A 144,179-nucleotide genomic window follows, 5' to 3' on the forward strand; every position below is an offset into this window, starting at 1 on the left:
GTTTTCTTGCCATTTTACTCCTACGAAGTGTTAACTCTATTCGGGGTATAGATTGCTATGAGGCGTGTCAAGAATACGTCCACTGATATTTACGATATCCCTAAGGTCTTTTTAGGGATACTCGCTCCAGGAGTTAGAATTCTGGGTACCTGAAGGTAAATTCTCTGGGAATATCGCCGTAGTTGTAATATACCCTAGGAAGCTGCCTTTAAGGAACTTCCATCAGGACGACATGGCTATCTTACCCAAAAATAGATTTTTCGCTTCGCTCAAAATCCGTTTTATTGGATTCTATTTAGGCTTCGTTCAGAAAATTCAACATCCCAGTGCCTAGTAAGCTAACCTATAACTACAGTATGAATGGATGCTATTTGAGAAAAAAATCAGAAGCTAAACTCTGTAGTCTTTTATTCAAATTTACCAATAGTTTGCTGAAAGAGTGAGAGCCCTAAAACACCTGAAACGAGAGTAAGCTTAGAATAGACCAATGAGCTAAGTAATTTGAATGATTAGTAAGTCCTTTTTGCATTTAGTGTTTGCCTAGTAATTTGATGAATATATCAAAGTTACGGAATCAGTGCCAAGGAAAAAGTATCATATGTTACTATTAATAGAACAAATATTCAAAAACTATCTCGTATAGCCTATTCTTTGTGTGAAATAAAAAAAATAAACCAAAAACTTAAAGAACATTTATGTTGAGATCGGCAACTATTTTACCAATAAGGAAATAGGGATAATTTAAATACTAAAATAAACGGTATTATTTTTTTCAGAATGAAAACTGTCTTGTACAATATCCAATTTCCGTTCTTCCTTCGTTTGTAGGGTCACGACTAAATACATGTCTATTAGTATTAAAGATACAAAACGTCAGATTTTATGTCTAGTATACAATATATATTAGTCTACCCCAATCTCATCACAGAAAACGTTTTTTCTTATTTTCCCAATTTTCTCTTGATTGTAAGCCGTAGACTATAGAAATAATAATAATAATAATAATTATTATTATTATTATTATTATTATTACAACTTGCTAAGCTACAACCCTAGTTGGAAAAGCGGGATGCTATAAGCCCATGGGTTCCAACAGGGAAAATAGCTCAGTGAGGAAAGGAAACAAAGAAAACGAAAATGTTTTAAGAAGAGCAACGAGATTAAGATAAATATCTCCTATGTAAACTATAAAATCTTTAACAAACCAATAGGAAGAGAAATAAGATAGAATAGTGTGCCCAAGTGTACCCCCAGTCTATTGGTAATTTACAGAATTAACGAGTCCGAGATTTCGTTCAGAAAGAGAAAGCTGGGGTTATCTCTAGGTTGCTCAAAAGCGGTAACATGAAAACAAACAAGTAACTAATATGAGAAACCTATTGTTATAATTTCTGAAAACGATATTAAAAACAAAGGAAATTGAAGTTAGATTTTAGTAATACTGAAATACAGCCCTTGGGCTTAAGCATTTTGCTTTTCCAACTATAATTGTATCTTACCAAGTAATAATAATAATAATAATAATAATAATAATAATAATAATAATAATAATAATAATAATAATAATAATAATAATAATAATAATAATAATATTAATAATAATATTTTTGTAATTGAAAATTATCATGATATAAAAGATATTGGGATCGATTAGAGACTTGAGATACGAATTCTGGCAACGGCGACATTGGTAAAGCATCTTAAAAAAATTTATTTTGAAATTTGTATCCTTCCAGCCAAACAATATCACAGTCTATAAAGATGAAAATAGAGGGTTTTCAGGAGTAATATCGAAATTATAAATTGTGACCTGTTATTTACTCGTAAATATTTGAAACTATATTAGGTAGACCATTAAAAGATGTCGTAGCGGTTATTGTGCTGCCAGAACTCAGTACCGAAGCTTTTATTTAATATCACAATTTCTTATAGATATAATATAATTTCGTCGTATTGAGTATAAAGATTTTGTCTTTAATTTTTTTTTTAAATATTTTCCTTAATTATTATTTAATTCTCCAATGATCCCAGAGGAAATAGTGAGAATAGGTTCTCGGTTGAATTACAGCGTACCGTGTTACGTTTTAGCTCAACACTTTTAGCAACCGCTAGATGTCCTCAGCTTTCACTTTCGAAACTTACAAATCAATAGAAAATGGAGTAAGTTAATTTACAAATGACACGATAGGTGTCTCTATAGTCGAGAGGTTGTAATCAAGGAAAAACGGGAATTAGATTCGACTACAAAAAAGTGTTATTACCAGGTTACATTGCCCTGTAATTCACTACAAAAATACCAACATATTAACTGTAAGTGTTTTCTACAAAGTAACTTCACTTTCTTTATCTTTAATGTTGTTATCTGAAATAACGAGTATTAGTTTAAAAAAAAAAAATAGCTGCTTGCTTCAATTATAAAATATTTGCAAATTTCCTCATGTTTTGATGTATCCATTACAATTTTAAACCCTGTCATAAATTTGACAGTAAATAACTTGCAAACAATCGGCTAATAACCTCAAACACAGCAATTGTTTCTACACATAAGCTTTAATTAATGTATAAGAAATTGTTTGAATTTATCATTTCCTTAAATAGCTAAAGGTGGCCCCAACTCGTAGCCATGAAATTAAAAACATATTTCAGAAGAAATGGACCGTTCACAGGTTATCTCAAAATAACCGCATGTATGTATGTATGTATACAATAAATATTGTATTCGAGATTACAGAATAAAAAGATAGCCAGAAAAATCTTCAGATGTGTATTGCTAATTTCTAGGAACGTTGAAATAGCTATTATCATCTTGCAAGTTTGCTCAGCAATGTGATACCTGAAAACTTTAAATCAATCAATCAATCAGCAATTTGGATTTTGGTCATTCATTTCATCACTATCTCAGTCATTAATTTCACAACCATAACCAATAGATGTCACCCTTGAACTGTAGAATTTTAGAAAGACGGCAGGGGAATTTAGTTATGTTTCTAAAAGATCCTTGATTTCTCATTTAGCCACTCGGGTGTTGTTTAGTGTTGCCAGATATAAGGATTTATTCCTAGATTTAGTGATTTTGGGGGTCTGATGGGATATTCTGTACAAATTTCTATGAAGTAAAGTAGTTTGTTTCCTAGGGTATATTTCCCTGTAATACAGTAAAATAATACCGAAAATATATTTGTGGAAATGGGGATTTTTTGGGTGGTTATGGGGAGTTTTATCACGAGTTTTGGGGATTTTTAGACTAATCCATCCACCTGGCAATACTGTCAGTTGTTATTTTTGTGCTGTATTTCATGGCGGACGGAAGGTAGGAACGGTTAAGAATTTTGTCTGTGAACTGGTTTAAGAAGATTCTTCGTGCGTATGATCCCGTTTAATTAGTATTTTTCCAGTTATAGTGGTGATGGAAGTAAGTTTTACTTTGACCAGGGTTTTGGGCCCATTAATCAGATGGTTTTATATTTTATTGTCTCGACTCTTGGAGACTTTCCATTGTGTTAATTTCTGGAAGGGGAAACTTGTTCCGGTTTAGCGTATGGCCTATTTTTTATTCTGGTTTATTATGTGGCCTACCTGACTTAGGTTAGGTTAAGTCAAGTCATGCTACATAATAAAGCAGATTGAATTTCGTAGGCCATATTCGAAAGGTAGGCCACATACTAAACCAGCACCTGAAGGTGCCGGTTTAGTATGTGGCCTACCTTTCGAATATGTCCTACGAAATTCTATTTGTTTTAGTATGTGACCTAACATAACACCCCCCTTCGACCCCCTTACACTGCTGTATTCTTAGTCAGACGTCACCATACATACAGGTGGCCAATATCATACTTACACCCCAGTGTTTTGAAAGAGTATGATAATTTCCTGGGGGACAGCCATAGTTTTTGAGGTATGTGTCGACTATTGAGTAATAGTAATGAAAACTGTAAACATTGGAGTATTTGGTTGCCACGGCTTCCAGTGTAATGGTCACTTTTTTCCCCCGTCTGAAATTCCCCTCGGGGGAAATATGGCCCAGGATATATATCCCCCGGGGGTACTTTGTCCCACGATAATATTCCCCTCTCTGGGCCCTTTGCTTGGTGGAGGTAACCATTATTTCGGATGGGGGAAAAAAAACCATTACACTGGTGTAGCAGGAAATTCCCTCCCCCCACCCCCACCCCACCCCGGAGGGGGCGGGGTGTCAATTTCCCTTACGGAAAACTAGCCCGGGCTGTTACTTCCCCAGGGGGAATTTCAGCCCTAAGATATCTTCCCCCCCCCCCCAGGCCATTTCTCCCCCACCCTCCCTTATAGAGAAACTATTTTGATGAATTAAATAATCAACGGTAAGTTTGACAAAATATTAGGAATATATTTATCTACAATGTTACGTAACGTTACGATGGCATTGCTAACGTTAGCAATGCCACGATAATATCGTGTATTTTAAAGTATTTTTCCATATATCCTTTACACAAGATATAAATAGGTACAATAAAGAGGTCCCCTTGTTTGTTTCATTTGTTTGATGTTGACTACTCCCCAAAATTGGGGGAAGTGCCTTGGTATATGTATGTACACTTAGATTCAAAAGTCCGCCGACACTCGGGGAGAATTGCTCGTCAGAGGTCTCTAGTGTTATCATGACAAAACAAATAAAGAGCTGCATTTCTTACTACTTCTAAGGAGATAGGCGGAGCCTTGTCCAAGCTCAGCGAACGCTGGAAAATATTACAAATCTTGTTGACATATTTTATGCTGTGGTATCATTTGACATCTCGACTATCCAATACAAATCCACAAAACACACATATATATATATATATATATATATATATATATATATATATATATATATATATATATATATATATATATATATATAGAATCTGTATAAGCATGTAGAAATTAATGGAGTTATTTCCTTTCCTCACTGGGCTATTTTTCCCTGTTGGAGCCCCTGGGCTTATAGCATCTTGCTTTTCCAACTAGGGTTGTAGCTTGGATAGTAATAATAATAATAATAATAACTTAACAATTCCTTCCGTTAACAGCTACATTATATTGTTCGAGGATCCGACATTAGTCTTGTTCCAGTTTCATTTATGGCTCGATGCTGTAAAGTATTCATAAAAACGCCATATATGAGTTATACGAGCCTTGAGGACATTCAGAGAGAGAGAGAGAGAGAGAGAGAGAGATTACAGTAGTGAATGTAGTAATTGGTCACCATATAAATTGATTTCTAGACATTCATGCATATCAGGAGAAATTTTCGCTTGATATAGCAATGTTTCCAATAAAAATGATTGTATTATGCTTCCAAAAACTTGAGACTTTCATAGGCCTTTAGATATTCATAGATAGGAACATTTTGGAATACATAAGGATACTTTACTGAAACATATTTCCCAAGTCATTCAGATTCAAGGGGATGTGCCATCTCAGTCTTTAGTTCGCAACCCACTTGCCCTTTATTCATAAAAGTTTTTACTTTTCCTTTTCCGCCCGTATTTGTGGCTAAGAACGGTTGGCATTAACATTTAAACTAGAATTTTAAATATATACTGTAAAATCTTTGCTGTGTTGCTAATTCAGTCTTTATTAAAAGAGCTTTAATTTGCTTGATAATTACTGAGGCCCTATAACAAAATTGGAGATAGTTATCATCGGGTAGAGATAACGGAATTATTTTGTTGGACTTAAATGCTCATCCACATAATGGTAGATTTTAGAACAATGATAGCTTTAATTAGAGAGTCATTGTCTTATGAGTGTTTGAAGGATTCGTTAGAAAGAATCCTTATACCAACATTTGTCCGGCTCGAAGTTATACTATTTAGTTACCATAGATCATTATGTTCTGTAGTCCTCCACATACCACAAGTTTTCCAATTAATATGCTCATTACGAAAGTACTCTGTAGGATAATTTACCCATTTGCTTTAAAATCAACCAAGATATTTTCGTTAACTGGAATGATTATAAAGGAATGTGATTGAAATTGTATAAAAAAGGTGAGTGAAATAGTGCTTAAAATGCCTTATTTCTGAATCCAGCTAAGGAATATCTCGTCTTGGCTTCACACAAATTTCGAAAGGTTCAAGGTTGGAATGGTCAAGTGAAGGTGTTTCTAGCTGCCGCTCAGGAGAGATTTCTTTTGTGGAGGGATAGTGAGAAACTAGGAACTAAAATTGCCAGCCTTAGATGAATACCGGCGAAAAAGGCAATTTTTTTTTTTTAAATACCGAGGATGTTTAATAAACGAATGAATAAAGAATGAATGAAAGGAACACAAATAGGAACTTGATCATGGAGACTTACGCCTATTTGAATCACGATTATTAGAAGTTAGCGTAGTCAAGCTACGTACTTTTCTGAAGATAAAGCTACTAGTAATTACATAATCAGTGATAACTTACAGCCAAGGTATTAGTGTAAGAAATAATTTTGGGTTCATGTCGTTCTGAGGACAGACTTTTATATATGATTTATCAATAAAGCAAATTTCTCAAAGGTTTTGCTAGAATGTAATAGTCGTTTCATTTACCGCAATACAACTTTTCGATTCAATAAACTAAATTCTGATTGTATTCAAAGTGCTATGCAGTCATCAGTATTTACTGTTTCGATGACAGATTATTTATTATGCGAAGTTAATAGTTAACTTTGGTTACTAATCAACCTTAGAACAACAAAGGCTATTTATTCGGTTGCTACTAGCTACTACAAATTAACTAATTATGAATTAGGTTAGCAATATTTCATGGAACATTAATGGTTATCAAATTAGATTGAGGTAATGATGCAATATTTTACAAGTTGTATCAAGAATTTCTTAACCTCTTTCCACAACCTCTAAAATACAAATGACTTCCTTGTTTCCTCAAATTCTTCAGTGTCGGACTTCCCGGGGGAGGAGTAATCCCCCCCACCTACTTACCCCCCCCCCTGCAACTTACCCATCCATTGAAAGTGTCTACTGGGCTCCTCGGAAGAATAGTAAAAATAATTATATATATATATATATGTATATATGTGTGTGTTTTATGTATTTGTAGTGAATATCCGAGAGACAAATGATACCACAGAATGAAATATGGCAACTCTATTTGTAATATTTTTAAGCGTTCGCTGAGGTTGGACAAGTCTCCGCCCATTTCCTTGAAGGTAGTAAGAAGACCAACTCTTTCTTTGTTTTGTCATGGTAACACTAGAGACCTCTGACGAACAATTCCCCTTGAGTGCCGGCGGACTTTTGAATCTAAGTGTACAAAAGGGTACAGAACCTAACAAACCCACCTAACCTAACCTAGAAGTTTCTAGGTCACAACCCCTAGCCGGAGCCATGCCCCCGGACCCCCTTCCCAGGCACAACCCCTAGCCGGGGCAAGCCCCTGGACCCCCTTCCCAGGTCACAAACTTGTACTGGCAAGAGGTAATGTTGAACTGCGCACTCTAAAAACATTAAAATTAAAGAAATTAATGACTTACTTTTATGACCCGGTGTAATGGTCTGTTTTTCCCCCTATCTGAAATAATGGTTACCTCCACCAAGCAAAGGGAGAATCTTGGACCAGAGGGGGGAATATTATCCTGGGACAAAGTTCCCCCGGGGGATATATATCCTGGGCCATATTTCCCCCGGGGGGAATGTCGGACGGGGGGGAAAAACGGATCATTACACCGGGTCATAAAAGTAAGTCATTAATTTCTTTAATTTTAATGTTTTTAGTGTGCGCAGTTCAACATTACCTCTTGCCAGTACAAGTTTGTGACCTGGGAAAGGGGGTCCGGGGCGTGCGCTAGATGTGACCTGGAAAGGGGGTCCGGGGCTTTCCCCCTGCCTAGGGGTTGTGACTTGGGAAGGGGGTCTGGGGCTTCCCCCTGGCTAGGGGTTGTGACCTGGGAACTAATAGGTTAGGATAGGTGGATTTGTAAGGTTCTGTACCCTTTTGTACCTTTTTATATTTTGTGTAAGGGGTATGTGGAAAAATGCTCTAAAATACACGTTAATATTATCGTTGCATTGCTAACGTTGGCAATGGCATCGTAATGTTGGTAAAGTTGAGTAACATTGTATATACTGTATATATATTCCTAATATTTTGTCAAACTTAGCGTTGATTATTTAATTCATCAAAATAGTTTCTCTGTTAGGGAGGGTGGGGGAGAAATTGCCTAGGGGGGGAAAGATACCTTAGGGGTGAAATTCCTCCTGGGGGAATAACGGCCTGGGCTGCTTTTCCCGGGGGGAAATCGATCCTAGGCTAATTTCCCCGGGGGGAATTTCAGTCAAGGGGGAAAAATTTCCTGCTACAGCGGACTCAAAGAAAACATGACTTTTCATTCCATTTTTAAGACATTCATGCAGAGTTTATCACACTACAAAGGCTTCAATAATTAATTTTAGCAAGGATTTGATGAGTTTTTGCTCTGGCGTATGCTCGCTTTGCTCGCGACTAAAAGTTATCTCGCTACAGCTGTTCTGGCCAGAGGACTACGTTTCGTTATGTGCATTAGCCCTGGGGCTAGCTTTTCGCTAATTATCGAATATAAAATCTTAGAATTTGATTACCTTGGTTACCATCCAGAGATTCAGGTTATGGGTCTAAATGAATGTTATTGTAATGATTTATTGAAATATCATAATCAAGATTGTTTTGGGAGAATTGTTAATATTAAATAAAACCCTACTTTCAATACCATATACTACTGGCGGAAACCTCGGTCTCCTTCCACCCAGCAATTCAGGAAAACATTGGTAGGGTAGAAATGTTTGATATATTTAGCCTGATCATTGGAAAGGGAAGCTAAGTCCATTATCGAACAGAGGCTAGGGCGGGAGTCACAACTCTCCCATTTGTGTATATTCACCCCCCTTTAAGTTTGTTCTATAAAATGGATTTTGAAATGGGAAAAATAGTTTTGGGTGAGATAGCCGTGTCATCCTGATGGAAGTTCCTTAAAGGCAGCCTTCTACTTGTGATATTTCTGCGAGTGATATACCAGAGAATTTTACTTGTAGAGGTATCATGGGGTTACTACCTCCGGAGCGAATATCCCGAGAGATATCACGTATACTATAGGGATGTTTGAAACAAGCCACGGCTCTTCTTCCCCAAATAGTTAACCTTGTCTCGAAGGATATGGGATAGGATTAGCTATGCGGGCGAGAGAGCTGTTACAACTCCCAATCCCAGTGTGCTACAACTAACATGTTTCTTGTAAAACCATTCTAGAAGCAGCCATCGCATGATGCAAGGCCTCGCACTGAGAATTGGTAAGGGATGAAAAGTAACGGGCGGGTCCATAAGGACGACATGGCTATCTCGGCCAAAAGTAGATTTTTCCTATGTCAAAATCTGTTGTTTGAGCTCGGGCCATATCGTCCTGATGGAAGTGTACCAGAGAATTAGTATTCTCAGTTGTTCATAGACATAACCACACTTCCCCTGGCACTGGGAACGATGGTACCAAGCTATGAGCACAAACAATATGTATGTGAAATAATTAGAAGCAGAGAAATTCAATAGCTCAGTCCCACTCACTGTGAATAAACTCTTTGTCTCTAGTAGTCAATCAGACTGGAGTCTATAAAAGGAGGGTTAAAAAATTGGAGGTACACTGATTTTATTGTGAACAGTAGGTCCAATGAAAGGAGACGCAAAAAGAACAATAATCTCTTATTTCCGAATATCATAAATGTAACAATAGGAATATTGAAACATGCAGGTAACCTTAGTTTTCAGACCCCAGAATTAAGTAACAGTACAGTAGTAAAATAGTAACACTCATAACATAAGAGGAAAATATCAGTTTTGACTCTTTACAATTATAAAGTAGTACATATTGAAAAGAAAACATTCCACTTGCTCAGTATAGACTGAGAAGTCCCAATTATAGAGTCCATGCACAACACTAGAAGCTGGTTTAATCACACTTCCAGCGGCCATCACAAGGTGTTTGATCTCTTCCAACTGACATTAGTAGTGTTTGAAGAACACTTGAAGATATCCATCCTGTGTAAGCCTTTAAGCCTTTAAAGGGCATGGACTGGGAAACGTTTAAGGAAGAGGCAACTTTCCTAGGGTCATGACCTGATGGCATACTATCAGGGTCAACCCTTCTGAGGTCTCCCCGAAAGCTCTTGGTTGAGAGAGGTTCTAGGAAGGCGAAGACTTTGACATAGACGAGGATACACCTGTGATCACCAGCACGCGGAGCAAGGTCTCCCTGGCCACAATCACCCCACACATTTTTGTTAACGAGATTAGTCTCGAGGACAATGGCCAGTCTCGGAAGATAACCTTTAGACATGGGAATAGTGCTTCTAGGAAAGTCTCCTTCAAGTAGGCTGATAGAGGTGACATCTAGGATGAACTCTTGAAGCTCCACAAAGTGTAGGGAGTCTTCCTAGATGAGAGGAAGTTCTTGTCAGAGCCCTTCCAAGCCCTCTTGAGTGACTCAGATGCAGGCTACCTGGGATCTGCCCAGGGAAGGAACCTGGCTCATTGAGTGGCACTCCAGTGTCCCTTAAGGCCCACGCCATCCTTGGGGCTGCCTTGGTCTCCCACATTCTCAAACAAGGTAGCTTGGAATTAGAACTGTCAGTTTGGAACTCTTCAGTATGGCTTTTGGCAAGGAAGGCCTCCAGGCTTTTACTAGGCACTGCCAGGACTACCCACGACTTCCTAGAAGGAACTGAGGCATGCAACTCTTACAATACCCAACCTGTTCCTTCCAGGCAGTGGGGCAGGGGAAATAAGGGGTTAAGCTCTCACCCCCTCCCATTCTTCTCTATACTGTATTTGAGAGTAGGAGATACCTTGTCATTCCTTTAGGCAAACCAACTGAGGTATAGGGCCTAGCCAGGGTTGGTTAGTCTTTGAGAGGTTATTTGTTACCTCTTCAGCCCTGTGAAGAGCGATGGAGGAATTGATACAAGGACAGCTCCATAGCAACTAAAGTTATTCTAGAGATAACACTGGTATTTATAAGGCCTGAAAGAGTTATATAAGGGTGACATTGCATGATTATAGTCAACAATATTTGTTGATAAGGTTGACATTGGCATAAAAAGGTGAAAATATTTAGCCTGTTACATTCAGCGACAAGTTTACGTGGGGTCAGCTCCCTCCTACCTCTCTCCCACACAGTGTCCACTGATGCTTACGCCCACTTCCTCACTTTATATCCCAACTTTTCAGCCAGAACTACACCAGACGCACACAGTTCCCACCAAGCACAGTATCTATCACCATATGAAGACAATGGGGGAATGAGAGAACAATGCAGAAGGAAACGACAGGCAGCAGTATAGCAGTATCTACCAGTGTTTGCACATTGGATCCTGAATCTTGCATAAAGAGATTAGTTAATGTAGAGGCCACTGCCATGTGCGATGGCCTATTTCCCTTTTGAATGACCATTTACATCTGGTAGCAAATTTCTTAGCAGCGGCCTCAAAGCTGACTGGAGTGGTGGTAGCCAACTGAGGAAGTGGGGCATCATTCAGTGGAGCATTGGTTGGAGCTCGGACATGGGGTGGCATAGGTAAGTGGTGTCCAGGCTTGTCGCGAGGAAGTCATCGATGTCTCCAACATTCACCTCTGCTTCAGTTGATATTGTATGGTTGTCCTCTTTTGTCAGTAGTTGTTGTTCTAAAAAGTGGGGAAGTGGCTGTTCATAAGTTGTTGACTGTTCGTCAGCTCCTTTCTGGGAAAGGTGTCAACATTGGTAAAGGCAGCTTGCACTGGGTACGGCAGCACGAAGTATGTTCACTTCATGAGGACAATAATTTGCAGCAGGATGAAGGCAAGCAAAACCAATCCTCTCCATGTGGTGATAGGGAGTACTGCTCCAGAAGGAATGATTTTAGGGCAAAGACAGTACAGTATGAGATTTCTGGGAAGTTTACCTCTTGATTGTAGCGAAGACGTAGTTAGCTTTGGTGCTTGAGTAGTTCAAGCCCTTGATGTGGAACTGAATCTTGGCTTGCTGAAACCAGGCAAATGCGTCTCTGCTAGCGAAGGGTGGGGCCCTTACTGTGGCAGTGTGGACAGAAGTCTTTGAGTTTGGTGGTGGGATAGTCTTGAGTACATGGCAGAGGAAACGGCGGGCTTGGTCACCAATATGATGAGATTGGAGGAGGTATTGATAAGAAGGATAGACCCCTATCAACTAACCTTATTCTAGAGACAAGAAAGTTATTTGTCACTGCAGAGATCACACAAAGGTAATGATTGAATGTTTATGGTAGACTGTTTTTGTTGGTAAGATTGACATTGGCATACAAATTCCGCTAGATAACGGTATGATAATTAGCATGTTACAGCAGATTCAGTGACATGCATGTGGAGTTTGTTGATGATTATATTATTGAAGAAAAGATAGGGCATCCTTCTTCATTTGTATTTGCATTGCTTGTGGGTCTTGCATTACAGCCCGTCGCCCTCCCACCTTACTTTTTGGCTTATAGAGTATACATCTGTCTTTCCAGCATTTCTGAGAACCCTGTCATTGTGGACAGAGGTAGGGAGGGATGTTGGAGCGAACAAGCTCAAAAGTTAGGGGATGATTTTCCTTAGTTGTTTAGTGGAAGTGGTCTCCATGGAATGAGTTTGAGTTCAAAAGAAATTCAGGCAGAAACAGGCTGTTTGTGCAAACTTTTATCGGAGGAAGGCCTTTTGCTTTCAGTGGATCTAAAGGATACATACTATAGTACCTGAGCATCAGTCCAATAGAAGTACCCCCCTACTCCCTCTATGGTACAAAGTACTAGTTCAGGTCTCTGGGCTCTCAACGGGGTACTACTGGTTGGGTGTTCATTCGTATGTTCACCTTGGTTGTAGACTAACGAGATAAGACTGTGAATGCATCTCTAGAATGGATGATCTAGGCCATAGTGTGGCAGTTGCTACAGGATATACAGTAGTTCAACTTTCCGCTTTCGTCATGATCTGGGGTTTGTAGAAATTGAGGAAAAGTCTTTGGCTCAAGCTGAAGTTGAAGCACTTGGGCATGCTGGTAATGGTGAGGTTCAGACAATAGCATCAGCAAGCCCAAGAATGTAACTCAACCACTCTGTCAAATAGAACTACAGTACCATGTTACTTGAAACTTCTCTGCTACCTTTCCTCAAATGAGCACCTTTGCCAGACATCTCCCATCCCTCCTTGTGCTAGTGGGATGGGAGGCTTCGATTAGTCTTGCTAGTTGGTTAACGAGGAACCATCATAGGGCTTTCCCTACTGTTGTCTCAGGCTCAACAGTGTGGTCAGAAGCATCTACTCTTCGATGTCCTAGGAATATTTGTATTTCTACCTCTGCAAGCATTCTAAGAGTATTAAGGAGACAATCAGTTGATGATAACTTACTGTAACTTTAAAAAATAAGTGTTTGTTTCTGCTTAAACAGAAAATGTTGTTCGTGCTCTCCAGAAGTTTCAGCTAATTATTTTTACAAATAATGAATATAAAGCAGTCTTTAAATGTCATCTTGACTGCGTTTTTTTGATGACCGAATTTGACAGGATCGTCCTTACTTTATTTTTATATGCAGGTATATACAATGATTTTTTTTTAAATATTTAACTTAGCCGGTGAATATATAATAGCTGCTGCTCCAGCGGCTCGACAGAAAAACACGCAAAAACTCGCGAGCGATCGCTATGAAGGTTGCGGGTGTGCCCACCAGCGCCAACTATCGGCCAGATACCGCATATGCATGTAAACAAGCCTCAATTCTTCTGTCGGCCTTAACGACAAGACGTATCATTACTCGCTGTATAACCTGGAGTTTTAAATATTTAACTTAGCCGGTGAATATATAATAGCTGCTGCTCCAGCGGCTCGACAGAAAACACACACAAAAACTCGCGAGCGATCGCTATGAAGGTTGCGGTTGTGCCCACCAGCGCCAACTATTGGCCAGATACCGCATATACATGTAAACAGACCCAATTTTTTCTCTGTCGGCCTTAACGACAAGACGTATCAATACTCGCTGTATAACCTTAGATGACCGCGGAGGTAGCAGCAGTAGGGGAGTCAGCATTATGAAGCTTCATCTGTGGTGGAAATGTGGGAGGTTGGGCTGTGGCACCCTAGCAGTACCAGCTGAACTCGGTTGGGTCCCTGATTAGGCTGAAGGAACATAGAGAGTAGAGGTCCCCTTTTTGTTTTGTTTCATTGTTGGTGTCGGCTACCCCCCAAAATTGGGGGAAGTGCCTTGGTATATAGATAGATAGACTTCCTTTTGGTTTGAGCTTTCGCAGTGCAGGTGTTTTATCTTCAACTTAAATCTTGAACTCGTTTTTGGATAGATTTAATTTTTGATGACTTTGGATTGTTTTTTGGACTTTCTTTGACTTTTAAATGGCCGACCCTTCCCTTAGTACGGAAGTGTGTTTTAGGCTTTTAGCAATTATCTTATCACGTTATAAATTAATTATAGATTTTCCTCTATATATTTTATATCTCAACCGCCTTTATTAGGCCTCTTCGATTAGCTTTCCATTTATAATAAACATCAAGATAAATTTTAATGATTTGTTTATATGCGACCTTTCCTGAGAGTAGGCGGCCCTAACTTGGAAACCGAAGTTAAACAACGTTGAGCCCTTTCAATCGTAAATAACTTTTACAGAGCAAATGATTTAAAACTTATTAAATGAATATTTTTTAGTAGATATTTTATGAAAGATTTTCTTTGAATAGTCTTCGTACTGTTTCAAAGATGAACTAACGTTTAGTTGTTCCGTAACCGAAATACAAACCACGCTATTTACAAAGGGTATTACTTTTAGCGTAGCTGAAATGGCGAGCCATTAGAATTTAACGAGGGTGTATTACCCCCGCGCTAGTTAGCGGGGGGGGTAGGGGAGTGGTAGCTAGCTACCCCTCCTCCCCCTCACACACAGGTGAATACTCACTTTAACTTTTGGCTCGGACTGTGACAGACGTCTCTGTCTTGGTCCTCGCTTGGCAGCCATTGTCTGTTTTGTCTTTACTTAATCGCTTACTTTTCATTTACTCAATATATATGTAAACATGTTTTCATGTTTGTATATATATTTGAGTATAGAAATAAGTAAGTTTCCTTTTCAGATGTGTGTGTGTAGTGTACGATATCTACGTGGAGGCCTCGGCAGTTAGGCCACCACGGCGTATTTTATGGGTGGCGATCGAGTTTGACTTATGTCTTTCTCTCTCTCTCTCTTGAGGTCGTTCACCCTTTTTACTACGTGTTACTACGCCCTTGTAGCCTAGCTTCCTTTCCGTGTGGGGGGTTGCTACGCCGTACGTTTGTATCAATTAGTTATGAATCTAATTGTAGTTGTTTTTTGTTTAGAACGATTCCTTTCGGGGTTTTCGTTCTTTCTTTAGTGTTCATTCATTTTTAAATTACATAATTACATAGTTACATAATTATAATTGTTATAATTCTGTTTTGGTTACAGCTCTCCTTCCGCGAGTGTAAGTGGTTGTGAGGGCACGTGCCTGTTGTGTAATTCTTGTTCCTTTTCCTCGGGATTCCTCTTCGGAGCCTTCCCGGGGGAATGAATGTGTACTAATATTATTTGTTTTATTATTTTACAGTTACCGATATAGTTCGTTTCTGTAATATAGCAACAGTGTGAGCTGTCTGGTGGAGTCCTGGGGATTCGGCTGTTGCTGCCTCCCACCTTGTATTTTCGTCAGGGGCGTGTCTCCTTCTACTGGTAGTACTCCCGTGTCGACGGACAGCTCTCCAGTTCATTTTAGAACATTCAGGAGGCTTGCCTCCTTGGGCGGATAACTTTCCTTCCGAGGGAAGTTTTTCCTGTCCAGGCTTGAGTTTTTCTCCTTTTGGGGGGTTCTTCTCTTGCCTTTTTTTCGTGCGACTATGCTCTTGGTGCTGAGCGGTCGCACCTGCAGTTTCGCTCAAGGGGCTGGGCAACTGCAGGAGCTCCTCTTCGGAGGATTGCTCCTTTTAGGTCACTGGCTGACCAGTCTCTTCCACGAAGTGTTTCTCTTTCGTTCGCGAGAGAGTACACTCATAGAGACTCCTCTTCGGAGGTTTCTTCTGTTGCTGTTGCTGTTGGCCTCCCTCGCCGTAAGGCCCACCGTCCGCCTCGTCGTAAGGGCCTCTCATCTCCCTATAAGGGTGCTTGAGGCGCCTTTTTGGATCTCCGTTTGCAGCCTACAACTCCTTTTTCTCGATCTTCCGCCTTGGTGCAGATGGACAGCAGTCTGATCTCGTCTTTCGACGGGCAACGGTCTTCCCGACGGACAACGGTCTGCCCGACGGACAGCGGTCTTCCGACGGACATCAGTCTCCCGGCGGACAACGATCCCTTCGGGGCAAAGGGTTGCCCCCACGGGGGTTCTTCCCTTGCGTGTCAGGGTTTCCCTGCGCGCCCTTCTGCTCATCAGCGCTCTCCTGTTCGTCAGCGCTTTCAAGATGATCTTCCCTGCGGTTCCTGTTGGTTCCTGTTACGCGCCCTGTGCGCCCACGTTCGCCCTCGCGATCTAGAACTTCGGTTCAGGTCGGGGTCAAGGACTCTTCTTCTTTGCGCAGGCTTCCACGCGTAGCCTTCTGCTCGTCAGCGATCATCAGCTCGCCAGCGTTCATCAGCTCGTCAGCGATCATCAGCCCGCCAGCGATCTCCGGATCGCCCACGTGTGTTACAGCCGGCGCGCCAACGTTCTCCAACACTTCTGAAGGAACATGGTTCGCCAGCTACTAGCTCACCTGCGCATGCTGATCACCATCGCGCGACCCTCAACTACGGATGCTGATCGCCATCGCACAACCCTCAACTGCGGATGCTGATCGCCATCGCGCGACCCTCAAACTGCGGATGCTGATCGCCATCGCGCGACCCTCAAACTGCGGATGCTGATCGCCATCGCGCGACCCTCAAACTGCGGATGCTGATCGCCATCGCGCGACCCTCAACTGCGGATGCTGATCGCCATCGCGCGACCCTCAACTGCGGATGCTGATCGCCATCGCGCGACCCTCAACGGCGGATGCTGATCGCCATCGCGCGACCCTCACCTGCGGATGCTGATCGCCATCGCACGACCCTCAACTGCGGATGCTGATCGCCATCGCGCGACCGCACACCTGCGGATGCTGATCACCATCGCTCAACCCTGCGCATGCTGATCACCATCGCGCGACCCTCAACTGCGTATGCTGTTCGCCATCACGCGATCGCCCACCTGCAGAGGCTGTTCGCCATCGCGCGACCACCAACCAGCGCATGCTGATCGCCATCGCGAGACCCTGGCATGCTGACCACCATCGCGCGACCCTGCGCATGCTGATCACCATCGCGCGACCCTGCGCATGCTGATCACTGCTCGCGATCGCTCACCTTCGCATACTGCTCGCCATCGCACGATCGCTCACCTGCGCATACTGCTCGACCATCGCGTCGGCATATCACAACGCGCCATCGCCAACCTGTGAGTTAGCGCTCACCACCGATCGCTTGTTGATCCATATCGCCAGCAGTCCTCCTCGCCCACGCGGCAGCGCGTTTCCTCACCATCGCGCTAACGCTTGCGTTCGCCGCCTCGGACTCGCTCTCATCCACCTGCCCACCCTCGCGACCGCTCGCCTGCGCGACCGTTCGCCTGCGCGACCGCTCGCCTGCGCGACCGCTCGCCGGCGCGACCGCTCGCCGGCGCGACCGCTCGCCGGCGCGACCGCTCGCCGGCGCGACCGCTCGCCGGCGCGCTCGCGCGACGGCTCGCCTGCGCGCCCGCGCTACCGCTCGCCCGCGCGACCGCTCGCCCGCGCGACCGCTCGCCCGCGCAACCGCGCGACCGCTCGCCCGCGCAACCGCGCGACCGCTCGCCCGCGCAACCGCTCGCCCGCGCGACCGCTCGCCCGCGCAACCGCGCGACCGCTCGCCCGCGCAACCGCGCGACCGCTCGCCCGCGCAACCGCGCGACCGCTCGCCCGCGCAACCGCACGACCACTCGCCCGCGCGCCCACACGCCCACGTGCCTGCACGTCTACGCTCATGCTCTCCAATGTTCGCCCACGCGCGAACCAACGGTTTTTTCCATCGCGCAGACGGATGATGTTCCGTCGCGCGAACCTACAGTGTTTCTTCGCACAAATGTCGGCTTATTTCTTGCAGTATCCATTGCTCGTCTATGGGTTATCGCCCGCCGACCACCAGGAATTCTCGTCGCGCGAGCTCCAGGGCAATTGCGACCACGATTACCAATGGGGTTTTCGCAGCATGGCCAGCCTGGCGAGTTCTTCTGGAGCGTATTTCCAGAACACTGTCTCACCCCGTAAACACAGAGCATGGCACTTGCAGAATAGGAGAAACTTAAGAGAGATCTGAACAACACTCCTCTATTCCTGAACCTGGGTTAGCCCTTCCCCGTCATTCCCTGGAAGGATTTTTGGCGGGGGGGGGGGCTTTCCGTTCGAGATTTCTCCATCGGACAAGGGGTGACTGCTTACCTCTTCCTCTGGGAGCTTACCAGGTTCTTTCCCTCCTCGGTTACGGCCCGAGGTTTGGTTCAAGGAAGCTACAGGAAGATCAAGGGTACTTTCCTCCTCTCGAGGTCAGGCACCTTGGCTTTTCGTCGTTAGTATCTAACTTGCGGACAAGCTCGATGTTGTACCATCTGGACGCGCTTACTGAGGGCTTCCTTCGGGTGTCTCATCTGTGGAGGTCGACGACCTCAGACACCCTTCCATCCTTGAGAAGAGTTTGTTTGTGCCCAAGGACAGAGACTTAGACAGCTGCTGTGCGGAGTAAATCGACTTCCGGTTTCACTCCTCCAAGGCGCTTTCTTCCAGACTCTGCAGGGCTCCAGCGCCTTTTCTTTCAACCACGTCGGCCTAAGTTATCGGCTACGACAACTGGGACAAGGTGTCCAATTGCAGTTTTCTCCTGTCAGGAACAGATGGCACGGGAGACTCCCCCGGGGGGGCATAGTCCTAAAAGGAGTTCACGAACTCTAGGATTGCAGGTTTTTCGCTGGGAGGATGCTTAAGGTTACTCATCCGAATGACAGCTTCCCGATGCCCATTCCCGCATATTCTCTGTGAGTAGCCAAGGATATCGCGCCTGCCGTCTGTCAGCGAATTCAGTGTCTCTGAACCTCTATGCCATAGCGTCAGCAGAATTGCCCGGTTGGGCAGAATGATCCATACCTTAGGCGAAGGTCTTCCTTAGGATCATCGACGGCTTCACCCCCGGCCCCCTCAGTCGATCCTTTCTTGTAAGGAAGGATCTGAGAGGGGATGTCCATAGTCGACCTCTCAGCCCAGATCAAGTTTGTCGAACAAACTTCGGCCAGCAGAATCGATCAGACTGGTAACGAGGCGACAGGACTCCTTAAAAACCCTGGATTGGAAGGACGGGTACTTGTTCCGGTCCAGGCCTATGGTCAAGACCTGAAGGATACCTCTCCATCATTCAGGCAGGCTTAGGGACCTTAGTCTGGCCCCTCTTCAGATCCTACAGCTACTGCCGAGTGTCCCCGTTGCGCGTCGACTTCATTCTAACCAGCAGGGGACGCATTTTCACACCTTCACATCTTGCAGTAGAGATACCGGGATGATTGAGATTCTCTCAATACCACCATCGGCTCTCTCATTCCAGGCAGGGGAATGTTTCTCTCAGACTATCCGAGCAGAGCCTCATAGAGAGAGTGTACCTAGGGGTCTTTGACCTTGGGTAACCAGCAAGTGCTGGTCTGGGGGACCTGATCGCGACAGCTTGGAACCTCAAGCTTCCGCTAGTCTTCCCCCCAGTCTCAGTCCCCGAGACACTGGCAAGATGCATTCCGGTGATGGTGGGACAACTTCGACGCCTGCGTCTTCCCTCCTTTTTGTCTGCGGACAATGGGCCTCAACAAGACCAGGTTGTCTGTCAACCTTTCAATGGGAGAGCTCCACTGGGACTACGCGCAGAACGGTTTCTGGACCCTCTGCTTCCCCTGACGGAACTCCCGGGAGAGCTTCTCCCACGGCGCAGACTACTCAAGCAACCACACTGCGACATCTCTCCCGAACCGGGACGTCGCTTCGGCTTCATGCCTGGAGACACTACGCTTCCTCCTCTAGAAGAGACAACCCGCTACAGTCGCGGTACGGAGGTCGCGTCATCTGTGATAGTCATCCACAGGGGTCTCCCAGGCAAAGTGAAGAGTCTAAGGTGGTTGGTGCCGTGGGAGATATACCCCTTCCCTTGAGGCCTCTTCTCCAGCAATAACAGTCTTATTGCCTTTCGGCGGGAGGAAACTCCTTTCCGCTCTCGGCAATGAAGCCTGTCGCTCAGCCTTTCCCTGACCTTCAGGCTTAAAGGGTTAACTTTCCTGCCCGCTGGACCTATCCTCGCTCATACGAAGCTACGATCGTCCCTGCCCTAGTCGGAGGAAGACCTCCAACTTGGAGCATGGCTCGGACTTTTAGTCCTTTAAGAGATCTTCTCAAGACCTCTTTTACGACAGGCCTCGGATTGTATTCCGCCTTGGGTCTGCTGCTCACTCTGGCCACGGCCAGTGTGTAAGCAATCTTCTTGGTCTCTTACTACTCCCCCCTTTCTAAGGAAGAGGGGAAGGCAACATTCAGGCTCGCTCCTGAGTTGTTGGCTAGACTCAGAATCTGAGGGTCCCGGCCCTTCGGTCCGATTCATTCAAGATTTCGAGTCTCCATTCTGTGTCTGATGTCCCAAGACCTTCTCTTTCTTGCCAGTAAGGAATCGAGAGGTTAGCGCTGGGAACAGCTGCAGTTTGTCCTCAGTTGCAGCCGATTTGGGAACACAAGGAGGACATGGGGGGAGAGTCACCAGTATACCTCTTCAGCCCGGACTCAAGGACATTCATCTCGTCCTGTCTTCAGACCCTCCCCCGTCACGTCGCCCTACAGCACGATGTTGGATACATCGCAACGTCCCTTGCCTTCGAGTAATACTACTCTGTGACGCAGGTGCTACAAGCTGGAGTCTGGAAGCGTCTGTTGACCTTCGCAGCCCGCTTCCTGCAGGGCGTGACCCACAGGAGTCTTTGATACGTTTTCTATCGCTCTGTGGTGGCTACACAACAGCTGGTCTAACCTCAGGCTCCCTTTTGGACAGGTAGCAGAAGGTTGAGGGCATTGTTATCAGGTTTTAGTCTGCATGAACGAAAGAAGTATGTCTGGCCCTTACTTCTTTCTTCATCATCCCCTCTACGGGGAAGCAGCATCCTGGTCTCTGCATAGCTGACCTCGAACCTCTGCAGGTAAACCATGCTTCCTTGTGTTCCGAGTATTGAGTCAATACTGTCGCGTCCCCCATACCCTGACGAGGTGGTATTGGGAACGTCCTAACCCAGAGTTCCTTCTGCAACTCCAGGTCAACTGCCTAGGACGAGTCACACTTCTTCCTTCACACACAAGCTTACGTAGGCCACATGGTTCCTTGCGGAGCAAGGAACTTGTGAGGTGCAGGGACTCCTTTTCTCGAGTGCGACTCACTCGGATTCTGAGTCCCCGGGTAAAGCCAAAGCCAGTATGGCTGGGGACTTTCCACCCTTCCTAAGGGATAAGTCACCCTTTGTAAATAGCGTGGTTTGTATTTCGGTTACGGAACAAATGACAAATTCGAAGATAATTTGTATTTTTCCTAACCATACAAACCTTAGCTATTTACACATATTTGCCCGCCAGCCCTGTCCCCCAAGACAAGTCTTACCTCTAAGTGAAAGTGAGTATTCACCTGTGTGTGAGGGGGAGGAGGGGTAGCTAGCTACCACTCCCCTACCCCCCCGCTAACTAGCGCGGGGGTAATACACCCTCGTTAAATTCTAATGGCTCGCCATTTCAGCTACGCTAAAAGTAATACCCTTTGTAAATAGCTAAGGTTTGTATGGTTAGGAAAAATACAAATTATCTTCGAATTTGTCATTTTATTTATGCTACGCAGTTTGCGCTCTATCGTTACGATAGAGAGAGAGAGTATCACGGTTTCACTTTGCAGAAAGAGTAAATTGATTCTGACGTTTTGTTCATTCTTCTTTCAAAGCTTAAATGTTTTAAATACTATTTTAAAGGAACTTTTTAATTGAAAAACCTTTCAGTTTTTTTCCTTTGGTCAAATAACCTGTTTATTGACGAAAGGTAAGTGGGCTCTTCTCTTCGGTGCGAAATCAAGAGAGAGAGAGATAGAGAGGAGAGAGAACGTTACGATCTTTATTCTCGTCCCAAGCGAGTAACGTTGTTCTCGAGTCAGTTTTTTACTCTCGTCCCTAGTCTCTGTATGGGGAGAAAGGATAAAACGTTTTTAGTTTTTATTCTCGTCCCAAGGCACTGTACGGTGAGAGATTGAAAACGTAGTTTTGAATGAACTAGTGTTTAGTCTCTTCCCCAGCCACTGATTTTTTTATCTTAAAATATGTTTACTGCTTTTTGCTGGTATTAATGTGCTTACATTATACGACTGATTTCGCAATTATAACCTTTTGATGAGGGTAGAATTGCGTGCTTCAGGTAGAAATCAGTTTTATTCATACCTAATGTGAATTGTTAAAAAATTCGATTTCAGTGAAATAAGTGCAAAACAGGAAAATCGTAGTGATAAAGTGATAATTGCGCAAAGTGTTATCAGTGTTGCGACCGAGGGTTCGTCTGTTCGTGCCTGTCGTTCGCCTAGTCCGAGACCTCTTGCAAGCTCCCAAGCCCAGGGGAGAAGTAATGTCGTACGACTTATGGGTTCGAGAGGACTTGATCAGCGAACAGACGTTCCCTCTATGGTTTCAGGCGTGTCTCATCAAGACCGCCCCTACCATAAGACGAGCGAGACGATTTTCTCCTCGTCATCCGAAGGCTTTTCGCATAAGAAACCGTGGAACAAGGTTTCGAGGCCCTTTAAGCGAAAGTCAGTCCTTTCAGGACAGGTCCAGCGTCCTGGTTTTAACTATTAGGACAGCTCTGACCCTATGCAGTCATCGGAAGACTGCTCGCCGCCTAAACAAAAGCGTAACACAGGCTCCGAGAGTCTTTTTTGTAGGCAAGGTTTTGCAGTCACAGACGTTACCCTTGTCTCTTACCACAACCATTCCCGTTGATCCTAAATGGGTTGTACGGCAAGACATGCAGAATAAGCTTGCCTCTCTTATGGAGGACTATTCTGCTGAGCAGGTTCACGATGATCCTCGCCGCTTAGCTGATCGAGATCCTGGCCGTCAGCCGCCCAAACGAACCTTTGCTCGTCCTGTTGACGTTGACGTTACAAAGTCACGTCAGTCACGTTTTGTAGAGCCTCACTCGATGCAGTCCAGTGTTGACTTTCAGCCGCTTGTGGACGTTCAGCCGCTACCGCATGCTCTTGTTGACGTTCAGGATGTTCGCCAACCAGCGAAGTTGACTTGTTTTGACGTTGAGCGTCAAGCACCGCAGTCAAGAGTTGTTTTGACTGCTCAGTCTAGGCAGTCAAGGCAGTCTCGAGTTGACGTCGAGCGTCCTCCCGCACCTGTTGGTTGTTGCTGGTCAGTCCTTTAAGCAGTTACATGACATAGCGTCCTTGACTGCTACTGTTGCTCCTTTGCGTGTGGACTCTGCTTGTCAAGCATTGCCACCACGGCAGGTCTCTCCCTTGCTTGAGACTCGGCTATTGTCGGACAAGGTTCCTTCAGATGAGGAAGTTGCTGTTCCCCCTCCTACTGATATTCCCTTGAGGACTCTGTCAGACGGAGAGGAGCCTAAAGCTGCTCAGCCCTCTATGGACTTTAAATAAATCATGCTGATTTTTAAGGATCTTTGTTCGGATCTTTTTGTAACTGCTGCTCCTCGTTCGCCTAAACGTCAGAGTTTACTCTAGGCCTAGCTACTTCGAAGCCGTTGTTTTATAAGCTAGTGCTCTCTCGCTCTTCTAAGAGAGCTTTACGTTTGCTAGGCGACTGGTTTATCACCAGGAGGAGTTTAGGGGAGACAGCCTTTGCTTTCCCTACTTTTAAGCTGGCTTATAGAGCGAGAGTCTGATTTGACACGGGAGAAGTTCTCGGCTTGGGAGTTCCTGCCTCTGCCCAGATAGACTTCTCAAACCTCATAGACTCTCCCTGGCGCCTGGCCATGAGACGCTCCAAGATTTTATGGTCGACTTCAGAGCTAGACCATCTCCTGTTAGGAGTTTTTTTCGAGCGTTTGAAGTTTTGCTGTACAATTATGTCATGCATAAACAAGGCTTTCAGGGATGGCTCCAATGATCTGACAGCCACGTTCTCTGCAGGAACAAGTCCCTCAGGGATGGCTCCAATGATCTGGCAGCCATGTTCACTGCAGGAGTACGTAAGAGGCAAGTGCGCTCAATGTGTTCATTGTCAAGACAAACTTCACGATGAAGTCTACCAGGCTGTCTTGACAGCATTAATGGAAGGCGACTGGATGGTCTCTCTCGACCTTCAGGAGGCATACTTCCACATTCCTATACACCCGGATTCCCAACCGTTTCTGAGGTTTGTTTACAGGAATGTGGGGTACCAGTTTCGAGCCCTGTGCTTTGGCCTCAGTCCTGCTCCTCTCGTGTTTACGAGGCTCATGAGGAATGTGGCAAAATCCCTCCATCTATCGGGGATCCGAGCCTCCCTGTACTTGGACGACTGGCTTCTCAGAGCATCGTCCAGTCTTCGCTGTCTGCAGGATCTACATTGGACGTTGAGTCTGGCCAGGGAGTTGGGACTTTTGGTCAACCTAAAAGTCCCAACTGATCCCATCCCAGATTATTCTATATTTGGGGATGGAGATTCGCAGTCCAGTTTTTTCGGGCTTTTCCGTCTGCCACCGAATAGAACAAGCCCTGCTCGAAGTCCAACTAATGCTGAAAAGAAAACGTTTGTTCAGTCAGGAGTTGGAACAGTCTCGTAGGGACTCTCTCATCCCTGGAGCAGTTTGTCTCACTAGGGAGACTACACCTTCTGCCTCTCCGGTTCCATCTAGCCTCTCACTGGAACTAGGACAAGACGTTAGAGATGGTATCATTCCCAGTCTCCGAACCAGTAAAGGCATGCCTGAAATGGTGGGACAGCAATATCAGTCTGAGAGAGGGACTATCCCTAGCAGTCAAGAACCCAAACCACGTGTTGTTCTCAGACGCGTCGGATTTGGGTTGGGGTGCGACCCTGGACGGTCGGGAATGCTCGGGTCTGTGGACCTCAAGTCGGAAGAGCATGCACATCAACGGCAAGGAGCTATTAGCAGTCCACTTGGCCTTGATGATATTCGAAAGCTTCTTCGAAACTTAGTGGTAGAGGCAACTCAGACAACACCACAGCTTTGGCGTACATCTCCAAGCAAGGAGGCACACACTCCTTCATGCTGCTCGAGATCGCAAGGGACCTTCTCTTATGGTCAAGAAATCGAGGCATCTCCCTGTTGACGAGATTCATCCAGGGGGACTTGAACGTCTTGGCAGACTGTCTCAGTCGGAGGGGTCAGGTGATACCCACGGAATGGACCCTCCACAAGGACGTGGGCAAGAGTCTTTGGGCTACTTGGGGTCAACCCACCATAGACCTCTTTGCCTCCTCGTTGACCAAAAGGTTACCAATCTATTGCTCTCCAGTCCTAGATACAGAAGCAATCCACATAGACGCGTTTCTACTGGATTGGTCTCTTCTGGACTTACATGCATTCCCACCATTCAAGATAGTCAACAAGGTACTGCAGAAGTTCGCCTCTCACGAAGGGACAAGGTTGACGTTGGTTGCTACCCTCTGGCCCGCGAGATAGTGGTTCACCGAGGTACTTCAATCGCTGGTAGACTTTCCAAGAAGTCTTCCTCTAAGGGTAGATCTGTTACGTCAGCCCCACGTAAAGAATGTCCATCAAAGCCTCCCCGCTCTTCGTCTGACTTCCTTCATACTATCGAAAGACTCTCTAGAGCTCGAGGCTTTTCGAAGGAGGCAGCCAGTGCGATTGCAAGAGCGAGGAGAGCTTCTACCATTAGAGTATACCAGTCGAAGTGGGAAGTCTTTCGAGACTGGTGCAAGTCAGCATCTGTGTCCTCGTCCAGTACCTCTGTAGCCCAAATCGCAGATTTTCTTTTACATCTGAGAAAGGTTCGCTCCCTTTCAGCTCCCACGATTAAGGGCTACAGGAGCATGTTGGCTTCGGTCTTTCGACATAGAGGCTTAGATCTTTCCAACAATAAAGATCTCCAAGATCTCCTTAAGTCTTTCGAGACCTCTAAGGAACGTCGTTTGGCAACTCCTGGATGGAACTTAGACGTGGTCCTAAGGTTCCTCATGTCAGACAGGTTTGAGCCATTACATTCAGCCTCCCTGAAGGATCTCACCCTCAAGACACTTTTCCTAGTGTGCTTGGCTTCGGCTAAAAGCGTCAGTGAACTTCATGCCTTCAGTAAGAACATCGGCTTTTCTACAGAAAAAGCCACTTGTTCACTTCAACTTGGTTTCCTGGCCAAAAATGAACTGCCTTCTCATCCTTGGCCTAAATCTTTTGATATTCCTTGCTTATCAGAGATCGTAGGCAACGAACTGGAAAGAGTATTATGTCCTGTTAGAGCTCTTAAGTTCTATTTAGCTCGTACTAAGTCATTACGAGGTAAATCTGAGGCATTATGGTGCTCAGTTAAGAAACCATCATTGCCTATGTCAAAGAATGCTTTGTCATATTTTATCAGATTTTTAATACGAGAAGCTCATTCTCACTTGAATGAGAAAGACCGATGTTTGCTTAAGGTTAAGACGCACGAAGTTAGAGCTATAGCAACCTCCGTGGCCTTCAAGCAAAATAAATCTCTGCAAAGTATTATGGACGCGACTTTTTGGAGAAGCAAGTCAGTGTTCGCGTCATTTTACTTAAAAGATGTCCAGACTCTTTACGAGGACTGCTACACACTGGGTCCATTCGTTGCATCGAGTGCAGTAGTGGGGGAGGGTTCTACCACTACATTACCCTAATTCCAATATCCTTTTTAATCTGTCTCTTGAAATGTTTTTAATATTGTTTTTTGGGTTGTACGGAAGGCTAAGAAGCCTTTCGCATCCTGGTTGATTTGGCGGGTGGTCAAAGTCATTTCTTGAGAGCGCCCAGATTAGGGGTTTGATGAGGTCCTGTTATATGGGTTGCAGCCCTTAATACTTCAGCTCCTGGGAGTCTTTCAGCATCCTAAGAGGATCGCTGGGCTTCGTGAGGAAGACAGACTAATAAGGCAGAGTAATCGTCTAAGTCAACTTCCTTACCAGGTACCTTTATATATTTGGGTTTTGTTATGATATAACTGTCAAAAACTCTAAGCATATACGCTGTAAACTTAATTAACTCTGGTCTCTACCCACCACCATGGGTGTGAATCAGCTATTATATATTCACCGGCTAAGTTAAATATTTAAAAATGATATTTTAATTATAAAATAAATTTTTGAATATACTTACCCGGTGAATATATAAATTAAAGGCCCCCCCTTCCTCCCCGATAGAGACCCAGCGGGATGAGAAAAATTGGGTCTGTTTACATGTATATGCGGTATCTGGCCGATAGTTGGCGCTGGTGGGCACACCCGCAACCTTCATAGCGATCGCTCGCGAGTTTTTGTGTGTGTTTTCTGTCGAGCCGCTGGAGCAGCAGGTATTATATATTCACCGGGTAAGTATATTCAAAAATTTATTTTATAATTAAAATATCATTTTTCTCAACATATTTGGTGAAGTACTTCATTTTGGTTTGAGCTTTCGCAGTGCAGGTGTTTTTCCTCAACTTAAACTCTTGAACTCTTTGTTGGACAGATTTAATTGTTGATGATTTGGATTGTTTTTTGGAATTTCTTTGACTAATTCAAAATGGCTGACGCTTCTCAAGCCCCTAGATTTCGTAAGTGTAATGCTAGGGATTGCAATAGGCGTCTTCCAAAGGCCTCTCTCGACCCACATACTGTGTGTTCTAATTGTCGGGGTAAAACCTGTCAATTAGGAGATCGGTGTGAGGAATGCGTGGGCCTTTCGGAATTTGATTGGCTCGAATATGACAAATATTCTCGTAAGCTAGAGAGAGATAGGGTGAGGAGGAGTTCCTCTAGATCAGTAGATTTTTCCTCTCCCCATGCCCCTGAACCTAATCCTTCCCCTGTAGTGGTTGTGCCTGAACCCCCTACTGGCACTCAGGAACCATCAATGCGGGACATGTTACGTGCCATTCATGCTTTGGGTGAAAGAGTTGAGTCATTAGCTACAGATCGTAATCAACTCATGGCGGACGTTAAAGAGCTAAAGTGTCAGAGTGCCACAGCGGAAAATCGTGGGAAAGTGATTAGTGTGCAAAGTGTTTTCAGTGTTGCGACCGAGGGTTCGTCTGTTCGTGCCTGTCGTTCGCCTAGTCCGAGACCTCTTGCAAGCTCCCAAGCCCAGGGGAGAAGTAATGTCGTACGACTTATGGGTTCGAGAGGCCTTGATCAGCGAACAGACGTTCCCTCTATGGTAACAGGCGTGTCTCATCAAGACCGCCCTTACCATAAGACGAGAGAGACCATTTTCTCCTCGTCATCCGAAGGCTTTTCGCATAAGAAACCGTGGAGCAAGGTTTAAGGCCCTTGAAGCGAAAGTCGGTCCCTTCAGGACAGGTCCAGCGTCCTGGTTGTAGCCATTGGGACAGCTCTGACCCCTTACAGTCATCGGAAGACTGCTCGCCGCCTAAGCAGCAACGTTACACAGGCTCAGAGAGTCTTGGTGTAGGCAAGGTTGTGCAGTCTCAGACGTTATCCCCGTCTTTTACCGCACCCATTCCCGTTGATCCTAAATGGGTTGTACTGCAAGACATGCAGATCAAGCTCGCCTCCCTTATGGAAGACTATTCTGCCGAAAAGGTTCACGATGATCCTCGCCGCTTAGCTAATCGAGATCCTGGCCTTCAGCCGCCAAAACGAGCCTTTGCTCGTCCTGTTGACGTTGGCGTTACTAAGTCACGTCAATCACGCTTTGTAGAGCCTCACTCGATGCAGTCACGTGTTGACTTTCAGCCGCATATGGACGTTCAGCCACTTCCTAATGCTCTTGTTGACGTTCAGGACGTTCGCCAACCAGCGGAGTTGACTTGTTTTGACGCTGAGCGTCAACCACCGCAGTCTAGAGTTGTTTTGACTGCTCAGTCTAGGCAGTCAAAACAGTCTCGAGTTGACGTCGAGCGTCCTCCCGCTCCTGTTGTTGTTGACAGTAAGGCTGTTAAGCAGTTACATGACGTAGCGTCCTGGACTGCTATTAATGCACCAGTGCGTGTGGACTCTGCGTGTCAAGCATTGCCAACCCCTTTGCTTGTTACTCAGCAGTTGTCGGATGAAGATCCTTCAGATGAGGACGTTGCTGACCCTCATCATGATGATCATCCTTCGGATGTAGACGAACCTAGAAAGGTTCCTCCTTCAATGGACTTTAAGAAAGTCATGTTAATTTTCGAGGAGCTTTTTCCCGATCACGTTGTCACTGTTGCTCCTCGTTCGCCACCGTCTGAGTTTGCTCTAGGCTTACCTGCTAACATGCCAGCCTTTACTAAGCTAGTGCTCTCTCGCTCTTCCAAGAGAGCTTTACGACTTTTAGGCGACTGGTTGGATACCAGGAGGAGTTTGGAGAAGACGGCTTTTGCCTTCCCTCCGTCAAAGCTCTCGTCTAGATCGAGCGTCTGGTATGCCACGGGAGAAGTTCTCGGCTTGGGAGTCCCTGCCTCTGCCCAGGGTGACTTCTCAAGCCTCGTAGACTCTCCCCGCCGCCTAGCCATGAGACGCTCGAAGATTAGTTGGTTCTCCTCGGACCTTGACCATCTGCTGAAAGGCGTATACAGGGCCTTTGAAGTTTTCAACTTCCTTGACTGGTCATTGGGAGCTTTAAGTAGGAAAATCTCATCGGCTGATAGAGATGTTTCCTTACTCATAATGTCATGTATGGATAAAGCCATCCGCGATGGTTCCAATGAGCTCGCCTCCTCTTTTACGTCGGGAGTCTTAAAGAAGCGAGAGTCCCTTTGCTCTTTTCTTTCGGCAGGAGTTACTCCCTGTCAGAGATCAGAACTGCTCTTTGCTCCCTTATCAAAGTTTTTGTTTCCGCAACAATTGGTTAAGGACATAGCTTCTTCGCTTGTGCAGGACACCCATGACTTGATGGCGTCCTCTGCTCGCAAGGGGACTCCTTCTACATCCTCTGCTGTAAGACCCAGGATCGACACTCCGGCATCCAGATTTATCCCGCCCTTTCGTGGCAGAGCTCCCAGCAGGGGAAGTACTCGTGCCGAGGGAAAGAGAGGAAAGAAGAGAGGAGCCAAGTCCTCACGTGGCAGAGTCTGACTGCCCACAGCCTCAGACAGCAGTAGGAGCCAGATTCAAGAGCTTCTGGCAGGCCTGGGAGAAGAGGGGCGCAGACCAACAGTCTGTTCGGTTGCTCAGAGAGGGGTACAAAATTCCGTTTGTACGCAAACCTCCTCTAGCGACAACCCCCATCGACCTCTCTCCCAGGTACCGAGAGGAGTCAAAGAGACAAGCCCTAAACCTAGAAGTGTGTCTGTTGCTAGAGAAGGGAGCGGTGGTGAAAGTCTCGGACCTTCAATCACCGGGGTTTTACAACCGTCTCTTCCTAGTCCCAAAGAAGACAGGAGGTTGGAGACCGGTGCTAGACGTCAGTGCGCTCAACGTCTTTGTTACGAAAACAAAATTCACTATGGAGACCACGAAGTCAGTCTTAGCAGCGGTCAGAAAGGGAGACTGGATGGTCTCTCTCGACCTACGAGATGCGTACTTCCACATCCCTATACACCCAGATTCCCAACCGTTTCTGAGGTTTGTTTTCAGGAATGTGGTATACCAGTTTCGGGCCCTGTGCTTTGGCCTAAGTCCTGCTCCTCTCGTGTTTACGAGGCTTATGAGGAATGTGGCAAAATTCCTTCATTTATCGGGAATCCGAGCCTCCCTGTACTTGGACGACTGGCTTCTCAGAGCTTCGTCCAGTCATCGCTGTCTGCAGGATCTTCATTGGACATTGGATCTGGCCAAGGAATTGGGACTTTTGGTCAACCTAGAAAAGTCCCAGCTGATTCCATCCCAAACTATACTGTATTTAGGGATGGAGATTCGCAGTCCAGTTTTTCGGGCTTTTCCGTCTGCCACCCGAATAGATCAAGCCCTGCTCAAAGTCCAACTAATGTTGAAGAGAGAACGGTGCTCAGTCAGGAATTGGATGAGTCTAGTAGGAACTCTATCATCCCTGGAGCAGTTTGTCTCGCTAGGAAGACTACACCTTCGGCCTCTCCAGTTCCATCTAGCCTTTCACTGGAACAAGGACAAGACGTTAGAGACGGTCTCAATCCCGGTCTCCGAACCAGTAAAGGCATGCCTGAAATGGTGGAACAACAATATCAGTCTGAGAGAGGGACTTTCCCTAGCAGTTCAGAACCCAAACCACGTACTATTCTCAGACGCGTCGGATTTGGGTTGGGGTGCGACCCTGGACGGTCGGGAATGCTCAGGTCTGTGGACCTCAAGTCAGAGGAGCATGCACATCAACGGCAAGGAGCTTTTGGCAGTCCACTTGGCCTTGATGAAATTCGAAAGTCTCCTTCGAAACAAAGTGGTAGAGATCAACTCCGACAATACCACAGCGTTGGCGTACATCTCCAAGTAAGGAGGCACCCACTCCCTCATGCTGTACGAGATCGCAAGGGACCTGCTCATTTGGTCAAGAGATCGAGGCATCTCCCTGTTAACGAAGTTTATCCAGGGCGACTTGAACGTCTTAGCAGACTGTCTCAGTCGGAGGGGTCAGGTAATTCCTACGGAATGGACCCTCCACAAGGACGTGTGCAAGAGTCTTTGGGCGACTTGGGGTCAACCCACCATAGACCTCTTTGCCACCTCGATGACCAAGAGACTTCCAATCTATTGCTCTCCAGTCCCAGACCCAGCAGCAATACACATAGATGCATTTCTCCTAGATTGGTCTCATCTGGACTTATATGCATTCCCACCATTCAAGATTGTCAACAAGGTACTGCAGAAGTTCGCCTCTCACGAAGGGACAAGGTTGACGTTGGTTGCTCCCCTCTGGCCCGCGAGAGAGTGGTTCACCGAGGTACTTCGATGGCTGGTAGACTTTCCAAGAAGTCTTCCTCTAAGGGTAGATCTGTTACGTCAGCCCCACGTAAAGAATGTCCATCAAAGCCTCCCCGCTCTTCGTCTGACTGCCTTCAGACTATCGAAAGACTCTCAAGAGCGCGAGGCTTTTCGAAGGAGGCAGCCAGTGCGATTGCAAGAGCGAGGAGAGCTTCTACCATTAGAGTATACCAGTCGAAGTGGGAAGTCTTTCGAGACTGGTGCAAGTCAGCATCTGTGTCCTCGTCCAGTACCTCTGTAGCCCAAATCGCAGATTTTCTTTTACATCTTAGAAAGGTTCGCTCCCTCTCAGCTCCCACGATTAAGGGCTACAGGAGCATGTTGGCTTCGGTCTTTCGGCATAGAGGCTTAGATCTTTCCAACAATAAAGATCTCCAAGATCTCCTTAAGTCTTTCGAGACCTCTAAGGAACGTCGTTTGGCAACTCCTGGATGGAACTTAGACGTGGTCCTAAGGTTCCTCATGTCAGACAGGTTTGAGCCATTACATTCAGCCTCCCTGAAGGATCTCACCCTCAAGACACTTTTCCTAGTGTGCTTGGCTTCGGCTAAAAGGGTCAGTGAACTTCATGCCTTCAGTAAGAACATCGGCTTTTCTACAGAAAAAGCCACTTGTTCACTTCAACTTGGTTTCCTGGCCAAAAATGAACTGCCTTCTCGTCCTTGGCCTAAATCTTTTGATATTCCTTGCTTATCAGAGATCGTAGGCAACGAACTGGAAAGAGTATTATGTCCTGTTAGAGCTCTTAAGTTCTATTTAGCTCGTACTAAGTCATTACGAGGTAAATCTGAGGCATTATGGTGCTCAGTTAAGAAACCATCATTGCCTATGTCAAAGAATGCTTTGTCATATTTTATCAGATTTTTAATACGAGAAGCTCATTCTCACTTGAATGAGAAAGACCGATGTTTGCTTAAGGTTAAGACGCACGAAGTTAGAGCTATAGCAACCTCCGTGGCCTTCAAGCAAAATAGATCTCTGCAAAGTATTATGGACGCGACTTTTTGGAGAAGCAAGTCAGTGTTCGCGTCATTTTACTTAAAAGATGTCCAGACTCTTTACGAGGACTGCTACACACTGGGTCCATTCGTTGCAGCGAGTGCAGTAGTGGGTGAGGGTTCTACCACTACACTTCCCTAATTCAAATATCCTTTTTAATCTGTCTCTTGAAATGTTTTTAATATTGTTTTTTGGGTTGTACGGAAGGCTAAGAAGCCTTTCGCATCCTGGTTGATTTGGCGGGTGGTCAAAGTCATTTCTTGAGAGCGCCCAGATTAGGGGTTTGATGAGGTCCTGTTTGTATGGGTTGCAGCCCTTGATACTTCAGCTCCTGGGAGTCTTTCAGCATCCTAAGAGGATCGCTGGGCTTCGTGAGGAAGACAGACTTACAAGGCAGAGTAATCGTCTAAGTCAACTTCCTTACCAGGTACCTATATATTTGGGTTTTGTTATATTATAACTGTCAAAAACTCTAAGCATATACGCTGTAAACTTAATTAACTCTGGTCTCTACCCACCACCATGGGTGTGAATCAGCTATTATATATTCACCGGCTAAGTTGAATATTTAAAAATGATATTTTAATTATAAAATAAATTTTTGAATATACTTACCCGGTGAATATATAAATTAAAGGCCCTCCCTTCCTCCCCAATAGAGACGCAGCGGGACGAGAAGAATTGAGGCTTGTTTACATGCATATGCGGTATCTGGCCGATAGTTGGCGCTGGTGGGCACACCCGCAACCTTCATAGCGATCGCTCGCGAGTTTTTGTGTGTTTTTCTGTCGAGCCGCTGGAGCAGCAGCTATTATATATTCACCGGGTAAGTATATTCAAAAATTTATTTTATAATTAAAATATCATTTCGAATGTTTCAAAATCTCGTAAGTCTAGCAGAGATGGAAGGTATTGGGAGAGGATAGGAACTACGATCTATGAGAAGACCAGCCAGTGACTCCAAAGACATGAGGGAGGTATGACACACGAGTGGTTGTTTACTTGCATTTCATATGTACGTAGTTTTTACAACATCCTCGTGAACTTTATAGCAATGGCGAAGTTACCCAAGGTCAAAGAAAGAACAAGTAGTAAGCAGACAGCAACAAAAAAAAGAACCAAGAACCTAGGGAAACATGAAGAAAAGTACAAAGCTGGAACAATCTAGCTAAACTCTGGCAACAATGAGTGGGAGCTGGCAACTCGTGATACCCTTACACCCAAGTGAATTGGTACACTTGGGTTTAAATACCTCGTTTAGGGAGCTATAAACCCCGTTTAGGGAGCTTTGATGTAAGAATGAACAATAAAAGTACATAGTAAGTTTATCATCATCATCATCTCCTCCTACACCTTTTGACACAAGGGGAGGGGCCAGGAGAAAAGTTTATCCTAATGTTATTTTTTCAATATTAAACTTAGCCGGTGATCATATAGCTGCAACTCTGTTGCTCGACAGAAAAACCTACGGTCAAAATACGCCAGCGATCGCTATGCAGGTGGGGGTGTACATCAACAGCGCCATCTGTCGAGCAGGTACTGTACTTAGTACTCCAAGTAAACAAAGAACCAATTTTCTCTCTGTCGGGCTACTGACAAGACCTACTAATACGCTGTTACTAACTGGATTTGTTTTCACAACTATTTGGTGAAGTACACTATTCTAGTTTTGAGCTTTCGCTATGCAGGGGTTTTATCTTCATCTCAAAACTTGAACTCGTTTTGGATAGATTTAATTATGGTGACAAAGAGAGTATGGACTCTCTTTCACTTTTAAATGGCCGACCCTTCCCTTAGACGGAAGTGTGTTTAGGTTTTTAGTAATTTTGCTTAACACGTTATAGATCTATATATTTTATATCTCTCCACCTTTATTAGGCCTCTTCGATTAACTTTCCATTTATTATAAACATATAAAAATAAATTTTTATGTTTTGTTTATATGCGACCTTTCCTGATAGTAGGCGGTCCTAACTTGGAACCGAAGTTAATCAACGTTGAGCCCGTTATATCGTATTTAGCCTTTAAAGAATTTAAAACTTTTTAAATTTAATGTTTTATGAAAGAATTTCTTTGATAGTCTTCGTACTGTTTTCAAAGATGAACTAACGTTTAGTTTTTTAGACTACGCAGTTGTTAACGTTCAGGACGTTCAACATGCGCTCTATCGTTACGATAGAGAGAGAGTGTATCACGGTTTCACTTTGCAGTAAGAGTAAATCGATTCTGACGTTTCGTTCATTCTTTCTTAGCTTAAATGGTTTAAATTCTAAATTAAAGGAACTTTTTATTTGGAAAACCTTTGTTTTTTCCTTTAGCCAAATAACATGTTTTTTTGACGATATATAATTGGGCTCTTCTCTCAGGTGCGAAATCAAGAGAGAAAGAGAGAGAGAGAGATAGAGACGGAGGGAGAGAGAGGAGAAAAAAAACGTTCCGTTCAAGCGGGTAACGTTGTTCTCGTGTTACTCTCCTCCCTAGTCGCTGTACGGGGAAGAAGGTAAAACGTTTCTAGGGTTTTATTCTTGTCCCCAGGCTATGTGCGGTGAGAGATTGTAAACGTAGTTTATTTGAACTAGTGTTTAGTCTCTTTCCCAGCCACTGAATTCTTTATCTTTATATATGTTTTCTGTTTTTGCTAGTATTAATGAGCTGCATTATACGACTGTTTTCGCAATTACTACCTTTTAATGAAGGGTAGAATTGCGTGTTTCAGGTAGAAATCAGTAAAAGTTTCGATTTCAGTGAAATAAGTGCAAAACAGAAAATCGAAGTGATAAAGTGATATGCGCAAAGTGTTACAGTGTTGCGTCCGAGGGTTCGTCTGTTCGTGCCTGTCGTTCACCTAGTCCGGGACCTCTTGCAAGCTCCCAAGCCCAGGGGAGAAGTAATGTCGAACGACTTATGGGTTCGTCAGGCCTTGATCAACGAACAGACGTTTCCCTCCGTGGTTTCGGGCGTATCTACCCAAGATCGCCCCACCCACACAAAGACGAGAGAGCCCATTTACTTCTCGTCTGCGGAAGAGGTTTCTCGTAAGAAACCATGGACCAAGGTCTCGCAGCTTATTAAGCGCAAGTCGGTCCCTTCCGCGCAAGTCCAACGGCCCAGTTGTAGCCACTGGGTCAGTTCGGACTCGCTGCAGTCTTCCGACGACTGCTCACCTCCTAGAGAGGCAAAGCGGTACCGCAACAGGCAGTAACACCGTCTGTTGCCGCACCTGCTACTGTAGACCCTAAGTGGTCTTTGCTGCAGACCATGCAGACACAGTTAACATCTTTAATGCAGGACTTTCGTGCGGAGAAGGTTGACGCTGCACCCGTTAGCCTACAACCAACCACGGTTGTGCGTTCAGTTGACGCTGAGGCTACCTTCTCCCGCACTCCAGCTGTGAGAGTCCCGCCACCCATGCGCAGTGTACCCTGCCAGCCGCATGTTGACGTTCAGCGACGCACGGAACCCTCCGTTAACGTTCGCGAGTTACAACAACAACCTAAGTTGTTTTGTTTTGACGCGGTGCGTCAACCTCCGCATTCTAGAGTTGTTTTGACTGCTCAGTATAGACAGTCAAAGCAGTCTCGAGTGAACACTGTATGTCCTCACGCACCTGTTGTGGTTGACAGTTCAGTTGTTGACAGTTCACAGACTGTCAAGTAGTTACATGACGTTGCCTTCTGGTCTGCTACTAATGCACCAGTGCTGTATGTCCTCACGCACCTGTTGTGGTTGACAGTTCAGTTGTTGACAGTTCACAGACTGTCAAGCAGTTACATGACGTTGCCTTCTGGTCTGCTACTAATGCACCAGTGAGAGACTCACTGAGATAACCTAGCTTTTATCGGACAAGGTTCCTGTAGATGAGAAAGTGCTGTTCTCCCTCCTACTGATATTCCTTTGAGGACTCTGTCATTTGGAGAGGAGCCTTAAGCTGCTTAGCCTCCTATGGACTTTAATTAAATCATGATGATTTTTTAAGGATCTTCGTCCGGATCTTGTAACTGCTGCTCCTCGTTCGCCTAAACGTCAGAACTTACTCTAGGCCTAGCTACTTCGAAGCCGTTGTTGTTAAGCTAGTGCTCTCTCGCTCTCCTAGAGAGCGTTACGTTGGCTAGGCGACTGGTTTTTGCACCAGGAGGAGTTTTAGGGATACAGCCTTTGATTTCCCTTCTTTTAAACTGGCTTATAGAGCGAGAGTCTGATAGGACACGAGAGAAGTTCTCGGCTTGGGAGTTCATGCCTCTGCCCAGATAGACTTCTCAATTCTGGTAGACTCGCCCTGGCGCCTAGCCAGGAGACGCTCCAAGTTGTTTACAGGTCAACTTCTCAACTTTTGTCGAGCCTTTGAAGTTTTGCTGTACTATTATGTCACACATAACAAGGCTTCCAGGGATGGTAAATGGTTCCGCCTCAGTCGCTAACCCCGTCTGTTGCCACACCTGCTCCCGTAGACCCTAAATGGGCTTTGCTGCAAGACATGCAGTCCAAGCTTGTGTCCTTGATAGAGGACTTAAATGCGGAGAAGAACCTTCTGGCCAACAACCTTCCAACTGGTTGGTTGTGCGCCCTGTTGACGCTGAGGTATCCTACTCGCGTCTGCCAGTTGAGGTGGTTCCTCCACCGATGCGACCCAGTGTGGGTTGCCAGTCGCACGTTGACGTTAAGCGACGCTCGGAGGTGGTTGTTGACGTTCAGTGTGTCACTAGGAAGACGTTCAACAACCAGCAGAGGTGACTTGTTGTGACGCAGTGCGTCAACCTCAGCAACCCGGTAGGGTGTTGACTGCACAACCCAGACAGTCTAGACAGTTTCGGGTTGACGCTGTACTTCCTCGCGCACCCATGGTTGTTGACAGTTCACAGACTGTGCAGCAGTGCCATGATATTGCGTCCGGCTCCGTCACGCATCCACCAGTGCAACCGGATTCAGCGAGTCAGACGTTGCCCACTCCGTTGCCGTTTCTTCATCAGTTTCGGATGAGGAACCCTCTGATGAGGACGTTGCTGAACAAGACGATCAACCCCTAGCCCTGCTATCCATCCAGAAGATGCTGAAGAAGGAACGCTGCCCAGTCAGGCTGTGGATGAGTCTGGTAGGGACACTGTCATCCGTGGATCAATTTGTGTCACTAGGAAGACTACACCTCCGTCCTCTTCTATACCATCTAGCTTTTCACTGGAAAAAGGACAAGACGCTAGAAGCGGTCTCGATCCCGGTTTCCGGAAGATAAAGTCTTGTCTGACTTGGTGAAAGGACTATATCAACCTTAGAGAGGGTCTTCCCCTGACTGTTCAGACTCCCAACCACGTTCTCTTCTCGGACGCATCGGACGTAGGCTGGGGTGCGACATTAGACGGTAGGGAATGCTCGGGATTATGGAACTCGAGTCAAAGGACAATGCATTTCAACTGCAAGGAGCTACTGGCAGTACGTCTGACCTGGAAAGCTTCAGGTCTCTCCTTCAAGGCAAAGTGGTGGAGGTGAACTCGGACAACACCACGGCTTTGGCGTACATCTCCAAGCAAGGAGGGACCTACTCTCTGACATTGTACGAGATCGCAAGGGACCTCCTCACCTGGTCAAAAGGTCTAGACATTTCACTAGTAACGAGGTTCATCCAAGGCAACTTGAATGTCATGGCAGATTGTCTCAGTCGGAAGGGACAAATAATTCCAACAGAATGGACCCTCCACAAGGATGTATGCAAGAGACTTTGGGCCACCTGGGGCCAGCCAACCATAGATCTCTTCGCAACCTCGATGACCAAGAGGCTCCCAATATTTTGCTCACCAATCCCGGACCCAGCAGCAGTTCATATAGATGCCTTTCTACTAGATTGGTCACATCTAGATCTATATGCATTCCCTCCGTTCAAGATTGTCAACAAGGTACTGCAGAAGTTCGCCTCTCACGAAGGGACAAGGTTGACGCTAGTTGCTTCCCTCTGGCCCGCGAGAGAATGGCTCACCGAGGTACTTCGATGGCTAGTAGACGTTCCCAGAACACTTCCCCTAAGGGTGGACCTTCTACGTCAGCCACGCGTAAAGAAGGTACACCAAGGCCTCCACGCTCTTCGTCTGATTGCCTTCAGACTATCGAAAGACTCTCGAGAGCTAGAGGCTTTTCGAAGGAGGCAACCAGAGCGATTGCTAGAGCAAGGAGAACATCCACCCTTAGAGTCTACCAATCGAAGTGGGAAATCTTCCGAAACTGGTGCAAGTCAGTATCCGTATCCTCGACCAGTACCTCTGTAACTCAAATAGCTGACTTTCTCTTATATCTGAGGAAAGAACGATCTCTTTCAGCTCCCACTATCAAGGGTTACAGAAGCATGTTGGCATCAGTCTTCCGTCACAGAGGCTTAGATCTTTCCAACAATAAAGATCTACAGGACCTCCTTAAGTCTTTTGAGACCACGAAGGAGCGTCGTTTGGTTACACCTGGTTGGAATTTAGACGTGGTACTAAGATTCCTTATGTCAGACAGGTTCGAACCGCTACAATCAGCCTCCCTGAAAGATCTCACCTTTAAGACTCTTTTCCTGATATGCTTAGCCCCAGCTAAAAGAGTCAGTGAGATTCATGCCTTCAGCAAGAACATCGGATTCTCATCCGAAACGGCTACATGTTCTACAACTTGGTTTTCTAGCCAAACACGAGCTGCCTTCTCGGCCTTGACCAATATCGTTCGATATTCCAAACTTATCGTATGGTTAGAAATGAACTAGAAAGAGTCTTATGTCCTGTAAGAGCTCTTAAGTTCTATTTAAAAACCTTTACGAGGCCCGTCTGAAGCTTTATGGTGTTCAGTTAAGAATCCATCTTTGCCTATGTCAAAGAATGCTTTATCCTATTTTATCAGACTGTTAATACGAGAAGCTCATTCCCATCTGAATGAGGAAGACCAAGCTTTGCTGAAGGTAAGGACACACGAAGTTAGAGCTGTCGCAACTTCCGTGGCCTTTAAACAAAATAGATCTCTGCAAAGTATAATCGACACAACCTATTGGAAAAGCAAATCAGTGTTCGCGTCTTTTTATCTTAAGAATGTCCAGTCTCTTTACGAGAACTGCTACACTCTGGGACCATTCGTAGCAACGAGTGCAGTAGTGGGTGAGGGCTCAACCACTACAATTCCCTAATTCCATAACCTTTTTAATCTTTCTCTTGAAATGTTTTATTATTGTTTTTGGGTTGTCCGGAAGGCTAAGAAGCCTTTCGCATCCTACTTGATTTGGCGGGTGGTCAAAGTCATTTCTTGAGAAGCGCCTAGATTAGAGGTTTTGATGAGGTCCTGTTGTATGGGTTGCAACCCTTGATACTTCAGATCTTAGGGGTCGCTCAGCATCCTAAGAGGATCGCGAGGCTCCGTAAGGAAGACGTACTTAAAAAGGCAGAGTAATTGTTCAAGTCGACTTCCTTACCAGGTACTTATTTATTTTATGTTTGTTATTTTGAATAACTGCTAAAATGAAATACAAAATACTTAGCTCATAATAATGTAAACATGTAATGCTGGTCTCTACCCACCCCCCTGGGTGTGAATCAGCTATATGATCACCGGCTAAGTTTAATATTGAAAAATGTTATTTTTATTAATAAAATAAATTTTTGAATATACTTACCCGGTGATCATATATTAAAGGACCCTCCCTTCCTCCCCAATAGAGACCCAGTGGACCGAGGAGAAAATTGGTTCTTTGTTTACTTGGAGTACTAAGTACCTGCTCGACAGATGGCGCTGTTGATGTACACCCCCACCTGCATAGCGATCGCTGGCGTATTTTGACCGTAGGTTTTTCTGTCGAGCAACAGAGTTGCAGCTATATGATCACCGGGTAAGTATATTCAAAAATTTATTTTATTAATAAAAATAACATTTTCTTTTTCTAAGAAAATAGCAGATCTTTGGGAGCTCGTAACTTGAAAACCTACTTAATTGCATGTTGGTAGCTGTTACTAGGTTATTTATTGTTCAATTTTAGAAAGATATCATTGTAAAGAGGAATAAAAATCCCATAATTCTGTGTGACAGAATTTTGGTTTTCCTTTTAATATTTTTTTTTGCATCTAGACGATGAAAATAAGATAATGATTTTTACAAATCTGAAAGTTTTTGCTGAAATGACTAAATTTTAGTATGGTGAAGGTATTATATATATTATCTAAAACATATATGGAAATTATTTATTTTGAATAATTAGAACAAAAAATACATGAAATAGCGGACAATCCTCTTGAGGCAGCATTTGGCTGGCATTCCTTGCAGGTGAGTTGTCAGGCAAATACTTTCTGGGCAAGAGGAATGGACTAGCACATACTGTACAGCACTTTGTAGCCAAGGAAGGTTTGTTGGATCAGTACTACCTGCATCCCAGCAAAAGAGATTCTTCTGTTATATGAGGTTCTCTGGGGATCGACCTGGTCACTCAATAGAAAGAACTGTGGCTTCTCTTTGCCAACCCAGTCCCATGGTCTGTGTCAAAAGCCTCCTTCCAACACCTTTGAGATCACAAGTAGGATTACTGTACACCCATCCTCCTTTCAATCCTGTTCAGTCTGCTAATCTACCATGTGGATTATGCTGGGACAAAGATTCTGGTGGATCCCAGATGGCCTCATGAAAAATAGTAACCTGTTCTTCCTTGGCAAGATCTCGAGGAAAGTCTCTTGGTTCTCGCTTAACTAGGGAAACTGGGCCATCCTTTAAAATTTAAATCTTGGAAGGGATTCTTCTTAGTTCAGATTATCTCTAGACCAAATCAGTGAGTAAATGTTCGTCGAGAAAAGCTGGCGAAGAGTTTAGGTGAATGACTTGGACTCTGCGCTAGTCTCCCATTCTGAGAGGTGTAGGAGCCCCTTATTGTAGTGCCAGGGCTCATTGCCAAACTCGGACCATATTAGGGCATGACTTAAGGTTGGAGCTGTGCTCCCTCCCCTCTAAATGAAGCATAGTGGTATAGAGAAGGCTTGTGAGGGCTCTACAGTGCTATCTGAAGAAGACCTTACAACTTTGACCTGTGTCGGCAACTTTCTTATCACGGGTAGAGCCAAGAAAGGTGTCCAGAACCAAAACACAAAGTTTTGGACTAGGGGAGTCTATTCATAATGCATACGCCTCAACTTTTGATTGATTATGTTCAGGTACCAGCTAGGACTGGAAATAAAGGCTAGGACTCACCGTAGCCTTTAAGAGGAATCTTGCAGTCTTCCGTGTGTTTAAGGATTGAGTTTATGCACCAGACCACCTTCTCAACCTTTTTCTACAGGAGCATCTACATATTCCTGGATGCCATTGCGCTTGGTCTTGTGGTGGTCGCTCAAGTATAGTGATGTAACAAGCCTAGAACTCTTACTGGATGATAAGCATGTTTTCTATGGGGTGAAGCAATTGAAGAATTACTCTGGAACAGACTTGCTGGTCAACTACACTTCTGAGCTCCTTTCTTTTAAACCAAGAGAAGTTCTCCTCTATCCTCCCTAGATGAGGAGGAGGGTGGTGAAGTATATAAAAGCTCATTGGTAGTCATAAGCCAGGTATATTAATTCGGACTGCAACCCACTTCGGGGGAAAGGAACCTTCCATTGACCACATACCAATCTTCTTGGTCAGGCTGGACCTACCATTGACCACATAACCAATCTTCTTGGTCAGGCTGGACCTATCAGCCTATTCATTCCAGTGATAGAAAGATAGGATGTTGCTGGAGCCATCTCTAGCAGTCTCTCCCTACCTAAAGGATGATGGTATGTATTTGCACAACTGTGTAAAGTAATATATATTTTTCCTAACAATACAAACCAGTCCTTTAGATTCTACTTCCCTCCTCAATAAGCCCTCTGTTCTGAGCTGATAGTGCTTTTAAGAGTTTTGGTGATCAATCTATTTTGAAGTTTTAATTCTTTCATTCTTCCTTGTTTCAAGTATTGTTCTCCTGTCTGGTCTTCAGCGGAATCTCATCTTAATGTGTTGGACTGAAAGTTTTGGTCTATTAAATTTCTTATTCCTGATCTAGGTATTAGTGCCTGCCATCGTCGTTCAGTTAGTTCGTCATGCATGTTGCTTAAGATTTTTCATATTCCTAACCATCCTTTGCATTCAGATCTTTCCAGATAGCACTATCCTGTTTATAATACTAGGTATGGAGTTAATTCTAATAGTTTTGCCTTCTCCATCATAAGGCTCAATACTGCACAGTATTCTAGAAGTTTTATTCTAGCTGTGACCAAGTTTTGGAATGATCTTCATAATCGAGTGGTTGAATTGGTGAAACTTCAAAATTTCAAACTTTCTGTGAATGTTTTTATGTTGAACAGGCTGACGTGTCTCTTTTTATAGATTATATATGAAATATCTATTGTAATATTGTTACTGTTCTTATATTTTAAGTTAAAGGTTCATTTATTGTAGTTTATATCCTTATTTCCTCCGCTCACTTGGCTATTATTTCCAACTAGGGTTGTAGTTTAGCTAGTAATAATGGTAATAATGATGATAATAGGGATAATTATGATTATGATAATGATAATGATACTAACAATGATAATGATGATAATGATACTAACAATGATGATGATAATGATTATGATAAATTTTGTCAGGTTAGGGGAGTGGCTCCCCCCTCACTCCCACATGTTACTTAACTGCTTGTTAAAACTATTAAACGGTCATCCAGCTCACGCTAAAAACTTATTCCCCCTCTAAAGGACCTTGAAAATTTTCATTTTTAATCTCGTTAAGTGTAACAACAAAACTATGGTCAATTTAATTTCTCAGGTCTACAGGGTTTTAAATCCTGCTTAGGTTACTATAGTCAAAACTTGCAATTACAATATTTACATGAAATGGCTGTATTGTAAGGTAAGGAATTTTAAGTAATTGGATATAGATATAAAGTATCAGTGTTAGTTTTTATTGAATGGGAGTGAGGTTGGGAATGTGTAAGGTTGAGAGGGGTTGTACTTTGTTGGGCAGTTTAGATGGTGAGAGAATTACTGTGATGTCGCAGTAGCGGTGAGCGCTAGTTGGTGGATTAGTTCTCTCTAAATAAAGTACAGTATTCAATGTTGGGCCTGTTTGAGCAGCATGTAGGGCAGTGTCTGTTGGGAGCAAGTGGTTGTTGGGAATGGTGTCAGTGCATCCAGATTGCTCCCCAAGCTCTCGAAGGGTGGAATCTTCATCAGTAGTTAACTACGGTGTAGGCTGTGAAAGGAATGCTTACTAAAGAGGACTTGCAGATCACAGATCCAGCCTATTTCAAGGAACTACCGATTTTTTCCTGATTTTGTCAGCTCGAGGAAGAAATCTCCTATACTGTATATGAACATAAGAATAACTCCCTTTTGAAGAGTTATAATGAATACTGGTTTCTTACTGTCGACAAGTCAGTTTGAAAAAGAGATTTGTTAATCCTAGTAGTGCACCAATAACCTTCATAAACATGCTGAGGTGTAGCTAAGGGCAGATGAGATGGGGACCGTTTTGATAATTGGTCCTGGGCCTCTAAAGCAGGGTCAGAAACTAAGTATACATTGAAAATTGCCTTGAAATTACCAGGGGAATGGGGATCTCTTTACTAACTCACCCCCCAAGGCCAACAAATCTGTAGCTTAAGCCTTGCCCACATGCTTAACAAATTCTTTTCCTACATGATATAGTTAGTGTTTGTTTTTGAAGAAAGTAAATATTTGTATAATCTTTTATAAGGTTAGTTGATTAAGGTTACCGCCAGAACTTTTATAGTGCTGCATGAAGACACTGTACTGATCCTTAAACAGTTTAAATGTAATTTCTAATATCTCATTTTGCATTTTAGGTATTTTCATGGAATGTTTTGAAGGCTCCTGGGATGCTCTTCTAATTGGATTTCACAAAAACTAATCTTGAAACCTAAGTCTGATGGAGAAGAAAGAGAGAAATGAAACTTTATTACAAAATTGAAGAAACCTGAATTTTTTTATAGGGAGAAATAGCACGCTTTGGTTCAGTGAATATCTAGTCTTCTAATTCAGAATATGCTTAATTTCCAGAGATTGCTGTTGCTGTAAGTATATTTTTCTTTATGATCTAAGTTGAATCTTTAAAAAATTGTGCATGTAAAATAAAATTTTAAATATTTAACTTAGCCGGTGAATATATAATAGCTGCTGCTCCAGCGGCTCGACAGAAAACACACACAAAAACTCGCGAGCGATCGCTATGAAGGTTGCGGGTGTGCCCACCAGCGCCAAGTATCGGCCAGATACCGCATATACATGTAAACAGACCCAATTTTTTCTCTGTCGGCCTTAACGACAAGACGTATCAATACTCGCTGTATAACCTGGAGTTTTCTCAACATATTTGGTGAAGTACTTCCTTTTGGTTTGAGCTTTCGCAGTGCAGGTGATTTATCTTCAACTTAAATCTTGAACTCGTTTTTGGATAGATTTAATTTTTGATGACTTTGGATTGTTTTTTGGACTTTCTTTGACTTTTAAATGGCCGACCCTTCCCCTAGTACGGAAGTGTGTTTTAGGCTTTTAGCAATTATCTTATCACGTTATAAATTAATTATAGATTTTCCTCTATATATTTTATATCTCAACCGCCTTTATTAGGCCTCTTCGATTAGCTTTACAGTACATTTATAATAAACATTAAGATAAATTTTAATGATTTGTTTATATGCGACCTTTCCTGAGAATAGGCGGTTCTAACTTGGAAACCGAAGTTAAACAACGTTGAGCCCTTTCAATCGTAAATAACTTTTACAGAGCAAATGATTTAAAACTTATTAAATGAATATTTTTTAGTAGATATTTTATGAAAGATTTTCTTTGAATAGTCTTCGTACTGTTTCAAAGATGAACTAACGTTTAGTTTTTTTATGCTACGCAGTTTGCGCTCTATCGTTTCGATAGAGAGAGAGAGAGTATCACGGTTTCACTTTGCAGAAAGAGTAAATCGATTCTGACGTTTTGTTCATTCTTCTTTCAAAGCTTAAATGTTTTAAATACTATTTTAAAGGAACTTTTTAATTGAAAAACCTTTCAGTTTTTTCCTTTGGTCAAATAACCTGTTTATTGACAACGTCCTGTTGACGTTGACGTTACAAAGTCACGTCAGTCACGTTTTGTAGAGCCTCACTCGATGCAGTCCAGTGTTGACTTTCAGCCGCTTGTGGACGTTCAGCCGCTGCCGCATGCTCTTGTTGACGTTCAGGACGTTCGCCAACCAGCGAAGTTGACTTGTTTTGATGTTGAGCGTCAAGCACCGCAGTCAAGAGTTGTTTTGACTGCTCAGTCTAGGCAGTCAAGGCAGTCTCGAGTTGACGTCGAGCGTCCTCCCGCACCTGTTGGTTGTTGCTGGTCAGTCCTTTAAGCAGTTAAATGACATAGCGTCCTTGACTGCTACTGTTGCTCCTTTGCGTGTGGACTCTTGTTTGTCAAGCATTGCCACCACGGCAGGTCTCTCCCTTGCTTGAGACTCGGCTATTGTCAGACAAGGTTCCTTCAGATGAGGAAGTTGCTGTTCCCCCTCCTACTGATATTCCCTTGAGGACTCTGTCAGACGGAGAGGAGCCTAAAGCTGCTCAGCCCTCTATGGACTTTAAATAAATCATGCTGTTTTTTAAGGATCTTTGTCCGGATCTTTTTGTAACTGCTGCTCCTCGTTCGCCTAAACGTCAGAGTTTACACTAGGCCTAGCTACTTCGAAGCCGTTGTTTTATAAGCTAGTGCTCTCTCGCTCTTCTAAGAGAGCTTTACGTTTGCTAGGCGACTGGTTTATCACCAGGAGGAGTTTGGGGGAGACAGCCTTTGCTTTCCCTACTTTTAAGCTGGCTTATAGAGCGAGAGTCTGATATGACACGGGAGAAGTTCTCGGCTTGGGAGTTCCTGCCTCTGCCCAGATAGACTTCTCAAACCTCATAGACTCTCCCTGGCGCCTGGCCATGAGACGCTCCAAGATTTTATGGTCGACTTCAGAGCTAGACCATCTCCTGTTAGGAGTTTTTTTCGAGCGTTTGAAGTCTTGCTGTATAATTATGTCATGCATAAACAAGGCTTTCAGGGATGGCTCCAATGATCTGACAGCCACGTTCTCTGCAGGAACAAGTCCCTCAGGGATGGCTCCAATGATCTGGCAGCCATGTTCACTGCAGGAGTACGTAAGAGGCAAGTGCGCTCAGTGTGTTCATTGTCAAGACAAACTTCACGATGAAGTCTACCAGGCTGTCTTGACAGCATTAATGGAAGGCGACTGGATGGTCTCTCTCGACCTTCAGGAGGCATACTTCCACATTCCTATACACCCGGATTCCCAACAGTTTCTGAGGTTTGTTTACAGGAATGTGGGGTACCAGTTTCGAGCCCTGTGCTTTGGCCTCAGTTCTGCTCCTCTCGTGTTTACGAGGCTCATGAGGAATGTGGCAAAATCCCTCCATCTATCGGGGATCCGAGCCTCCCTGTACTTGGACGACTGGCTTCTCAGAGCATCGTCCAGTCTTCGCTGTCTGCAGGATCTACATTGGACGTTGAGTCTGGCCAGGGAGTTGGGACTTTTGGTCAACCTAAAAGTCCCAACTGATCCCATCCCAGATTATTCTATATTTGGGGATGGAGATTTGCAGTCCAGTTTTTTCGGGCTTTTCCGTCTGCCACCGAATAGAACAAGCCCTGCTCGAAGTCCAACTAATGCTGAAAAGAAAACGTTTGTTCAGTCAGGAGTTGGAACAGTCTCGTAGGGACTCTCTCATCCCTTGAGCAGTTTGTCTCACTAGGGAGACTACACCTTCTGCCTCTCCGGTTCCATCTAGCCTCTCACTGGAACTAGGACAAGACGTTAGAGACGGTATCATTCCCAGTCTCCGAACCAGTAAAGGCATGCCTGAAATGGTGGGACAGCAATATCAGTCTGAGAGAGGGACTATCCCTAGCAGTCAAGAACCCAAACCACGTGCTGTTCTCAGACGTGTCGGATTTGGGTTGGGGTGCGACCCTGGACGGTCGGGAATGCTCGGGTCTGTGGACCTCAAGTCAGAAGAGCATGCACATCAACGGCAAGGAGCTATTAGCAGTCCACTTGGCCTTGATGATATTCGAAAGCTTCTTCGAAACTAAGTGGTAGAGGTCAACTCAGACAACACCACAGCTTTGGCGTACATCTCCAAGCAAGGAGGCACACACTCCTTCACGCTGCTCGAGATCGCAAGGGACCTTCTCTTATGGTCAAGAAATCGAGGCATCTCCCTGTTGACGAGATTCATCCAGGGGGACTTGAACGTCTTGGCAGACTGTCTCAGTCGGAGGGGTCAGGTGATACCCACGGAATGGACCCTCCACAAGGACGTGGGCAAGAGTCTTTGGGCCACTTGGGGTCAACCCACCATAGACCTCTTTGCCTCCTCGTTGACCAAAAGGTTACCAATCTATTGCTCTCCAGTCCTAGATACAGAAGCAATCCACATAGACGCGTTTCTACTGGATTGGTCTCTTCTGGACTTAATGCATTCCCACCATTCAAGATAGTCAACAAGGTACTGCAGAAGTTCGCCTCTCACGAAGGGACAAGGTTGACGTTGGTTGCTACCCTCTGGCCCGCGAGAGAGTGGTTCACCGAAGTACTTCAATGGCTGGTAGACTTTCCAAGAAGTCTTCCTCTAAGGGTAGATCTGTTACGTCAGCCCCACGTAAAGAATGTCCATCAAAGCCTCCCCGCTCTTCGTCTGACTTCCTTCAGACTATCGAAAGACTCAAGAGCTCGAGGCTTTTCGAAGGAGGCAGCCAGTGCGATTGCAAGAGCGAGGAGAGCTTCTACCATTAGAGTATACCAGTCGAAGTGGGAAGTCTTTCGAGACTGGTGCAAGTCAGCATCTGTGTCCTCGTCCAGTACCTCTGTAGCCCAAATCGCAGATTTTCTTTTACATCTGAGAAAGGTTCGCTCCCTTTCAGCTCCCACGATTAAGGGCTACAGGAGCATGTTGGCTTCGGTCTTTCGACATAGAGGCTTAGATCTTTCCAACAATAAAGATCTCCAAGATCTCCTTAAGTCTTTCGAGACCTCTAAGGAACGTCGTTTGGCAACTCCTGGATGGAACTTAGACGTGGTCCTAAGGTTCCTCATGTCAGACAGGTTTGAGCCATTACATTCAGCCTCCCTGAAGGATCTCACCCTCAAGACACTTTTCCTAGTGTGCTTGGCTTCGGCTAAAAGGGTCAGTGAACTTCATGCCTTCAGTAAGAACATCGGCTTTTCTACAGAAAAAGCCACTTGTTCACTTCAACTTGGTTTCCTGGCCAAAAATGAACTGCCTTCTTGTCCTTGGCCTAAATCTTTTGATATTCCTTGCTTATCAGAGATCGTAGGCAACGAACTGGAAAGAGTATTATGTCCTGTTAGAGCTCTTAAGTTCTATTTAGCTCGTACTAAGTCATTACGAGGTAAATCTGAGGCATTATGGTGCTCAGTTAAGAAACCATCATTGCCTATGTCAAAGAATGCTTTGTCATATTTTATCAGATTTTTAATACGAGAAGCTCATTCTCACTTGAATGAGAAAGACCGATGTTTGCTTAAGGTTAAGATGCACGAAGTTAGAGCTATAGCAACCTCCGTGGCCTTCAAGCAAAATTAATCTCTGCAAAGTATTATGGACGCGACTTTTTGGAGAAGCAAGTCAGTGTTCGCGTCATTTTACTTAAAAGATGTCCAGACTCTACGAGGACTGCTACACACTGGGTCCATTCGTTGCAGCGAGTGCAGTAGTGGGTGAGGGTTCTACCACTACATTACCCTAATTCCAATATCCTTTTTAATCTGTCTCTTGAAATGTTTTTAATATTGTTTTTTTGGGTTGTACGGAAGGCTAAGAAGCCTTTCGCATCCTGGTTGATTTGGCAGGTGGTCAAAGTCATTTCTTGAGAGCGCCCAGATTAGGGGTTTGATGAGGTCCTGTTGTATGGGTTGCAGCCCTTAATACTTCAGCTCCTGGGAATCTTTCAGCATCCTAAGAGGATCGCTGGGCTTCGTGAGGAAGACAGACTAATAAGGCAGAGTAATCGTCTAAGTCAACTTCCTTACCAGGTACCTTTATATATTTGGGTTTTGTTATGATATAACTGTCAAAAACTCTAAGCATATACGCTGTAAACTTAATTAACTCTGGTCTCTACCCACCACCATGGGTGTGAATCAGCTATTATATATTCACCGGCTAAGTTAAATATTTAAAAATGATATTTTAATTATAAAATAAATTTTTGATTATACTTACCCGGTGAATATATAAATTAAAGGCCCCCCCCTTCCTCCCCGATAGAGACCCAGCGGGATGAGAAAAATTGGGTCTGTTTACATGTATATGCGGTATCTGGCCGATAGTTGGCGCTGGTGGGCACACCCGCAACCTTCATAGCGATCGCTCGCGAGTTTTTGTGTGTGTTTTCTGTCGAGCCGCTGGAGCAGCAGCTATTATATATTCACCGGGTAAGTATATTCAAAAATTTATTTTATAATTAAAATATCATATTAACTATTAATGGAAAAATAATAACATCTGGATAGTTTTAGAACTTTATTAGTAAGCTTATGATCATTAAATCAATATGGTAATTTCGTTTTGAATAAGGAAACTAAAATTGACCATAATTCTATAATTTTATGTACTCTAGAAGACTCAATTTCTAAAAGGCTATAATGGTAATTGCATGAAAACACTGAAAAATTCTCATGGTAATCAAGCCTGAGATAAGAATCTCCCAAATTACAGTATTTACCACAAACAGATAGCCAACTTGGTCATGAAGAACACACTTTGGATAATGATCGCCTCAAAAGGTGCAAGGTGTCTTAACCCTTTTACCCCCAAAGGACGTACTGATAAGTTTCACAAAACCCATCCCTTTACCCCCATGGACGTACCGGTACGTCCTTGCAAAAAAATGCTAATTTTTTTTTTTCATATTTTTTATATTTTTTTGAAAAAATTCAGGCATTTTCCAAGAGAATGAGACCAACCTGACCTATCTATGACAAAAATTAAGGCTGTTAGAGCAATTTAAAAAAAATATACTGCAAAATGTGCTGGGAAAAAAAATAACCCCTTGGGGATTAAGGGTTGGAAATTTCCAAAGAGCCTGGGGGTAAAAGGGTTAATAGTTTGAATACAGTCTGTAAATGCCTAAGAGAATGTATTGACATGACCACTGGGCTACATGCCTCTCCAAGCTACTTATCTTGTCATAAAGGGGGAGCAGCTATAAAAAACCAGGTGACATATGCCCACACTAAAATCTCAATAGAATGTCTTAGTCTTGAGTAACAAAATAATTAACAATTTTGACCAGTGCCACCTGAGAATTCTAGAGGCATTACATATTAGCATGCAGCACAGTTTAAAAAGCACCCACTAGTACTAACGAATATCATTGGAAGAAATCTCCGCATTCATACTGCAGGAGGTGATTATATTGTTGAAAATTCCATTGATGAGGATTCTGCCCTTGGAGCATTTGAGCTGCCTGAAATCATGAACATCCCAGCAAATACGCTGCCAAGGGACCCAATCAGAGGCTAAACATGAGCAAAAATAAATGCTGAATGTTTTTTTAATAGACCAATCAGAACTTGATGCTTAACGTGACATCACAGTAACCTTTAAATGTTTTGTCTTGTGTTAGTTTTTAGTACATGGGAGATTTGTATTATTGACTATATGGATTAGTTGAATGTCTATTTAATGCTTCTGAAGACTGTACCTCTATCCCATAAACTTTTTTAATCTGTTATTTCTAACTTGGGATTTTACATTCTAGCCAATTGTAATATCATGGGAGGATTTGAAGGATTTATGGGACGTTTAAAATTGTAAATTCCATAATAAATCCAGAAACCCAAGCTTCGAACGAAGAGGAAAGATGCAAATACAACTTTAGGATAAGGAATTTGATGCAAAGACCTGAAGGAGCAGTTTTGTAATAAGAAAAAGAATTGCACCGTCTGGTTCAGTAAATGTGAAGAGTATCTCTTGACTCATTCTAGGCTTTGTTCCTGGAGATATTCAGTTAATGTAAGTTTTTAAATATTAAACTTAGCCGGTGAATATATAATAGCTGACGTCTCCGACGGCCCAACAGATCCAAAAACTCGCGAGCGATCGCCGTGAAGGTTGCGGGTGTGCCCACCAGCGCCGACTATCGGCCAGATACCGCATATACTTGTCAACCACTCCAGTTGGTTCCGCTCGCTTTAGACCTCGAGTTTTCTACCGAATTGGTGAAGTACTTTGTTTTGGTTGTTTTATTGGCGTTTGCTGTGTTGGTGTGTTTCTTCAATAAAACTCTTGAAACCCTTTTTTTGGCTTGTGTTTCTTGTTGATGAATTTGGCTTTGACTTGGATTTTCTTTGGTTGTTCAAAATGGCTGACCCTTCTCCTGTATATCGCAAGTGTGCGAGAGAATGTAACAAACGTCTTCCCAAGGCCTCTATCGACCCTCATACTGTTTGTTCTAATTGCCGGGGTAAATCCTGCCAATTAAGAGATCGGTGTGAGGAGTGCGTGGTCTTGTCGGAATTCGAATGGCTTGAGTATGAAAAATATACTCGTAAGCTCGAAAGAGATAGGGTGAGGAGAAGCTCCTCTAGATCTTTGGAATTTTCCTCCTCCCATGCCCCTGAACCTAATCCTTCCCCTGTAGTGGTTGTTCCTGAACCCCCTGCTAGCACTCATGAACCGTCTATGCGGGATATGTTTTTAGCGATTCAAGCTTTAGGCGAGAAAGTTGAGTCCTTAGCCTCGGACCGAAACCAGTTAATGTCCGATGTAAAGTTGTTGAAAAGTGGTAAAGCAGAAAATCTAAGTGGTAAAGTGATAAGTGCGCAAAATGTGTTTAGTGTTGCGACCGAGGGTTCGTCTGTTCGTGCTTGTCGCTCCCCTAGTCCGAGACCTCTTTCAGGCTCCCCTGCACCAGGGAGAAGTAATGTCGTAGGACTTAAGGGGGCGAGAGGTGTAAACCAGCGTACAGACGTTCCCTCTTTGGTATCAGACGTTTCTCGTCAAGAACGTCCTTACCATAAGACGGGTGAGACTAAGTTCTTCTCGTCCTCTGACGACTTATCGCATAAGAAACCTAGGCGCAAGGTATCTAGGCCCTTAAAGCGAAAGTCAGTCCCTTCAGGACAGGTCCAGCGTCCTGGCTGTAGCCATTGGGGCAGCTCTGACCACTTGCAGTCATCGGATGACTGTTCGCCTGTTAAGCGAAAGCGTAACACGGAGTCCGAGGGTCTCGGTAGAGGCAATGTTTTGCCAGCGCAGACGTTACCGACGTCACGGCCCGTTCCGACTCCCGTTGACCCGAAGTGGGTTGTTCTGCGGGACATGAAGTCTAAGCTTTCCTCTCTCATGAAAGATTATGAGCTTGGACAGGTTCACGATGATCCTTTGCTTGTGGTTCGCCAGTGCGATGAACGTGACTTTGGCCTTCAGCCGCCTAAACGAGTGTTTTCTCGTCTGTTTGATGTTAGTACTAACGTTTCTAGTGCTTTGAAACGCGATGCTAGTCGTGTTCCTCGTCTTTCACGTCAGTCACGTGACGTGGAACCCCCCTTGCTACAGTCTCGGACTGACGTTCAGCAGCTGCCACCGCAGCCCCGCACTGACGTTCGCCGACTGACTCCGTTGCCTCGCCGTGACGTTGAGCGTCTGTCACCGCAGTCGGAAGTTGTTTTGCCTGCTCGGACCCTGCAGTCAATGCAGTCTCGACTTGATGTCGAGCGACATTCAACTCAAACTGTTGTTGCTTGTCAGTCACAAGACTTTCAGTCTTTTCAGCCGCGGCGTGACGTTGTTTCCTCTGCTGTTGCTGCTGCTCCGTCGCTTCTTGACATTGCCTGTCAAGCGTTGCCTCCTAGGCATGTCTCTCCGTATCACGAGACTCGGCAGTTGTCGGACGAAGTTCCGTCGGATGAGGAAGTCGCTGATCCCCTTCCAACTGATATGCCTTTGGGGACTTTTTCAGATGGAGAGGAGCCTAAAGTTGCTCAGCCCTCTCTTGATTTTAAAAAGATCATGCTGATTTTTAAGGAACTTTTTCCTGACCATTTTGTGACTGCTGCTCCTCGTTCGCCTCCGTCAGAGTTCACGCTAGGCCTAGCTGCTTCGACGCCGTCGTTTACTAAGCTAGTGCTCTCTCGCTCTTCTAAGAGGGCTTTGCGTTTACTAGGCGACTGGTTGATGACCAGGAGGAGCTTGGGGAAGACAGCCTTTGCTTTTCCCCCTTTTAAACTGGCTTCTCGAGCGAGCGTCTGGTATGACACGGGAGAAGTTCTCGGCTTGGGAGTTCCTGCCTCTGCCCAGGGAGACTTCTCAAGCCTCGTAGACTCTCCCCGTCGTCTGGCCATGAGACGCTCAAAAGTTAGCTGGTCCTCTTCGGACCTTGATCATCTCCTTAAAGGGGTCTTTAGGGCCTTTGAAGTTTTTAACTTCTTGGATTGGTCGCTGGGAGCCTTGAGCAGGAAGATCTCTTCAGCCGACCGTGATGTATCTGTGCAAATTATGTCCTGCATGGACAAAGCTATCCGTGATGGCTCTAATGAACTCGCTGCTACGTTTACGGCAGGAGTCCTTAAGAAGAGGGAGACTCTTTGTTCGTTCCTGTCTGCAGGAGTAACTCCCTGTCAAAGATCGGAGCTACTCTTTGCGCCGTTATCATCTGCCTTGTTCCCACAGCAGTTGATTAAGGATATCGCAGCGTCGCTAGTACAAAAGGATACCCATGACTTGATGGCTACGTCAGCGCGTAAGGCTGCTCCTTCTTCATCCTCTTATGTCGTTAGACCTAAGTTCGATACTCCAGCGACGAGATTTGTCCCGCCCTTTCGTGGCAGAGCTCCCAGTAAAGGAGGCGCTCGTGCCAATAGTAAGAGAGGTAAGAGGAGAGGATCTAAGTCCTCCCGTGGCAGAGTCTGACTGCCCACGTCCTCAGACAGCGGTAGGGGCCAGATTAACCAACTTCTGGCAGGCCTGGGAGAAGAGGGGTGCAGACCGGGAGTCTGTTTTGTTGCTAAAGGAGGGGTACAAAATACCTTTTGTACGGAGACCTCCTCTGGTAAAAGTCCCTATAGACCTCTCTCCCAGGTATCGAGAGGAGTCAAAGAGACAGGCACTACAGCTGCAGGTGTCTCAGTTGCTAGAGAAGGGAGCGGTGGTGAAAGTCTCGGACCTTCAATCACCGGGGTTTTACAACCGTCTCTTCCTAGTTCCAAAGCATACAGGAGGTTGGAGGCCGGTGCGGGATGTCAGTGCTCTCAACGTTTTTGTTGTCAAAACAAAATTTACGATGGAGACCACCAAATCCGTTCTAGCAGCAGTCAGAGAGGGAGACTGGATGGTCTCTCTCGACCTGCAGGATGCGTACTTCCACATTCCTATACACCCGGATTCTCAACCGTATCTGAGGTTTGTATACAGGAATGTGGTGTACCAATTCCGAGCACTGTGCTTCGGCCTCAGCCCTGCTCCTCTTGTTTTTACGAAGCTCATGAGAAATGTAGCAAAATTTCTACATTTTTGTCGGGGATTCGAGCCTCCCTGTACCTGGACGACTGGCTGCTCAGAGCGTCGTCCCGTCATCGCTGTCTGCAGGACCTTCAATGGACGTTGGATCTTGCAATGGAGTTGGGCCTGTTGGTGAACATAGAGAAGTCTCAGCTGACTCCCTCCCAAACGATTCTCTATTTGGGGATGGAGATACAGAGTCTAGCTTTTCAGGCTTTTCCGTCTGCCACCAGGATAGAGCAAGCCTTGCTCAAAGTCCGTCTCATGCTAGAGAAAGACCATTGCTCTGTGAGAAGTTGGATGAGCCTCCTAGGGACGCTATCATCCCTGGAACAGTTTATCTCTCTAGGGAGACTTCACCTTCGCCCTCTCCAGTTCCATTTAGACTCCCATTGGAACAAGGACAAAACTTTGGAGGCGGTCTCGATCCCGATCTCCGAACCAGTCAAGACTTGCCTGAGCTGGTGGGACAGCAATATACGTCTTCGAGAAGGTCTGTCCCTGGCAGTCAAGAACCCAAACCACGTGTTATTTTCAGACGCGTCGGATTTGGGTTGGGGAGCGACTCTGGACAATCTGGAATGTTCGGGTCTTTGGACGACAGATCAGAGAAGCCTTCACATCAACTGCAAGGAGCTGTTGGTTGTTCACTTAGCACTGACGAGTTTCGAGAGTCTTCTTCGAAACAAGGTGGTAGAAGTGAATGCGGACAACACCACGGCCTTGGCGTATATCTCCAAGCAAGGAGGCACTCACTCCCACGCTCTGTTCGTCATCGCAAGGGACCTCCTCATCTGGTCAAAAGATCGAGGCATCTCACTGTTGACGAGGTTCGTCCAAGGGAAATTGAACGTCTTGGCGGACTGTCTCAGTCGGAAGGGTCAGGTGATCCCTACAGAATGGACCCTCCACAAGAATGTGTGCAAGAGTCTTTGGATGACTTGGGGTCAGCCCACCATAGACCTCTTTGCAACCTCGCTGACCAAAAGGCTCCCAACTTATTGCTCTGCAGTCCCAGATCCAGAGGCGGCCCACATAGATGCCTTTCTGTTGGACTGGTCTCACCTGGACGCTTACTCATTTCCGCCGTTCAAGATCATCAACAAGGTGTTACAGAAGTTCGCCTCTCAAGAAGGGACAAGGTTGACGTTGGTTGCTCCCCTCTGGCCCGCGAGAGAGTGGTTCACAGAGGTACTTCAATGGCTGGTAGACGTCCCAAGGAGTCTGCCCTTACGGATGGATCTCTTACGGCAACCTCACGTAAGGAGAGTTCATCAAAGCCTCCCCGCGCTTCGTCTGACTGCCTTCAGACTATCGAAAGACTCTCAAGAGCTTGAGGATTTTCGAAGGAGGCAGCCAGAGCGATCGCGAGGGCTAGGAGATCATCTACTATCAAGGTCTACCAGTCGAAGTGGGAGGTAATTAGAGAGTGGTGCAAGTCCTCCTCTATTTCCTCTTCCAGTACCTCTGTAGCGCAAATTGCGGACTTTCTCCTGCATCTGAGAAATGTTCGCTCCCTCTCTGCTCCCACCATTAAAGGCTACAGGAGCATGTTGGCTTCTGTTTTCAGACATAGAGGCTTGGATCTGTCAAATAACAAAGATCTCCAAGACCTCCTTAAGTCTTTCGAGACCTCTAAGGAGCGTCGTATTTCAACTCCTGCTTGGAACTTAGACGTGGTCCTACAGTTCCTAATGTCAGACAGGTTTGATCCTTTAAATTCAGCCTCCCTGAAGGATCTTACCCTCAAGACACTTTTTTTGGTGAGCTTGGCTTCGGCTAAAAGGGTCAGTGAGATCCATGCTTTTAGTAAGAACATCGGCTTCTCGACAAATAAAGCTATATGTTCTCTTCAACTTGGTTTTTTGGCCAAGAACGAACTTCCGTCTTGTAATTGGCCTAAATCTTTTGAAATACCTAGTCTTTCGGAGATCGTAGGTAACGAAGTTGAAAGAGTGCTGTGCCCCGTTAAAGCTCTTTAAGTTTTACTTTTCTAGAACTAAACCAATACGAGGTTGTTCTGAGGCTTTATGGTGCTCCGTTAAGAAGCCCTCATTGCCCATGTCTAAGAATGCGTTATCTTACTTTGTTGGACTTTTAATCCGGGAGGCACATTCTCATTTAAGTGAGAAGGATCGTAGTTTGCTTAAGGTCAAGGCTCACGAAGTGAGAGCGATAGCGACTTTGGTGGCATTTAAGCAAAATAGATCCCTTCGAAGTATTATGGACGCGACCTTTTGGAGGAGCAAGTCGGTGTTCGCTTCATTTTACTTGAAAGACGTCCAGACTCATCATGAGGACTGCTACACACTGGGTCCATTCGTTGCAGCGAGTGCAGTAGTGGGTGAGGGTTCTACCACTACATTCCCTTAATACCAATATCCTTTTAATCTTCTCTTGAAATGTTTTTAATCTTGTCTTGGGTTGTACGGAAGACTAGGAAGTCTTTCGCAATCTTTTTGGTTTGGCGGGTGGTCAAATGTTGTTTCTTGAGAGCGCCCAGATTAAGGGTTTTGATGAGGTCCTGTTATAGGGGTGTTCGCCCTGGATATAACAGCTCCTGGGAGTCTTTCAGCATCCTGAGAGGATGGCTGGGCTTTGTGAGGAAAGCGGACTAATGAGGCAGAGTAATCATCAGAGTCAGCTTCCTTACCAGGTACCTATACTTAAGTTTGTTTTTATGAAATACTTTTCAAAAACTCTTGAGCATATACGCCTTTATTGTGATAATACTGGTCTCTACCCACCACCATGGGTGTGAATCAGCTATTTATATATTCACCGGCTAAGTTTAATATTTAAAAATGATATTTTCATTATAAAATAAATTTTTGAATATACTTACCCGGTGAATATATAATATCCCTGATAGAGTCCCTGCGGACTGAGAAGAACTGGAGTGGTTGAGAAGTATATGCGGTATCTGGCCGATAGTCAGCGCTGGTGGGCACACCCGCAACCTTCATGGCGATCGCTCGCGAGTTTTTTGGAATCTGTCGGGCCGTCGGAGACGTCAGCTATTTATATATTCACCGGGTAAGTATATTCAAAAATTTATTTTATAATGAAAATATCATGTTTATTCAAAACTAGCAAGCACCCAGACTGTTGGTAAAATTTCTAATGTTTGTATTTCTTTTCACAGTTGAAGGATAGGGGAACACAGAGAAACACATGACCGTTCCCTTTGGCAAGAGAATGGAAAATCAAGATTGAAATTAAGAGCGCCCTTATTGAGGATCAGTCTTGCATAAATTGAATCAATTAAAGTTTTCTCCACTTTCTATCAGGTATGTATATCCCTATCTGTGGTTGCTAGGCAAAGTCAAAGTTCCCAGATTTCTTTATCCCCAAGTCTTCATTTGCCTAAGGAATTAATTCAAGTTAACTATAAAATACAAGGGATTTATTTTTTTTTTTTTAATTTAGTGATTGTAAAAAGAAATTGGTGACATTTATTCCTACGGGGATACAAACTTCTGATTTATTTATATGGGTTACTCCTAGTCTCATTATCTCTATGACCAGACAATCAAAGAAGATGGGGTTTGATTACATCACATTACAGTTGCTAAGCAGCCACAGTGCATGGCGGTACAGGGCACCCTCTCAGGACGCTCTTTCCCCCCCCCCCCCCCACCCAGATGTTGAAGTGAAGCCTTGACGAGGATAGGGGCTTAGGGATTAGCAGCTAGGCTGTGATGGGCAGTGGGAACTGCTTTCCCACTGGACCTTGGTGCCCAATTGTAGATCCAACTAAGTTAGTAAGCACTCTCTTTTTCCTTTGGTTATTTCTTTGTTTTCCCATCTCTTATTTTTGGGAATGAACTTGTTGATGACTTTGGCTTGTTTGATTATAGTTAGGCTACTACTATAGATCTGGTGCAGTGTAGGATGGATGGCATGCCATCTCGGCCTGTACATATTTAGACGCCATCACTCTCTGGCAGACCCCATTGTGTGCAGACCTTGTCTGTTAAGAGTCGGGCTCCAGTGATCCAGTTTTAAGTCGCCCATATTGCGGGTAATGGGTGACGCCAGACATCGGAGTCCTCGGTGGGAGGGGCTAACTACTCCCACTGACCAGTGTACGCCCAACTAAAGAGAGGCAGCCCCTCTCTAATAGAGGACTGGTCCCCGCTGAGCCTCTTCTCGTGTTGGGCCTCATGGGATAGGAGGACTGACATCCTGTGATAAGAGGTGGATAACCCAGCTTGCTTCATCTTAAAAAACTAACCCCTCTGTTGACAACCTGGAAACTCTAAAGGACCATGCTATAGATGCTCAAAAACAGTAATTCGGGTGACTTAGAGAATTTGCGAATCATTTATGTCACTCAAATTCCCATAGAAACTAATTAACGATGTACTGTATAAAAACATTTCAGCATGGTGGTAGTATCAGAGAAATCGGAATGAGACTTGAAAATGACAAGTGGGATTCATGGATATCTTATGATAATCATGATGAAGTATTCAATGCGATCAGTGATATTATGAATACAGACGCTCCCCAAGATACGAACATCCGGATATACGAACACAAATTGACGGAAGTCCAAACATGTTCGTAAACATCCGTAGATTTCATCGCAAGTTTAAATTCTCTCTCTCTCTCTCTCTCCCCGTATTTTGATTTTTAATGCAGTTAAATCTTCATATTTCTTTGAAAGTTATTAAAAAATTCTTTATATCCTTATTCGATGTTTCAATTATGGGAATAGTAACGGATCGGAAGAAAACCACTTGATTTGCCTCTCGCCTTCCACCAGAAGAAATATAACGTCATCAGACTTAAGGCATTTTTTTTTATTTCTTAACATATTAGAAATATCTTCAAGATGAATATTACATCAGTGCCAATATGTTACCTACACCTCTCTCTCTCTCTCTCTCGCTCTCTCTCTCTCTCTCTCTCTCTCTCTCTCTCTCTCTCTCTCTCTCTCTCTCCCCCCTCCGTATTTTGAGTTTTATTGCAGTTAAATCTTCATATTTCTTTGAAAATTATTAAAAAATTCTTTATATCCTTATTCGATGTTTCGATTATGGGAATAGTAACGGATGGGAAGAAAATTACTTGATTTGCCTCTCGCCTTCCGCCAGAAGAAATATAACGTCATCAGACTTTTTTTTTCTTAACTTTACGATAAGTTGTACTAATCTCATAACTAATGATACAGACCACTGAAACACTTGATATCGTTACTCGGTGTTTCGATTATGGGAATGTTGTAATAAGATTACTCGGCAACATAATGAAAGGAAATCATTCGGTTTGTCAGCGCGCTTCCGCCAAATACATGACGTCACAAGATACGTGATGTATACTCTACAAAGAATGATTCCGTCGGTCAAAATTAAAATAAAACAATTCAGTAAACTAACCTTCTGCATTTTATTTAACAATACCAAAACAACCATGAACCAGTTAAATACACAGTACTGTTACATACAGTAAATACAGTACGGTACAAGTCCGCTGATTTGATCAGCGTGAAAAGGTAAACATTACAGTACAGTACATAATGCAAATGGCCGCTTGTTTATGTAAGTTTCTAGCAAAAAAAAATGGGTAATGGAACAATAAAATAGCTTTCAGTACATTTATTTAAAAAGGAATTAATGTTCAGTACTGTACTAAATGTACAGTACACTATATTTACTACGATTTTACTTTAAGTCAGCTGAATCAGAAATGCAGTGCATATGTATGGCCGATTGTTTGTGCAAGTTTGTATTATGTAGTGTGCAGTACAGGATAATAAAACAACATACTGTACTGAACTTTACAGTATTATACAGACTACTGTAATATGATAAAGTAAAATATTTGTAATAACCTATTTTATATGAAATGGGGCTATTTGTTGACTTCTACGGCTGAAAATCGTAGACATCTGAGTTAGGTTACGCCTACCCTAGACCAAAATTTAACACTAACAACTTACGAACAATCCAGCTTACGAACAGACTCTCGGTCCCTATTGTGTTCGTTAGTTGGGGACTGTCTGTACAGTATTATGAATATTAAAATCAATAATTTGAACATCAAGGGTGGTCTTTGCGATGGGGTACCTAAGGATCTAGATATAAACAAACCTGCAGATTGGATTGATAAAGGTACGGAGGTGGTTGTACCCTTCCAGAGAAAACCACCAAAGTGGCTTATTGCTCAGTCAAAACGGAGTACAGGAAATTGTTTTAAGATTTGTAAATTTCTTCAAAAGAAAGTAGGTACCATTGCACCTGGAGGTAATATCTCATTTTGGAAAAAAGTATCCTCATAAGTGCCAAATCAGAAACACAATCAGTTAAACTATGCAATTTGAAGACAGAGAATGATGACATAAAATTGGATGTGAAACCCTATTTCAACTTCAGTTAGGAAGGGGAGTAGTTTTCAATAGAGACTAGTATGAGTTTACAGAAGAAGAGGTACTGGCCACGTGTCCTTTAACTGTGTGGAAAGTGCATAAAGTCCCTCGAACATCAATGATTATCCTGACTTTCCGGGATGCTGATGTGCCTCTCCACTTTTACATGTAAAAGGGACAGATTACAGTTTTAAGTAGAAGCCACTGCAATATTTTAATTGCTTTTGATATGGGCATTCTTCCAAAGTTTACAAGAATTAAGAAATGTGAAGTACTTGCTCCAATGTTTACCATGGAAAATGTACACTAAGACACCTTTTGTTTAAACTGTATTATGAATAATAAGTCTACTGATAGGAGCTGCCAGCCATATAAGTTGGAAGAGGCTGCGCTCAATAAATCCAGTATCGAACACAAGTGTGGGACATGCCAAGAGACTATTGGGTAAATCAACAAGTTCTGCAAAGGTATTGAAATCAGGAGGAAAAATGAGAGGAAATATCCAACCCCCCTGTTACTGCCAGTATTCCCCAAAAAAGAAATTTACCATTTCTTGTAAAATTCTTCCTGATAGTGCAAGAATATCACCTAAGGCTTTGCTCACCTCTATTAAACCTTTGTCCCCCATTACAAAGGATGATGCTAGCATCTCTCCGGCTATATCTTTGCCTGATTTGATGGAGGTTTTACATAAAACAGAGTTATCAGGGCCACCTGTAGTGGTGAAGACACCAAAACCCGATAAATCACCACCTGTTAATAGGAAAAGAGAGAGAGACACATCTCTCACCCCCCATCCGTTAAAAATACCAAAGTTATGACCTCAAAAAGATATGATGTTCTGTCTGTTGATATTTCAGATCAACAGGAAAACTTCCTTGTAAATTAATAAAAAATTCAAGTTGAGGTCCACCATCCCCCTCAAGAATTGGGTAAAAAGAACATTGAAAAGTATAACGTAAAACCTAATTTATTAAGACCCACACTTAAGAAGCCTACAGAAAATATTGTTAAATAAAAAACTGGCAATGGGAAGACCTCATACAAGATGTCTTCCAGAAAATAATACATAGTTTTCTCCTCCATTTTTCAATGGAATTGTCAGGATTTAATGGCCAAATATGAAGAACTTGAAGCTCCTTATTCATGAGCACTCCCCCATAATTATATGTCTACAGGAGAGCAAGGTTGATCATAATACTCCTTGTGCTCGTGAATATATTAGCAACAGTACACCGAATGATCACACGTAGGGAGTCTTGGCGGAAGTCTTATGTACGTTCGTCTAGATGTTCCGCAAATATCTTTATCTATTTGTACACCTCTGCAGGCAAAGGTTGTAGATTTATATAGGAAAAAATACACCATTTGTTCTCTTTACTTGCCTCCAAATGACAACATATCATATGATAACTTGGTAGAAGTGATTCAACAACTCCGTCAACCTTTTCTTTTACTTGGAGATTTGAATGGTAGACATCCTTTATTGGGCGATATTTTAGCAAACACCAGGGGCAATATTATAGCAATTTTAGAAAATGAGGATGTCTGACTCCTTAATACAGGAGAGCCCAGGCTGGTACTCTTTCATGTATTGACCTTTCAATTGCAAGCTCTTAACTGCCTGCTCTATTTCGACTGGAGGACATTAAATGATTGGCATACTAGTGATCGTGTGCCAATCATTATAAACACCAACAATGGTCCAGCTTTACAAAGATTGTCACGATGGAATCTTGACAAGGCGGACTGGGTTAAATTTCATGAGCTAAGTGAAATAGAGGATAGTGCAGAACAGTTTGAAAGTATTGATGATGCCATAGACTCACTGAATGGAACTCTTCATACTGCAGGAGTCAGTTCAATTCCCAAAATAACATGGTTACTAATGGAACTCTTCATACGGCAGGAGTCTGTTCAATTCCCAAAATAACAGGGTTATTAAAATTACGACCAGTCCCCTGGTGGTCTTCAGAACTAACTGCCCTGCACAGAGCCACAAGAAGGTCCTTAAATCGATTGCGCAGACACAGTACTGTGGTGAATTTAGTTATATACAAGAAATGTAGAGCATAGTTCTGTCGTGCCATAAAAAAAGCTAGGCGCCAGTCTTGGGTGTCTTTTGTTTCCTCCATTAACAGTAGAACATCACCATCTTCTGTCTAGAGGAAAGTAAAAAAAAGATGGCAGGCAAATTCACCTCAAACTCACCACCAGTGTTGAAGGTTAACGAACAGTATATGACGAGAGAAAACTGTGGTTAGCAGTGCCCTGGCTGATTATTTCTCAAATGTATCATGCAAGTGTTGAAGTAGCTCCTGATCACCAGTATACGAGAATTGAAGAAAATAGATTTAAAATTTTGCAATGGAAGGAAAGTCTCATACGATTCTCCTTTTACTGAAAGAGAATTTTATTCTGCACTTGCTACATGTAATTATACAGCCCCTGGACCTGATGGAATTCCATATGCAATGTTTAACCCTGGAAAGGTACGGTGGGTCGTCCGCGACCCCGAGCGTCAAAAAAAAAAAGAGGTTTTTTCTCACGTGACTCACCCCCGTGACTGAATTTGTGGGTGATCGACCTGCAGTAGGTGTCTCCCCCTACACGCTCTAGTAGTGTCCAGATGTGCATTGCTGTAGCTGTACTCCTTCCCCGATTTCTGAGACGCGTCGGGGTCGAGCGCGACCGAGTTTACCCTTCTAAGGTAATTTGCATAATTATCAAAGTTATTACGTATTATGAAATTGTCGTAGAATGGTGCAACTTGTATAGGTTATCAGTTGTGGAAAGTCTTGGTGGTTTGTTTGGCTACCATGTGCATGATTTTTTTTTTAGTTAAAATGTCGTTCATCACCACGAGGACCATTTTACCGCGACTGCCCCTTTTTCATTTTTTTTCATTTTTTTGCCAAGTCATTTTTCCGTAAGATATTGCCAAATAGTGTCGTAAAACTTTTGCTTTTTTAGTGTTGGAAAGTGTGTCTAGATGATCTGGCTACCCATGCGTGACTTTGTTTTTGTCAGATACGACGTAGTTATTGGTATATTGGGTATTTAACTGCGGTTGCCAATTTCTGTTTTTTTTTTTCAATATTTGTAAAAATTTACTACGTAGTAAGGAATTGCCGTATATTATTGATTTTTTTTTTCATGTTTATGTGTTAGAAAGTGTGCCTTGATGGTTGGGCTAACACGTGCATGTCTTTTTTTTTATCTGAGATGCCGTATATTAGAATGTTGGGCCTTTTACCGCGAGTGCCCCTTTTTCATTTTTTTTCATTTTTTTGCCAAGTCATTTTTCCGTAAGATAATGCCAAATAGTGTCGTAAAACTTTTGCTTTTTTAGTGTTGGAAAGTGTGTCTAGATGATCTGGCTACCCATGCGTGACTTTGTTTTTGTCAGATACGACGTAGTTATTGGTATATTGGGTATTTAACTGCGGTTGCCAATTTCTGTTTTTTTTTTTCAATATTTGTAAAAATTTACTACGTAGTAAGGAATTGCCGTATATTATTGATTTTTTTTTTCATCTTTATGTGTTAGAAAGTGTGCCTTGATGGTTGGGCTAACACGTGCATGTCTTTTTTTTTATCTGAGATGCCGTATATTAGAATGTTGGGCATTTTTCCGCGAGTGCCCTTTTTTATTTGTTTTGCATTTTTTTGCTTAGTCATGTTACCGTAAGGAATTGGCAAGTAGTGTCGCAAAACTTATATTTTTATAGTGTTGGAAAGTGTTTCTAGATGATCTGGCTACCCATGCCTATCTTTTTTTTAGCCAGATATGGCGTATATATAGGTATGTGTTCGATTTTCCGGTGATTGCCATTTTTTTCGTTTTTTCCCATTTCTTTCAAAATTACTACGTACTAAGGAACTATCACAGAGTAATGATTCATTTAGATGTTTATTTGTCGGAAAATGTGCCTTGATGGTTTGCCTAGTACGTGGCTGAATTTTTTTTTTTTTTTTCTGAAATGCCGTATATTAGAATGTTGGCCATTTTTCCGCGAGTGCCCCTTTTTATTTGTTTTGCATTTTTTTGCTTAGTCATGTTACCGTAAGGAATTGGCAAGTAGTGTTGCAAAACTTGTATTTTTATAGTGTTGGAAAGTGTTTCTAGATGATCTGGCTACCCATGCCTATCTTTATTTTTAGCCAGATATGGCGTATATATAGGTATGTGTTCGATTTTCCTGCGATTGCCACTTTTTCGTTTTTTCCCATTTCTTTCAAAATTACTACGTACTAAGGAACTATCACAGAGTAATGATTCCTCTAGATGTTTATTTGTCGGAAAATTTTGTTTACTTTTTTGATTGAATATCATCAAATTTTTTTAGCTAAAATATTATATTGTTTTACATTTTTTTTTTTTGATTTTATTTCCCTTCAAAATTTTTTTTTTGGGTCAGAATTTTAATTTTATAGTCGTAAAATAATCGACAATTATCCAGCAACCCACCATACAATTTTTATGCATATCCAAGAATAATTAGATTAGTAAATAACACCTTGAAATTGACATACCCTTCCTACATTTCAAGTGGCAGATTAGGGAGTCTGAGTCAGTGTGGTTGGCGGCCATTTTGTGGACATATCCGAAGCGTAAGTTGCCCTATCTATATATATTCTTGTTCCCTATAGAATTTGTGATATTTTGGTATATTTTTACCTGCATAAATATCATATTCTATATTAAATATATGTATTTTTTTACGAAATTTCTAAGTACTCAAAAAATGACCTTTAGATATGGCCCCTGATGATATAAATGTAATTTACAAAATAATGAAGATTTTTTTACATATTTCTATTTTGGGATAACATATGTTTATTCCCTAAAAAAATTAGCCACTTCCTATTTCATTTGGGTACCCAAAAAAATTCATGAAATTTGGACAAATTTTTTTGGCCAAAAAAAGTTACCCTTTTTTTCTCATTTCAGATCTTCACCTCCATGGGTCTGACTTCATCCAAAATACATCAAGATGTGTCCTAAACATTCAAGAATCAATTCCTAAAAGGATTTGTGTATATATGTATAAACTTTTTTTTATGTATTTTTATGTAAGGTCTTTTTTTTTCTACTTAATTTTTTAAAATATTCATAATAAATAGTTTTCGGCAGATGAGTAGTATTTATCTTTACAGTTGTTTTAAGCATTCATTGAAGTTTTTTTTGGCAAAAGAAAAAAGGAGGTTACTGCAAAAACTGATTTTTCAAGAATTTTTTTTGGCGTCGGGGTCGTTCGCGTCCGAGTATACCCTTAAAGGGGTGTCCGAGGAGCGTACCTATCCAGGGTTAAACATGTACCTGTTAATACCAAGTTGTTTATTTTAAGCATTATTAACAGAATATGGCATGATCATAGTTATCCAAGTGTTTGGGAACTCACCATTAATTTAGCCTTTAAAACCCGGTAAGAATAAGTTTTTAGCTGCAAACTATCGACCAGTTGCATTGACAAAATGTTTATGCAAGATCATGGAGAAGATGGTCAATGCAAGACTTATATAGTACCTGGAAAAGAAGGGTATTTTATCACCTATCCAGTGTCGATTTAGAAAAATGCAATCGACTTATGTGTTGGATACGATTTAGTCCTCTATTTGTGAAGCCTTTGCCTCAAATGGTACCATGTAACAGTTTTTTTTTTATCTTGAAAAAGCATATAATACTGCTTGGAGATATGGTATACTTGAAACCATTCATAATTTGTGATTACAAGGAGAGCTACCATTGATCATTCAATCATTTATTTTACAGGGATTTTTTCATACGGAATTAGAAGACGCTGTTACTCGGTTTTAGCGTGTGTGAATGAAAAGGAATGACTGGCTCGATGTCTTTTCAACCTCTCCTCTTATGGGGAAAGCAGCAGCCTAGGTTCTCTGCACAAGCTGACCTCAACCACTGCAGGTAAACTATGCTCCCTTGTATACCTAGTATTGTGACAATACTGTTGCGTTCCCATACCATGGCGAGGGCATATTGAGAAAGTCTTGGTTAACACAGTTATTTCCTACAATGACTGAATAACTTTTACCTTGACAGTCACACTGCTTATCTCATCACACAACTTGTGTGGCCTGCAGACCTTGCTTAGCAAGGTTTAGTGAGGTGTTAGGGTCTCCTTATTTTTGGTACTGACCTAGTCAAAAGGAGTTCCCGGGTAAAACCTAAAAGCCAGATCGGCAGGTATGTCCACCCTCCTAATGGGCGAGTCACCCCTATTAAGTAGTGTAGGTTTGTATTCCAGTTACGGAACAAATGACAAATTCGGAGATCTATTTATATACCAATGCACTTCCTCCAATTTTCAATTTTGGGGGATAGCCGAGATCAAACTAATAAAATAAAAGGGGACCTTTCCTCTCCACGCTCCTCCCAGCCTGACGAACGACTCGACCTAGTTTGGCTGTTATTGCTAGGATGCCACAGTCCACCCTCCCCCGTTATCCCCCACAGATGAAGCTTCATAACGCTGAATCCCCTACTGTAGCTACCTCCGCGGTCATCCAAGTTGACCGGAGGAAGCAGCAGGACCTACTGGAACTGCATCACAATCGCTCGCCATTCATTCTCATATCTAGCATGCTCTCTTGCCTCTCTCACATCTATCCGCTTATCACCCAGAGCGTTCTTCACTCCATCCATCCACCCAAACCTTGGCCTTCCTCTTGTACTTCTCCCATCAACTCTTGCATTCATCACCACCTTTAGCAGACAGCCATTTTCCATTCTCTCAATGTGCCCAAACCACCTCAACACATTCATATCCACTCTAGCTGCTACATCATTTCTTAAACCCGTTCTCACCCTCACTACTTCGTTCCTAACCTTATCTACTCGAGATACACCAGCCATACTCCCCAGACACTTCATCTCAAACACATTCAATTTCTGTCTCTCCGTCACTTTCATTCCCCTCAACTCCGATCTTTACATCACAATTGGTACAATCACTTTCTCATACAGAACCCTCTATTCTTTTAGCACTCCCTTCACTACCCCCAACACTTTGCATCCTTCATTCACTCTCTTGGTGTACATCTGCTTCCACTCCTCCATTTGCTGCAACAACAGACCCCAAATATTAACTGATCCTCTTCCTCAAGTAACTCTCCATTCAGCATCACATTCAACCTCGTACCACCTTCCCTTCTCGTACATTTCATAACCTTACGATTACCCACATTAACTCTCAACTTCCTTCTCTCACATACCCTTCCAAATTCTGTCACTAATCGGCCAAGCTTCTCTTCCGAGTCTGCAACCAGTACAGTATCATACGCAAACAACTGATTTACCTCCCATTCATGATCATTCTCGTCTATCAGTTTCAATCCTCGTCCAAGCACTCGAGCATTCATCTCTTGCCTAATGATACAAATCTTTAGCTATTTATACAAACTTACCCGCCGACCCTGTCCCCTTTGAAGTCTTGCCTCCAAGCAAAGTGGAAGCACAGTTACAGTTGTGTGAGTAAAGTGGGTACCTAGCTACCCCCCTACCCCCTCCGCTAACTAGCGGGATGGGTAGTTAACCCTCGGCAAATTTTAATGGCTCGTCCTTTCACCTTCCTTGAAAGTAATACCCCTAATAAATAGCTAAAGGTTTATAGTGTTAGGAAAAATACAAATTATCTCCGAATTTGTCATTTTCTGTTTCCTTTTACGTTAATTTTAATGAAATATCTGCCCTGGCCTATTGGCAAATGATTCTACTGTAAAAGACATCCATGGTTTTTGTTGAAATGGTATATCAATAGCATACAAGATGAATTAGATGGAAAAGATAATTTTGTAATTAAGATATCAGCTGGAAACATTTACAAGAGTAATGTTGAACCTATCCAGTTTGGGGAAAATAAATTTGTTGTCTTGCAACTGCATTTTTATTTTTACTGGAAATTCTTTTTCTTGTATTGGAAGACTAAGAAGTTTGTAAAACAGTGTTTCCCATCTTTGTCTCCATAAGTATTAATTTCACACTTTATAATACTTCACACAGAACTCATGCTTCCTCAGATAAAAAATGTGGACGTCTCGTGCTTTATTACATTGCATCTATAAATCCACTCGCCTCTAACCTCTTCAAAGGTTTTAGTGACATGCATTCCAAAATGCATTTGAGACTTCCTGTATTTCTCTTTGAGGTCTAACCAGATCATTTCTTTTTTAAGCTGATCTGTAGTAATTTTTGAATTTGTTTCCATGTTTATGTATAGGATATATATTGAATATTTTGGTTTTTCGAAGTTACTAGAATTCTCTTCTGTCCGCGAGTAATGTTGTTCGAGACTGCTTTCTGCTTAGTCTGGGAATTTTTATTAAATTGCATTGCTTTATTTATCTAGAATGCAACTCTAGTCTGAGGGATGAATTTTTTCTTTTTCTTAATTGATTCATCACAAGATTTTGTATCTGATGTAAAGAATTTATTTTGTCCTTGTCCCGAATCGGTTATAGGTTTATCGTCCGTGGTATTGAATTAATTAGTTTATACGGATTTAATTATCTTTGGCCTAAATCATTTTTTTGTGATTACCTTTTGAAATCTGTTTTGGATTTCTTTTTGTTTGTGAAACAAACTGTGTGTTCTTTCCATTGTTAAATCAAATTTAAATTTATTATATAAGGATCTTTACATTTCAGCTAATTCTTTATCAAAGGATTAATGTAACCGAACACAGCCAGAAGGAAGCTAAAAGGGTTCTTTACCCTTAATGCATACATTTTCGCTGCACAGCTCCTCCAAATTTGCTTAAATTAACCCTTTTTATGTTACTTTTGGGCTAATATAGTGTAATAATTTTGAGGATTTAAAGTTGAAGCTTGTTCATCTTGTTACTAATTTCTTTCTTGCCTACTTATTTCGCCACTGAGGTCTGATTACTTCTGCCATTCTAAAGATGTTTCTAAAAGTAAAGCTGTCATATGTTGCTTTTATGCTAATGTTTTCTTTGAGGTAGTGCTGTCAAAAGGTGCCCCTTAGATGTATTTTTAAATATTAGTTTTATTAGTTGCTCTTTATATAGAAGACTTCTGAGCAGTGCTTTCTTTAATTCTACCTAAAATTACAATGTTCCTTGCATTTTTCTTATTAGGAAGGAAACCCAGGTTACTTGTGCGTTTGATTAATATATTTGTCTGAAATTAGTTTGGCATTTGATGTACTTTGTAAGGTTGGATATCTTTTGTTATCGGAAATGTTTGAAATGTGAACATTTGATTGTCATTATGTAATATATTTGGGTTGTTAAAAAATAATTTGATTAGTATTTGAAGCTGAGTAGTTGATTCTCTTAAGTTAAACTTATTCTCAGCATTAACTCGTGGTCTGTTAATAGAAGCTTTTCTGTGTTTTTGTTACTTCTCTTAGCATATAACTTGCTGTGGTTTAGAGAAAAAGGTGTCGGTGGAATGACTAATTTTTGTATATTCTGGTGTCAATGTAAGCATAGAGTTTTCAACCGTATCAATGAACCTGAAGGGGTTAAAAAACAAATTTGAGATAATGTATTGAACCACAAGTTATTTGATGGATTTCTTGAATATCCGAGACGGGTAGTCTAAATCATAAGTAGTAGTGGTAAAGTTAGTTCTGATTGAGTAAAGTATTACAAAGAAAATTTGAGAAAAAAGGAAGAAATTTTCCATTGGAACTACAATGTAAACTTTAATCCATATCAGTCTTGATTCATCGTGGTGGCAGAAATATTGGAAGTGAATGGCATTGCTACAATGAGATGCCTTCTTTGTTTATAGTTTTTTAAAATCACAGGTGTTATAGAGGGAGAATTTGGAGGTTCTTGAGAGTGTAGTGCATGAATAATTTTCTTTTATTAATGTTCTGTACTTGTGAGCTCCTTGATATTTGTTATTTTCCCCACTTCAAAACTTTTTTCAAATTATATTTACTATGAATGGTAGCTCACTCAACGTCCTTAGTGTTTGCAAAGTATTGCATTTATATACAAATTTAAAGCAACAATGTACGTGTAAACATACCACTCCTCACTGAAAATTATTACAGTATATATATATATATATGTTGATGGACCTTGGTGCTTATGGAGGTGTAGACCCATGTTGTTGTTGTTGTTGTTTTTTTTTTTAAGGACTGCAGATTTCTTAGCTCCAAAGTTGTTATTTTGTGCAGGTTAGCAAGAGAAGGAGCTTTTAGCACTTGTTAGAGAATTGGTAATGTTACTCCACTATGTAAATGTGTTTGTGATAGCTCAAGTCCAACTGATTACCGCCCAATTTCCATAACTCATATTATCTAAAGTTTTTGAATGTCTTTTAGCAAAAAGTCTTAATTGGTTTGCTGAAGGTAATCATCTATTCCCTAGTTTGCAATTTGGTTTTCGTAAAGGCATTGAAACAAGAGATGCTCTTCTTACAATCTTCAATGCTGTACAGAAATCCCTTGATTGTGGTCAGGAAGTTCATATGATGGGCCTTGATTTTAGTGCTGCCTTTGACAGAATTACTCATGAGGCCCTTGTTTTCAAACTCAAACAGTTGGGAGTGGGTGGGTCGTTTCTTAGCATTATTATTGAATTTTTAAGTAATAGATCTCAGAGTTATTGTTAATGGGCACCATAGTGAATATAGGAATGTGATATCTGGCAGTTCACAGGGTAGTGTTCATGGCCCATTACTTTTCATACTATATACACTTGACATGTGGTTTGGCTTAGAAATCAAGCTTATTGCATATGCAGATGATGCTACTCTGCATCAATTCCATCTCCTGAATGTAGATCTGGGGTTTCTGAATCTCTTGATAAAGATCTAGGTAAAATTAGTGCATGGTGCAAATTATGGGGCATGAAGTTGGATCCTATCAAAACTCACAGTATGATTGTGAGTAGGTCAAGGACAATGGCTCCTCAACATCCAGATCTCATTATTGATAATGTTTCTTTAACTTTGTATGACTTAAAATTTTAGGTGTGATTCTTGACAGCAAATTTACTTTTGAGAAACACAATAGGCTTGTGTCTTCTTCAATTGCACAAAAAATTGGCTTATTGAGAAGATTTTCGTTGATCAATCTTCAGAAATAGTGCTTTCAATTCTCTCATTCTACCTTGTTTCGAGTAATGTTCTCCTGACTGGTATTCCGCTGCTGATTCTCATCTTAATTTGTTGGACAGAAACTTACGGTCTATTAAATTTCTTATTCCTGATCTAGATATTAGTCTTTGGCACCGTTGTTCAAATAGTTCATTATGCATGTTGCATAAGATTTTTCATAATTCTGACCATCCTTTACATTCAGATCTTCCTGTACAGTTCCATCCTGTTCATAATACTAAGCATGCAGTTAATGCTAATAGTCAGGTCTTCTCCATCATGAGTCTCAATACTACACAGTATTCTGGAAGTTTTATCCCAGCTATGACCAAGTTGTGGAATGATCTTCCTAATCGGGTAGTTGAATCAGTAGAACTTCGAAAGTTGAAACTTGCAGCAAATGTTTTTATGTTGAACAGGCTGATATAAGTCTTTTTATAGTTTATGTATAACATGTCTGTTTTGTTGCTACTATTTTTTTAATGATTTATTGTTAATTTTCTTATTGCTTATTTATTTCTTTATTTCCTTTGCCTAGAAATCAAGCTTATTGCATATGCAGATGATGCTACTCTTTGCATCAATTCCATCTCCTGAATGTAGATCTAGGGTTGCTGAATCCCTTGATAAAGATCTAGGTAAAATTAGTACATGGTGTAAATTATGGGGCATGAAGTTGGATCCTATCAAAACTCACAGTATGATTGTGTGTAGGTCAAGGACAATGGCTCTGCAACATCTGGATCTCATTATTGATAATGTTTCTTTAACTTTGTATGACTTAGAATTTTAGGTGTGATTCTTGACAGCAAATTTACTTTTGAGAAACACATTAGGCTTGTGTCTTCTTCAATTGCACAAAAAAATTGGCTTATTGAGAAGATTTACGTTGATCACTCTATTCGGAAATAGTGCTTTCAATTCTTTCATTCTACCTCGTTTCGAGTAATGTTCTCCTGACTGGTCTTTCGCTGCTGATTCTCATCTTTAATTTGTTAGACAGAAACTTACGGTCTATTAAATTTCTTATTCCTGATCTAGATATTAGTCTTTGGCACCGTTGTTCAAATAGTTCATTATGCATGTTGCATGAGATTTTTCATAATTCTGACCATCCTTTACATTCAGATCTTCCTGGACAGTTCCATCCTGTTCATAATACTAAGCATGCAGTTAATGCTAATAGTCAGGTCTTCTCCATCATGAGTCTTAATACTACACAGTATTCTGGAAGTTTTATCCCAGCTATGACCAAGTTGTGGAATGATCTTCCTAATCGGGTAGTTGAATCAGTAGAACTTCGAAAGTTGAAACTTGCAGCAAATGTTTTTATGTTGAACAGGCTGATATAAGTCTTTTTATAGTTTATGTGTAACATATCTGTTTTGATGTTACTATTTTTTAATGATTTATTGTTAATTTTCTTATCCCTTATTTATTTCTTTATTTCCTTTCCTCACTGGGCTATTTTTCTGTGTTGAAGCCCTTTGGCTTATAGCATCTAGCTTGGCTAGAGTTTTCTCCCCACCAACTATTGCAGCCTTATGTTTTCCTATCTGGTCAATTGGAGAAACTTTAGCATCATGGGATTTGGCATTTTCATGTTTAAAAATGATATTGGTCAATTTGGACCACCATTGACTGTCAGGAAAGGTATTATGGCTGAAGAATATCTTAAACTATTTTCGTAGTACTTTCCGTAAGAACTGTAGCTCCTGTGATTTCTCCATGGGTGTTTACTTTGATACTTTTTACAATTCCCATAAGAAACTGCCCAGGTTTTAAAGAAGTTTATTTTTGTAGAACAATATCTTATATTAATGACAAGATGCTTAACTGGCTTGTATCTATCTTTCAAATTAATTGCTTGATGTATGAGGTTAGTAAGGAATGCATCTTGACATACAGTACTTTTATCCGATTTTGTATTGCTTTGTGTAACTTTTCGTAATTGGTTCTCAGGTTTGACGCCAAGTCGTTGCGAGGTTGCTAGGATGGATCAGAGTTGATTTGCAACTCTGGAATTATATTCACAGATACGAGATTATAACCTCTAACCAGGCATTCAGGCATTCAGGAGTAATAGGCTCTGGCTCTGGCACATCACCCGGTGCATTATCTCTGAGGGACTTTAAAAGCTGTAGGCCTTCTATTGAGGAGGTGAAGGTTTAAAAAATCACAAATTCAAAATCCCTTAATTCCAACATATTCTTACCTATGGCCCTGAACAAAAGGCACTTTGTCATCTTCACATATACTTCGACCAGTGAACCCAACGAGCTATGTCCTCTTGCAAACTGATCAAATTTAATAGGATTAATACCATTCTGCTAAAAATAAGCTATGGTTTCATGATATTTTAAGTAATCTAATATAATGTTGGATGTAGATACCAGTGAGAGCATAGATCACTGATACAAAATTCTGGAATGCCATTATCAAATATATATTTAACTGGAATGCTCTCATAAATTCCTTCATGGTTAAATTGGTGTACATTTTGAGATTAATGGCTCTGCTCCACATACAGGTTATATATGAAATCCAGACTTTGGTTCCTTTGCCACCTTGCTTTATTGAAAAATGTCCCACATAATCCATGAATATAAATCTGTAAGGGACATTTGGTGGATCAATTCTCCATTCTCTGTAAGGACTTTGGTTTAGTTTTATACAGGTAGTCATCAACTTACAACCAGGATAGGGACCGTAAGTCGATCTGGTCGTATGTTGAACTAAAAAAGTGAAGTTTCCGTAGAAAATTTCCGTAGATTTACTCTTATGCTTCATGATTTCACAGGATATCATATGCTGTATTGAAGCTTTTTTGTATTCTATTTTTCAACTTTGGTAACATTTAACAACCAAGAATTACAATACTTGATATTTTGTTTACCTTTGGTTATGATCAGCTGATCTGAAGGTTCCGCTACAGTATCGAAAGATTGCACACATACAAATGGGGTATTTATTATATAATTTCTTAGTTTATTCAAAATATCTTTATGATGAATATTACGTCGGCACCAATATGTTACATGATATCACAGTTTTTATACAGTTCATTTATAGCCAATATTATCAGTTATCGTGCGAATATATTTTCGCTCTTTTCTTTGTGGTGTGTGCACGCATGTACGGGTTGTTCATTTTTAAAGCTTCATTCAGTATTTAATTCTTAGTTCATTATTAGCCCTTCATATTGCATTAAACATTATTGTGTTTAATTATGGCTTATTAAAGCATGTTTCTCTTCTATTTTTACATTCTTGATAATTTCAATGACCAACACTTACTTTGATTAACTTTTGATAGACATCAGCTGATCTTAAGGTCACGCTACCGTATTTCAATTATTCGCACATACAGTGAGAATAACACTGAGTTGTTTATATAATTTTCTTAACTTATTCAAAATTATTACATCAACACCAATATGTTATAAGGTATAACAGTTTCCATACAGTTATATTATAGACTTTATTAATCATATGGTAGTGCAGAACAATTTACTGCAAATACTAATCAAAGTGAACCATAAAATACCCTACTGTAACTTAACATTTTAAACCAATTCTGATGCTATCCATTTCTGATGTCAGTTTACAATATTGGAATATTATTTTGTAAATTAAAACTGTAATGACCACTGAGTAAATTACTGTATACAGTACAACAGAGTGAATAAGTTTGATTTATAAAATGAAATAGTTTACTTTACTGAGCTGTACTTTTCTGGAGACGAGTTAGCTGACACTTGGGATAATTTGCCATCATCGTATAACTCTTCGTCTTATAAATCGTGCCAAATTGTTGAATGATTCACTTGATGTACACACACAATATTTGCCTTTTTCTTACTGCTATCTGGTTTCTTGATAATGGCTACTTTCATTTCCACTGAAATGGCTTTTCATTTCTTCACACTACTAGCACTATTGTTTAATGTGTATTTTGTGTTGTCAATGGTACCAGTAGATTGGGTCTGTGCATGTATTGTACCACTATATAAGGGTAAGGGAGATGTGCATGAGTGTTGTAATTCAAGAGGTATTAGTTTGTTGAGTGTAGTTGGAAAAGTGTATGGTAGAGTACTGATTAATAGGATTAAGGATAAAACAGAGAATGCAATCTTGGAAGTACAGGGTGGTTTTAGAAGAGGTAGGGGTTGTATGAATCAGATTTTTACAGTTAGGCAGATATGCGAGAAATATTTAGCAAAAGGTAAGGAGGTGTATGTTGCGTTTATGGATCTGGAGAAAGCATATTATAGAGTTGATAGGGAAGCAATGTGGAATGTGATGAGGTTATATGGAGTTGGTGGAAGGTTGTTGCAAGCAGTGAAAAGTTTCTACAAAGGTAGTAAAGCATGTGTTAGAATAGGAAATGAAGTGAGCGATTGGTTTCCGGTGAGAGTGGGGCTGAGACAGGGATGTGTGATGTCGCCGTGGTTGTTTAACTTGTATGTTGATGGAGTGGTGAGAGAGGTGAATGCTCGAGTGCTTGGACAAGGATTAAAACTGGTAGACGAGAATGATCATGAATGGGAGGTAAATCAGTTGTTGTTTGCGGATGATACTGTACTGGTAGCAGACACAGAAGAGAAGCTTGACCGACTAGTGACAGAATTTGGAAGGGTGTGTGAGAGAAGGAAGTTTTGAGTTAATGTGGGTAAGAGTAAGGTTATGAGATGTACGAGAAGGGAAGGTGGTGCAAGGTTGAATGTCATGTTGAATGGAGAGTTACTTGAGGAGGTGGATCAGTTTAAGTACTTGGGGTCTGTTGTTGCAGCAAATGGTGGAGTGGAAGCAGATATACGTCAGAGAGTCAATGAAGGTTGCAAAGTGTTTGGGGGCAGTTAAGGGAGTAGTAAAAAATAGAGGGTTGGGCATGAATGTAAAGAGAGTTCTATATGAGAAAAGTGATTGTACCAACTGTGATGTATGGATCGGAGTTGTGGGGAATGAAAGTGATGGAGAGACAGAAATTGAATGTGTTTGAGATGAAGTGTCTGAGGAGTATGGCTGGTGTATCTCCAGTAGATAGGGTCAGGAACGAAGTGGTGAGGGTGAGAACGGGTGTAAGAAATGAGTTAGCGGCTAGAGTGGATATGAATGTGTTGAGGTGGTTTGGCCATGTTGAGAGAATGGAGAATGGCTGTCTGCTAAAGAAGGTGATGAATGCCAGAGTTGATGGGAGAAGTACGAGGAAGGCCAAGGTTTGGGTGGATGGATGGTGTGAAGAAAGCTCTGGGTGATAGGAGGATAGATGTGAGAGAGGCAAGAGAGCGTGCTAGAAATAGGAATGAATGGCGAGCGATTGTAACGCAGTTCCGGTAGGCCCTGCTGCTTCCTCCGGTGCCTTAGATGACCGCGGAGGTAGCAGCAGTAGGGGACTCAGCAGTATGAAGCTTCATCTGTGGTGGAAATGTGGGAGGTTGGGCTGTGGCACCCTAGCAGTACCAGCTGAACTCGGCTGAGTCCCTGGTTAGGCTGGAGGAACGTAGAGAGTAGAGGTTCCCGTTTTTTGTTTCGTTTCTTGTTGATGTCGGCTACCCCCCAAAATTGGGGGAAGTGCCTTTGGTATATGTATGTACTAGCACTATTACCACTAATCTTGCACTTCATTGCACTACCACTAGCAATCTGCTTATCAGCCATAATTAACGTTATTGTAATTTACGTAATAAGGCTAAAATACGTAGGAGGTAATACTGCACAGCACATACAATAGGAAACAATAGATTTTGAATAAAGCGGGCTGTTGCTGCCCACCCTGGGTGGTGGCGGCTGCATTGGTACCCAGTCGGGAATGGCGATAATTTTTAAATTAAAACTCCGTGGAGTTTGAATATATTTTTTACCTGCGGTAGTTACGTTCGTAAATCTGAAAATTTACAAATTTAATGTTCGTACCTTAAGGACTGTCTGTACTGACAAAGATGAACTTTGAAATCTAGGAAATTTAAATACTGTCGAGTCAATACAGGGTTCAGTTACAGCTGCACATGACTGAAATCTCTTGCTCCTTATAGCAGGCACGTAATTTGATAAATAATGCAAGTCCTTCAAAATTGTATTGACGTCTCCCTTGAGTACTAAGCCACATGGAGTTTAAAAAAAACACTTATGACCTCTCCCAAATACTACATCAGATTCAAGTAAACAGTAGGTTGATTTGATAGCCAAATTTAAGTCAAGATTGTCTATAGAGTCCCTACCGTCAAATAAATATTTGTCAGCAAACTTTTAGCCTTTACTCTTAAATACTGAGAGACTATCTAGCAAAATCCTGGCAATTTCAAATGAATATTAATTGATGGAATGCATAATGATTCTAATCTTTTCCACCTACGTTCAGCAATACTTCCTCAAACTTAGTGACATTGCATTGCGATCTATCGATTCCACTTAATGTTTAATTAATGTTATCCTTAACCATTGCGAAGTTATGGAAAACAACTAAGCTTTCTTTTACAAGATTTGACTGGCAACTGCCACCTTCAATACTCTTATCCTACACCCAAATAAACTACATGAAAAAGTAAGAACTATAAAAGAATCCTCTGAGAAATCGGTTTTCATAACTTCTGTTACTGCTAAACTACTGTTCGTGGTTTCAGGTGAGGAACTAGACTGTGTGAGGCTATTAGGAACTTCAGCCAGCAAATTCTTTAAGCACAAAAAACCAGTGCCCCCTTCTTGGCAGTATGTACACTTGGAATGGAAACGAAACGAGACTGGTCAATTTGGCAAGCGATTCAGCTACATTGTTCTTGTGTATAAGTTGAAGTTTGATCCAAGTAAATAAGCTGGCGAGTTTCAATCCAAGTTAATAAGCTAGGGAGCTTAATCTCTGGTACTGTTGTTCAATTAGTTTGTTATGCGTATTGCGTGAAATTTTTCGTAATTCTGACCCTCCTTTACATTCACATCGTCCCACACGGTATCACCCTGCTCGCCATACAGTACTAGGTATCCAGTTAATACTAATAGTCAGGCCTTCTCCATCATGAGGCTTAATAGTACTTGAATACCAAGTTTTATTCCAGCTATGACAAAGTTGTGGAATGATCATCCTAATTTTGTAGTTGAAGTGGTAGAACTTCAAATGATCATGCAGCAAATGCTTTCATGTTGAACAACAGGCTGACATAAGGCCATTTTTTATATTTTATAAAGAACTCTTAATGTTACTGTACTATACTTACGTAAAATTTTTAATTGTTTACTACAAAATGTTATTTCATTTCTTTTCCAAACTGGGCTGGGCTATTGTTTGCTGTTGGAGTCATTTCTTGGGCTTATAGGAACGTATTCTGCTTGAGTTATTTTATGTGCATTTTCAAGTGACCATGGTATTAAAGTATGTTGGTAGACTGAAAAAGTGTAGAGTGAGGAATGGCATCAATACCTCCCTTTCTGTATATAGTATTTACTATTCCAGGTTATGTGTTAATATTATTAACATACTATTTTTGCCCGTAATAGGTGACTTATTTAGGTTAAACAACCTATACAAAGTATATTAATTAGTTATTTACTCCATGCTTTGTGGAAAGATTATTATTGAGAATATTTTTTTTTTAATATTTTATTTTATTGCATGAAGTGATTTAGAGTACACGTATTTAGAATTTTAGGTGTATAAGTCGATACATGCATCAGGATTTTCAAGTTCATATAAAGGTTCAAAGTCTATAAACTAATTATTGCTCAAATCATTTTAATTTGCTACAGGTTAGATTACGACCAATTTTCCACAATACAAAGAAGATCCGGCACTGTCGAGGAGGGGCCTGCAGGAGGAGCCCGGAACTGTCGAGGAGGGGCCTGCAGGAGGAGCCCGGCACTGTCGAGGAGGGGCCTGCAGGAGGAGCCCGGCACTGTCGAGGAGGGGCCTGCAGGAGGAGCCCGGCACTGTCGAGGAGGGGCCTGCAGGAGGAGCCCGGCACTGTCGAGGAGGGGCCTGCAGGAGGAGCCCGGCACTGTCGAGGAGGGGCCTGCAGGAGGAGCCCGGCACTGTCGTGGAGGGGCCTGCAGGAGGAGCGCGGCACTGTCGAGGAGGGGCCTGCAGAAGGAGCGCGGCACTGTCGAGCAGGGGCCTGCAGGAGGAGCCCGGCACTGTCGAGGAGGGGCCTGCAGGAGGAGCCCGGCACTGTCGAGGAGGGGCCTGCAGGAGGAGCCCGGCACTGTCGAGGAGGGGCCTGCAGGAGGAGCCCGGCACTGTCGTGGAGGGGCCTGCAGGAGGAGCCCGGCACTGTCGAGGAAAACCTGCAGGAGGAGCCTGGCACTGTCAAGGAGGGGCCTGCAGGAGGAGCCTGGCACTGTCGAGGAGGGGCCTGCAGGAGGAACCCGGCACTGTCGAGGAAAACCTGCAGGAGGAGCCCGGCACTGTCGAGGAGGGGCCTGCAGGAGGAGCCTGGCACTGTCGTGGAGGGGCCTGCAGGAGTAGCCCGGCACTGTCGAGGAAAACCTGCAGGAGGAGCCCAGCACTGTCGTGGAGGGGCCTGCAGGAGGAGCCCGGCACTGTCGTGGAGGGGCCAGGCATTGTCGTGGAGGGTCCTGCAGGAGGAGCCCGGCACTTTCGTGGAGGGGCCTGCAGGAGGAGCCTGGCACTGTCGTGGAGGGGCCTGCAGGAGGAGCCCGGCACTGTCGAGGAGGGGCCTGCAGGAGGAGCCTGGCACTATCGAGGAGGGGCGTGGCACTGTCTAGAAATTGACTGCAAGAGAATCCTGACATTGTCGAGGAGGGTCCTGCTGGAGGAATTGGCTTATAGGGGAGAGGTCTGTAGGTGGTGGTGACCAGCTCTGTCGAAGAAAATCTAAATGAAAAACTGCAATGTCACACTATTACTGTAGCTGCTCTTGAATCGTGCAATATTCTTTTTTTATTAATCACTTCTATTCCATATGATTCTCAAAATCATTTCTGTATTCAATTTACTCTTTCAAATCACATTGGTCATCATCTTATCACATTGGTCATCATCTTACTCTTAAAATTCATTCAGGGATCAATTGTAACTGCTTTCTGCCTTGTTATCTTGTTGTAATTAACCTTGAGTTTTAATGTTTGTGTACCGACTTTGATGATGTAAACTGCCTCTCTCTTTATTCCTTTGCTTACACCGCCTTTCATCTTCTCTTCCTTCTGTCTGGTTTATAAACTGCAAGATGTAAGTCATGTTAAATTGTATATATGATTGAAAAAATAAAAATGAATTTAAATTATTTAATCTATTAATAAATTCCTCCCTCCCCTCACTACACAGTAAGTCATTTATTAATATCCCCAATGTCACCTGCTGCTGCTGCTGTAACTAGAATTTAGTACTTAAAACATTCAAAAAGTGAAATTTTTTTCATTCTGCTGCATTATTTTATATGATATACAACACTACGTTGAAAAGGACATCAAATTACAAATAAAAAATACTTACTTCGTCCAATTAGAGATAAAAACACTGCAGTTTTTCTTCCTACAAATCAGTTTAGAATTTGTCTCTGCTGTACCTTTTATCCGTAGTTTAGACCTCTGAAACAAGGAAATTAATCAAATTTAAAGGAAAATTGAATTAGAAAAAGTCATCCAAGACATTGAATTAGAAAAAGTCATCCAAGACAATAATCAGTGGAAGAATTGGATGGCGTTTCTGACGAGTTGGTCGCTTGATCAGATAATTTTGAACTTTTTAACTTCCTTTCTGATTCACCTCTGAGAAAAGCAAATTTCAGCCATCAACTGTACTGGCCTATACATCGGTTGAACAGAAGCTCGAGAGTGGCCACACTTTACTCTCTACTTCGAGACTATGCCCCCACCCACTCACATAGTTTCTGGGTCTGGATAAAGTTCTTTACTAGCGTTATCCTAACTTTAAAAACACATAGGTCTACCTAAGTTTGACCGAGTGACTACCAACTAAGCTGTTTTAAGCAATAGATAGCAATCACACAGGGTTTTGCCTTTTCTTGATTATTAAATGTAATCACTACAATTGAACTGATATAACAAATTTCTAACATTTTCTAAGCAATGATTGTGGGGGAAGAGATATTTTATACAATCAATAAATCTATTGCAAAAAGCTAGATCTAATCTTGAGGGAGTTAATTTCTAAACCCTAATGATGTGGAAGGGATGCACATTTCATAACAAGCATCCTTTTTACCTCTATGGTAATTACAAACTTTCTGGCCTTTAAGAAGATTTGTTTTATGAAAAATTGTGCCAGTCTAGTAATAAGTATTTTTACTTGTTCCAAGTCCCTTAAAAGCTGTTGACCAAATATTTCATGATTTCCAATGGAGGCATCAATGCTATTTAGGAAAACGAACTTGCTATGGAACAGCCAAACTAACTAACATTTGTCTTGGCTTATTAGCCGGAGAAGAAAGGAAATCCAAATTTATGCAAGCATTATCTTTCTTTTCGCTTTGATTTCATTTTGGAATATCACAGACCATTCAACTCTGTTATAAACAAAATTAATTCCAGTTTAAAGGTTATAAGAGTATTAAAGGCAAGGGACAGGACAAAGTCAGAACAGACCATGTACAGTTTATGTATACTTATAATCAGTGGCAAAGTCTCCCTCCATCCAAGCTAGACCAGACAATAGCTTCTAATGACTTAGCGGGTAAACATAAGTTCTCTCCCAAACTCCCCTATGTAGACTTTGGAGAAAAAACCTGTAATCAACAAAAATGTATGAGTACTTTTAAATGTCTTTCAGACAACGCTGTGAACATTATGATTATGAACCTTATACTTGTTTTCTTAAGGCATATTTCTGTTTAACGCATGGATGAATCAGGATCTAATAAATATAAAACTTAGGGCAACCTGAAAGGAAGGGAAAATCCATAAATCAGGAACATTTTCTTTAGAACATTTTTAATCACATATTTGTCTTCTGAAAAAATATATCTATGTTAAAACTGTTAATAAAAATGCCTCAATTTAACTAGAAAAAAAAACTTTCGCTAGTAATAATTCATTTACCAATAAGAGTAGCTTTTTCATGACAAAATCTAAACAAGAAAACATTTTAAGCTTCAACAAAAGTTTGAATAAGGATTCTACAAGCCTAGTAAGTTAAGGAAATAAAAAATATAAAATATTTTAAGGACAATAACATTCAAATATATTTTCCATATATAAACTATAAAGAAAGACATGTCAGCCTTGGTCACAGTTGGAATAAAGGGATTTTGACGAAGGAAAAATCTATTTCTGGGGAGAGACCTGTGGCGCCCGGTGAAAAGAGTCCTTCTTATATATCTGATAAAACCTTCCAATTATACCAGAGAAAGATAAAAGCATGGAATGCTGAGGTTACTACCCTCGCGCGAGCACCTTTCGGGTGTCGTGTATAAAGCAAAGGCGCGTGAAAACCACTATTCACAGGTTGTCTTCCATTTAGTTAATTCCTTCGTCAAAGGGATGGGCCGATACAAAGGTCCTAGCCAACCACCAGCGCCACACCACCACGCCACGACGCGAGCGCCATCTGAACAACATCCTTCTGTAATGGTCATGACGGCTTGGAAAGGAAAGGGTGGGATCGTGTAAAATAAAGGGGAAGGGTTTCACCGGGCGCCACAGGTCTCTCCCCAGAAATAGATTTTTCCTTCGTCAAAATCCCTTTTCTGGGTCGACCTGTGGCGCCCGGTGAAAATGTACCAGAGAATGCCTTCCAAGCCCAACAATAACAACTAATTTAATGAGGGGAGAGAAACAACACCATGTAAAGAAAATCATAAATAATTAAGGTAAACAAACATGATAACAGGGAATCCTCCGAGTATCAGAGGAAACATGCTACAAAACTGACATGGCTAAGAATATCCCAACCCTATAACAACGGTAATTAATAATAGTTACAATCATAACCTAATATGTAATAAACTTGGGGCTAACGAACCACCAAGGAAGCGGCGTCGTGGTGCGAGTGGCGGGTAGGAGGGAGAAGAAAGGAGATGGATGAAAGGAAGAACAAAAGATCACTGGGGAGAGATAAGGCTCCCAGCTGCAACTGTTGGGTATTTAAGAGCCTGTAAGTTCATTAGATAGTGGCGTTTGAAGACCATAGGAGATTCCCAACCCGTGAACTTTATAAGGTCATCAAAGTCCATCTTCTGGAAATAATTGATGGAGGTAGCTACGGACCGGATAGCATGAGCATGGGGAAATGATCCCGGATTGGCTTGTTAAATGAAGTATAGGATCTATAGCCTAATACCACGTATGGAAATGGTACCTTCTTGTTCTCTGATAAACAAGGGGCCAGACGATCGGGTAGCAGTCGTGGCTAAAAAGGCCCTGAGAGTGGTGACCAGACATAGAGAAGTATCTTGGAGAAGAGGAATAACTTTCCAAGGGGACCACCTATTTTGGGGGTTAACGGCCGAATCATATTGGCGAATTGTCGAGTCCCTTTTGTCTGATTCGATGAAGAAATCGTTTTCCGGTTCAATGTTCGCGTCTCTACGAGCTGCCAACTTCCTGTAGTCTACAAAGTTAGGGTTTTGGCCATCCTTGAGTAATCTGACACAGTGAGTTTGGAATACTCGGGTCAGTTTGAGGAACGGGATCCGGATGGGACGGAGTTTCCACTCGAGGAGGAGAGGAAACCAACTGTTCTTGGGCAGTGAGGTGGTACTAAAGCCACTGCGCCCCGGAAAGACCGCAGTCGGTGTAAAAGTTTTTAGAAGATTCACTGGGGGAGATAGGGAAATCTTCCTCTAATGGTTCCAATCCCGGGGTAATGTGTCCATGGCATGAGCCCGAGGGTCCAGGATTGGGGTCACATAACAAGGAAGTTTGTGATTGATCTGAGATGTGAATAGATCTACCTGGATGCCTGGAACGAGCCTGAGTATCCACCGGAATGAAATTCTGACTCCAGGGGACTCGTCCTGGATAGTGAGCCCGCTCTCACATCCTGGCCTCCCGCTAGGTGAGGTGCTGACAGGAACCAGTTCTTTTCTGTTGCCCAGGCGAAGAAAGTGACCAGGATCTGATTCAGGTTGGGTGACTTGGATCCTCCCCTGTTTCCGTAGTGTACCTCGTCTGTGCTGTCTGACACTACTCTGATGTGGGTCGACCTCGGAGGAGTGTCTCTCTTCAGGGTCAAGAACACTGCCATGGCTTCGAGAACATTGATATGGGACTGTTTCATGGCGAGTGACCAAGAACCTGAAACATCTGATGTTCGGAGAAATCCCCCCATCCACTTAGAGACACGGCTGAATGGATGTCACTTGTGGAGGTGGGAATTGTAGAGGAACCGCTTTGGAGAGGTTCTTCAGTTCGGACCATGGGCGTAGCCTCATTTTCCAGACAGAGGGGATCTTCGAGACCTTGTCTTCTTATAGGTACTGTAGCTCTCTTTCTCCAAAATCGATTGATGTCTTGAGTTTGGCTTTTATTAGGAGATCTGTTACTGAAGTGAATTGGAAAAGGCCGAGGATACTTTCTAGGCTCTTTGGACACCTGTTTGTGCTTGAGAAAATTCTTGATCTTGGAACCTATTCCTCTTACTTTTGGAAGGGAGAGACAACGTGTGCTTCGAAAGGTCCCACTGAATGGCTAACCATTCTAAGTGGCCTGATGGTCGCAGGCGAGACTTATGGAGATTGACCCGAAATCACAGGTTGTCGAGCAATCGAAGTAATTCCTTCGTAGCTCTGTTGCCTTCTATGGCCGGCCGGGCCCAAATGAGCCAACCGGCCAGATAAGCAATGATCTGTATCTCTTGGTTCCTGAGTTGTTTTAACACTGCCTCTCCCAGTTTCGTGAATATCCTGGGATCAATGTTGAGGCCGAAGGGCATGTCTTGAACACAAAGGCTTTCCTGCTTAGGTGGAAACCCAGATAAGAAGAGACGTTTCGAGCTATAGGCGCAAGCTAATAGCGGTCGGTAAGATCGACAGAGGTGGTGACGGTCCCACGGGGAAGTAAGGTCCGTACCTGAGAGATAGTCAACATCCGGAACTTGCCGCAGAGAATGAAAGAGTTTAGCTTGACAAGTCCAGGTCCACTCTCAATGCCGACAAGCCTTTCTTCAGAAATGTGAACAGGCGGCTTGGAACTTCAGTGATCGATCCCGTTTGATTGCTTTTTCTCGAGTAACCCTGTGGTGTACTCTTTCAGGACGGGAGTGGATTTCTGGGAGAAGGTCACTGGCGGAGGAGGAGGACCTTGAGGCCATTTTCATCTCAAACCGTTAGAGATTATGCTATGATCCCACAGACCGAAGGTCCAATGGTCACGAAAGTGGTAAAGTCTTCCCTCTACCGGGACCACCGCGTTGTGAGGGAGTGAATCTAGGTCCTTCCCTTCTCCGAGCCCCCTTTTTCCTAGGTCCGCCTTGATGGCGGGACTGTCTTCTACTCCTGTAGCTTCCTCTCTGGTGTCCATGAAAGGAGCCTGAGGGTTCGGATCTAGGGCTGTATGCAGGCAAAACATCCCAACGGGGTTGGGCTGTGTACCTGGGGAATCAGTGAGGTAGACCACCTAATGATGGGGAGTCAGATACAAAAGCGTCGAACCAGAGGAAGGCTGTGATGACGAGTGGGAAACCGACTATCGATTCCTGTCTGATAGAGGTCTCAGACAGAACGTACTTCCCACAACTGACCCGATCAGACCAACAAACGTGTAGGTCGAACTGGAAGGGCAGAGCCTGGAATTATCGTACCCCCCAGGCTGACAACATCCTGGTCCAGACAGATCGGGCCTGCCCTTTAGAAAATAATACCGTTACCTTCGGTACCTTGTCTAAGCTAACCAAGGCAATCTCTTTCAATCGAACGAATCCGTTGAATGGGAATTCTAGTACCTGGGAGTAAAATCTAGGTCCCCCAGAGGGAGGACGTCTATGCCCTCCAGATTTATGGTACCACCTATATCCGAGTTCCTGAACGGCACTGACTCGCCACCATACCTTAGAGCTGCGTCATAGCCCCTTGGTTTTCCCTAGAATGTGTTGCTTTTAGCCGTCACAGTTTATGCAGGGTAACATGAACATCAGGATCCTTTAAGGGTCCTAGGTCGGTGACGTAGGTAATTGCAAAGCTGAAGGCTCAAAACTCATCCCCACCTACCTGCCCGTCCATGGGGTCGTCGTCCAACCTTAGAGAGGACACTCAGAGGAGATAGGGACCTCTAGATGGAGGATTCCTTCCCAAACTCGATACCCAAGGGCGGAGAGCCTCTCTTGCAGGCCAGAGAGATTCATCATCATCCTGATGGGAACCATGCAGGCGAACCTTCTGTAACAGAAAGGGGACATAAGTCTGGATGTTCCTTGAACTTTGGTTAGCGATCCTATTCACAGGCTGGGATCAGCTGTATAACTCTTAAAAAGCAATTTTAAAGAAAAGTCATTTAATGTGCTATCTTCTGGGGTATAGTGCGACACTTGTATTCATGAAATGTGACACTGTTGGCGCATTTGCCACTGGGTGGAAATTTATTTCTATATGAACACTATGTTGTATGGATATTTATCCATATTTAGACATAGTTAGAATTGACTATGCATAAATATAGGCATAATTAATGTATTTCTATTTGAACACTATGTTGTATGGATATTTAGCCATATTTAGACATAGTTAGGATTGAATATGCATAAATATAGGCATAATTAATTTAATTCTATTTGAACACGGTGTTGTATGGATATTTATCCATATTTATACATAGTTAGAATTAAATACATGCATAAATATAGGCATAGTTACATTCATATATTTTTTGTATTCATGTTAAATCCTTTCCTTTACAGGTAAAACAAAAGATTGGCCACCCGTGGTCTGAGTGATCTCTGACTGTACCGGAGCTCCGGTAACCATCCCCGGTACAAACAAAGGTCCGTCATAGTGACAACGTGAACCAGAGGAAATCTAATATTAACCTCAATGCTGATCGCCTGTACGATATCCGGTTAAGCCGGAGATTCGATGAAAAAGATCGTAATGACGATATTGTGATTATTCATGAAAAAGGGTTCATACCCTGATTCTGATCGTCTGATTGATCTCTGTTTGTACCGGAGAACCAGTGACAAAGGTCCGTCATCGTGAAAACGTGATCCTCATCGGTACGATAACATTCTCTAATACTGAATGTCTGTGTTATCTCCAGTGAAGCCGGAGATTCGATGAAAAAGGGACCGTAATAATGACTGTGAAATCCTCATCGGTATCACATTGTTAACTCCGGTTCTGGACGTCTGCTTGATCTCTGTTTGTATGGGAGATCCGGTAGCAAAGGCCAGTCACCGTGAGATCGTGACCGTCACCGGTACGATAACATTAACCTCAATGAATGTTTGTGTTATCTCCAGCGAAGCCGGAGATTCGATGAAAAAAGGGGCCGTAAAGGTGTAATTGAGATCAAACATGACAAAGGTTCGTGTGCAAAAGGCCTCAGCCGGAGTCTGAGTGCCGGATTTCACCGTTGCACTCCAAATATCTGACTAGTTCTCACCCATAATAAAAGCTAACATCACACAATAATATAAGGAAAGTAAAAAACTGATTGCTTTTATTTTATTTTTTATTTTTTCCTTTTTCTTTTTTAGTCATTGTAATAACCAAGAACGAAGAATAACGACAACGTAACCAATAAATAAGGATATAGTCTAAATCGAGCCTTCCTGGGGCGAGTACAAACTAACAGACTAAATCGCTAAACGTTTAAATCGCTATTCGCCCAATACCATTGTTGGCACTATACAGTAATATCCAAATGTTTGTATATTTGTAATTTACCTAATGTCTGTTAATGACATAAGGATAAATAACTTAAAGCAATCTGCCGACCTGCGAGGGTCGGGGAAGCAGTGACATGCCCTTAAAAAAAAAATATAAACACCAGCCTTAGCTAAAGGCAAGGCAAATATAAGTGTTAAGTGTATGGGCGACCTCCGGTGAAGCCGGAGCGTAATGAGATGTCCTGAATAATGCCTCCTTAGCCAAAGGCAAGGCAAATATAAGTGTGAAGTGTATGGGCGACCTCCGGTGACGCCGGAGGATAATGAAATACCCTGAATAATTCAATTGTGGCTAATAATTCAATTGTGAAGATATAAAAGCCAAGCCGCAGCTAAAGGCTAAGGCTTAGATCATAGCAAAGCGTATTTACAAACTCCGGTGAGGCCGGAGGGAGAAGAAAGGTCCTGAATAATTATTGTGAATAAAAACACAATTGTAATAACAATGGCTATTGTGGATATGGCCGTGGCCTGAGACCGCAGTAAGGGCCACCGGAGGGTCGTATCTAAACAATATGAAGCCCGTCCCATGCAGTAAACAATATATAAATATAACAATAGAACGAAAGTCATTGAGAATCCCTCAAGCCGGAGTAGAACTCAAGGCGGAGTGGAAAACGTTCATAAACTACTCCCGAGCCGTAACGGGGACGAAACACGGACCAAAATAACGCTAACAATTGAAAAGTCACGAAAAATAAATAACTCGTAAGTTATCATCCACCCAGAGGGGGAGAGGTGAGGGAGGGAGAACCCGTTGAACGCACAAAACGGAAAACGGGAAATCCGCTCAACCACCGGAGCTAAGAAAGAAAACGAGAGAAAGGGGTAACTCGTGACTGCGAACAGAAAACGGGGACCCCAATCTCCCGCTCTCTTGGACACAAAAACAGGACTAAAAATCACACAACACTATTATAAACGTATAAAATAAAAATGTACATCCATATAACACTACGATCGAAGAATAGCATCTGCTAAAACTTAAAATAAATAGCACAGTCGAGTGACGAACGCCTCGGTGGGGCGGGTACTAAACAAATACAAAGCTAGATCGCTATCTCGTTCGTAGGCTGGACTTGCTAGCAAAAAGTACCATGAGCATAAATACACAAAAAAAAATAATAACGGTTCTAAAGGCATAAGGCCAGGGACTTAACCAAGAACCTAAGTGACAGAGTACTAAACGGGCAGACAAAGATGAATTCCCAAACAAGTGAACAAACAATGGCCGCCATGAAAGGCCAGACGGGAATAATAAAACAGACTACAGTATACTGGATATAAAACAAAAGCCCGGTACAATAAAAAAACTGTCAAAACAAACTATGGTACTTAACATTGGAATGTGTGAAGATGGAGCTTCGGACATGACAAAATAAATCCACGATTGACAAAAAAAGACCGAGAGCACCACAAACAAAATCAACACTTAAGATTCCAAAAGAAGGATGTTGTTCAGATGGCGCTCGCGTCGTGGCGTGGTGGTGTGGCGCTGGTGGTTGGCTAGGACCTTTGTATTGGCCCATCCCTTTGACGAAGGAATTAACTAAATGGAAGACAACCTGTGAATAGTGGTTTTCACGCGCCTTTGCTTTATACACGACACCCAAAAGGTGCTCGCGCGAGGGTAGTAACCTCAGCATTCCATGCTTTTATCTTTCTCTGGTATAATTGGAAGTTTTATCCGAAAAGAATATAAGAAGGACTCTTTTCACTGGGCGCCACAGGTCGACCCAGAAAAACTTTTAGATTACTATGTAGTATTGAATCTTATGATGAAGAAGGCATTGCATTAAAAACTACATACCTAGTATTATGAGCAGGACTTTACTGTCTGGGAAAATCTGAATGCATAGAACGATTAGTTATGAAAAAATCTTATACAACATGCATAAAGAACTAACTCTACAACATTACCAGAGATTAACATCTAGAGATTATGATTACTGTAATAAACTTTAATAGACCGAAAGTTCCTGTCCAACAAATTAAAGACGAGATTCAGAAATTGAAGACCAGATAGGAGATTAAAATAGATGGATCACCAAAATTCTTAAAAGGTTTTCTCAATAAGCTAATTTTAATAGATTGATCACTGAAAATCTTTACTTTCTCAGAACGCTAATTTTTCAAAAGTAAATTTGCAATCAAGAATGGCACCTAAAATTTTAGTAAGAGGTCTTAGAGAGTTAAAGAAACAGAGTCAAGGCTGAGATCTGATTGTTCAGAAGCCACTGTCCTTAACCTTATTGTAATCATAGTGTTTTGTTAGGTTACAACATCATGGCTTAAGTTGCATCATACACTAATTTTAGCTTGCTCTCTATTAAGGGATTTAGCAATCCCAAATCTACATTCACATGGAATTGAAACAGAGCAGCATCATTTGCATATGCAATGCGCTTGTTTTCTAGGCCAAACCACATGTGTGTACTGTCATAGTATGAAAAGTAAAGGACCAAGAACACTACCCTCAGGAACATGGTATTACATGCCTAGTCACTATGGTGCCCATCAACAACTTTAGGCAATCTTTTTCTCAAAAATCCAATAATGATGCTAAGAAAAGACCCACTTACTCCCAAACGAGTTTGAAAACAAGGGCCTCTTAATTAACAACGGTCAAAGCAGCATTAAAGTCGTAGAAACTTCCTGACCACAATCAAGGGACTCCTGTACAGCCTTGGAGATTGTAAGAAGGGCATTACATGCTCCAAGGCCAAAGGAAAATGGCAAACTAGGGAACAGAGGAGTACCTTCAGCATACCTACTTAGATGTTTTGCCAAAAGATGTTCAAAAACTTTAGTTAACATGGGAGTTATAGAAACTGAGCGATAATCAGTTGGACTTAAGCTACCACACATTTACATAATTTAACAATACTACCATTTCTGGGTCGACCTGTGACGGCCGGTGAAAAACTCCTCCTTTCCACTTTTTCTGATATAAATCTTCCAAATATACCAGAGAAAAATAAAAGCATGGAATGCAGAGGTTACTACCCTTGCGCGAGCACCTCGTGAGTGTCATGTATACATCAGGGGCGTGTGAAAACCACTATTCACAGGCTGTCTTCCATTTAGATAACTCCTTCATCAAAGGGAAGGGCCGTAACAAAGACCCCAGAAACCACACTTGGACTACGCCACCGTCACCCACACGAACGCCCTCTAGGTCATCCTTCTGCAAGAACATATGGCTTGGCAAGGAAAGGGTGGGTCCGTACAAAAATAGCCGGGAAGGGTTTCACCGGGCGTCACAGGTCTCTCCCCAGAAATAGATTTTTCCTTCGTCAAAATCCCTTTTCTGGGTCGACCTGTGACGGCCGGTGAAAATGTACCAGAGAATACCTTCCAAGCCCAATAAAGTAATAACATGAGGAGAATACAATCACCATGTACGACAATAACATAATATAATAATGTAAGTAAACGTCCAATTACCAACTAGTCAAATGACATAGGGAACGTAAGGCTAAATAACTATGACGACAAGGAATCAACTGAGTGTCGAATCGCATAAGGCGTCAAACCTTACATGTCTAAGCATATCTAAACACTAAAGGAACGGTAACTACAATAACAGTTAAACCATAGGAATTAAACATGGCAAATATCATAGGGCTAACGAACTACCCAGGAGAGTGGCGACGTGGTGTGAGTGGTGGGTAGGAGGGAGAAGAGAAGAGATGGAAGAAAGGAAGAAGAAGAGATTAATGGGGAGAGATAAGGCTCCCCGCTGCCATCGTCAGGTATTTAAGGGCCTGTAAGATCTTTAGATAATGGCGTTTGACAACCATAGGGAATTTCCAACCCGTATATTTTTTAAAATCATCAAAGTCCCTGTTCTGGAAGTAATTGATGGAGGTATCTACTGTCCGTATATCATGAGCCTGAGGAAATGATTCCGGATTAGTATGTTTAATGAAGTAGAGGATTTGTTGCCTGATACCGTGAATGGAAATAGTACCTCCTTGTTCCCTGATAACCAAGGGGCCAGACGAGCGGCTGGCAGTTCTAGCTAAAAAGGACTGAGTAGTGACTGGACACTGAGAAAAGATCCTGGGGAAGAAGAATAATCTTCCGAGGGGAGCACCTATTTTGCGGATCCTCATTTTTTAGCTAGGAAAGCTTTGTCTGGAGAAAGGAGTACTTCGGCTGAAGGGAGGAAATCTATGATTTCCGGGTTTCGTGAGAGAGCTGCTAGTTCTGATGTTCCATCACCTGAGGCCAAAGCCGTTAAAAAAAGTCTTCCTAAGAAGAGTGATATAAGAGCAGGATTCATTGTCCGTGTCCGTCGCAAGTTTGAGGACACCGTTCAGAGACCAAGAGTCCTTTTGTGGCCGAACCGAAGGTCGAAGCCTAGCACATGTTTTTGGAATAGATGAGAAATAGGAATCAGCTAGGTTAATGTTAAACCCAACAAGGAAGATCTTCTTCAAAGCTGACTTGATGGTGGTTAAAGTGCTAACTGTTAGGCCTTTGTCAAATAGGAACCTCAAGAAAGAGATGGCTAAATTCGGAGACATACGAGTATGGTCTGATCTCTTAGGGAATCTGATAGTTGTTAACGGCCGAATCATATTGGCGAATTGTCGAGTCCCTTTTGTCTGATTCGATGAAGAGATCGTTTTCCGGTTCAATGTTCGCGTCTCTACGAGCTGCAAACTTCCTGTAGTCCACAAAGTTTAGAGTTTTGGCTATTCTTGAGTAATCTGACACAGTGAGTTTGGATTACTTGGGTCAGTTTGGGGAACGGGATCCGGAAGGGACGGAGTTTCAACTCAAGGAGGAGAGGAAACCAACTGTTTTTGGCCAGTGAGGTGGTACTAAAGCCACTGCCCCCCGGAAGGAGCGTAGTTTGTGTAAAAGTTTCATTAGAAGATTCACTGGGGGAAATAGGTAAATCTTCTTCTAATGGTTCCAATCCCGGGGTAATGCGTCCATGGCATAAGCCAGAGGGTCCAGGGTTGGGGTCACATAACAAGGAAAGTTTGTGATTCACCTGAGTTGCGAATAGATCTACCTGGAGGCCCGGAACCAGCCTGAGTATCCACCGGAATTAAATTATGTCTAGAGACCATTCTGACTCCAGTGGTTTCGTCCTGGATAGTGAGTCCGCTCTCACATTCTGGACTCCCGCTAAGTGAGTTGCTGACAGGAACCAGTTTTTTTTTTCTGTTGCCCAGGCGAAGATAGCGACCAGGATCTGATTCAGGTTGGGTAACTTGGATCCTCCCCTGTTGACGCAGTGTACTACGTCTGTGCTGTCTGACACTACTCTGATGTGGGTCGACCTTGGAGGAGAGTCTCTCTTCAGGGTCAAGAACACTGCCATGGCTTCGAGAACATTGATATGGGACTGTTTCATGGCGGGTGACCAAGAGCCCTGAAACATCTGATGTTCGGAGTAATCCCCCCATCCACTTAGAGACGCGGCTGTATGGAGTGTCACTTGTGGAGGAGGGAATTGTAGAGGAACCGATTTGGAGAGGTTCTTCGGTTCAGACCATGGGCGTATTCTCATTTTCAAGACAGAGGATCTTCGAGACCTTGTCTCTTAAAGGTACTGTAGCTCTCTTTCTCCAAAATCGATTGATGTCTTTGAGTTTGGCTTTTAATAGGAGATCTGTTACTGAAGTGAATTGGAGAAGGCCGAGGATACTTTTTAAGGCTCTTCTGGACACCTGTTTGTGTTTGAGAAAATTCTTGATCTTGGAAGCTATTCCTCTTACCTTTTTGGAAGGGAGAGACAACGTGTGCTTCGAAAGGTCCCACTGAATGGCTAACCATTCTAAGTGGCCTGATGGTTGCAGGCGAGACTTTTGGAGACCCGAAATCACAGGTTGTCGAGAAATCGAAGTACTTCCTTCGTAGCTCTGATGCCTTCTATGGCCGACCGGGCCCAAATGAGCCAACCGGCCAGATAAGCAATGATCTGTATCTCTTGGTTCCTGAGTTGTTCTAACACTGTCTCTCTCAGTTTCGTGAATATCCTGGGATCAATGTTGAGGCCGAAGGGCATGACTTGAACGCAAAGGCTTTCCTGCCTAGGCGGAAACCCAGATAAGAAGAGAAGTTTCGAGCTATAGGCACATGATAATAGTCGTCGGTAAGGTCGACAGAGGTGGTGACGGCCCCACGGGGAAGTAAGGTCCGTACCTGAGAGATAGTCAACATCTGGAACTTGTCGCAGAGAATGTAAGAGTTTAGCTTTGACAAGTCCAGGTCCACTCTCAATGCCGACAAGCCTTTCTTCGGAATTGTGAACAGGCGGCCTTGGAACTTCAGTGATCGATCCCGTTTGATTGCTTTCTTCTTGAGTAACTCTGTGGTGTACTCTTTCAGGATGGGAGTGGATTTCTGGGAGAAGGTCACTGGTGGAGGAGGAGAACCTTGTGGCCATTTCCACCTCAAACCTTTAGAGATTATGCTATGAGCCCACGGACCGAAGGTCCAATGGTCTCGAAAGTGGTAAAGTCTCCCCCCTACCGGGACCACCTCGTTGTGAGGGAGTGATTGATTGATTGATTTCAAGTTTTCAGGCATCCTGACATCTGAGGTCATTGACGCCGGTAACATTTAATTTATGTATACAAAAAAAAAAAAAAAAAAAAAAAAAAAAGTATTCAATTAAAATCATAAAAGTTGAATGTCATAAAAGTTAAATATTTTTCAGAAGACCTGCTTCTGAAATAAATCTAAATATGCCACTTGCATGGTAGGACACATCATTTCCAAGAATCTTGGCAAGGATGAACCTGCCACCCTCACCTCGAGCCTCAAACAAATATCTATTCCGCAAGTTGTTATAATTGGGGCATTCGGTCAACAAATGCCTTACTGTTAGAGGTACTAAACAGTCGTCACAATACAGTTGGTGTTGGCCCTTCAGCAGAAACTCGTGTGTCAACCGAGTGTGACCAATACGGAGACGACAAAGACTTCTCCCATTTTCGGGGCATCATATTATACCTCCAAGGAGATATGTCATTTGTTATCTCTCGCATTTTATTGCCATCTTGACTATCCCATTGCTGTTGCCATTTATTGCAAACCAATTTCTTGATGTCAGGTAAGAAATCATTACAGGGAATGGGATACCTTCTTGGCAGCAACTCGGATGCAGCCTCCTTAGCCAGTGAATTTGCCTTCTCATTTCCGGACACACCTACATGTGCTGGAACCCAACAAAATTGAACTGTTATACCTCTCCGTCCAATAAGGAAGAGCCATTCTAAAATCTTTAAAACTAGAGGGTTATTAGAATTAAAAACTTCCATAGCTTGACACTCCTTGCATCACTAAACATTGTAAAATTACCCTCCTTCTCCAACGCTATTTTCTCAATAGCGGTTAATATGCCATACAGTTCGGCAGTAAATATGGAAGCGGTCGACACACTTTAAAAGGATGCCCCACTTTTGGAGAAGTCTTATGTTCACCGTGGTGGCATTCTTAATCACTTTTCTAACTACCTCGTCTGTGGGAAGAGGTCTTTACCCCAGATGTTGGAAGATATTAGCTTCCTTGTTTCATGTTTCACTATAGCGGCAGCGAACACAAACTCCCTACATGCTCTCCTAGCCTTCATAAAGGCATCAAGGTCTTTTACTAAGGTAGCCATTTTCATTTTGGCTAAGACCAAGAGCATGTCTGGGGTACTTTGATGGGTTGAACACAACTATGTAGTTTTGTAAGGATAGGGAGGCTGCAAGTCTCTGTCTCTTGTTCATTATACAAGAGAAACCGAGTTTAGGGAGATTTTCGTGAAACTGTCGACTGGCAACATCCGCATCTAGTCTTCCTACTGAAAAGGTTAAGAGGACTTCCTTCCAGTCCTCCTCCTGTCTGGGAAAGGCTAGCGACAGGCTTGCCCTCCTAGAGTACAGGACATGGTCTACCTGCCTCCACTGCCTAAGCAACAGATTTAAATGCCTTCCCCGTAAAGGGGAATGAAACTGAAGTATGAGCAAGAAAGGAAGGATGTCTGTTACCTAGTGTGAATACCTACGACACCGAGTAACCTGCCTTTTTCAGGCTACTTGACAGGCTAGCCTGTGCCTTATCATGGTCGAGAATCATAACCACCTTCGATTCCGTTCCTTTTCTTGACATTGGTTCATACTTCAGTCGAACGAAAATTAGGGAAAGCGTCAAAGCTTGGCCAAAACTGCATTTTGTCCAAAGGAACAGCATCCATCTTCTCCGAGATGTAGAGTTTGCCGTTTAAAATTGGCATCAGCTCTGCAAACCTCCAGGGATTGGTTTTGGAGCATGTCGGAAGGTCTTGATCTATGGGTCACTCGTATGACCCTTGGACAAGTGAAGCTTCACGGGGCTCTATCTTGCATTTCGCTTCCTGCTTTTCATCTTGTTTGCGAAAGTTTTCTGTTAGATTTTTCACTTACGCCCATTCCATCTAAGAGGGGTAGATGGTGAAGATGTCAATGTCAATGGCTCTAGAACCGGCACAGACGGAAACAATTCCGACACGACAATTCTCCCCTTTTTCCCGTGGGGGCTTCCTGCCCTCTGTCCCAAAGGCTATCTGGCCGTCAGGAGATGTGAATCGTGCCTGGGGCACCACTATTTCCTTACTTGCTTTCGGAAATAGATTACGCATCCTATCATTAGGTAGGTATGGTCCCGGAGAGATTTTCTGGAAGCCTCTCACCCAGTTACGTAATTTATTACGAGCTGCATCCCTAGACTATCTACTTGGGATTCTCGAAACCCTCGGATATTAAGGTCCGACATACATTGCAAACCTGCGGGTTCCAATGAAGGGATTTGGAAATAATATTGCAGGGGGCATGAAACCTTCATGTATTATGACTGTATAAACACTATATTGCAGAACGCTGCAACACGTCATCTGGGGTTCTCCTGTAAAGAAAGGAAAGCCAAATGAGTATATAATTGATTGTCTCATTGATAAGCAATATGTAAAAGTCATCATCTAACTAAAAGAGCTTAGGATAGTAAGCTAGAAAGGGATAGTAGAGATACACTTACATATCCCCTGCAAACAAATGCTGTTACCTCCCCTCAGTATTAACTATAAGGAGATTCCTTTATCAAGGGAACTCCAACAAAAGGGTTTTAACCCCTAGGGGTAGAGAAGTGAACAAATCACTGCCCCTTTCTATTCTTAACACTGTGGGGTAAGGATGACTAATTTCTAACCAGAGTATTGAAGGAATTCTATTCCTTCAACACAGGAATGGTACCAGCAGAAGGCCGCACAAGGATACCCAAGATAGTGGTGGAAAAACATAGGCTATTGTATAATATATACTGTAGTTTTCTGTTTGCAGTATGATCTATATTGCAAACAGACTGGCTACTGTATAGCCATACTGTAGTTCTAGCCGGAATATTGCCGGCAAGGTTAGCACCAGGGACAATTCAGTCAACATTGTCGGCTGTGATGGTGGCCGGCAGCTCGTCTGCCACCGGCTGTCGGAAGCTCGCCGGCTATCTGCCTACTAGGTGCTAGGAACTAACTACTGTATAACCATACAGTAGTTTTCTGTTTGCAGTACAGTATATACTATATTGCAAATTACTGGCAATTGTATAATTATATATAATGTAGTTCAGCCACTGTGCTGCCATTATGGCAAGCATCTGACTGTAGGGTCCAGCCGGTATGACACTGACTGGACTTAGGAAGAAATCAAAGAAATTTGTGTATTCCACCCAGCCCGTTTGCTGTGACCTCCCTTACAATATCAAATCAGTTTTCCTGATCAGGTTAACTCAAGGATAAGGGTTCTACCCTTTTACTGTTAGAAGTGTAATACCACCAGGAGAGAAGGATATGGCGCAATGTGCATGGGACCGGCATAGATCATGGCCCAGGGGATCATTAAAAGCAGCGGGGCAGCCATTGGCAGCGCAGCGGACCTTCTGTAAAAGAAAGAAAGACATAAGTCTGGATGTTCCTTGAGAGACTGGTCAGTGAACAGATGAATCAAAAGAAATAAACATTAATTATGTGTGACTAATATGGTAGCTAACAAATTAATATGCTAAAATCCAGTAACCACGTAACATGCAACTATAAACCTCATCGGTAAAATAATGTTAACCCCGGTTCTGAACGTCTGAGTGATCTCTGTTGACACCGGAGATCCGGTGACAAAGGTCCGTCATGGTGAAGTCGTGAACATCAGCGGTAAGATAACATTAACCTCAATGCTGAACGTCTTGTGTTATCTCCGCTGAAGCCGGAGATTCGATGAAAAAGGACCGTAATAATGAAATTGTGATTAATCATTTAAAAGGTGTGTGTGCATCAGGCTGAAGCCGGAGTCTGAGTGCCGGGTTTCATGGTTGCACTCCAAATATCTGACTAGTTCCCAACCCAATGAGTATCCATTATAGCGGAGTATAACTCAAGGCGGTGAACGTTCCGAAGAGATTGGAGCTACGGGTGGCGGCATAAAGCGATCCCAAAATAATGACTCTTACACTAACGGAACCTATTAATATGCTAGCTATATTAACAGTAACCACATCAATAAAACGTAAATACCATCAAACGTAATATCAAACCTGGAGAAGGAGGAGGAGGCAGGAATAACTCGTGATCGTATAAACTGAAAACTGGAAATCCACCTCTCCTTACTCGAGCTTAAGAAAGAAAACGAGAGAAAGGGTAACTCATAACTGTAGTATCAAAAAAAGAGACCTCCATGCTCACGCTCTCATGGTTACATTATAAAGAACCAAAATCACACAATAATATATAAGAATAATGATAAAATTGTAATAACCAAGAACGAAGAATAACTACATCGTAACAAATAAATATAAAAAGATAGTCTAAACCGAGCACATTCCCGAGGCGTGTACGTAAACTATAACAAAGTCAAGAACGTTATTCTTCGTTCGTCCAAATTGGACTTTCTAGCAAAAATATATACCATAGTAAAAACAATAAAATAATGATAATGGTCATAAAACGTAAGTGATATAACCTAGATGACAGAGTACCAGATGGGCAATATTAACTTGAAAAACTATCGAAGCCAACAAGGCCAAAATGGCTGCCGTCACCGAGGAAGGCCAAGCCGCTTCCAAAATTAAAATCCACATACTGGAAAGATGATAAATGCCCGGTACTGAAAAAAAAACTCAAAACAAACCATGGTACTTAACATTGGTAAAGGTAAAGTAGCAGCGTCAGTCATGATGAATCAACGACACTTTAAAAAAAAACACCGAACACAAAAAAATACGACTATGCGGGCAAGTCCAAAACAGAAGGATGACCTAGAGGGCGTGCGTGGTAGGTGTCGGTGGCCTGGTCCAACTGTGTTCTCTAGGGCCTGTTACGGCCCTTCCCTTTGATGGAAGAATTATCTAAATGGAAGAGCCTGTGAATAGTGGTTTTCACACGCCCCTGTTGTATACAGGACACCCACAAGGTGCTCGCGCGAGGGTAGTAACCTCTGCATTCCATGCTTTTATCTATCTATAGTATATTTGGAAGATTTATTAGAAAAGTGTAAAGGAGGACTTCTTTCACCGGGCGTCACAGGTCTCTTCCCAGAAATAGATTTTTCCTTCGTCAAAATCCCTTTATAGGGTAAAAGAAAACCGATTTATAATCAGAATATTGAAGAAATTCTATTCTTTCAATATAGAAATGGTCTTGGCAAACACCTGGCCAAGGATACCCAAATTATATTGGAAATAACTACTAGTATAATATATACAATAGTTTTCTATCTGCAGTATATCCTATACTGCAAATATACTGACTACCTGTATAAACATACTGTACTTCAGCCGGCATAGCTAGCTCTGCCGGCACAGCCAGCATTCTAGCTAATAAGAGAGCGCATGGAGTGAAGGCTACTTAATTACTATAAATGTATACAGTAATTAAGGATGTAAAAGTATAATTTACTACCTTTCTCTAGAAAGAGGGTTCAAATGGAAGGGGAGAATGTAACATTCAGGCTTCCATCCAGCCACAGTACTATCGCTGGCAGAATCCAGCCGGCAGCGCTAGTACAGTCCACGTGCTGCCGACTGAGTCGGCACCTACCTGTGCCGGCCGGAGTAATACCCCGACAACAGAACTTGTGGCCAGCAGTCCAAGGGAGAACTGAAGAACCTAGTGACAGAAGGGACTTCCCACCCACAGCCATCATGGCTACCGGCAGCCATGACTGCTGCCGACAGATGGCATGACTACTAGCATTTTGCACAGCCGCCATAACCGCCGACAGTATGCAAAACACGTGGTTGCTGGCAGTTATCATGGCTGCCTGCAGCTGGCATCGCTGCAGACAGCTGGACAACAGCTGCAGAGAGGGAGTCTAGGCGGCCCCACAACCCACCGGTGATGGCGAGTTTTCAGGATGCCGGCTCAAAGAAAAAGCAATGGCTCTGCCATCATAAAAGAACATAGGGGGAGGGAAAAAGGGTCCTGAATGAGCTGTGGAAGGAGCCGGCAAGTGCCGGTCCTACACCCCCTTAAACTGTTTCAGTATCTGAGCCATCCTAGGCGGCAGGAGAATCATCTATTCTCCAGCCTAGGGTCTGCCAATACAGTTAAGGGGCCGGCAGCAGTGCCGCCGCCTCTCAACAGGGGAGAAATAGAGTTCCAGAGCCGGCATCATCCTAGGCCTCAGTAGTGTAACTACTCCACAGCCTAGGGTCTGCGAGCACAGGACTAATCTACTAGGCCACAGGGAGGAGGTGGTGGCATCATATAACCACTTCAGGTGCGGCCTAGGGAGGGCTAGCCTCCTATGCCGGCAGCGGAATGACTATTCACCCTGCCGGCCGACTGTCAGCAAAAGACTAAATACTCCTAGCTTCTGATCAAATCCAAAAACCTGCCATCTGCGGTTAAGGGAAGAGACAGAAAACTAGGCTAGTCATGCCCGAATGAAAACTCAAGGCACGACCTAAGGCTACACTCAAGAAGGGAGAGAGATTACCCTTAGACTAGTATCTAATATAATAATTCTAGATATCTATCTCTGATGAATTGATAACCAATGCACGAGGGTAACCGGGGTTAATGTCAAACGTATACTATGTTGCCTAGGTTAGGTTATTTAGGCAAGACGAGATCTTACCTAAATGACCGAAATTCTGACAAAGACGATCAACATAGAAAAAGGAAAATTGTGCATATAATATCTTTACAAGTATAAATTGCCTAAATAGCTTCCATAATTAAATTAATGCTATTTAAACCGGGAATGTCGTTCTAACTAAACACATGCCTAACGAACTACAGCTCCCATGGCACCTCTAGTAACAGGCCTAGCTCCTAAACTCAATAAATTTTAATTTCACTGTGAGACTGGAGCTAAATCACACATTGTAAAGATTCAATACTCAACTTTCCAGAGGCTAAAGAAGCTGGAGATTGCATAATAATCCTTGAAAAACTCAAAATTTTCAGATCAACAGGGAACAACGTGTGAAATCGCTACAGAATTAGGAATGTCCGCCATCTTGGATATGGTGCTGTTGTGATACTCGGTAGTAGTATGGGAACTAGGGTAACCTTGATACGGCTCCCCTTCTAATTCTGCCACTTTCCCCCAGAAGCGTAAATGCTATTAGGGGTGCAGAATACCTCCTCTGATATGCGAAATCCTCGAGAGAAAATTTAAGGATATTCGCGCCAGGAGTTAGAATTCTAGAGACCCAAGGGTAAAATTCTCTGGGAATATCACTTTAGTACATATATCCCTTAGGAAGCTACTTATAGGAACTTCCATCAGGACATGGCTTGAGCCCAAAAAATAATATAATCCCCTTTCTTTATACAGTATCAAACTCCAAAAACTACAACCACCATATCCTCTTGTCAACTTTATGCTGGAATAATAGGTTTCTCCATTTATTCTACCTGCTAAAAACATTGACCTACTGGGTTTCTATTATACTAAAACTTCCTACTAACAGGTACCACGTAAGTTAAAGGTTAAAGGGGGTTTACCACCACGTGTTTTTTAGTCTAAAGGTCCAAATTGGAATCTGGTTTTGGAGTTTAGATATTGAATACAGTATTACATTCTCTTACTCTTCAGTCTAAAATGTAAAAAGTATAAGATAATTTTACATGGGTAAGCAAGACCACCATTAATCAAAAAGGCCAGACAAATCGACAAACCAAGGCCATGAATGCTGCCAAGATTCTTTAGGAATGAGATTTGTGTACCACAAGGTGTACTGATGGAACCAACACCCTTTGGAGTCTGCTATGCCTGATGTCCACAATGTATTCAAGTATGATTGAGAAATTTATTGCAAACAAAGTCTACAAGAAAAAAAATGCAAGTAATCAGACATTTTATTCAACCATAATTCTTATGTAAGTATCAGCCTTAGCAACTGCAATAATTGTTGACCAACTGGTCTAGAATTGTTTTTAAAAGAAAGTTGGAATAGGGGATTGCTACAATAATTAACCTAAATTGAAAAAAATTAATCAAAAGATCAACAAAATTAAACTATCAATGAAATATGTAGTATATTAAAAGTAAAACTATCAAACTGCAATTAATTTTTTCTTTAACAATATTATGAACAACAGTTTGGATTCTATAAAAACTTAATTATAGAAAATGTAAATAAAGACTAACATTAAAGTACTAAACCTCAAATTTTTCTAGTTTAAAATGGTTTCAGTGGGGGAAATGGTCTTATGCTGGGCAGCTAATCACATCCTGTAGCAACTTCCCTGTAACCGAGGACTGCTCAACCTAAACTTATGACTATCAAAAGTAACCATTAACTAATATTTAATGCAATGTATTCAGAAAAAAAAATTGTTTTTACCTATCAGTAGTCTGTGGCCATGGAGGTTTCTAATATAGTTCTACCTTAAGCTGACCACACTAAAGGGGTTTCATAGCTACTACACTAACTTTCATCACTAAATCACGCACAAATTTTCTTTACACCCAAAATCTAAGAAATTGGTTAAGCAAATTACTTCTCTCAAAAGTTATTAAATTACACTTAATCTATTTTATAGAATGCTTTACTTCTATAGCCAATTTAAATACTTGTGTACTTTCACTAAAATTACTGATTTTTTTTCACTTGCCTAAGAATTCACCCCAGCCTAAGAATTCACCCCATGTGAGCAATACTGTACTTGTAGTTTTCATAAATTTTTAAAACTAAACTGTAGTTAGCCTTTTAGTTTTATTAAATATAGCATTCAACCTTTATGATTCAGCAGTTATAGAAACCTAAAATTAATTTATAGAGTTGTGGAATATATAACCTGGTGCTGGGGCCTAGGAAGCCATTTGGAAAATACACCACGCAAGAAAGTCGAAGTGTGAAAAGTAAAATGAAAAGATTAGAAATGAAGAGGGAACAAAGGTTAAGTACGACAGTAACTAGAATTAGGGACCCAATGAATGCCGATATATATATTTCCGAAAGATTTAAACATGCCATCTGAGCAGCTCAACTTAATTAGGCTCTGATGAACATTCTCCCATTTTACTTTTACATGATTTATAGCAATCAAATACTGCACCAAGATGAAAATTGCATGTAAACCTACATACACCAACTATACAGGCTAAACTGCAGTAAAATATGAAGGTCAAAGAAAAACAGCAGTTTTAAAGTTAACTTTCTATTGTAAGTATCAAAAAATGTCAAATGGATACATCCTAAGCTTTTCATAAATATTTTAACATTGTATTAGCTCAACTTTGGAAGTTCAAGACTGAAGTGGGAAGATTATTGTTGTATTCATAGTTCTTCCATATGATCAGCATGTGGATCTGCAAATGGGAATAAATATTAACTCCAGAAGTAGAAGAAATATTTTCCAGCAGTTTATCTTTATTTAGAATAAATAACTCCAGCTATTTACTTTTTTCTAATGTCAATTACCCAGTATATGTCCATGTTATTCGTGCACTCATGACCTTCAATTATAGCCAAGTAATAAATTAGTATAGAAGACCTAGTATTCCGAATGTCAAATTATCAAGCCTTGAGCAGAATCTTATATCTTATGTTTGTATTTCAACCAATGTACAAGCCTATTCCATTTACATTAGTAAGTTTGGACTAACTATGCTTAATTGGTTTAAATTCTGCTCCAAATCTATCTTAGTACCAAATTTTTGGTCATTATCTGGTTATTATTACATCTTGTCATAAATTACTGTAAATCTTGGCATAATACACAAGTAAAGCTGCAACCAATGGAGGACAACAAAAAACTAGGATACATTTTACCTGTAAGTAAACCTGCCTACAACAAATGGTATTATCAGTAAGCTTGTTGTTTATAAAGTTCCAGATTTAAATTTCTAATAGTTTCAATGAAAGAAGCAAGGATGCTAAAACACTACAAGCTACATGAGAGTGGTTCAAAGTCCCCCGTAGGGAAGGAGTGCCATCAGTGCACCTTGCACGGTGTACCAGAGAGATTACTTAAGAGGTCTTTGCTCAGCCCCTAACTGCACTTTGTCTACTATACAGTACTGTCTATCAAACTTCACTTCATTCCCACTTACCCGTCTTCCTTGTATCTGTCCAACCTCTTACAGACTTAACTTGGGGACAATATTCTCAAGCCCCAGGTTGGGGGCTACGTAACATTCTAGTTTGCGATTGGATTCCGTCGCAAACAATTCATACACTGCATCCAAATGTTTTAATCTGGAAAGATTCAAAAGCAAAGGAAGGTTAGAAAGGTAAAATCTGAAACTAATGAATAAGCCAGATTAAATAACCTTAGTAATTTGGAAACTAGATAATATTTACATCCAACAAATTGGAGATTAATCAACTGCCTTTAGACTTCCCAGAAACAAAACTCAGGCTGAAAAAAAAAAGTCAAAGTAAAGGGATTTTGACGTAGGAAAAAATCTATTTCTGGGCGAGAGACCTGTGCCACCCAGTGAAATGCTGCTTTTACATCATTTCTAAGGTAAAAACTGCTATGAATTTACCAGAGGAAAAATTGCATAGGAATGCTAGGTTGAACCCAGCTCGCTCACCTTAATAAGGTGTGTATAATACTGGGGTGTGATTAAATCACAACCAGAGGTCTCGCACCATTTAGATATCTCCTGTCAATATCCCCGAAGAGCGAGGTGCCGTTCAACATCCTAGCTCCGATCGCTACTACGAACGATCCCACCCACGCCAGTGACGTCACTCCTATAGCACCCCAGATTGGGGCCCGGTAGGGAGGGACGGGTGGGTTCACAGGGCGGCACAGGTCTCTCACCCAGAAAAAGATTTTTCCTGCGTCAAAATCCCTTTTCTGGGCTCCGACCTGTGCCGCCCAGTGAAATAGTGCCAGAGAATAGGGACCCAACATGGTTAACTACCTGGGGAGAGAATAACACAAAAATAAAAATAAATGGCGAGATTTAATATAAAAAACGGGAGGGATAAGGAATCCCGTAGGTAAGTAATCAACATGGTTATGAATAGTGATACTCAAACTTGGTAAACAATTCAATAAGGTAACCCGTAGGTAAGTATTCAACATAGGTATGAATAGTAATAAATGGCAAACAATCCCATAAAGGGATGATAATAAAATCAAGAAGAAACTGCGGATCCATAACATTCTTAATATTAAATAAAATACAATCAGCGAGGGATTTCAACAGATGAAATAAAAAAAAATTTGTAGAATTGACCACAATGTATAATAAAAATAATACACCATAAGGGTGTATAGCAAAGGACAAAACCAAACCAGGTAGGAACAATAGGAAAGCCAGGCAGGAGGGAAAGAGGATAGAGCAAGACGTTATGATTAGGACTCAGTGCCTTCAGGAGGAAGTACATTCCCAGCTGCTACTGTGGCAAATTTAAGAGCTTCTAAAGGTTTTAGATAGTGGCGTTTAAAAACTTTAGGGGACTTCCAACCCGTATATTTTGTGAGCTCATCAAATTTCATATGATGGAAGAAGTTAATTGAAGTAGCAACAGCTCTAATATCATGGACATGTGGGAATGATTCCGGATTAGCTTGTTTAATAAAATAAAGATTTTGTTGTCCGATTCCTTTAAGGGCAATGGTTCCTCCAATTTCTCTAATAAATAAGGGCCCTGTGGTTGTAGTGGAAGTTCTACTTAAGTAGGATTTCAGGGTGGTAACTGGACACAGGGATGGGTCCCGAGGAAGTGGAACAATCTTCCAGGGAGACCACCAGTTTTGAGGGTCCTCATTTTTAGCTAGGAATACTTTGTTAGGGGAGAGAAGGACTTCACCCGAAGGGAGAAACTCTATATGACCTGGGTCTCTAGACTAGGCCGACAATTCTGAGATTCTGGAGCCAAAGGCGAGGCTCAAAAGAAAAAGTGTTTCTTAATAATGCCATATAGTTACAGGATTCATTCAAAGTGTCAGAGCCTAGCTTTAGGACATCGTTCAAAAACCAAGAAACTGTGCTAGGGCGAGTTGATGGTTTTAGTCTGGCACAGGCTCTCGGAATGGATGAGAAGTATGAGTCCGTCAGGTCAATGTCAAAGCAGACATGGAAGATCTTTTTCAAGGCTGATTTGATCGTAGTAATCATGTTGGCTGCTAGGCCCGATTCAAAGAGTTCTGAAGAATGTCACAGTTAGGTTCATCGTCATTTTCTCAACTTGTGAGTCTCAAAAATTTTGCTAGTTTCTTGACAGCTGAGTCATATTGGCAGAGGGTGGATTCCCTTTTGTCTGATTCCAGGAATACGGTATTCAGAGGGTCGATGTTTGCACCCTTTATAGCTGCGAACTTCATGAAGTCCATAAAGTTAGGGCATTCAGAATCCTTGAGGAAGCTAACACATTGTGAGTTTGTACTAGTGTTAGTACAGGATTGGGTATCCGCCGGGGGCGGAGGCCTAGCTCTAGTGACAAGGGAAACCAGTTGCTCTTGGGCCAGTTGGGGGCTATCAGAGCCACTCGGCCTTTGAAAGATCTGAGCTTGTGCAATACTTTCAGCAGGAGATTTATCGGAGGAAACAAATAGTCTTCCAAATGTTCCAGTCTAGTGACATAGCGTCCATGGCATAAGCCTGAGGGTCCAGGTTGGGGGCTACTTAACATTCTAGTTTGCGATTGGATTCCGTCGCAAACAAGTCCACCTGGAGACCCGGGACCTGAGATAAGATCCACTGGAAGGATCGATTGTCTAGTGACCACTCCGACTCCAGCGGGGTCGTCCGGGAAAGTGCGTCTGCCACCACATTCCGGACTCCCGCCAGGTGGACTGCTGATAGATGCCACTTGTACGATGTCGCCATGGAGAAAATCGCCAACATAACATGGTTTATGTGGGCTGATCTGGAGCCTCCTCTGTTGATGCAGTGGACTATGACTGCGCTGTCGGGGACCAGTCTGATATGGAGATTCCTGGCTGGGCTGAGACGTTTTAGAGTAAGGAATACTGCCATGGCCTCTAGGACATTGATGTGCATTTGTTGAAATATCGGTGACCATAACCCTTGGACTGTGTTGGGAGTAACCTCCCCACCCTGTTAAGGAGGCGTCTTTGTGAACGACGAGTACCGGGGCTGGATATTGCAAGGGAACAGACTTGGAAAGATTCTTGACCTTCGTCCAAGGCTGCAGACTTTTCCTCAAGATTGGGGGAAGACGAGCTCGCCTGTCTCGAGGTTTCTTGGTTGCTCTGGAGCGCCACACTGTTTATGTCATTTAGTTTGTTCTTTAGGACGATGTCTGTTAAGGAGGCTAACTGTAAGGAACCTAGGATTCTTTCCTGGTTCCTCCTGGACGTCAACTTGTCCCTGAGAAACTGTTTCGTGTTCCTCGCTATTTCCTTCCTTTTGGTTTTTGGCAGGCACAACGTATGGGAACTTAGGTCCCATTGTAGCCCCAGCCATTGAAACTTGGTCTCCGGAACCAGGCGGGATTTCTCGAGATTGACCTGAAATCCTAACCGGCGAAGGAAGGAGAGGACCTTGTTCGTTGCCATGTGGCAGTTCCGGACGTTGTTCGACCAGATCAGCCAATCGTCGAGATAAGCCACTATTTGAATCCCCTGGGTTCGAAGTTCCTGAATTACCGTGTCTGCTAATTTGGTGACTATTCTGGGCGCTATGTTGAGCCCGAATGGCATCACCTTTAATGCATAGGCTTGTTTGCCTAGCTTGAAGCCTAGAAAAGGACGAAAATGCCTTGCTATTGGAACGTGATAGTAGGCATCTGTAAGATCTATGGAGGTGGTGACGGCCCCACGGGGAAGTAGGGTCCGCACCTGCGAGACGGTAAGCATGTGGAATTTGTCGCAACGAATGAAGGAGTTTAGACGAGACAGGTCCAGGATAACTCTTAGTTTGTCTGAGCCTTTCTTTGGCACGCTGAATAAGCGACCTTGAAATCTTAAGCGATGTATGCTTTGGATTGCGTTCTTTTGTAACAGATCCTTTGTGAATGAACTTAGCTCTTCCGTTGGGAGTTGGTAGAAACTGTTTGGTGGAGGGGGTCCCTGTATCCAGCTCCACCCAAGCCCTTTGGAAATTATGCTGGAAGCCCAATTGCTGAACTTCCAACAGTCACGAAATTTGTATAGTCTCCCTCCTACCTGCAGATTCTCAATGGCTTAAGGATGATTTGCCGCCTTTGCCTCTGCGGAAAGCCTTGCCTCGGTGGGAACCCCTTCCGCCACCTCGGCTACGAAAGGCACCTCTGGAGCCCGTGGCGCTGGTAGCCTTGGAAAGAACCTTGTGATTCTTAAGTGGGGTTAACCCTGGATAGGTACGCTACTCGGACACCTCTTTAAGGGTATACTCTGTCGCGAGCGACCCAGACTCCAAAAAAAATTCATGAAACAGTTATGCATCAATCAGTAATGTTTGACTTGCTAAAAATACTTCAAAGAATGCTAAAAACTACTGAAAATATAAATGATACCCATCTACAAAATAACTATTTACTGGAAACATATTAAAAATTTAAGTAAACAAAAAAAAAAAAAAAAGACTTAGTCGTAAATATTCATAAAAAATAGAAATATACATACAGTATACACATAAATCCCTCTAGGGACACCTTCTCAGATGGCAAAGCAACAGCATGTAATTGCTGGAAATGAGTTGGACCCATAGAAGCCAAAATCTGAAATGAGAAAAAAAGGGTAACTTTTTTTTGGCCAAAAAAATGTCCAAATTTCATGAATTTTTTTGGGTACCCAAATGAACTAGGAAGAGGCTAATTTTTTTATAGAATAAACTCATATTTTCCTAGAACAGAAATACATAAAATGTGCACTAAGATGTAATTTACTGTTATAACAGGGGCGAAATCTAAAGGTCATTTTTGACGGCCTAGTTTCACAATGTAAATTTCTTATGAAAATCATTGTATCTCCTATAAAATATGATATTTATGCATTAAAATATAACAAAATATCACGAATTCTATACAGAACAAGAATATATAGAGATATGCCAACTTACCTTTCGGGTATGTCAACAAAATGGCCGCAGACCGCAACAACTCTTACAGCCCATCTACCACTTGAAATGAAGAATGGGGTTGCAAGCTCCATATCGTCAACATCTCTTTTTAACTCCATTAGAAGTGTGTTATGACGTCCATGCCGAGGGAATACTGCCTGCTGGCCATTATTGAAGATAAATTCAAAATATAGAAAAAAAATCAAACTTTCAAAAAATAAACAAAAGTCAGAAATTAGCATCTGAGGGAAAATGGACCTCATGGCAATATATGGCATCTAAGCCAAAACCAATGTCATGCAAGTGGTAGACACACCATCCACCCACACTTTCAAACTATAAAGAACCAAACAAGTATCAACACTGTTCGAATGAAGGAGTTTAGACGAGACAGGTCCAGGATTACTCTGAGTTTGTCTGAGCCTTTCTTTGGCACGCTGAATAAGTGACCTTGAAATCTTAAGCGATGTATGCTTTGGATTGCATTCTTTTGTAACAGATCCTTTGTGAATGAACCAAGCTCTTCCGTTGGGAGTTGGTAGAAACCGTTTAGTGGAGGGGGTCCCAGTATCCAGCTCCACCCCAGACCTTTGGAAATTATGCTGGAAGCCCAATTGCTGAACTTCCAACAGTCACGAAATTTGTATAGTCTCCCTCCTACCTGCAGATTCTCAATGGCTTAAGGATGATTTGCCGCCTTTGCCTCTGCGGAAAGCCTTGCCTCGGTGGGAACCCCTTCCGCCACCTCTGCTATGAAAGGCACCTCTGGAGCCCCTATGGCGCTGGTAGCCTTGGAAAGAACCTTGTGATTCGTAAGTGGGGTTAAAGGCGGGGGAGGCAGCAAACGAAGTCGATGCGACTTGTGTCTGAGGGACCAACACATACTGTTGTTGGGGTTGTCCCTTAGAGGTAGAAGGCTGGGAACCTTGTGAAACAGGGACAGATTGAACCAGGACAGGTTGTACCATTTGGAGAGGCTGTCTGAACTGCGAGGAGTGGAAGGGCCTCAACCTCTTCCTGCCTCGGGCTGGGGTACCAGTTGGTTCGTATTTCCTCTTGGGGACTAGGCCCCACCTTACCTTGACGCTTTGGTTAACTCTAGCTGCCTCACTGAGAACAGTGTTAACTAGGTCCTCCGGGAAGAGGTCCGGACCCCGGACCGGGGCTTTGATGAGCCTATTGGGTTCGTGTTGAATAGTAGCCTCCGACAATACATGTCGTCGGCAACGGAATCTGGCATTATGGAAATCATAAGCATCGACTAACAGTTTGCAAGAGGGATTTCGTGAGGACCTTAAAGAGGTTCCTCATTGTAAATGGCAACGGTCATTTCGGATAGAGCTGCAGAGTTAATGGACCTACTGAGCCTACACTGGGTCTCAAACTATTCTGATTAGGGACTCCCGTAACTTGGGGAGGCGTTCACTAAACTCTGTCGAGGCACAGTCTGGGCTCAGTTTGCCTGTCGTGAAGGTAGCCGGGGCGTTCCGCCAGCATTCATGATCACCTGGGAAGAGAAGGGAAGTCAAGTCCATCTCTCGAAGCTGAGGTAAGGGCTTCTCCTCCTTGGTAGCCTGATAGGCAATCTCCATGATTTTGGTTGTGCATGGAGTAGGGGTATGCTCGTCGATCACAAACATTGTGTACGAGATCTTGTGGGGTGTGAGCATTGTGTTCACACAAGCCCACTCTTTAAAGGCGCGGATCAAGACAGACTGGGCCTGCTCCTTGGGGAAGATCAGTGTCTCCTTAGGGACTTTATCTAGGCGGATCAGAGCCTCATCAGTCAAGCGGGCGAAGCCGGGAAAGGGAAATTGGTGACCCGGCGGGTAAAACTAAGTCTTCAATCGGTCGAGTTCCGAAACCTTCGATGGACAACATGCCATCCGAGATGGGGGCATGTAGAGCTAACCTCCAAGGGTTACTCTTGGTAAACGGTGGGAGCTTAGAAGCGTCGGGGATGGCATATTGCTGCTGTTGTGGCAGCCCCGAACGCACGAGTCCCTGAACTAGATTCTCGACGTTGGCAACCCTCTCTTGCTGCTGCTGCTGCAGTGTCTCAAGGGCACGGCAACGGAGTCTTTAGGGACTCTAGTGGAGGAAGATTTGGTGGACTTCGGTGATTTCGAAGACTTGTGGGTCTTATGCAAAGGCCTGCGGTGAGCCTTAACCCTGGGGGTAATAGGCCTTGAAAAGAAGATTGGGCTGAAGTGGAAGAGAAAGTCCGGCTAAGGAGAGGAATCTCAGCCCGGGACCCACCTGACTCACCTATCTCCCTACCTGTGTCGGGTTCTTCAAGAACCATGGGTTCCACGTCCAAGTTGAGGGTAGCGACGTCTTCAGTTATCGTCCCGCTAGTCTCTTCTTGGTCCGGGGCCAATAGCAGGGATTCGATCCTTTCGATGATGGGGTCCACCAACTCCTTGGGGACCGCAGCCGATGTTTTTGCATGCGGATAAAGGAGGAAACACTACTGCTCCGAGAGGATGTAAGCTGTTTGGCCTTCACGTTTCGGGCGAACCCGTTAATCCAGACCTTGAGGGTCGCCAGAGCTGAAGTCTTAGCAGGCTGGGAGCTCTGAAAGAGAACAGACTATTAGTGAAGGTAAGGAATATTCATGCCTCAGATAAAGGAAGAAGATCAGGAGCTTCTGAAACACGAAGCCATAGTAGAGGGCATACGAGGAACAAATAAAACAATGTAATTAAAATTAATTAATTGTAATTAATTGTAACTCCACTTACCAAGTCTGTAATATGGCTAAGAATAATTCCACTTACCGAGTCAGATGTTAAAGTGGAGGCCAGCTTGTAGCATACTACACAATTGTCCGGATGCCAAACAGTCAGATCATCCACCAGGACAGCACAGTGGGCATGTGAGCGACACATCGTGGCCGCAGGGTTGGTGGAGGACCACCGAGCATGCCGTCATCGAACAGCGTACTGTCTGTAAAATAAAAGATACACGAGTATCCCGTAGGTAAGCTGGAGGAGCCCGGGGGCTCCGGGAGCTGAAAATACACCGCTATAGCGGTAAATAAACAAACTTAAACTGTAGAGTAATACAGATAAGAACAAGTCAGTCCGTAATCGTGATCATACCGGGGGGGGGGGAGTCGAGAACAGGGGATTATATATATGTGAATATATAAATGAGATTAATCCTAGTGGTTAAAGGTAACGTTGGCTCCGGGGAGACAACTAAGAGAGCCCAGGGCTCATGAAAACCTACCGGAGTAGGCGGAGACGGAGGGGAGTCGAGGGTCAAACCCGCCGACGGCACAAGGAACTAATCAAACTCGACATGGGGATAAAGCGAAGGCTACGTCCGGGGATCCCGTAAGGAAATCTAATGACACGTGGAGTCCGTGAAGTGCGGAACACCATATGAGGAGGGAGAGATGGAGGGATCTATAATGGGTCCGTGAGGTGCGGGACCGGGAGGAAGTAGCAGAAATGAAATGTGTATAAATATGGATATACACAACATAATATCCCAGACCGAGCCGGATCCCTCCCGCCTACCGATGGCCAATCGAGGCGGCGGGGAGAAACAACTACGGAAGGGTAGGGGAAAGTACTGTAAAATAATGTATAACAAGCCTCACACACGATCAGGGGCCGCCCGGGATGGAGCTAAGCGATGTCCCCAGAGGGGATATACGTAACACAAAAACAGCTGACTCCGATACTCGACACGAGAGAGAGTGATGGCATTCTTGGAGTGGGGGTGTCGGGGCGAAGGGGGGGTGGGGGGTGGGAGGCTAGCGAGTGGGGCAGAACAGGCACACCAACCTGGACTGAGACCCACGACAAGAATGATCACACGGAAAGACTAGGATAAAGATATAAATAATATAAATGATATGGTAATATAATGAAAAAAGGGAGGCATGCTGGATAATAATAAACTTAAAATAGTACGAAGGGACGAACGGAGAGGCAGGGGAAGACCGAGCCTAACAGCGCGGGGGAGACCGAGCTAGGCAGGGCTGCCAACATAACACTGTGTGAGGTGCCGACAAAAACAAAACTAATGAACTGCCTCGCGAAAGTCGTGTCGAACTAGATAATACTAGAAATATAATGTATACGCTAATATGATCGCTACTACTAACGAGAAAAACGTAAAACGAAGTAAAACTAGTTACGCCCGAAGGCGACCAGGCATGCCAACCTAATGTGAACTACGATATCGTAATATCATAAATACAACTGTTATCGTAATAACAGAATCAATACCATAACATAAAATAATACTGGGTGTGAACCGTGGATACCCAGAAAAGTTCAGAACGAGAAACAATCAGTATAGAAGACTCATTGCAAAGCGGGGGAGAGAGAGAGAGAGAGAGAGAGAGAGAGAGAGAGAGAGAGAGAGAGAGAGAGAGAGAGAGAGAGAGAGAGAGAGAGAGAGAGAGAGAGAGAGAGAGAGAGAGAGAGAGAGAGAGAGAGGTAGCCAGCCGCCATGGCGGACCCGATGCGGGGTCGCGGACAAAATAAAAACTGACAAAATAAAAACCAACGGCAAGGCTACCTCCAAAATCTCAAAACTCATAGATCTGGTACTTAACTTAGATGGAGTGACTGTAGAGTCCGACATCCTGGGATAAATCCTGGATATCCAAAGGACATGACACTGAAAAAGAATAAGCGTCAAAGCAGGTGCTATGAAAAGGAGTGACGTCACTGGCGTGGGTGGGATCGTTCGTAGTAGCAATCGGAGCTAGGATGTTGAACGGCACCTCGCTGTTCGCAGATATTGACAGGAGATATCTAAATGGTGCGAGACCTCTGGTTGTGATTTAATCACGCCCCAGTATTATACCGACACCTTATTAAGGTGAGCGAGCTGGGTTCAACCTAGCATTCCTATACAATTTTTTCTCTGGTAAATTCATAGCAGGTTTTACCTTAGAAATGATGTAAAAGGAGCCTTTCACTGGGCGGCACAGGTCGGAGCCCAGAAAAGAATTTATTAAAATCTGTGCAATTGGGGACTGGGTGTTCCTCAAAAATAACATTACTTTTTGAATCTTATATGAACAATGTAATTAGAAAGTGTCAAACATTTGGATGTTAGATTTTCGACCTAAATTTCTCAAGTTTGGGTTTAAACTTTAATTACTATTTGCATCATGCACTAATAGCTGAATTTTTCAAGATGTCTGGCAAGAATAAAATCCATTTGTGCATTCATTGTATGGACACTCTTCAACACCAGCAACAAAAACTTCATATTACTGTTAAAATTTATTGATCTTTTGCATTTGGGCCTTAAGAACCTAACATTGGTTTTTATGATACTGGGGAAAGACTAATTACTCTGAAATGAAAGGTTTGATAAAATCGAAGGAAGAAACCCTAATGGCAAAAACATTAAATGGTAAAAAGTAGCAGCAGTTATGCTAGAGACCTAAGGCCAAACTGTGTTTGTAAAATATGACCAACACTACCATAACAGATTATATTCCTGCGGTCAATGTTGCCTAACTAATTCCTAGCTTGGCTAAGATACTAATCTTTTTCAGAATGCCTCAATGCGGCTGTCAAACACCAGAATCTAGAGATTTTTGTACAAAACTAGTTTTATAAAAAACACCAATCAAAAACTCATCAAAAAGCTAACTAATAACATGGGGAAATTCTTAAATGCTTAAAAGAATCTTAACATTCAAAAGTTTGAATAAATCTATCACTTTAAAATATTTGTTTCAAGGCAACATTACAAAAATGTAGAGTTGAAAAAAATGTCAGGACTTACCCCATCTGACATCTTGAAATTACTTTTTTTTTGTAATGAAATAAAATTACAGTAGTCTAAAGATTGTAGAACATGCATAAATCTTGACATTTAAATTTTCCTGGGGCTGAATCTGTAAAATTTAAGTTACTGAACAATTTGATGCAATAAGCATGAACTAAAATATTGGACAAAGTTATACTACCCATCCTATCTTAATAGTAATGGACATTAAATGAAAAATTTCAAATGCCTAATTAACTGCATACTGAAATTAACCAATGTTGAAAATATCGGCAGAGCAATTATGCATTCCATATACAGTACCGCATGTTACAAGCAAACTAACAAGGGTGATTAGGGCTGTGAGAACTGCATCAACCCATTTTCCTTTGCCATTAAGAAAATTCAGCACTTCTGAAGAATTTAGGGACAAAGTCCAGTACAAGGGAACAAAGAACGGATGCTATTCACAACTAGAAGTATCAAACCTTCCAGCAATTTATAACTAGAGAATTAAAGCCACAGCTAGTCAAAAATTTTACAAGCAAAGCTTTTATCCAGTATTCAAGGTGTACTTCAAAAATTCTAATGCAAGTGCACTATCACCAGCAGTGTCTTGTCTACCAGATGCACTTGAAACTTCAATTTAAACCCACAACAAACTTTTCCTTGTTAAAAAGTAAATGCTACCCACGGTGCAGTTTAAAGGGTCAAGGCTAAATACTTGAGTATTTTTAGTTCTCAACGATGATTGTCAACTTAGATCTATACAAAACCATTGTAACCATCCTACACCGAATTATTTTGACATCTAAGTTGCATAGCTAAAAATTTTGACTAACATGTCTAGTGAAAAGCATAACATTTAAGGCCAAATTTTTAAAAGCAAGACTCATTCCTTTGTTTAAAAGCCAATAATATTTCCTGTGCATAGAAAATATGCTGACATGCAAAAAAAATGTTGGGGACTAAGGTTTCCTAAGTGCTGTAACCATATGCATACCCAATAATGTTGGTTTTTAAGTTTTGCATGTAAATTTAAGCGAAAAAAATTATCCCACTAATTAATACTGTACAAAACCATTAAATTATAAATAGAAATTAACCAGTTCATAAAAATTCTTTAAACAAACTTTAGGACTAAATATTAAAAAGACTTCCTAGCTATACAAACCAGAGTCCTCTAAATAGGGAGTAGGTTCAGCACTTTTGACCTGCTTGGGATAGTGGTTAATGAGGCAGGAAGTTTAACCGACCAGTTTGTATTACTATGAAAAATAAGTTAAATAAATATTCCTATGCAAATAAGCCTTTTGTCCTTTAAATACGTAGACTGCCTGATTAGTGGGTCTGAAATCCCTCTAGAACCAAACTGGTTAGAAGTTTCTTCCATGAAAATGTCTACCTGGTTCTGTACAAGAGCAGAAAAGACTCCAGCAACCACCTGTCTGTTTCACAGGTGGCTGAATAGCCTAATAGGGCCTGGCCCATTCAAGATGAATGGTACATTGTCAAATGAGGAATCCCTTCCCCCAAAGGAAATATCAGTCTGGAATGATATACCTAGCATTACTGTTTTGAGGGTACACACTAGATCTAACGAATGAAGATTTGAAGTTAACTTACCAGCATAAAATCAGATCCAGTGTAAAACATTTTAAGACCGCTTCACCCCTAAAAAAGGGTGAGAAAAATGAGCCAGTCAGTCATTCATTCCAGCCTTACATTGCCATTGATGATGCTTCCTGTCCAAAGTGGGAGGTTGACATGCTACACCACAGGACCAAGCACAAAGTGGTCAAGGGGCTTGCAGTTATACTCCTGTAAGTAGAAGGCCGCATAGGTAGATGCTCTTTAGGTAGAAGGCCATGCAGGTGGTGTGACATTTCTAAACCACCAACCTTCAACTTTGGATGGGGCCTACAACACTGACATTTTGAGCTATGGTGTTAGCTGGCACTTCGACAGTCAACAGTAGAGACGTATGCTGTACAGATTGTCTCAAAACCCGAATACATGTTCCTAGACACCTCTACAGGCCCTGCCAGTACTAAGGTAAAGTTGCTGACACTAAGGGCTGACATGTCAGGTCCTCTTCAGTTAGCACTGCAGAATCCTCTCAGGACGAAAGGTTCTCCTGCCCACAACCTAACACTTCACTAGAGAATGGAGGAGCTCTAGAACCTTTGGTTGTGCACCAATAGGTTGTTTTGGCCACAAAACCAGGCACAAAAATAAAGATCTATCCTTCAGCATGGGTTAGTAAGAGTGCAACTCACTTCACTTCACTAGTGCTAAGGCTAGCAAAAAGACTTGTCTTGAGGGTCAGATGTCAAACTACCTTCTCATAGGTTTAAATGGGGTACAGGTCCTAAGAGGGGCATGTCCCACTTTGCGGGCCAGAGGTCCTGGTGTAGGCAAGATTAATCGAAGCTCCTAATGAAACTCCCATAGGAAGTATTACCTCTACTGTTCAGTTAAAAGACAAGCTCAAGGCTGAACAGACATCCTAGACAACTGGAACCAAGAGGCTCTTCTCTCCGCGAGAAAGACTAGGAAATCCTTTATCTGAACTAGAGATGCTCCGACCAGAGAATTATCACCTGCGACTATCACAGATAATGGCCCACTTCCCCTGGTAGACAGATGTAGAGGACCATTGCAGTTAGTCTGAAAACTATGCAGGGCCTCATGAAAAACTCATGATGCTGGATAGCCTCCATGAAATTCCAACAACTTCACTGATTGGTGGTACCTCATTTTACAGCTGAAAGGAGTGTGGACCAGTAGGGTAGTTCTCTTTAGACTTTATAGTATTAAGAGATCTGTATACCACTCATCAAGTGGCCATATGGGACCAACCAGGGTCATTCCGAGTTCTGTGGTAATCAACACATCACCATGATTGATCAGATGGAAGTCTTACAACCCCAGGTGATCCCATAGGTGTTGGAAGGAGTCTTCAAACACCACCAATGGATCTGGAATGGTGGAGCAAAAAATAGGAGCTTCCTGTTTTGCTGTGGTAAACAGGTTATCTACCCGAGAACCCCACAGGTCAAGAAGCCTCTCTGTGGAGGTGTAGGGACCACTTAGACCCTACATCCTGGCCCTTTGCAGTGTCATCAAGTACATTCCTCTAGCTTGTAAAGTACTTAGCTAACAAACTGCGCAGAATGCCATCCAGATGTACACCTGCTTCATGAGCTTGCAGAGGGTGCAAGACAGTGTCCCTGGCTTGTTGATATAAGCTACTACAATGATTGTGTGTAACAACAATACAGTGTGCCCCCTCAAACGTGCTTGGAATGCTTGCAGCACAAGAAAGCCTGCTTGAATTTTCATTACATTTATGTGCATTCTAAGTTCTTTTACAGAACAAGCCCACCCCTATGACGCATTTGAATGGTTGCATGTCGGGAAGCATTAAGTTTGTGCAATCCTCCTGACAATGTTTTCTGCGTTCAGTCACAAGGCTAGAGTCCATAGTCCCCTGTCCCACTGGAACAGAAAAGGGGAACCCCTAGCAGCTGAACAGTGATCATTCAGACACTTCTAGTGAAGGCACCTGCAAGTCTGAGTTTCTCCGAGGAAAGGTGGCCGATTGGATACTGCCTGTGCCAAGCTCAGATTGCTGAAACAAACTGTCGTACTACCTCCTTGAGCAGACTGATGCAACCATCTGAAATACCGGTTGCAGCAATGTATCAGCATGCTCAAATACTTGAGACCCTGCTTGGATAAGAGATCAGCTTTCCCTTAGTATCACAATTCCCAGATTGATGAAAAAAGCAAAGCTTGATCCTGTAGCAACTGCTTATGGAGGCAGCCAGGATAAGCCTATCTAGATGTACAACATGCAATTGAACACCTGAGGAGCAGCACAATCTGAAGCACTGGAGTCTTAACTGGTACTGTACCACAGTACAAAGGAAGTAGAGATACTTCAGAGGACTAATGCACAAATAACTTGAAAGTACGCATCCTTCAAATCCACCGAAAGCATAAAGTTTCCCCATAGGAAAGATTTTTCAAGTAATTTTATTTTTCCCAGCTATGTAGGCAAATCAGTCCCCCAGTAGCTTACATGTTTTCTTCGTGCACTGGACAACCGTTTTAATTAACGAACGGTTTTAGTGGGAGCGAGGGCGAAGTGGTCTGCTCCCACCTCCCCCCCACTTTTCAAAAGCTCATCACTTGAGCTTTTGGCTCAGGATGGGGGTGGTTGAGGAGAAAGTTTAACCTAAAGAACTGGTTTGTATAAAGTAGCGGGGTAAAGTAGTAAACCTTGTGGTGCTCGTTAATACTGATGGATACATTACTACACAATGCGCAACACCTGAATCTTCAGCGGGGTGGTTAAAGGAGTAACCCTCGACCATGCAAGATGTAAAACCTTAATTCATGAGTTTCAATGTAGGCAGTGTCTCAGCTGCAAAATTTGAAGTTTTCAGCAGTCTTTAAGGGGACATCTTATGTCTTCAAGAGGAATATATTTGCACAAACAAAAATGCCAGGTTTGCATTCAGCAATTAACACCCAATACCCACCCATGGTAGTGCAAAATATGGGAAGGAATGCTTTATGAAGTGTTGGCCTATCGGATAAGGAGATTGAGATACTCCCAATCAACTAAAATCATTGCTTGAGTAGGAAACAGGTCACACCATTTAAATGGCCTCAAAATCACAACCTTGGAAACAGTATCTTTTGTCATGAGATTTCAATAGCCACAACACCATATGGAACTACAGCCAGGATACCATGAGGCTATTGAAGAATGGGCTCTAGGTAACAACCAAACCATTCTTCAAAGTAAAAAAAAAAAAAAAAAAAAAAAAAAAAAAAAAAAAAAAAAAGCAAAAAAAAAAAGCAAGCAAGCATGTTACAGAGGATATAACCCTGACCTGGCATTCTGTCATCTTTTAACTATCCAACCTTTGAATATCAGTGATCCAATTGAAAAATCTCACCGGACCTATTGCTGTTGATAGACTAGTTATCAGAGCTCTCGAGTCAATCCATCATCATCATCATCATCATCATCATCATCACCACCACCACCACCACCTACGTCTGACGCAAAGGGCCTCAGATCTTGCCAGTCTATCTTGAGCCTTTAATTCAATACTTCTCCTTTCATCATCATCTACTTTGCTCTTCATAGTCCTCAGCCATGTAAGCCTGGGGCTCCAAACTCATCTAGTGCCTTGTGGAGCCCGGCTGAATGTTTGGTGAACTTATCTCTTGGGGAGTGCAAGAGCATGTCTAAACCATTTCCACCTACCCCTCATGATCTCATCCACATATGGCACTAGTAATCTTAGTTTCATTTATAATCCTGTCCTGCCATTTAACTCCCAATATCCTTCTGAGGGCTTTTTTCTCAAATCTAAATCTATAGGAGATTGTTTAATTGTCATACCATGACTCGTGTCCATAGAGTAACACCGATCTCACCAAACTGATAGTTGGATTTTTCTATGTAATTTCAGGTGATTTTATTTCCAAATTTTACTTAACCTAGCCATTGTCTGATTTGCTTTTTTCAAACTTCAACTAAACTAATTCTAAAGAGCCTGTATTGGAGATCAGTTCCTAAATACTTAAATCTACCTCAATCCTCTCTCCTTCCGATATTTCATCTTCCATTGCATACTCCGTTACCAACTGTCTTCTATTTAGCTTTAGGCCACCCTTTTGTGATATTCCATGCATTCTGGTAGGCAAGTATTGCAAATTCTGTGTTTTGCTAACAAGGATAGCATCAGCATACTCTAGGTCTACTAAATTCCTATCACCAATTCAGTGCAATCCTTCCAATATCTTCAAAACTAAACTTCTGGAAAGGAAAGTGAGAACATTTCACACCAGAGATTGATGACGAGATAAATAACATTGAAACAGCACCAGACAACTATGAACTTCAAGACACTTCCAGATAGTGTCAAGAATCATTCCAAGATGGAGAAACATCCTGTGCATCATAAAACAAGGTAAAACAAGGTAAAGATTTATATGTAGGCACTTACAGAGGAGCACAATTAGCACACCCGAGCACAAGGGTCAAGGCGAAGGCACAAAAAGGGGCCAAAGGGGTATCTGGGTCAGGAGATACACTCTGAACTTGCCCCTCCCCAGCATTGGGTCAACACTGTCCTTTGGGCCACGCCCCCCCACAAGGGAGGGGGAACCACCTCAGACATCAGGGGAACAATCACTTTTCACTTCACCACATGCATCACCACGGGAGACACTGGCGAGCCTACTGAACCACCAGAGGATGAAGGTGAAACAAACAAAGGGGGTTCCCTGCACATCACCAGAACTTGCCCAAGACTGCTTCAAAGGGTCCCTCTTGCCGACTCTTACTCCTCTGTGAATGAGCCAGGGGCGTAAGCAATGAGTGGCAGTAGCACTCTCCAAATGAATGGAAGGAAATAAAGCTCTTCCTCCCCCTCAAAGCCTATGCCTGACAATATAGGAGGCCACAACCTACACGACACTGGGATAACTGCAAACTATAATGGCCTTACTAAGAAGCATAAGATAGTGTTTCACAGAAACATGTCAAAGTCCAACCTTGCAGTCTAAGCTTCACATTTATAACTGCTTGCATTCACTAAACGAAAAAAGTTCAATTTCGGATTCTAAAGTTACTCATTGCAACCGAAAATATAACTGAAGACCTGACAGGTGGCGGGGGGGGCTCTCAGCCCCTCTTATCACCTGTCACTTGACTGCTCAGACTAGTCAACGACCATTCTGCTTGCACTTAAAACATTTCCTACTTTAAGGACTATGGTTTGTATTTCGCGTAGGAACAACTATATAGAACGTACTCTTTCTTGATCATTGGAGAAGTCGTAACTAGCCTTTAGCTGCCCATGAAGTCAACTATAGAACTAAATTTGTATTAGAGATTGAGAGTTCAACATCCTTTCTACCTTGTCTGCAGGGGCATGGCTTGCAGGAATGGAAGATCAGAAGAAATATCAGTTAGAGAGGCCAACAGTTCTGAAATGGTAGCAAGTAACAGTCAAGTTCACTACCCAGTTTGGCCCCAAGTCTGCCAGGTTGCCTAATGGCATGACAGGCATCCCTCTACTCTTGGCAACAGTTGAGAGAACGCCGAAGAGAAATGACACTAGTTGCTCCAACTGGAAGCATAACATTAGGAACACTTGTCACGGGGGAGGGGGCAAGCACAGTCACATGGGCAAGGGTTACAGGCCCCGGTCTCCAGGCACATGGGTAGGGGTGATGACATCTCAGCGGGTGAGCTCATCTGGCTGGAACCAGCTTCACAAGGTGGAGGAGCTTATCTGGTCAGAGCTCCTGTCACAAGGTGGCAGAGCTTATCCGGCCAGAGCTGTTGTCACAAGGTGGCAGAGCTTATCCGGCCAGAGCTGTTGTCACAAGGTGGCAGAGCTTATCCGGCCAGAGCTGTTGTCACAAGGTGGCAGAGCTTATCCGGCCAGAGCTGTTGTCACAAGGTGGCAGAGCTTATCCGGCCAGAACCTGTATCACAGGAAGAGTAAATTTTGTGCCTAGGAGGGGGTACCACTGGAAACCTCACTGGGAACACTAACCACGCCTTTTATTGCTGACATCAAGGGAGAATGGTTTTAAGGATACTAGGGGAGAGTTGCTTAGCTACCAGCTACCTCAATCATCACATTTACCTGAAAGCCTAAGCCTTCCTTAGGTCAAATTAGTCATGTTAGCAATGAAATGGTGAAAGAGCCTCCAACTTCCAATGGGGTGCAGTAAACAATAGGGGAACCCCACGTGTCAATGATCTGAAAAGCCTGTAGCTCCAAGGGTACCTTGCTCTCTGCATCCATGGGGACAGAGCCTGGGTGTATGTGCAGGGGCGGCAGTAGCAGACTAAGAACCGAAAGTCTTCTTGGGTGTTGCCATGACAGACTCCAGAAAGCTTGGCTCTCCTCCTCCTCTACAAGGCATATCCCTGCCAGTGCACAGGAGGCCATGACCACATAGGCTATTGCTAACAATCGTGGCCCCTACAGGACACTACTGAATTTACAGCCAGTTTATACAAACTGGATACAACATCCACCCCCTCCCCTCCATGCATGAAGCCCTCGCTCCAAGTCCATAATCAACAGCCAGCATTTATCTCAAGAAAAACAAAGTTTGGTTACAAGTACAACAATAAGTCTGTACTCATGGCCAAGTAATCTCAAGTGCTGAATTTCTGACAGCTGGAGTGGCAGGTCTTCCTTCTCACCCACACCACCTATAGTTAAGACTTAATTTCCACAGCCATTCAAGCTTGCTCTGAAAACATTTTAAAGATAGGTTTGTGTACACGTAGGAACAAGTTATTTTATATTAGGAAAGACCACTATAATATGGAAAACTATCCTCAAGTAATTCATGTTTTCCAAGATTGGTTCACAAGATACAAATTCTAGGGCTGTACTAAACTGACCATGCCATATTGCCCGGTACTGGGACCGAGTCCATGACATAAAAGGGGGTACAACCACAGTTGAACAACAGTGCAAAAGTGAAGTTAGACTAATATGAGAGGTTGGAGTATATTCTATGGTATAAAGTCAACAAACTAAAGTTATCTATTAACTGTCAATTCACATTACAGTAAATGATAACACCATTCTTCCCAGCCAAATGAGTAAAATTTTCTATTACAATAAATATTTTCTAGAGTAGGATGGATTTGCCAGTTTCATACAAATTATAGTTGAGAATTGCTGACACTAAAACAATCAGTTTTGTATTGGAAAAATTTAAGGCATTAGAACAGCTTAATACTGCTTTTCAAGAACAACTTTTGTCTTACTTGCGGTCATGTTTCCTAATCATTGGTCTATTGCACTAAAAAATTTTAGACAAACATTATCTTACCTTATGGGAAGCATAATCTTCTACAACAATTAGAAACAATGCCTTCTCAATTCTTCACAACACCAAACTGAACTCAAGGGTACTTCAGAGATAAGTCACAGGTGGGCAGCTTTCACCCTCCATTTTGTAAAGATGTGACCCTGTGGAGGAATACAGCTATTACCATTTTTAGGTCATACGCCACTAATTCATCAGTTCTGTAATTAAGTGGGCTTCCTATTATGCAATCACTGATTTAAACCAAACCAAGTACAGTAGACATTTCCTACCACAAAATCAAAGTCCAATAAAAACTGCTGCAGAACAAAGTATGAAAGACTAGTAAACTAATTGCTAACTAAAGACTTCATACCGTTAACTATCACAGACTAAGATCAGTTTTAATATAGGGTATTTCCCTATAAGCAATTTCTAAAATCCAGCTAATGTGACAAAAACTAGTTTTAAGGATTGAGCAAAAGTTCCGAGTAAACCTGAAAGCCTGATACAATGGACAGTAATACCAAAGCCATAGTGTCGTAACTCTACACAGAAGAATCCACTTAAGAAACTAGAAATACTTCAGACTTGCATCACAAAAGATCTCTCAGCCAGGCTGAAAATAAGTCTCCCAAAAAAAATTTGAAGAAAGGGGGTTTCCTCAATAGGAAATGTATCTATACTAAGGGTAACTATAATAATACGGTACATATGGTACTTTATATTTCTTATACATACTGCATTTACAGTATCTTATTTATTTACTGCATTATGTTCTAATTACAGTACTTTATTTAGAGATAGTCTAGGTATACTGAAAGGTTAAAATTTACTTGGCAGTACAGTATCATTGTGGTTATACTGTAGCTTTACTATAAAATGTTAGGGAGTTTTTGTGGGGTTTGAAAGGAATTAGGCAATTTACATTTAAAATGTTACAAAATTCACAAAACTAAAGCCACTCCAGAACGAAGTGTTATGAGGCATTACTGTACCAGCTTTAACAGCCTCAAGCTTTAAAGCCCAGTCATTGTGAAGATTTAACTATAGCTAAAAATGTTTAAAACAACAAAACTACTATTCTCCTAGAAAGGCTATCACGAGAACAAATCCTAAACTAGTTTGAGTGAGTTGACAATTATTCGGCTACTAAAATAAAACTTAAGAGTCCAGGTGCATTTTGCTCAAATTACTTAACCCTATCTATATTAGTCAAGCCTATTTGAAATGTGGTGCAATGACCTACCATACCCTATCAAGCCTGTCAGATGATAGCAAGGTGTTATTACAACTAAAATTCAAGGTAGAATGGGATAAGAGTAAGCATTAAGAATTATTACGGTAAAGGATAAATAAGCTTAATTACAATAAGTATAAGCTTAAATTTTACCTATCTAATATGATAGTGTGCCCTCAAACTTGTTTTGTGGAATGAGCAGTTACAAATCAGGAACCAGGCATGGTGCCCTTCCCTGCCTTGTCCTGTCATGCCTATCAAGGAGTGGACCTCTGCCAGCCCAGCACAGCCTTATCATGGGTGCCACACCCTGTCCTGCTCTTTTGAGCTATCCAGGAGCAGTGCCCAGCTAAGTCATTAAATTAGGACCGTGGCATAAAACTCTGAAAAAGACCCAACCTCCTCCAAAAGTCCAATATTTTATAAGATAACTGAAATTTCAATCTACATAAAGTAATCTTTAAAGCAATTACATGGTTCTCAAATATTTAACCTGAATAACTAAAAAAGGTTTGTTATGCAAGGCAAGAAAACTAGGGCAACAACATTGTTACTGAAAAAACCCTCAATCAGGTCCACAGGGGACCATACAGACCCTTCATCAGTCTGCCTGAAGAATTATAATCTACCATCAAAGTAATAAATCTACTATAGAATATTTAATAAAATCGCCTTAACTTGCATGGGCTGGCTAGTACTTTTTTTATTTAAATTATATAATTAATCACTTTAAACTAGTTCTCGCTCTGCCCTGGCTTACTATGCTTAAATTTAACAATTCATGTCTCCCATGTTCAGGCACTGTACATGACTGCAGTCACCAGCTACGTAGGCTAGTATTTTGGAGATATCTAATCACTCATTTTAAACTAGTTTTTGCTCAGACTTGCTCACTCCAATCACAATTCAACAAAGCACTGCTCTGTTCAGGCAGGTGGTACATAAATGTGCCATGCACGCCAGCCGCGTGGGCTACTATAGTTTTAATTTTATTTACTCGCAGTTTTTCATCGCTCTTTGTTCGATACGCTTTTGATTAAACATTTCATTCCTCGGTACCGAGACTGTACATGACATGGGAACCGACAACTGCGTGGGCTTGTATTTTTGCGTTATTTATCTCTTATTTCAAAATGCTTTTGCTCTGCCTTGGCTAGCAATTTAACATTTTTGCTACCCCACTGTTCTGGCAAGTACTGTACTACACTGATGTGCTGCGCACACCAGCCATGTGGCTAATACTTTGGCATTATCTTAATGAAAAAATCTTTCTGGCAAGTAATTACCCAGGGAATTTAGCGTATTGAAGTTAATTTATAATAGATTGCAATAGTTTCAATTAAGGAAGTTAGGGAGCTGGGCTTTCAAATACTACTATGGTTTTCAAGCAGTTATTAGTTGTATAAAAACAAGTGGCATAAGTACAAGGGTACACCATCACAAGAAAATTTGGACTAAAATTTGTAAATGAAATACTAAAAATTAGACCCAAAATATAAAAAATCCTGTTCACCTGGTATACCTTGCTTGGATTCAGGTGGTTTTTATTTAATGCCAGAATGTCTTGAATAGGTGGATGAGTGGGAGCCAGGCAGTTGCAAACAATTTTGCAATTTACAAATAAAATGTTGTCCTAAAAGGTATCCAGGAATAAATACCTGGCAAAATACTGTTCAATATATTTGACTCATGCCAGGCATTTTGAGACCATACACTTGTCTGAAAACTAGCGTCGCAATGGTCATTTACTTGGATCCACAAAAGGTTCACTGATTCATCACAATGGATAAGGCCTAACCATAAGAACCAGAAAGGGTTCGATAAGCAGCCCAACAGTCACTAAACTTCTGTCTTAAGGGCAACAATTTCTGCACTACCATCTTGTCCTTATACAGTATAAAGGAATCATCATTTTTCTTACACTCGTTCCATGATCCAAATAGCCAAACATGACAACATGCCATGAACCACGATGGTATTTCCACTTCACAAAAACGTTCAAGTTTTCACGCTACACCTAGGTCCTTGAAAGAATAATTCTATACAATAGCTCCGCCACTAATTCGGATAATTTTTTGTTTTCATGAATTACTTAGTGTTTTATCTAAAGCTGACTTGAGGAGGAACAGTATTTTTACCCTATTTATTAAACTTTCCAATCTTGGGGGCCCCCTAGTTGGAAACAGGAGATTTTGGCTGGGGAATGAATTAATGAATCAGTTGACATACGAATAACGGCTAGTCTAGAATTAGCAATAAATAAGGCCACTAGCTAACCTAAAACTACCTAACAACCTAGTAGCTGTATCCTTAGCTACTGCGGGGGGCGGGCAGGGCAAAGCCATATTAAATAGAGCCTAAAACCCTTTGTATACATAGGTTGGAGGTTAAAGGTGAGCTGCAACTTTCCAACTCATACCCAATGCACAATAACCTCACAAAAGAATGAGCAATCATTTATAGTTGAGAAATTTGTAATTCAAATTTATCACTAAATTCAACACCAATATACAAGTAACAAATTAGATTCTATATCTAAAAGACTTTTCAAACCAAGTTCCCTTAAAAATGGATACGTAAAAACTTCATAATCACTTTTTCAATACAACATGCCTTACGTCACACCAAAATGCTTTGTTAATATCAAGTCAGCACTTACAACCACAGGTAGGACAAATAGTATAACGTTTACTTTTTGCACCGTAATTTTGGCAGTAATTTATTCTTTTGATGTTACCACAATGCAAAACAATCTTTATAATTCAAAAAAATTGAGACGAACATAGAAAATCCACAGAAATTGATCTCAAAGTAGATTGTAAATTAGAAACGCGCATCAGAAGTTTCACACTCCACAGCTCTCGAAAGGCTGAAAAATTAGGTGGAAATTGTGTGAAAGGAGTCTAAAAGTGTTCAGTTTAATAGTAAAACTCCAAATGATTGGGTACTCAATTTACGTAATTCGTTAAAATGCTAGTCCCAAGTAAAATGTGGATAATCATTGGTTAAAAACCGACGTCTTGCTACGTAGAATACAGTCCTGTAATAATGACAGCTACGTAGAATACAGTCATGTAATAATGACAATGTTTTTGACGTACATACGAGAGCTCAGTGAAGAGGAATTAGAGAGAATTATTAAGTCCAGGGACTTTTTCAGGCAGGTAAAATTTAATTTACATTTTTAAACCAGTTCTAGACTTAGTGCCGCTTAGATTTACAAATCTAGCGAAACCTTTGACTTTCTTCTTTAGTGAGTACTTGAATTTGATAACTTGCTGGCAGAGCTATATAGAATTACCACAAAATCCTCCACCGTTGCATGATTTACTCTAGTTGAAAGCTCAACCATATCTAAAGCCATATCAGGTCTAACCCAATAGATTGCACCTACAATAGACTGAACTCAAGTGCTGTAAGCTCTGAACCCCTTTGAGAGCCTTTCTTTATCTAATTGCGCCATCTCCACACTCACTACTTCAATAGAGCAAAATACCCTGTTTACTTTGCACTATAAAATCATGCCTCCACCCTACCAGCAAGAAACTTCTCTTAATGGCCCCATAACTAACTCCCTAAAAACTTACTTGCATGCAAAAAGTCATCCATGCAAATAACAAATCCCCTTGAGCTTTTCCCTTCCCAGACAATTTATAAAATAAACTTGGCTCAATAACACTTGACATCCTGACCTAAGCATCTCCTCCCTAACACAAAATTGTCTGCAAGCATCTCCCAACCCATAGAGGTACTAAAGTTTCCACACTGCACCCTCCACTCTTGCCTCACAAGGACGAATGTATACATCCCTCATTGGTCCCTTCCCTGAAGAAACACGATCTAATCTCTGTAGTTATTTCCCACCTTAAACTAGCTACCACTCAAAAAATACGGCACTCCACCCTCTGTTGGGGAATCACTGTAAGTACTCTCAAACCGGCCACCAAATGCTTTTATCCCAGAATTGTTCCTAGTCAGAACCCACATGGTTGAAATACACTTGCAACCCCATAAAGGAACAGACTGCAGTCTTCTTCACTCCACTGGTTTTGCTTCATGATGCTCCTATTCTGCTCAGCTTTAGTAACCTGTAGTATAAATTTTCCAACATTCACTATCTTCCCTTCAGTCTAATTTTAAGAATAGACTATTTTCATGTTCTTATTTTCATGTTCGTCTTCTGCTTCAACTGGTACTTCTGACTGCACCTCCCTGCCCTAAAACGCATTACCAGTAGTTACGGCTTCCCTCAAATCTGAAAGAGCAGACAATGTCAAGTCCCACTCTACATCACCATCCAAACCCCTAGCTTCATCACTGTTCTTAGCACCATCAAATTTAAATTACCCATTGAACTAATCCCTACTTCAGTCTATTAGGTGATCTGACAATTGCCACCCCCCCAGCCTTACAAAGATCGACCTCTTCCCCGACATCACCTTCCTAAGCCAACGATCATGACCCTCCCGTTTATAAATCACACCTTAATGGATAATTTGCTCTGCCACCCTAACCTTGCTCCTCAGAGCCAACCTAGCTCTCCTTGGCTTCTATCTGTATGAAGGCCCGCCTAGAACGTAATGTACCAAGATGCCTAGCAAAAACCCTACTGGTGGTCTTGCCCTTCAAGACAGGAACCTTATCAGTCATGATGTTTGGAAGGTTAGGGTTTTCCCCAAAAACCAACTGGTTGCTGATAAAGCCATTGCACATTTGGAGTGAATTTCTTGTCAGCAGCTAAAGCCATAACACATCTGGAGTGAATTTCTTGCCATATTCGACCACTTAAACATGTGGGAGTGAGAAAATATAACTTAATTTAACAAGCATCATGTCAGTAACTACATTATTCGCTCCCACAACACTTCCTGAAATGGACTTTCAGAAGCTGTTAGTGTTAATCCTTACATCTAACTGAAGCTACATCTCATCAAATTCCCAACCATTATCATGTAATGCCTCCTCCATAGCTCCAAAAGTTCCCACCCAGTTTAATTATCTGGTCAATCAATTTAGTGGTTTTCTTTCTAACAACGAAAGCAGACTATCTAGACCACATATATAAGATAATAAAATCCATTCTCTCCTGTCAATGTTTCAAATCCATAGCAACAACCTGATTCAATTTTTGCCATGGGCAAACCAACCTACACAAGTTCTCAATTTTCTCCAAATCATGGGCATACTGTTCCTGCCAAATCCCAGCATCACTAAGCTTCCAGCTTGCTCTGCCTCGGGTGAGCAAACTGTCTATGCAACATCAAGAGGGTCTCTAATCTTTCAGAATCTGAAAGCTTCAAGTTTTAGAGTCAAGATGCTCAACAGACATCAAGAGGAATTTAATGCCCACAAGAAGTAGTACGTAAAACTACTGGTTTGAACACCCTGTTACTATGTGGTCTCAACTAAACCCCTATTAGTCTTACACAATGTATTGTACTCAAATAACCTTAAAGCCATGTTTTCCCGCTAAGTGAACATGCTCTGTAAAACAGCATAGCTACCAGCCTCTATCAAAAATCTTGCAATCTTAACTTATCAAATCATGTGAATAACCCTATACTTCCATCAGCACAAACAGCAACTCAATATTTGCTTACCTCAGACCTTACACCCTGACTGTGTACTGTAATCTTTCCCAACTATTTGAACAGTTTCACAAGATGTCTAGAACAGCAACTTACCAGCCGAGGTCTACCACCTGATCCAATTGGGTTTAAAGGCTTCTCCCGACGATTGTCAAAACAAGAATATCTACCTCCACCCCTGCCATGGCCAGTTTGAGTCACCATGCCATCGTCTGAACCTTCCTGTTCAGCAGTTATATATAGGTTGGTTCTAACTCAATAGCCTCTGAATTCTAGCCAAGCCTGCCTGCCCCCCCCTCCTCATATTCCCTCCTATGATTTTTTATTATAGATATCCCTGCTGGATCATAGTGTGTTTCTCTTTGTAATCCAGAGATTTCTAACAATTTCAATGCTTTATTCAACCTTGCCCGAACCTAATACACCCACCTAACCTACCCTAGGGCCCTGTACCCCAACCTAAGCCTACCGGGGGAGGGGGGGTGGGCTGTGATTTTCGGGGACAAACGTGTAAGACGTCATAGTGGACTAGTTTGTCTGCAGATTATAGTAGTTACAGGGCTCATTTGAGCTAAAAACAAGAGTCAACAATAACAAGACTTAGAAAAATTCTGGGAGGAAGACAAAAGTGGCGTGAGTTTGATAGTCTATTTCGACTTATTGAATTTCACTAAATTATCTCGCTTGTATACTACTATTTACATACATTCCTACACATTCTAGTAAAAATACATTGAATATCACCGATATCTTCATGCAGCCCTCTCCTAGACATTAACCCTACAGTGTGCTACTCTCCATTGCTTGCCAAGCAAGGAGCCAACAGATATTAGGAAAAATAAATATAAAACCTAGTTAAGAAGTTTTCCGGCAAGAGACTAAATGCTGTATTTGGCAAAAATCTTGGGAGTTCAAATGTAACCAACATTGACTTGTTCTATGAAATCAAATTCAAACAGCTTAAAACCCAGCCATACCTAATTAAGGGTATCAAATAACTTTACATAAGACCATACACTACTAAATTCCAAGTTGAAAACCAAAATGCAACTTACTACAAAAAATTAGTTGGAACTCATGCTAGAAGTAATTATGGACACTGACTACCTAATGCAATTTTCATATCATAAGTCACTAACAGCAGTAAGTTACTTCCCAATACAGTGTACTGTAAAATAACTACGAGACTTAGAATATAAAACATTGTCCTTGATGAAGTAATTACTGAAGAACCACTGGCAGGAGGACTGAGGTTCCTACAGTGCTTACCAAGCAAGGAGCCAAATGATCGGAAAAAAATAAACCTAGTTAAGAAGTTTTCCGACAAGAGAATACTGTATTTGCAAAAAACTGAGTTCAAATAGAACCAATATTGCACTGTTCTATGAAATAAAAAATTCAAAACATTATGAGCTTAAAACCCGGCCATACCTGATTAGGGGTATCAAACAACTATTTTGTACTGTATTACAGGGTAATTTAAACTAGGGAAAAAACTTTTCTATAGAAAAAGGCCCGTTCACTTCGAAAATGACCCTCGTTCCTGTCGCAAATGAATAGTTTCAGAAATTTATCTATATCCAGCTATAATGGGGGACCCCCAGTGGGAACTCGGGGTTTTGGGTGGGGAAAACATACTTGAGAACGGTATATAATGATAAGACAAGCCTTTTCTTTATACATTACCATCTTGGATGTATAATAAACCTATTTAAAAATACGCTAATTATCTATATCCTATTCAGTACTAACGGTACATTTCGCATTTATTTGTTGACATTCTACGAGTCGGTTGTAGTCGCTCTCGTTCGTTAGTTTGTACATAGTTTTCGACCTTCTGCGCATAAACTCCACCTCAACAAATAGGATTACTTCTTATATCACCTCCCTGTTTCCCCCAACGTCATTTTACCCGCCACATTCAAGGATTCTACGTCATCCAGTTTAAATATTTTACTTGATCCAGTACAACTATACCATTCCTTTCATGTAATACCCATGTATGCACATTACGTTTGACCCAAGAATTACAAATTTTGTTATCCGATATCTTGTAAAATCACCTAATTTTAAAATAAACTAATTTTAAAGTCCCATTAAATATTAACCATACACTCCTTTGTATCTTTATATTACTTTTATACATTTTGTTATTACCATGTCACGCCCAGATTTCACAAATGCTTGCTCTGGAAAAGTTTCCCATTCTAGTTCATTCATGTTTACTGTAGACTCCATTGTTTTTTCGTTAATCAATATTTCCCAAGCCCCACCTTCCGACAAACCCTTTTCTGTGGAAACCTTGTCCAAGTTAGGACTTAGTTCCAGCAAGGTCTTTCTGTGTAATTTACGATTCAAGTTATAGAAACTTAATGACAGCAGTATTCCATACATGAAAGCATTTCGGTGAATTCCAATGTTTAAAATTTACTCAAATCTCAATGTAATAACCCAACGTTTACAGTGTCCCAAGTGCAGTACTTCAGCTAAGATAGCTAAGACAGAAGAAACGGCGATGTGGATATACAGAAGTTGAGATGTTTGTCACAAGACCCCGGTGACCCAAAAGTAACTTTGTCCTGGTCATTAAAGTCATTAATTTCTTTAATTTTAAAATGTTAGTTTTACTAGATTTTTAGCATGCGCAGCTCAACATTACCGCTTGCCAGTACATAAGAGTTATTTTCAAGCGAGCGGAGCGATCCAGTGGCGGAACAAAAATAATATTTAGTGTTGCTAATGTTAGCGTGTGTAACTCAAGTTTACCGCTTGCCAGTACAGTACATATGTTCTTGAAGTTTGATTTCTGATGAGCTAAGCAAGCCCAAATTGGAACAAGACCCATTATATATAAACATTTTAACAGAAAATATGTTTTTCTCTAGTAAATGACATTCAACCGGATTCACGTTCATTTCAACTGCAACAACAACCAGTTCGGCTACTCTAAGAGTCGAACTGGCTGTTCTGTTCGCAGTTGACATGAAGGTAAACAGGTTAAATCACGTTATTTACTACAGGAAAAAATTTTTGTTCAAAATGATAATCTGTAATACAGTAAACCTTTACCCAAATAACTTTGCCAAAGACCATACACTAAATTCCAAGTTGGATGCCAAAATGCAACTTAATTCTACATTATTAATGTTGAAAATCGTGCTAGAAGCAACTTTCTAATTACATTATGGATTAGATTTGAAGATTTAAATTCCAACATATTTCAGCAGGTTGCCTCATTCACTTAAATCTCTTAAGTTATTGCCCCACCACTAATTTCTGATATAACCCCAATACTATAATCTAACATTCAGGAAATTGGTGGTGCAATAACAAGAAAATAGTATTAGGGTTATGTCGGAAATTAGTGTATAAGTTAGGTTAAGTTGATTAAGTTAAATTATAGAATTGGTGTATATTATTAGTGATGGGGCAATAACAGGAATGTACCATTTCTTACATTGACCGGAGTTGAGCCACCGAGAAACTACATACTTAAGAGAAAATGCTTTGGAGAATAGCAAAGGGAAAATCTAGCAGGCCTACACATGAAATTAGCAATCTCACAACGCTAAGGACACTCAATTTAAAAAAATTTCAAAAGTACCCTCCATTTTATCCAATAACTCGCATATATTGAAAAGTTTAATATAACGGGACTGACAGTGACAGTACTACGAGGGGAGAGGAGATGTAACTGCTCCTCACCTATCCTTCACCTTAGATTCTTAAACTGGGTTAAGAGTAGACTTTTGGATGCAGATATCTGTGGTTGACTATGGATACGTCACTGATATACGATATCTTAGGAAAGTCCAAGGCCCATAGAATAGCTATTCTATGGGCCTTGGGAAAGTCGTTCCGGTGGTTAGAACCCGGTGATGCCCGACGGTAATTCTCTTGTAATATCACTGGCAGAAATATACAGTAGGAAGCTGCCGGAGGGAACCATCAGGTCGACATGGCTCGAGCCCAAAACCAAAATACCATACTTGTCTTCGTTCTCTAAAGCGTTTTTAAATCCGCATATATTTATATTTGTCAGAATTTTTTAGGACATGCTACCAATATTAAAATATCTATTCCTGCATATTTGCAATTGGTTCTACAAGTAGAATATTTAGCCTACAAGCAAGTCAAATGACAGCAGACAGTGCCTGAACTGTTCCCACCTAATGCTACAGGAAATAAATTCTCTAGACCTACAAATTCCTAAAAGAATCAACGCAATTACGAAAAAAAATTCTATTTCATATTATCTAGCATTAATAGGCACGTGGTGGGTGAAGTGAAAGCGATAATTGATAATTCAATATTGCATAAGAACAAAACGAGTAGACAAGGGCAGAAAAATTCGATCAAGAATAGCCGAAAAAAATCAAACAACTGCCGCTGAAACAAACAGTATGAAAATTTAGAACTGAATTTGCTTAAATTTCACACGATCTTCCGGTTAAACCCGACAAAAAAAAATGCGAATCACACTATTATACATATTCTAGGATAAATCTCCATAATTCGAAATAGGTTGCTGTTAGGACATGATATATAAGCGTTAAATTTTCAAAGTCGGCTTCAATCTAAGAAAATCTTCAAAATACTGTAAAACTCACCCAAATTCTTCCATACGTCCGTCGTTCCAAATGAAAGAGATGAAAAAGGTGGTTAAGAGCTTATTGACTTTCTTCTACTGCTAGAATAATCATGGTCCATGGATCACAGAACAAGACGTCGTCATGGTGTTACTATGAATGCCTTAACTCCATGCTTTGTTATCCTTGTGAGCAAGGCGGTGGCTCCATCTGTGTTAGAGTTTTATAACCAAACGACACAAATTAAATTTTTATTTTATAAAATTGTAGTTTAAGAAAAAATAAAATGATCAATGCTGCTATCATCTTCTTTATTTGGGAGCTTTCGATATAACTTATGTCATCCTCAGCCTATCTGAAATTATCATTGTGTAAAATTAATCAAATTAATAAAAATCATCCTGAGTACATAGTTACGAAGATGTACTTAATGAGATTTTTATTAATTTTATTAATTTCACATAATGATGATTACAGATAGGCTGAGGATGACATAAATTATGTCGAAAGCTCCAATATAAAGAAGATGATAGCAGCATTGACCATTTTATTTCTACTTAAATTGCGATTCCCGAGAGGAACCCAACTATCAACTGAAATTGTAGTGTACTGTGAACGTGAAAAAAAATGGATTCTTTCAAATTATCAAGCAATTTTAGACCGAATGCAATAAAATGGATACGTATGAAAATAAATAAATTAATTTGTAATTGTAATTTAACACGTTGACTGCGATTGGCAATGCTGTGAAACGGCCCAATGGGCGTTCTCTTTAACCCCAATTAAAATCAGTAACCAGCTAGCTAGTGACGTGAGAATTGTTATGGTGTATCTGTAAGGTAAGCCGAGTGCTCAGCCAGTGTAAAAAGCGTGACTTTATGTGGTACACTTCGCCTGACATAATAAAAGTCTTCATTACAGGCGTTGTGTACCTAATATGGACATAATAGATGTGGTCAAATATGGCTCATGTCGCCCAAAACGATTAGAGATAGTGCCGCTGGCGTTTTGTGCCGAATATGGTCACACTTTGGATGTTCAGTTATGGTGCATATGGCTCAGACTGATCTAGGGAATTACCGTATGCAACATGTAACAGACTTGGCTCATACTCAGTGTGACTCTAAAAGGCACACATCGCCCTGAATGATTGCAAGCGTTACTATGTACATGTATGTACATGCACACACACATATAAATAACACCTTTGTATGTTTTCATATGTGCACATAAAATTTGTGGTACACACGTTTGTATATAGGAATATATATAAACATACACTTGAATATAATACATATAAGATATACATACATGTTACAGACACACACATTAGGAAACATATATACAGGCTGTATTTTTGGCAATATAAATTTGTATTTTCATAGATAAAAGTATTTACATACAAGTAAATTATTTAGGTCGTCTTCAGTTATTCATATATATATATCTGTCCATCTGTATACGGTAGCCCATATTTTTGTACCTGTCTATCCATGTATATACATACATACATACATATATTCACACTTATGCGAGAGAGGAATAAAATGTGGAAAAGAACTCTTCCTGATGAGTGTATAAGATAATATATTATAATATAAAATATTAGAAAATAAGATAAAGGAAGTAACAGAAAAAGGAATGATACACATACACAGACAAAATGGGTAGTTTATATATATATATATATATATATATATATATATATATATATATATATATATATATATATATATATATATATATTTATATATATATATATATATATATATTTATATATATACATATATATGTATATATATATATTTATATATATATATATATATATATATATATATATATATATATATATATATATATATTTATATATATACATATATATGTATATATATATATATATATATATATATATATATATATATATATATATATATATATATATATATACACACACTTGCATATACAGACTGATATACAAATTACCCATTGTCCCAATATGATGAAAAATTAACATCTCAGAGAATATTTGAATTCTTGCCTTCCTTTTAGTACCATATGTATATATGTATATTTACTGTATGTATGTATGCATATATATATATATATATATATATATATATATATATATTTATCTGTGTGTGTGTATGTATGTATGTATATGTATGTGTGTAAGTATTACCTTCTCTGTCATTTCTACTTATTCCTTTATATTATATATATACACAATGTATATACGCAAATGGTACATATGCATACAGAAAACATTCCCTGACTGAAGCTATTGGCACCAAAGCCAAGACAAGAAGGCTTTGTCGTTCCTGTAATGAGATACAGTCACAGAATGAAGGAAGTTCTGTAGCTCAAAAGAAAGCACGAAGAGTAAACACATAATGTGAGAATTGAGGGTAAACCTTTCCTTTGTCGCAGTTGTTTCAACTTGAAACATTCAGTTTGAAGAATATAAATTTGTGTATTTTATTGGTTTTTCTTATGTAGAAACAAAACAGAAAAAAAAAATGTTAATTTTATACTTGTACTCTAAATACTACACGATTTCCTTCATCATACATGGATATTTTTTCACCAAGAAAAGGACACTATTTTTTTTCAAAGTAAAATATTTACCAAACTTATTTATTTTTCTATTGAATTTATATAAATATAATCTAGGGTTAAAAGGATAGCATTTTTATTGGTCTAATGATAATGTTTTCTATTTTTTTTACTGAAAGAAAGAAAGAAAGAATTAAAAAAAATGCCCCTTTTGCCAGCATGTGAAGATTATTTTCAGTAATAAATAAAGTGTTTAGGTAATGTTTTAGTTTATTTTAACTAATTTCCAATATATTACAATAATATTTTGGTAAAAAAAAGCCCATTTTGAGAAAATTTGGATACTTGAAAAAAATATATAATTCTTAGCATGTGTACCACATAGGGTACACATCACTCATTCACAGAGTCCCCTGTGAACCATATGTGGAGCACATCGCAATCAACGTGTTAAAAATAGTCAATGGGCCTATACTATATAGTCTCCTATACGACATACCAAGCAAAGATCCGTATTGGTTTAACGTCGACTTTTATCTAAATTAACCCACTAATGTAAAGTCAATTATATATTTCAAAAATTACATCTCTCTTCGTTTGCACTGTCAAGTATGTTCTCAATGAATTTGTCTGCGAAAACCATAACCATGAACAATTACATTATTATTATTATTATTATTATTATTATTATTATTATTATTATTATTATTATTATTACAAGCTAAGCTATAACCATAGTTGGAAATGCAAGATGCTATGAGCCCAAGGACTCCAACAGGGAAAATAGCCCAGTGAGGAAAAGAAACAGGGAAATAAATAAACTGCTAGTCTGGAATAAGCAATCGGAAAGGAACATTTTAAGGACAGCAATAACATTGACAATACAGTCAAATAGACAACATTTATTCTATCAAATGAACGACGAATGTTACAATTGCAATGAGTAAACTGTATAACAAAGGCGCAGCCTACCTCTTTGGTGGGGGGGGGGCATATAGTCAGGATTGGTCTACCATGAGATCTAAAGCAGGAGACTGAATAAAAGCTAAATGTTTATGTAAAGTAGAATGTGTTATAATATATAATGTATGCAATATAAATTATATATATCGCATATTGAATAGATGGCGTAGTTTCTTGCGTTACTGAATTTTGGTATCAGCATCAGGAATTATTCAGTGATGCTGGTATAAACATACTGTATACAATATAAGGACACACACACACACACACACACACATACACACACACTAATTGTTCGTTTTTCAATAGAGCAAACAATTCTGACAAGGTCACGAAAATGGCAATGGGAATTTCAATTTTCTCGAAATAAAAACAAAAAATACTTCCATAAACATGGTATGTTTAAAAGACAAGTTCAGAATTTTGAAAAAAAAAAATCATGCATCAAAACACTTCTAGTGTTGATGTATAAATACATATCTTACCCAGGATGTTTGCAAAATATATAGATTTCACTTCGTCTATAAACCTAACGGATAGTAGGTCTATATCTCAAAATTTATTGCTCGCTTTTCGTTTCAAAATTAACTAATTAATTTACTTACCATCACCAAGGCAAACGAATAATGATGTTTTGTATGTCTATGTTTTTTTGTTTTTTTTCAAAACCACAGACATTAGGAGTTATAGTATTTCAAATAGGCCTACTAGTATTAGTAAAAATGTCTGATACATTTAGCTGATATTCACAATTCAGATTTTTTTTTTTAGTGGATTTCATTGACGTTTCTATTTTGTGATACATGTCTATCTATATATGTGCTGTCTTCGATGTGTGCTGTCAATTGCCTCCCTCCTAGTCCTGTCTCCAGCTCTCAGTCTCAGTATAAATTATTCAGCTATTACAGTCTTAATAAACATCCCCCAGTAAGCTGTCCAAAATCTTGCTCTTCTCCATTCTATCTTTCCAAAGATATGCTGTTGCCGGTCAGCACATCTTGCCTATCATTATACAGCATTACCCGAAGCCGCAACATTAAATGCTAAAAACATTTTCCCCATAAAGTAATAAGAACGTTTACGCCTATCCCAACTAACTAGGCCTACATACACCCCACAATATGCCATAGTCATCATCATCATCTCCTCGTACGCCTATTGACGCAAAGGGCATCAGGTAGATTTCGCCAGTCGTCTCTATCTTGAGCTTTTAAATCAATACTCAATTCTTCATCTTCTACTTCACGTTTCATAGGCCTCAGCCATGTAGGCCTGGGTCTTCCATCTCTTCTAGTGCCTTGTGGAGCCCAGTTGAAAGTTTGGAGAACTAATCTCTCTTGGGGAGTGCGAAGAGCATGCCCAAACTATTTCCATCTACCCGCACCATGATCTCCTCCACCTATGGCCCTCGGATAATCTCTATTATAGTTTCATTTCTAACCCTGTCCTGCCATTAACTCCCAATATTCTTCTGAGGGCTTAGTTCTCAAATCTACAAAATCTGTTGGATATCGTTTCATTGTCATGCCACTATTCATGTCTCACTAAGGGCCCGGCCAGACCAAGCGCGGCTAGCGGGGAGGTTAGCGGCAAGAGGTTCCAGCTGATAATTGAAACCTTAAGTATCTTATGTAGGTGGCCAGATAGGAGACGCGGGAAGCCTCAAGCCGCTGCAGTTGCCGCCAGACTATGTTTCATGTTTTAAAAAATCGCGGCGGCTTGAGCGTCTTCACCCAAGATTACACAATTTTTCATCAGTTCCTGAAGGGGTACGCGTTCAATTGTTCGTTTCCAGCCATTAATAATCAACAATTTATTGGGAGGTGTTTCGGAGCAAAAATAAATTAATTAAATGGAAGTTATGGCAATCAACTGCAAATGGATGGTAATAAAATAGTGGGTAGGCCTACGCTTTTTTGTGCTTTGCAACCTATTTAATCAACATTTAGAATTATATATATATATATATATATATATATATATATATATATATATATATATATATATATATATATATATATAACGGATTTTGAGCGAAGCGAAAAATCTATTTTTGGGTGAGATAGCCATGGCGTCCTGATGGAAGGTTCCTTTTTGGTAGCTTCCTTGGGTAAATAACTACTAAGATATTCCCAGAGAATTTAACCACAGGTTATCACAGAATTCTAACTTCTGGAGCGAGTATCCTAAAGGTTTCCCTTTAAGACATCGTATATCAACAGGGGACGCATGTATTAACGCGCCACATAGCTATCTACACCCCGAACAGAGTTAATGCTTCGGTGTGTAAGGGCTGAGAATAGCTGGGAGCCGTTCCATAGCTAATCTCATTCGTGGCTACTACTGGTACTCGAGACGTAAACAAACGGGCGCCATTGCTTAAATGACGTCACGTCCGTCTTCATCCTGAAGCCAGTTGCTTGCCCATCACCATGATACAGCAGAGCAGGGTGGGACCTAAAAACTGGACGAAGTAGCAGGGAGGGTCCATCAGGACGCCATGGCTATCTCACCCAAAAATAGATTTTTCGCTTCGCTCAAAATCCGTTTTTTGGGCTCAAGCCATGGCGTCCTGATGGAAGAATACCAGAGAATCAATGTATCGTGGTAGATTTTCCCCTATTAGTAAGTGCCAAGGCATTGACAAAATAGCATAGTAATCTTGGTAAAGAACCGTAGGGAAGAATCATCCTGCTCCCCTTGGCAGTGAAGTTCCCACGGGCCATGCCGACGTCAAAGTGGTATTGAAGGGCTATTCATCCTGATAGAAGAACTTGAAGAACTTGGAGACGAAGTCGAATGTTTGGCATTCGTATAGGAACATTCTGAAAAGCAGACCAGTGGTGGTTGGGCACTGTGTGCTGAGAAGGGTGATTCATCTCCAGGGTATGAAGAGTAAGTATTCGTATTGGAACATTACATAATCAGAGTGAATATAAATTAAGAGTTAGTATCTTAATTTCTCCATAACCATAAGGAAAAAAGGGGATAATAAAACTATGACAGGCATGTATTTCATAGTAAGTAGGAGCTGATTGAGACGCACAGGTAATAAAATAGAAATTTTATTTCACAATTGCAGAAATTAAATGAATTGCAGCAATAAGTAAAGTTCATTTACAGTAATTATAATGTACATAGTAATAAAGACTTGCTCTTGAATCTGAAAAGGAATTTCAAGTTTATTAGTAGGCACTCGTTCTCGAGGAACGTAAGTCTTTGATTAAAAACACATCATGCTCAGGGCATGCGGCACTTGTGTGACAACTATGACATTTCACCTGGGATAAG

General features: G+C 41.8%; 2 long non-coding RNA genes across 5 annotated transcripts; one reads left to right on the top strand and one right to left on the bottom strand.

Moving 5' to 3' along the window:
* The first annotated feature begins 3,281 nt into the window (after positions 1-3,281).
* Positions 3,282-81,164, top strand: LOC137642223 (uncharacterized). 3 transcript variants are annotated; one of them, XR_011044703.1, is made up of 5 exons: positions 3,282-3,412; positions 44,911-45,138; positions 51,890-52,143; positions 58,775-58,919; positions 80,839-81,164. It is a non-coding gene; the product is annotated as an uncharacterized lncRNA (long non-coding RNA). The 3 variants fall into 3 exon arrangements; XR_011044704.1 differs by lacking the exon at positions 80,839-81,164 and adding an exon at positions 79,722-80,110; XR_011044705.1 differs by lacking the exon at positions 80,839-81,164 and adding an exon at positions 70,670-71,835.
* Positions 81,165-105,514: 24,350 nt separating this feature from the next.
* LOC137642224 (uncharacterized) lies at positions 105,515-137,460 on the bottom strand. 2 transcript variants are annotated; one of them, XR_011044707.1, is made up of 5 exons: positions 137,394-137,460; positions 125,980-126,119; positions 117,103-117,214; positions 106,426-106,570; positions 105,515-105,681 (listed from the first exon to the last, which is right to left on the bottom strand). It is a non-coding gene; the product is annotated as an uncharacterized lncRNA (long non-coding RNA). The 2 variants fall into 2 exon arrangements; XR_011044706.1 differs by lacking the exon at positions 117,103-117,214.
* Positions 137,461-144,179: the final 6,719 nt, after the last annotated feature.

The sequence above is a fragment of the Palaemon carinicauda genome, chromosome 6 (assembly GCF_036898095.1).
Source record: "Palaemon carinicauda isolate YSFRI2023 chromosome 6, ASM3689809v2, whole genome shotgun sequence".
In the NCBI taxonomy this organism is placed as follows: domain Eukaryota; kingdom Metazoa; phylum Arthropoda; class Malacostraca; order Decapoda; family Palaemonidae; genus Palaemon; species Palaemon carinicauda.